General features: G+C 42.0%; 6 protein-coding genes across 9 annotated transcripts; 5 read left to right on the top strand and 1 right to left on the bottom strand.

Moving 5' to 3' along the window:
- Positions 1-21,983: 21,983 nt before the first annotated feature.
- On the top strand, positions 21,984-49,334 carry pde4ca (phosphodiesterase 4C, cAMP-specific a). 3 transcript variants are annotated; one of them, XM_085378962.1, is made up of 16 exons: positions 21,984-22,521; positions 37,889-38,080; positions 38,825-38,869; positions 39,367-39,403; positions 40,044-40,117; positions 40,216-40,268; positions 40,685-40,797; positions 43,441-43,534; positions 43,708-43,880; positions 43,985-44,083; positions 44,265-44,429; positions 44,523-44,622; positions 44,750-44,904; positions 45,014-45,136; positions 45,227-45,409; positions 45,798-49,334. In XM_085378962.1, exons 1-16 carry the CDS (start codon positions 22,373-22,375, stop codon positions 46,296-46,298), a joined length of 2,256 nt encoding a protein of 751 aa, XP_085235088.1. In that variant the 5' UTR covers positions 21,984-22,372; the 3' UTR covers positions 46,299-49,334. The 3 variants fall into 3 exon arrangements, with proteins under 3 accessions (XP_085235088.1, XP_085235086.1, XP_085235087.1); XM_085378960.1 differs by lacking the exon at positions 38,825-38,869; XM_085378961.1 differs by lacking the exon at positions 38,825-38,869 and having other exon boundaries at positions 22,454-22,685.
- A 1,311-nt stretch (positions 49,335-50,645) lies between these two features.
- Positions 50,646-60,219, top strand: rab3aa (RAB3A, member RAS oncogene family, a). The gene is made up of 5 exons (XM_085378454.1): positions 50,646-50,703; positions 53,430-53,654; positions 55,161-55,279; positions 55,739-55,863; positions 59,546-60,219. The coding sequence occupies exons 1-5, from the start codon at positions 50,701-50,703 to the stop codon at positions 59,734-59,736; spliced, it is 663 nt and encodes a 220-aa protein (XP_085234580.1). The 5' UTR covers positions 50,646-50,700; the 3' UTR covers positions 59,737-60,219.
- Positions 60,220-62,976: 2,757 nt separating this feature from the next.
- LOC146613632 (transcription factor JunD-like) lies at positions 62,977-64,918 on the bottom strand. The gene has a single exon (XM_085379108.1). It carries the CDS (start codon positions 64,664-64,666, stop codon positions 63,731-63,733), a length of 936 nt encoding a protein of 311 aa, XP_085235234.1. The 5' UTR covers positions 64,667-64,918; the 3' UTR covers positions 62,977-63,730.
- Positions 64,919-66,926: 2,008 nt separating this feature from the next.
- On the top strand, positions 66,927-70,374 carry LOC146613631 (pyroglutamyl-peptidase 1-like). The gene is made up of 5 exons (XM_085378170.1): positions 66,927-67,008; positions 67,490-67,542; positions 67,936-68,052; positions 69,092-69,324; positions 69,782-70,374. Exons 1-5 carry the CDS (start codon positions 66,978-66,980, stop codon positions 69,990-69,992), a joined length of 645 nt encoding a protein of 214 aa, XP_085234296.1. The 5' UTR covers positions 66,927-66,977; the 3' UTR covers positions 69,993-70,374.
- An 11,103-nt stretch (positions 70,375-81,477) lies between these two features.
- LOC146613630 (regulator of nonsense transcripts 1-like) lies at positions 81,478-93,680 on the top strand. Its single transcript, XM_085377943.1, has 24 exons — positions 81,478-81,832; positions 82,433-82,569; positions 82,872-82,961; positions 83,549-83,716; positions 83,807-83,987; positions 84,564-84,725; positions 85,032-85,116; positions 85,307-85,405; positions 86,210-86,318; positions 86,439-86,598; positions 86,712-86,830; positions 87,015-87,179; positions 87,674-87,788; positions 88,015-88,158; positions 88,263-88,476; positions 88,788-88,905; positions 89,173-89,329; positions 89,541-89,683; positions 89,772-89,946; positions 90,153-90,234; positions 90,326-90,487; positions 90,588-90,844; positions 90,994-91,113; positions 91,465-93,680. Exons 1-23 carry the CDS (start codon positions 81,662-81,664, stop codon positions 91,108-91,110), a joined length of 3,330 nt encoding a protein of 1,109 aa, XP_085234069.1. The 5' UTR covers positions 81,478-81,661; the 3' UTR covers positions 91,111-91,113; positions 91,465-93,680.
- A 516-nt stretch (positions 93,681-94,196) lies between these two features.
- LOC146613629 (homer protein homolog 3) lies at positions 94,197-112,259 on the top strand. Of its 2 annotated transcripts, none has more exons than XM_085377183.1 (10): positions 94,197-94,615; positions 94,802-94,850; positions 98,040-98,196; positions 102,346-102,477; positions 102,576-102,680; positions 103,856-103,968; positions 106,548-106,704; positions 110,693-110,791; positions 110,888-110,968; positions 111,078-112,259. In XM_085377183.1, exons 2-10 carry the CDS (start codon positions 94,828-94,830, stop codon positions 111,261-111,263), a joined length of 1,053 nt encoding a protein of 350 aa, XP_085233309.1. In that variant the 5' UTR covers positions 94,197-94,615; positions 94,802-94,827; the 3' UTR covers positions 111,264-112,259. The 2 variants fall into 2 exon arrangements, with proteins under 2 accessions (XP_085233309.1, XP_085233308.1); XM_085377182.1 differs by having other exon boundaries at positions 103,835-103,968.
- The last annotated feature ends 281 nt before the right edge of the window (positions 112,260-112,540 follow it).

The raw sequence follows: 112,540 nt of genomic DNA, 5'->3' as shown, positions 1-112,540 counted from the left end.
ACCAGTGACATGGCTGCAACTCTGTGCGTTTGGCCATTTAGAAATGATTGAGACGACCTGCTAAAATTCAAAATGAGCTTCAGAATGGGGAAGAAAGGTGATTTAACCAACTTTGAACGTCGCTTAGAGTTTGGTGCCAGACGGGCTAGTCTGAGGATTTCACAAACTGCTGATCTGCTGGGATTTTAGCCACACAGTCACCTCTAAGGTTTATAGAGAAGAGTCTGAAAATGAGAAACTACCTTGAAAGTTTATTATTTGGTTGGCTGTAGGTGGTGGTGGTTCAATGCCTGACTGCTCCAGTCTCCATGCCTAGGCATCCTTAGGCAAGATACTAACCCCAAGTTGCTCTACGATTCATCCATCAGAGAATGAATGTGTGTGAATGTTAGATAGAAAGCACTTGAGCAGAGAAAAAAGAGCTTGCGTGAATGGGTGTGAATGGGTATGAGGCATGTATAAAGTGCTTTGAGTGCTCGGGTAGATTAGAAAAGCACTATATAAGAACCAGTCCATCTACCATTAATGAAGTAGATGTGCCACAGCAGCATAAGAGCACAGTGGTGTTCTTGTTATATAAGAACAAGATTTGCTTGGGCTTTCCAAAATTGGATAGCAGACGTGCCGAGACATTCTGAGGATATGGTCAGAATTTGGTGTAAACAGCTTGAAGGCATGGATCCATCCAGCCTTGTATCAATGATTCAGGCTGGTTTTAGTGTATTCTAGAATTTTAGAAATTGATTTTGGAATCTGTTTAAAAACAGTGGGATACATGGAGGGTCTTTAAAAGAGATGGATGATACCAGCTGTTTAAAAGTAAGAGTGACTGACTGATAATTGAGAGAAACCCAGGGGAAATGACAGGTAGAGTCTCTTGAAGAAATTTGGGAGAAATAGTGTCAACTGGGCAGAAAGAAGTGCACATATTAGAAACTATATCAAGGAGATCATTCCATCCATTCCTTTTTCTTTCAGGTAATTCATTTCAGGGTCGTGGGGGGCTGGAGCCTATCCCAGCTGCCATAGGCTTCAGTAGATAGGCATAAGTAGATGACTACACTTGGACAAGGTGATAGGATCCAATCGTGAACTGTGACCTGATACCATAGATCTTACTAGCAATAAATAATAAAATAATAATAAAAAAAAATTGACACTCAACGGAGCCAGTGAAGTCGGACGTTTTTTCAGTTGAGCGTGGTTAATAAGTTCTTCATGTGAATAAAGTGAAAAGGGAGATCTTTGTTTTCCCATCTCTTTTCAGCTTTTTTGTGCTCTCTTCTATCCTGATGAATATAATCATTGATCCAAAGAGGAGGGATTACTCTGGACTTTTCATAGGCTCTATTATCAGGATCTGATGTACACAGACTACTGAAAGTTAAGTGAGTCCCTGATATTTGAAGACAGCTGCAATGTTGAGATGGAGATATAAGAGAACAGAGCTGGGAACGTTGCTGCCAAGTTCTCATTGGGTGAATCCCATAGGCATTCAACCTATTGATTTCCTGTTTCTTGAGAGCAGGCGCAGGTTCGTATCCTACCCGTGGCGGTTGTCGCATGTCTTCCCTGCTCTCGCTCCCTCTGCTTTCTTGACACTTTTTAGTGTACCCTTTCAAATAAAGCCATCTTCATCACACAGTTCAGCTTCTTCACCTCTTTTCAGCAAATTGTTCCGCTTCTTCAGCTGTTTTCGGAAGACGATTTTCACTATATGGCATTTACTCGGCATTTTCGCAGGAAATTCAACTTTTGTGAGACAGTATAGCTCACTAGAAATCTAGAAGGGAACACAAACATGTTCAGTGTTGTTGAAAAGTAGCCAACAAAATTGGAAAATGTATTATTGTAATGGCAACGAGGACAGCAGGTTATTGGGGTCGGATGTGGCTCTGGAGGTGAAATGATTCATTCATTAATCCCTGGCTTCTTCTGTTGGCATGTCAATTCGTCCTTTTCATGCCGAACCACAAAAAACTCTCCACTTAATGCAGTGTATCCATCTCTCTCTCTTTCTCTGTGTACATGTGTGCGTGTGTTTGTGTGATAGGAATAGCGATGTATGTACTGAGTAGAAAAAGTACTTTATGATGTTTGCATGTGGATCGATGAGTGGCCTATCATGCGAAACACTTTCAGTGGTCAATAAGAGCACTACATAAATGCATTCTGTGGGTCATCTCCGGTAACAGTTCTCAGTATTACAGTCACATTTGGATACAATTGATTGCAGCACGAGACTTTGCAAGCTGGAAAAGATACTCATTGTTTTCTGGTAAATTGAAGTCTTTTGACACATATTATGCAACTATAAAAGGTCATAAGTTGTTGTTTTTTTTACTTTATAGCATGCTCTGCTGCAACAACACACACTGTGTTTCATGTGCTTGTGTAACTGTCAACTGATCAAACATGACCTTTTCATGTAGGAGGTCAGGTCAGCTTATAGTCAGTCTTAGGCCATAACACGTCCCATCAAAGGTGCTCTCCTTCACTGTGAACTTCTCACCACTTCTTGACTCACTCTCCTGCAGACCCTACCAATGCGCTGCAATCCCCACCCAGCGGGTAGAGCCTGGGGAAGTTGCACACAGTTGCTGCACACTCTCCTGCCAAAGACACTCTTTCAAAAGAGAATCTTAATGTCAAGATTGATACTTCCTGGTTAAGTAGCTTTAACTGCTTTTTCACTGACAGATATTTTATTCACAATTGAACAATATGGCAAATATGTAAATTGAGAAGCTGTACTGCTGTTAACAAAAATATTAGCTCATTTTGGAATTTCATTCCAACAGCACATCTAAAAACATGGGAACGAGGGCAACAATCGGGTGGAGAAAAATTTTACAGCTAATGAGGTTAACTGGCAGCAGGTCAGTGACATGATTGGGTTTAAAAAGTGCATCCTAGAGAGGCAGAGGTTCACCAAGCTGCAAAAAACTGTGTCTACAAATTGTGGAACAGCTGCAGAATCATGATCGTCAGCGTAAAATGGCAAAGACTTTGAATATCTCATCATCTGCAGTACATAATGTCCTCAAAAGATTCAGAAAATTGTTAGAAATCTCTTTGTGCAGGTGAAAAGACTGAAAATCAATATTAGATGGCTATGATCTTTTGGCCCTCGGGCAGCACTGCATTAAAAACAGGAACGATTCTGTCATGGAACTGTGAGCACAGTTCACTGTGCCATCCGCAAATGCAGGTTAAAGCTCTATCATGAAGAGAAGAAGCCGTAATTGGACACGATCCACGAACGCTGCTGTGTTCTCTGAGCCGACGCTCGTTTAAAATGGACTGAAACAAAGTGAAAAACTGTTCTGTTCTCTGTACATCTATTACATCTGCATGACTTTGTATTTGCTGAACTAACCTGTCTTTAGTCCAGACCTTTCACCAACTGAAAACATTTACAGCATAAATAAGTGAAAACTTCAACAAAGAAGAGCCAGGACTGATGAGCAGCTAGAATCATATATCAGACAAGAATGAGACAACAAAAGACCAGCAGCTGGTCTCCTCAGTTCCCAGATGTTTAAAAGAAGATGGGAATGGTGCACAGTGGTAAACATCGCCCTGTCCCAACTGTTTTTAAACATGTCGCTGCCATCAAATTCAAACATTTGATGCGCTTTCTGTGTTCTGTTAATACCTGTTTATGATATTTGCAAATCATTTCGTTCTCCTTTTATTTACATTTTACGCAGCATCCCGCCTTTTTCAGCATTGGGTTTGGAAAAACACTATCCTGCCAGCCTCTTTATGCACGTACGGGGCCCTAAAATGCAGAAAAAAACCTTCAGATGCACTATAAACATCACATCTAGATTTATACTAACGGATTACTGCTATAACGCAGCACATAAAAAATAGGTGCAAGTACTGTGATGTTTCACTTTTATTTACTTCATAAATGTTTATATGACAGCAGGTATAAAGTAGCACGGCTACAAACATGACAGCAGGGATATCGAAGGACTAGAAAGCCTTTCATTATGTTCCCTTTCTATGAAGAGAGCCATGTGCTCTCCTGTTTACCAGTTGGTAGTGCAGTTTTGATGGGATGCCAGAGAAAGTGTTTATAGAGAAGTCTCAGGATGCTTTATAGCTGACAATGCTGCAAATCTTAGGATAACCTTTTCCTTTTCCTTTTCTACATCATATACATCAAATTTGCATTAAATGACTCCAGAACGGACCTCAGCAGCTTGGAAGGGATGCGGCTTTTTATGAAACATCTGAGGAAGAATGTTCTCAAAAGACAAACCATTTCCTACCCGGAATAAAGCAGATGGTTTACAAACAAAGTGGATCTGGTGTGAGCCTTTTCTCCAAGTGTGTCATACTCGATGTCTGAAAGTGTCTGATGCACGCTTCCTGCTGGCAGCTGAGGCCTGAAAACCTGGAATTACAACATCACTCTGAAAGAGAAGGTTGTAAGCATGCTCTGTCCACAGCAGATGGGATCTCCAGATGGATGTTTGGAGACAGTGAGTCAGCGTAATGTTTTCTATGAGCCCTGTTTTTTCTGGGGGTTTTTTGTTCTTACTGTCTTTGGCATGCTTCATTGCGGGATAAACTTTCGGGTGACTCTCGTATCGAGAAACAAGCAGAAAGCCTTTTTCCAAACTAACAGTCATCCCATTCCAGACACTACTCAGTCTCAGTTATCATAGAAGCAGTCACATGAGAGGCTGCGAGTCTGAGCCACTCTTGAAAAGTTGTAAGCAAACTTTATGCTGACAGAAGCATCCAGCTGATGGTGCTGTCTCGATGTCTGATTCTGTAAAAAGGGGAACATCTCGAAACACACGAATGGCCTCAGTGTGAGGAACTCCACTCCAGATGTGCCTCAGGAATACTTAAATCTGAATCTGATTGGGCACTGGGTAGCTCTTAAGCCTCTGTGGCTCTGAGAGTTGATGACAACGATAACAGGCCCATAATTTGACTTTATTCATCTATTCATTTTGCTCTCATGATTGCACATCTCCAAGTGATATAGTATTATTTCCATATTCCTCACAGTCCTCTTGGCTCCGGCTGGCTGTGCTGTAGCTCCGTCCACTTGCAGAAATGCCAGAAATGTTTTGTTTCTGTGCTCGCTGATATCGTCGCTCTGAAAAAAACGAAACCTTAAGATGCCAGACAAATCGTGTTTGTGCTTTAGTCTGCTGCTGCTTGCCTGGTTCCAGTGACTGCTTAAAAAACATGTTTCTTTGGATGTTAAATGTTAACTAACTTTGGCTGGAGTGTGCTGAACATACAGGTACAGAGTTAATAAAGGGGAGCCTGAAGGTCGGGTTAATGAGCGAAGTGAGAGTGAACCGAGACAAAATGACAGTAAAACACATTCTGAGATGAGCTGCAAAAGATTATTTGTCTCATTTCTAGATATAAGGATGGATAAGCAGAAATGACAGCACCAAATTTAATGCAGTGCAGTGCTAATGAGTGTATGCACACACACACACATGCACACACACACAAAAGCTCTCAAGCAAACAATTCTTATTTCCTGCTTTCCCTAAACAGCTGTTGGTCATAGGTTCAGTCCTGTGTCAGATGTTCCAGCTCCCTAGGTTATTTTAGTTACTCTAGACAGCGCCGGTGTTTAGTTATGAGTCCTTAATCACAGGAGGACCTTTTCTCACTCTCCGGCAATAAACAGAGAGATTGGGTGAGGGAGAAGATGTTGTTGCCTCTGGTCACAGATAGAGAGTGCCATCGTGACAGCACCCATGCTCTCTATAGCTTTTATCTACCTCTGCTTTTTATAGTCAGAGGCACTTCATGTGATTCTTCCTGGTGCGCTCAGAGCATGTGAAAGGCAAAGAAGCTGTCTCTGAGGAAATAGGCAACTTCACAACAGATAGCACCTCAGGGAGTGCAGGTGGGGGGAGGGGGGGGAGCCTGAATATGCAAACTTGGGAGTGAGAGTAAGTAAGGTGAGCTCGAAGGCCAAGCCAGGCGACGGCTTAATGTTTATACACAGGCGGAATTTGGAAAGGAAGTAATTATGAAGCACAGTTTGAAGTTGATGAACAATATGTTCCTTAGGATTGCAAGGGAGAGAAGAGGGGGGAAGTAGAGGGATGGAAAGAGGGATAGAGGAGCAGAAGGAGGTAATCTGTCATGCTTCCACTCCCTGTAAATCAGACATCCATATTTAGTTGGAAAGAGGGAAGGCCTCACAGTAATGTAAACAAAGCCTGGGGGAGGGAAGAAGGCAGGGAGAGTTTATCATCAACACTAATGTTTGAACGGCTAGCACGGCAGTCAGCATGGTCTTTAGGAAGAGACAACAGACAACGGAGCTGATAGAGCACAACTGAAGGTAGAGAGGTAGCTTTTGATTTTCTGAGCAGTCTTGTCTAGTCCATTTTAGATTTCAAAAACAGGTTTTTATTCTTGAGATCTCTGAGAGAATTTTGGAGCAATGATGAGCAGGACCAGATCCTCACCCGTCTCATATGTCATGTCACACAAAAGTCTTTAAACAAACCTGACGACAACATTTTTCAAAGGGAGAGCGAGCAAAGAGGGAGCGATCGCTTGACCACTGACCATCTATCTATTCATCATGAACGACCTGTGCTCCGAGAGCTCCGAGGAAGAACAATCTGAAGTCGATGAGACCCCCCGGGAACAAAAGCTGTCCCGGCTTCCCGTGATTCAGCTCATGTCCAGGACCGTAGGGGGTTCCACGGGAGGATCTCCAAAGGTTTCACCCAAGGATTCGCCGCGCGGGTCTCCTCGAAATTCCCCGCTGCTCTTCAGGAAGCTGCTGATGAACCGCAGCATCAACCTCCAGAGGCGCCGCTTCACCCTGGCCCACACCCCCAGGTAGAGTTTATGACTGCAGCCAAGATGATATAGATGACAGCTGTTGCACTTTGCATTATTCTCACTCAAAATAATGTAAAAAAAAAAAAAGGTTATTTTTCGCAGATTTTGAAGATGTGTTAATGTTATGCAAGTTCTGCTCCAAATCCACCAACTAGGATTCTTATCATTCAAAAGCCATCTATTCTTATCGAATGTTCACATTTAGCACATCATTTAGACATGGATGATGCATATGGAGGGGGGTGGGGGGCTATGTAAGGGTTGTTTGGTGCTCTTTGCTGTTCCTTTTGGTATTTGGTAAAGAACAGCAGCCTTATGGCCAATCTTTACTCCACTTGGTTGGAGATGTTGATGCGTTCAAGTGTATTTTTGTCCAAGTGTTTCACACCACAAAAATGGTTGCCCTGAAGCTTATCTTATTAAAGTAAGACTGACCACAAGATGTTCTTATATTCATGCCTTTCAGTCATGCTTGCTCTCCTCTGCCAGGATAAAACTAGCCTTTTTTTTTTGGTAAGAAAGATCTAATACAAATTTTGTTCTCATGATGTGCATTTTTTTTTAAAGTTTCATTTCCATAAATAGACCTGCCCTTATTTACTGACTGCACATAGGTGCGTGGTTCCTGCTTGTGTTTAGCTTTTTCTTCTTTCTATGAAATTATAGAATTCATTCACAGCAAAGCTGCTGATGAGCATTGAGTTTATAATAAGAGACGCTTTTCCAAACCCGCTGTCAGCTTTAGTGCTGAATTACCAGGAGTGTTTTTCCTAAGCTTTGTTCACCTTTTGCTTTCCATCATGTCAGTAAACACAGCTCAGCGACATCCTTGTTGTCACAGGATCAGCAGTTTGTTGTTCCACTTGTTAAGGACACGCTTCAATCTTTCAACAATGTCTTCTTGTTTAACAGCCGCACTTTTTAATCGCTGCACTCGCTGCGAAAGCACGCCTCAAACAACTGGATATTTCCTGCCGAGTTTCAAACACCTTAAATTTATTCTTCCGTTGCAGCGGTCATAAATCTCTTTGGAAACAACGCAGCAGTCTCTCTATCAGGCAGCGCTGCTCTGGTACCTGTTGATAGCTTTAGTTTTATGATCCGTTATTGAATCACGTCAGGCTCATGATTTTATTCTTTTCAGTGCAATTTAAACATTTACCTAGTCCCCCAATTAGATTGCATTTGACCATAACTTCTTGAGATAGGGAGAATAAACAGGACTCAGGCGGGACTGTGTATTTCTCTTCCCTCACACCTGTTGGTGTCCTCAAAAGAAGAGCCTGTTGTGGAAAATTGTAAAGCACTTTAAAAAGCAAATGTCTCCAGTGTGTACTCTGAGCATATAAACACTCAGATGTAGGCACCATGCAAATCGGCGCTGTTGCACGGTGTCTCCAGCTTGTTGCACTGATGTCAGGCACATCCACCTCAGTGAAATCAGATTAAAAGCTCGAGAGAAACTCTAGCTGGTGCTGTAAATTCCTGCCTTACTTTTATTGGCAGGAGCATTCCTACGAGAGCTGGGTGCCCCGTAGGAAATCTAAACATGCAGCATTTAAACGGTGGTGTATTTGACATTGGTGGATATGTTTCTATTTCAGAGTTTATTGTAAACTGTTTAATTGAGCTCGGGGTGTCTGTTAAAAATCTAAATATTAGAGGAAAAGAAGTCAAGTGGACTTCAAGGCTCAGTCTTGATTGTCAGATATCTGGAGGGCAGCGCAGATACTCAACATGTCAGGCTTTGTTTTACACAGCTCTGAGGCCAGGCCATTGAGGAAGTTTCCGCCTGCAGTGTCACAGCTCAAATAAATGGATGGACATGAGTTATTGCAGGATGACTGGCAAGCAGGAAGAATTAAACAAACTGGGGGTCCGGCGGAAAATTAATGTCGCAGGCCGCTCAAATATAGAACGTGCGCGCAAATTTATTTTCACTTTGTGTCTAAGTTGATGAAGTCTCTTTTTCCCCTTCAGAGACACCGAGTCAAAAGGATTTTTTTCCATGAAAAACTTTTAAACATTCAATAAACTTTTTTTTCAAGCCAGCTCTGTGATGACAGGTTTTTTTTTTCCATTCAGTGTTTCAGTCACGTTATATTAATGGAAATAAAAACTGTCCAGAAAACACGCAAATTGTTGCTTTATTTATTGGATGTATTCATTTCTCGAGCAGGAGTTTTTAAAATAAATAAAGCAGCGTTATCACTTGCAACTAAAGTGGTTTCAGTTTGCAGATCGTCGACTGTATTTCTTTTTAGAGAAGTGGCTGTGTAGACAGGTGACAAATTAAAGGGGAAAAAACCAACAAACTAAATCCTAGCAAGGTGTTGTGCCACCATGATCTGCAAGAGCACTGTCTCTGGAACTGATCCCTCCTTCGGTGCTTTGTTTTGATGATAATACTGGAAAGCTTTGAACTTTCCCACAGGTGCTAAACTGCACAGATCCGGTGTGAAGGGAAAAGGATGTGATTGTTTTCATGCTCAATAAACCGTTCAGGGATCCCTCAAGCCCTGCAGATGAGAGCACTTTCATCATGGAAGAGATTACTCCTCTCAGAATACACATTTTCATTTGTCCCCCATTTATAGGTGATGATCCTGACTTATTTCTTTCAATTTGAGCCACTGAAGTAATAATCCTGGGTCACTACTTCCATTAAAACATGGGTACATTGTTTATTTAAACCTTGAGCTTCTGCATATGGGTCATCTGCTCAACCCAGTGAGCTGCGCTCGCAGCCTCGACAGAGGTGTATGTTAAAATAGCAGAAGAAAAACGTGTGGCGACGCTGAGGATCCTCAACATGCATTTCCCCTTCTCTTCCACTAGAGGACATTAAGTTGTGAGATGCGGGCAGAGAGCCTCTCCGGAGGATGCATTTGTGTTTCTCTGATGGATCTGAGTCGGGGAAAGAGACATTTCCTTTGCTGGAGTTCGACTCTGTGGGGACTCAAATATTTTTAGGGGGGAAATGAGATGAAAAATGTTTTTCTAGCCTGATGCTGTTGAGAAATGTTGTTACTGGATCAGAGAAATTTTCTTTTCTTTCTTTCCTTTCAGTCTTGGACTGATAAGTATTAAGAGTAATGGATGGATTACAAACAATCTTAAGTTTATCGATGTTCCAGCAGAAGGTTTAGCAGCCTGTAGTTGTTTAAGTTTTGCATTTTGATTGTTTCTTTGTTTCTGAGAATTCTTCACTTCCAAGTCGCTTCTTAATTAATTAGTTATTGGAGTAATGACCCCAAAACTGTTTTCCTTCTCATTAGGAAATATTTCCTCTTTTACTAGAAAACTTCTCTGAAATATTTCCACAATTACATGTTTCACTGTACCCCCCCCCCCCCCCCCCCCCCAAAATAAATAAATAAAATGAAATAAATAAAAAAAGATGGACTTATATTTATGATTTTAAAATCATAAAAGCTCAATATTGGAAAAGGAAACCCAATTTTTAGTTGTTGTTTTTTTTTTCACCAAAAGAAAAATGATGCACTCTTAAAATTCTTCTTTTTCACTTTAAAACATAAAAAAAATAAATTTTTAACACAAAGTACCTTTAATATTAGTCCACTTTCACAGGCAGTGACCATCATTGTCCACACCCTCTCTCTTTGTGCAAGTTGCTCTCACTCACTCTCTCCCTCTTTACCACACAGCACCCTACCCACCTCTCTCTCTCTCCCTCCCTCTCTCCCTCTCTCTCCCTCTCTCAGTGGAGACAGTGTTGTTGTTTGTTGTTTTAAGCCCCGGTTTGGTCCCACCACTCTCAGGAGAGAAGAGAAGAGAGAGCAGAAGTCTGTTATGGCCCGCTGACTGGGACTACATGGGACAGCCCACTCCAGGGAGCATCTGATGGGATTATAACACTCTTTCCAGCTTTTTTCTTTCTTCCTCCTGCTCAGAATAACTCTACTCATTCTGTTGGTAGTCCACTTTCACAGAGGCAAAACTGTGTTGAGGTTGTCGGACCTGACTTTTAAAGATAAAGAATACCTGGAGGTTGTTGGTGAGGAATTCGGCTTTGACAGTTAGAAGCTCACTTGGACAAATTCAAGCTTGGTGTTTCCTATTTAGGAGTATGAAAGAGAGAGAGAAAAAAATACAAGAGAAGCGTTTATCTTGGCACATCTGTGGTGAGCCGAAAGGAGAACCAGTGAGGAATTAGTCCCAGATGAGCACTGACAGCTGACACCATCCTCAGTTTCATTAGATTTGTTTCGGCCCCATACTTTCACATACAGTGAGGCGATATGCTAACTCGCTGTGCGATAGGTCTTTAACAGCCAAGACTCTTTGCCTTTTTAGGCTGTTCACGTGCACACACTCTGAGTTGAACCTTTCTGATTTTCCTTCCAAACAAATGGACATATCCGTACAGCTGGGACCCAAACCAGAACAGCCAGTCAGTTTTTTCTTTCTTATGCACTTTGGTTCATGGATTTTGCACTGAGGTGGAAGTGAATCATTTCTAACAATTAGGTTTTATGTGATAAACGCAGACTCAACAGGCCTGGCTTATTGTTGCTCTCACTCCCATTCTTGCTCCTGTCAGGTGCAGCTGATGAGTTTTGCTGTTTTGCATGTTGCAGTTGTTTTGCATTCGTCCTTCTTGGATCTGTTTTTCCTGCTCCGTCCCGTCAAGGGAACCTGCCTCCTGATGCCATAACTTGTGACGGCAGTCGACATAAAGGAATTTGTGCAGACTCTCTTTCTGATTCCAGACAGTATGGGGGCTTTGCTCGAACGGCAGAAGTTATTTTTCTTTATTGACGCAGAAGCTGGTGCTTTGACGATTCTCTAAACTCAGGCAAACTTTTTTTTGAACCCGCCAATAAAATGATGAATAAGGATTCTCGTTTTTCAAGGAAGATGCACAGCAACTTCTCCACCCGCAGGCACTCATGCATTGGGTATGTATCCAGTTGTGCGTCAGGGGTACTGTGATTGCGATGATCTTTAGTGATGGGCAGTGTAGGCAACACGAGTTTGCAGACATTCAGGAAATATTGGAAGCTGGCTTGTTTCTGTTTCTGGCTGTATATAAATATAAAACACAAGCTGATGGGAAACAATTAGACACCTCGTCTCTGTCATCGCATCATATCGATTTGATCATCTGCTCATTCTTTGTTGTGTATTTTTTCCAGTAGTTGCCATAGTTCATGCTTTAAGGTAAAATGTATTTGACTCAGTGCATGTAATGCTGAATCTGCACCTGTGTGCTGTTTAAAACTCTGGATTAACTTAAATCCAGTCTAATGCCCGTTAAAACTAACGCAAGTGGTTGTGTGTGTGCCAGAGCCAGGGGCTGTTGCTGTTGGGGTGCAGGCCTTGGGTGGCATGCTGGATCAATGTCTATGTTCTCTGACGTCTCTCTTTGTCGTGGGACTCAAGCCAAGCTGTGCTGTCTGCGTTAGGCACGGTATCATCATCATGTGGTGCAGGACTTTTATGTTTTATAAGAGCAATGTCCATACGAGTGGCAGATGTGGGAGACAACATCTGTGTTTTTATGTAGTCCTTTAAATAATCTGTCAAATCTTACAGTACAATCGTGATAACTTACTGGGGAGACTGATGACGTGAACACCCGGCGTAATTGGAGATGTGCGTAATCAGGAAAAATGTCTGATCTACTAAATCTGTGAAAAAGACCACGGAGGACACTTTGTTTCAATTTACAGACATAAAAAAACAAAAGAAAACAAAACAGAGATTTTAAATTGTTAAAATAAGAACTTTGATGCACACCGTGGGGAACCTGGGGACCTAAATGACTCCAGATGTAGTGGGGAGGGTTAATCTTCTTACTAAAAACACCCATTTTGGAGCTGTTGTGGATTCTTTTCTTTTTTTTTTACAGTGCAGTATGCATTGCAGCAAACTTTTCTGAACTCTGGGCGTAAGGCATGTGCCTCACGAGTGTCATCTGAACTCCTCCAGCTGTGAGCCTGTTTGGATCATATGAGGAGATCAAAGCAGGAGATTTAAGACCACAGCCAGAAATACAGAAGCACAGAAGGGAACAGAACAAGCCTCTATTCTCTTATTACCTGATTTGTACATTGAACTTTCTGATTGAAAAAAAAAAGAAACCCTGAAAGCATTTAGGAAGTTTCTCTTTTTAAGCACAAGTAAAGACGGCGACAAGTTTATTTATTGTGCGATAATGAGAAGAAGCCATTGCGACAGGAGTAATAGTTCTGAAATTAATTTAGATAGATATTTGAAATCTTTAGGAAAAATAATATCTCTGCCCTCTTGCCCCACACACACACACACACACACACACACGCACGCACACACACACAAACACAGACAAAGGAGTCTGTGTTATCCAAATGTGACCATCACAATAATGACACTCTCATCGTCTTTTGTACTGACAGTACCAGGACACTATTCATCTTCCCCCCCTCCACTTCACTCCTTATAACTTTCTCCACAACACACAACACATTTTTATTTATTTATTTTTAATTCATATTTTTATTAAGGTTTCAAAAGCAGGCATTCACAGTATGTACATCATGTAAGCATTCTTCATACTTAGGTTATCTGCCTTAAATACTGAAATAGTATTTTAATTTACATCCAAGTCATAAGGGAAGAATACTTACAACGATAGAAGTAATTGAAACCATCACATAATCCGAAAATCAAAAAACAAAAAACAAAACTAACAAACCTAAGAAAAGAGAAAAAACAAAAAAAAAACAAAAAACAAAAAAAAGAAACAAAAAACAAAAAAAAAAACAAAAACAAAAAAAAAACGGATGAGTTGGTATGGGGTGATCCTATAAATATATATACATACATCATAATTATTGGTTTGTAATAGTAAAATCTGGCCTATGAGGCGTGATATATTTAACCCAGTTTTCCCAATATGATGTAAATTTCTCCAGCTTGTGGTTAACAGAAGCTGTTATCTTTTCCATGTTATAAATTTCCATTGTGATTTCCATCCATGTACTTATGTTTGGGCTCTCTGGGGATAACCATTTTCTGGTGATATTCTTTTTACAGGCCACCAATAAAATATTTATTAAATGTTTATCATATTTAGGCCATTCCTGAGGTATATATCCAAAGAACATAGTCTTACTCTCGAGAGGTATTTCACGTTTAAAGATATCCTGTAAGGCATTATGTATTTCTCTCCAATAATCCCTCAAGATTGAGCAGTCCCAGAAAATATGGTAATGATTTGCACTTTGATTTCCACAGTTCCTCCAACAAGCAGGGGGGTTATCATCATAATGAGACTTCTGAGAAGGTGTTATAAAGTATCTAATTAGGCACTTCCAGCCAAATTCCCTCCACTTTTGTGAGCTGGTACACATCCACTGATATCTCCATATTGCCGTCCATTCTTCCTCTAATATTTTTATCCCTCCTTCCTTCTCCCATTTTGTTCTAATATATGAAGTCGAATGTGGTTTCAAATCCATTAGACCCTTATAGAGACATGATACAATTCTATCAATAGTTTCTGAGTTATAGCTTTTTATAAACAGTTCCATCAAGCGTGTGTTTATCATTGTTACGTTTCTCCACAACACACAACACATTTTTATGGCTTCTCTGGTCGTGTGTTGCATAAAAAAACCCTCATCATGTCGCTGCATTAAGCGAACATAGCCGGAGACGAGAGCTCTCAGACGGTATCATGAGCAGATAGTTTGAGGAGACGCCATTAATGTGAAGCAGGGAGTGATGGGGAGAGACATGGTGAGGTGAAAGTAAGAGATACAGCAGCAATGGCTGATCGAGTGGAAAAAGAAATTATCTAAAGAAATGGGGGGAAAGAAGAGAGGGTGGTGAAGGAGCGATAGGGTGCTTGGGTGGAGATAGGGCGGCTTTTAGCACAGATAACGAGTGCAGTAGTAGACTAAGAGAGACAGCAGGCTCCCAGGCTGAAAACACAATATAACGATACTCTGTAGACATGCTTAGAAATGTTGGAAAGAATAAAAAGGAAAACAAAAAGTGCCATGTAAGGTCACTCAACCAAAGGTTAACAGTGTCAATGTCAGAGGTCCCAATATAGCTGCTCGTCCCCCCTCCACAACAAACACACGCCCAGATTAGTCAATAGGGCCTGTGTGAAGCTGCTCTGTGCGTCACTGCTGTACTCCATATTTTCAGCATGACTGATTTCCCCAATCGCCTCCAGAGCCTCATCGATTCCCGAGCAGCGGCCTGGGACAGCACTAACGCTGCCGAAACTCAGCACCAGCTGCTCTACTGTATTCAGAGTGCGAGAGGACGTAACAGGCCTTTCTTTTATCCAAACTTCAGAGAGGATCATTCGGCAAACAAAAAAAACCCAATAAATAAATAAATATATAAAACAACTTACATGATTGTTTTCCAAGAGAAAGTTTAGATAATTACTGATGAATATTGGCATTTCTTAAAAAACCCCACAAACTTTTTTTTCCAACACAATCTGTGTGTCGACAATACCAGGCCGAATGGTTTGCTACCACTAGAGGGGGAAACCGACTAAGTTATACCGAGACGTGCTGCAGAACGAGCGAGAGTTCAGTGAACGACTGGGAGCTGTGTGCATTTGATGCATTATAACTGTGTTTATAGGCTTTTTTAGTTCCACTAAACAGACTCCATGTTGTGATTGTGTAGTGATGCTGTATTCACTACATTAGATTACGCATTGCTCTGTGTGACAAGCTTTTTGTCTTTCAAATTCACAATTTTACTAATTTGACTACTTTTATTTCTGAATCTCTAGATGAGTCGTTACACATCGAGGGCCATCGCTTTTATTCTTATTCAGTTTGAAGGTTTTAAGAGTCTAAAACACTGCCAGACAAAAAAAACAAAACTGATCCTCACACTTCACTTTTTACTAAATGGCTGCTTTCCAAACAAAGGTCAACTCTAACAGTGTAGTTACAGGATGATCGGCTGCATTTTTAGTTTCTAAAAAAAGTACATTTATTGTTCAGTGAGGTATTAATTTACTGTATGTATAACTAGTTTTTTCACAAACCTTACTGCAACAATTGTACCCACTACAAACATGGACGTATTTATTGAATATACGAGGGTCACATAGTCGGCCAGAGCGATGACACTATCCTTTCTGTCTGTTCAAAGAAGTTTAGCTACACATTTAACCCTTGAAATGTGATGTTATTATTATTAAGAAAAAGAAGTGCATTTCCAACAATATGTTTCAGCCTTTCCACGTCACATATAAATGCTGCTGTAGGAAATGAAAGAAATGTGTCAGCACGACTGTTTGGACTTAAACTGTAGGAAATACATATGTAACTGTAGGAAATAGATATGTAACTGTAGGAAATACATATGTAACTGTAGGAAATAGATATGTAACTGTAGGAAATAGATATGTAACTGTAGGAAATACATATGTAACTGTAGGAAATACATATGTAACTGTAGGAAATAGATATGTAACTGTAGGAAATAGATATGTAAAGTTACAGGAGAGAGTTCTGGTAACTCATTGGTTGACTGACTTGTAATTAGAAAACTAAGAAAAGGTCTGTATCAGCAGAAAATGCTATAAAACGTGTGAAAATACAGTAAAAGTCCACATGTTTAAGCCCTCGTTTACATTTCCTAAAGCCATGGAGTGTGCCAGATTTGAGTCTTTAATAGGCCAATTTTAATCCCCAGGGCTTAAGTTTGCCATCCCTCTCTTAGGGCGTATGCAAAGTCCCTTTTTTCTTATTTATTTATTTGTTTTTTGGCAGAAATAAGATTCTTTTTTTCATACATTTTCCTAATTTTTTTTATTCCATAATCACATCCTTGGTAAAGCAGTATTCACCTGAGTGTGCACACAAGCCCATGTGCTTATTAATGTGAGTTTTGTGTGTATGCATTTGTGGGTTTTTCATATGTGTGCGTGTCTTTGTTTGCGCAAGTTTGTCATCCACCCAATCCTCAAATAAAATGAGCCTCAAAAGCAAGCCGTCGTGCTAGCAGATGGCAGCCTAATGAATCATGAGGTGACACACTAGCCTTTACTACAGTACACGGTGTAGCATGACGTTGACATCACAGAGACGCCGAAAGTTAAATATAGGCCACAAGCAACAGCCAAAGCCTGACACCTGGTGCTGCTTCTTTGTTACATGCTCAATATTTTTGATGACATTTAGCCTGTGAAGAAATAAGTTGAACTGCCTGTTTTTTGGGAGGGGTTTTGTGTTTTTTGTGAGGAGGGGGTGGTGTCAGTTTTGCAGTTCAGGTAGCTGTGAAGATGTGTAATTGATACGTATTCAGCAGCATGTAATTCCTTTAAAGGAAGCAGTTAGTTTTGTGAATATTCCTTCCTGGTGATCCTGTTACATGCCGTGTGTGTATGTTTGTGTGCAGCTGCTTTAATAACACTGCTAAACTTTGCTGTGCCAATCTCAGTCAACACATTTAATTTACGACAAAAAAAAGTGTATAAAAGCTTAATTTAGAACATTTCCACTTGATTTGACATGAAGTCTGGGTGTGAAGGTGTGTTCACACCCAGATGTTCTGCACCGGCAAATTTAGGAGGACAGCATGTGACGTCTAACATCTGTGTGATGCGATCAGTGCAGTTTACTTACAGAGCATTTCCTTGCTTCTACAGCGCAAGATATAGAAGAACAAACTGTTTGCAACCATCTGTTTTAATTTTGTTGGAATGAGATCATGATAAGCATTGAGCAATGAGAGGGCATTACTTAATTGCTTTTAACTCTTTTTTTGGAAGCAGTGTGGCTTCCACACATACCCACATATTCAATTTGAAGGTCATTTTTCACTTGATTGAAGCTTCTATCTAGGACTAGATGTTATGCAGGTGTGTAGATTTGTCATCTCTGGATGACAAAGGCAAATAAAATGTACATCTTTTGGAGAACTATGTCCTACATATTCTGCAATTTAAATATGTCCTTTTTTGCATTTTTTTAAAATAAATATTTTGGGTTTTTTTGCATTCATTTAAACATCTGGTTAGTTTTAGCTACTTTTACAAATCAGAGACGGTGTGTTCGCTGACAGTCGGCTACTTTGACACACAGTACTCCTCGATGACTTCAAAACAGCTCGTTATTCAAGAATGATAACTATTCGTTCGTGCGTCCAACACATGATGTCACGAGGCTTGCTTTGCAAATAGTGGACTATTAAATCCACCACTGAAAGTTCAGCCAGAATCTACCATTTTGTGAGTTCCAAAAGTGACCTTGTAACATCGATTCGGCCTTGGCATCCAAGCGCTTTGGAGCTCGACTCTCTTAAGTGGGGAAGTGAAGACACTGAGCAGAACCAAACATTTAATGTCTGTCTTTCTTCAGACATCAAGTCTCTTCCACCACCAGTGACGCAGATTCATGAAACACTCTGAAATCCTCTGGTATGCTGCCAACCAGCAAGTGTGTGTGTGTGTCTGTGTATTCATGTCCACTCTAGATTACAAAGAACAATGCTCTTGCACCGCGTTGTATAAGCACTTTCAATTCTTCTAACTGCACATGAAAACAATTTTCCTGTCATGAAAACGTGTCAGAAAGTGCAGAGCCTGTAAAGTTTAATTCATAGCACAGTCTCATCCCGCTTGCATCAGGACACTGTTCATCCCACAGGGGATCGAGTCTTCCCTTTCATAAGCCTGGCTTGGACGCTAGTACAATATTTGTAGTGTATAAATTCACAAAGGATATTTGTGAATACAAGCAGGAAACTAGACTTAGATTTGGTGACTCCTTCATCAAATAATGATGGATCTGATTCTAATACTCTTCCACAGTCGTTCCTGCTCACGGCTAAATTTGAATTCACCGTAGTCGGTGTGATTGGATTTATAAGCTGTGACCGTTCCTAGTTCAGTCTCGCCGCAGCTGTAATGCAAAGCAGTATTGTATGTCTGTTCAGATTGTGGTTACGATTGGTCCTTTTTGTGTGCACCTCTTCAGATTTCCTTAAATGGAAGTTTTTCTTGACTACCGCAGACACAGAACCTTTGTATTATAGTAAAGGGTCATATCAAATACTTTGACTGCATGAGCAAACACTGCAGTTGTAATTTGTCTGTGCTGTGTGTGTGTCTCAACCAATGGAAATATAAAGTTGTAATATAAAACCAAGGCGTATGAAAAAAAAAAATGAAACGACCTTTCTTCATTTAGGGTAATAAGATTTTCATATGTATGTAGCAGAGCAGTGGTCCTGTGATGTGTTTTAAACCCTCTGGCCTCTGAAAGGAGCCTGGTTCATATTAAAGGAAACTATTGAGTCTATATTGTGATACTTTTATTTCCTTGCATTTTCTTTTCCATTCTCACCTATTGTCTCCGTGCTAACGGTTGTGAATTCCATGATGATGAAGTGATGCTATTGATTGATTTGCCAATTTAATTGAAGCATATCATAGCGCAGAATGAAGCACAACGCCATTTATGGGCATGTGTTTTGTGTAGCTTGACAGTAAGTCGTCATTCCTCGGGTCATTCTATGTCTGCTGGGCTTTTCGCTCGTCCTGGTTGTAGCTATGAGTTTTTTTTGCTCACGATTCTTGCGTTTTAAACAACAAAGTTATAGGCACACAAACACATTTCTGATTTCTAGCTAGCAGCAGGTGGTTTTGCAAAGATTCAAGTAGCTTGAAGATGTTATCAGCAATGTCTGTTATCACACTTTTTAATAGCTCCTGTTGGCTTGTTTTAAATTTAAATATTGACCAAAAAAAAAGATTGACATAATTTCATTAACATGAATTCATCCTAATCTTAAAATAGCTTCTTTTGGTCATTTAGCTTACGTGCTTTCATTGAACGTAACAATGCAGTGCTGTCTCGTGCAACACCGACCGTGGTTATTCAACTTTAAAATTTCATAAACAGAATGAGCAACTTACCAATAGTGTAAACTAACCTCTTCTAAGGCTGGGGGCTACACAGTGGGGAAATGTTACACAGGTGCGTATGCAACAAGCATATACATGGTGTGCAGCATTGTGAAAAGGGAGGGGTGATGATTTGGGCTCATTTTGCAGACCTGGGCACTTTGCAATCACTGAGGCAACCATGAATTCCTCGATATAAGTATTCTAGACTCAAATGTGATGCCATCTCTCTGTGAGCTCAAGCTTAGCTGAATTGGGTTCCACAACAGGACAATAATCCAGGGCACAAGTGGTAAATCTACAACAGAATGATTTAAAGAGAAAAGAGTTGAGGTGGACCTCAACTGGATTAAAATGCTGTGGTGGGATCTTAAGTGAGTTGTGCAAACCTCCTTGAACTGAAACAGCAAAGAAAAGTGGGTCAAATTGTTGGTGTGGAGGAATTTGATGAAGTCATATAGAAAGCAGTTACCTCAAATTATTGCAGATAAATGTGATGCTGAATCATGGGGTGTACAAAGTTTTTAAGAGGAGTGCATAGATTCCTGTGAAGACTTCATTTTTCACATGAGTGCTGCAAACAGTACAGTTTAATAGTATTAATACTACAAGCATATAGTTAATGATGAGCTCCTTGGTTTACAAATAACATGGATATGCTAAGAACTGCAGTTTGTGCCAGAGCAGATTAGAGGCTGATCGATTTATCAGCGGAACGACGTTATCAGCAAATATTCTCTATTTGTTTATCTATTTTTTATTTATTATGGCTCATAAATGCAAATGTAATGATTTATGGTATGACGATAACATCTTACGAGTGTTCATATTCTATAGTTTGTCCACCAGAGGGCACTCTGCAAAATTCCGTGTTGGCACCAACCTGCTGATCCAAGCAGAGTCGGCAGAACATAAATGAGTAAATGAAAAAGTACACAAAACAACTCTGCTTTTGTTTTTTATGTCTGAAAAAACAGAAAATATCAGCGGATATATTGAAATATCAGATATTTAAATCACCAAATATCTGTATTGGTCCTAAATATCTTGTATCTGTTAGGCAGAGCAGATACACATGTTGTCCATGAATTGCTTCTACTTCTTTGCTTGCAGTTTTAGTTAGTTTAAAAAAATATATACTTATTAAAAAACACCACAGTTCATATCTTTAGGCTGCAATGTCCTATAGTCCAGCTTTAGCACCTGGTCAGTGGATACTATTACAATTAAAACTGATATTCAGTACCAAATGCTCTCTAAATTGTAACAAGGAATTATCAAATTATTAAAAATTTTACAAAGCTGTTTGTCCTCAGTGAAAAACAACCACATTTAATCTGTCTCTGTCTGTAAAATAGCTGCCTCGTGTCTCATTTTGCCGATTTCTTGTTAAATATTCTTCTATGAAAGATTTCGTTTGGCGACAGAAAGTTAACCTAAGCTAAGGTTTCATATTTACTTTTCACATTTATGCTCTTCAAATACACAATCTGTTTAGGTCATGGGTGACCTTGCGTGTGCCTAAGCCTGTGCATGAGTACATATTGTGTGTGTGTGTGTGTGTGCTTGTGTGTGTGTTCTTCGTTCTCAGCAGTCCGTGTCCCAAGAGCTACTTATTGTAATACCGTATCACACTCATCCTGCCATCAATCTCTTTACCTAACACATACATGGCCTCCCCAACACACACACACACACACACACACACACACACACACACACACACACACACACACACACACACACACACTGTGCCCAACGAGAGAGTGCGATCCTGCAGTGGTATTAAGATTGTGTAAGAGAGAGAGCAGGAAGGGGTTAAAATGTCTATAACATTTAGGGAAGGCAGGGACTGTGCTGGCTCTTCTCCCGCCCCTTTTCTCAGCTCTGACCTCACTCTGAAACTTGCTCCCCTTTAAGTCTAATGCATACACACACACACACACACCTAGAGACACTTGTTGAGTCACATGCCTGCATACACACTTGTTCAGCAGTGCACACGCTCACCAACACACACATTTACACAACCAGCTTGTACAGCTCTGTGCACATTCTGTGGCATGTCTGAACAAAAAGTACACACACACACACACGCAGATGACAGGACTACTGTGACAGACTGGAGCAGGAGAGCAAGTTTGTCCAGGGAAAGGAAATAAGTCTGTTTGTTCGGTGATTAAAGGTGTAGCAGCCAAAGGGGGTAGGAGGAAGCACAGGGAGAGAAACAGAAGACGAGTGTGTGAGAGAGAGAGCAGACAGACAGAAAGGGAGAGGGGGAAGAGGGCAACAGTGTAGCATTACATTTAGACCCAGAGCAAAGACAAGATGTACATGGGGGACCGATTAATGGAGCTCTGCTGAGAGTGATGAAAAGCTTTTTCTACAGCCTGCAAGGCAGACAGACGTGCAGCTGGGAGAGTGCAGCCTGGAGGAATTCAGGTGATCAGGACAGATTACATTCAAAAATTTATACGTATCATCCCAGAGAAAGCAAATCTTCACCAGAATACAGGAGCGACAGCTTCGCCCGGGGCGGCAGATTCCATCGTGCCATTCATCCTGGCACTCCTCTGGAGCCGCTGGTCATAGTGCTGGTGTCCACTCCTGCCAGAGGTAATGCCACCTCCCGGGAAGCCGTGGAGAGCTGGACAGCCTGATCGAGCGAGACAGACGAGGAAGCGGGACGGACTTTACAGAGATGAGAGCGGCCACAAGCTGAGGAGAACCAAGAGAGGGAGACAAGCGGAGTCGCTAAGAAGAGGAGGGTGAGGACGAGTTACAGAGAGTAGGCTAAAGAAAAGATGAGTGTGCCAACGAACTGTGGGTTCTTTTACTCTGTGGAACGGAGTATCACAGTGCGGAGTGGGAACATATGGGGATCACCGTGTGCTGTCAACAGGCCTATTGACATCATGCAGAAACGCAGGCGGTAATTAAGAGCTATGTTATTTACTCTCGGTGCTTTTGTCTTCGTTTTTTTTCACGTCTTCTTTCATCTCTTAAACACACAGACATACACAGCAAACGTGTCATTATGCAGATGTGCATGAAGTTGTGGAGCATGGGTCTACTGGTAAAACTGGCTTTTATTGAAACCAAAGTTTATTTCCAAGTACCTAAAACACTGCATCGCTCGTAGGGTATCACTGTCTATTTTTTTCTTTTAGATCCTTATAGTTCAAACAGGAACATACAGGAGTGACTCTAATGGGATTAAAAAACAAACCTCTTTTTTTGTACTGTATATCTGAATATGGAAGTGTTTAGACTTCAAACTATTTTTATCAGCTGCAATATTCACAAAAACATTTTTTCTTTATCAGTTGTTTTGGTCCAAATCAGCATTTCCTTAAATATATATATTGTTTTAATCACATTTCCTCTTCAGCCACTTTCAGGCATTGTTCCAGATGAGAACAGTGCCCGCTGTCGTGTCTTTTTTTTCATTATGAAGACATCTTGCAGCTTTCAACAAGAGTCAAACTAAGAGAGGGGAAAGGGCTTGTGAAAGTATTAGCTTTTGGATCATTTGAATATTGCAGTATATCCTGGTTGGGGGGGGAAAAAAACAAAAATTCTGGTTGCTGTCCAGATATTTTTTAAATTCATAATTACCACTGTGGCTTATCCAAGAAGGTTTTATAATGTGTTAGGCAGAAAGCAGTACACAAGTCCAACTGTAATTTCAAATGTGTGTGAGAGATTTAATGCAGACTATACAGTGATGGAGTAGTGAAGTGGAGCAATTATGTAACAGGTTTAATACCTTTACAACAAAAATGGTAAAATCGGAGAAAACACATCCACACACTCTTCATCATTTGGATTTCACTGCTTTACCGAATACCTGCTGCCCTTCAGAGATGCAGATTTTACATGGTGGCTTACTTAATTCATGATTTTTGCTGCTGTAGCAGTGAGCCGGCCTGTTTCTGTTACACATTAACAAAGTTTTCATGTGAAGGAAAACGTCAGGATGTTTTTTCTGTGTGTCTCGCACATCAGTTTAAGAAATCCTGTTTCGTAACGCAATACTTTTTTCTCATTAAAGCTTATCTATCTGACATGCAGCTTGAATGCTGCTGTCCTTCTCATAGGAAAAATTCCCGCAGAACTTTTGTAATTTCACACATAATCCTCAGTGCCAGCAGGGAGGCTCTGAAGGAGGACTCGGAGATAAAGCCGTGTTTACATTACTGTCCTCTGTCCTGTTTCTCAGGCTGGGTCTTTGTTTATCAGATGTAACGCAGAACATTTGTGAGCAGTGGTGCTTTTAACGGTCAGTTGCCCCATATGATTTCATTGCTCTTGGGGACCCGTGCCAGGAAAAGCAACTGACTTCTACTCTTAAACAAGCAAAATTACCTAAAAATGTCAAACTGTGGAGACACTGGACGTTTGCTCATTACGTTGCTGCTCGAATTACTTCCACCCATGGATCTAAAAAGGTCAGAGCTTTACGAGCAGCAGTCTTTGCTGGAGTAGATCTGTAAATGTGCTCAAAGAGGGGAATCAGAAACCGGGAGGTAGAGATCTTTATTTGGATTGAGTTATTTTATCTGGGAGGTTGTGCTGGTGATGCTGATGGAAGAACTGACTCTTGCTGGAGCCCGAGTTCCAATAAATGGCCTGTTTTCTTTCAGTAATTTGTTACAGGAAGTCCAAGCAGATTAGAAACACATGAGATTATCAGAGACAGCCTTATGAAGTATATGCATTTATTTTATAATCAGTAGTATAAACCATTTTTATGCTCTTTATATCTTTTTTCATACCTCCCCTCTTTTTTTTTTATCCTCCCTTTTGTTATTTCTTAGCCAGTCCACATAAAGTAGATCACAGCTGATATCTATGGAGCCAGTGCAGACACTCTGATGTCAGCCTCGGCTCCTTTTGTCTATAAAATATAGTCATGCATGAGTAGATTCCCACATAGGCATAAGATGAACTGACAAATTAAACCTGCATGGGGAGGAAGGATATAAATCTGCAGCGTTTGACATCAGACACCAAACTTAGAGCGTCTCATGTGGCCGCAGTGCGTGATTTAAAGGCCAATTATCTCACTTAACTGCAGAAGAAAACATGAAAGTAGGCCTTCGACTTAGATGGATATGTGTTGAGGTTATGCATGTTTTTACATGTCTGTGAGCGCAGCAGATAGAAGGGTTGGTGCTTTTATGCATGCCATGCTATTTTCTTTAAGTTGGTGGGTGAGTGCTGACGATATTTTTGCGTCCGGTGGTGGTTACTGGTTTCTCCTTTCAACTGTTTTAAACTTTGCTGAAACGTGGATAGAGAAATTCCCACGCAATTCATGGGACAGTCGCAGCTCATCGGCGTGTAAAGCTTTTTTAATTTGAATGTTGTGGAAGTAATATTCGCCTTAAGGTATTAAAATAGCCTGTTAGGCACGTCTACTTTAATTATATTTGCTTCTATTTTGCTGAGAACAGCATGATTTTGGAGAGGGGGCCACAATAGCTGTAATGGTTAGCACCAACACCTCACATCAAGAAGTTCCTGTGTTTGAATCCGCCTGGCTGGCTTCCTCCCACGGTCCAGAACTTCCATGTTAGCTTAACTGGTGATTCCAAAGTGGCTGTAGGTGTGAGTGGTTGTCTGTCCCTCTTTGTTAGCCCTGCAACAGATCGATGACATGTCCAGAGAGTACCGCGCCTCTTGCTCTGTGATAGCTGAGATAGGCTCCAGCCCCACGCTGACCCTGAGTTGAAGTGGAAAAAGATGGAAGAATTGGGTGAATTTATAAAAATATTAAGATCAAATATAAAAACTGGCAGACAGAGACAGCAACAAACTATTTTAATAATACAGAATTTCATCTTCAACCTTTCAGCATGCTGGGGCCCAGCTGGGAGCTTCACTTTTACTCCCTAGTCAAACTTAAAGCCAAACAGTTTTGGAGCTCGCATGCAAGTCAAGCTATAGTAAAAATAAATGCAACACTGTGGTAACTGTAGTTGCATTGTATGGCATGGTAACAATATTTCTGAGTCGGTAAAAGTGGTTTGACTTCATCCCTTATTATGGAAAAATAGATGATGGTGGTAATTCTATTGCAGTGGGTCACAGTTAGTACATTTTTACATTCATGGTGATCTCAGGGTGAATCCCTCACAGCAAACTTTAAAAGCAAACTTTTAAACTGACCAGCGGAAATACCTGCAAAGTTAATCGTCCTCAGCAGGACGTTTATGGCTCTTTTTCTTTGTACCTCTCGTGGGTAAAAGGTTTACGTTGTTATTTTCTGCATAACAAATCACAGAGCCCGCTCTTGTTGTCAGGTCGAAAATTAAAAGCTGGGTGATTAGCTCCATCGATTCGAGCCGTTTCTCTTCTCCCCCTCTCTCGAGCCCATTTGCAGGCAGCTGTGTGTCCACAGGCTGTTGATCTAGTTTACCTCAGCCGTGTCAGCAGAGGGCTGCGCGCAAAATTAACAGTGACACGGAATATCATGCAGGTTTGACAGTGATGGAAGGGATGGAAAAATCCTAAAGATTATTTCTAAATAAACCACTGATGGAAAATACAAGTGTGGGCTTTGTTAGGTGTTTGGGAGTTATGCTCAGGGTAATTTAATATAAATTAAGTGCGTTACAATGCTGACAGTTTTGGCAGTAAAGCTGAGCTTTAGACGTGCGTTTTTAGAAACCCAACACTCTCCCCTGTCAGTTCAACCTGGGAGGAGAGGAGGAGGAAAGAGAAATCTTCATCTGCCTAATTTATCAACGTCTCTAAGTGTGAATGTTGGATCCACTCTAACGCTTTAGATGCCAACTCCTGTTAAGTAGTTTCTAGATAGATGTTTCTTGTTACTGCTTCATTTACGTACACAGACTCTTGTCTTTGAGATAATCGCACAACACTTGTGCCGGGGTCAAATATTATCTGACTTTGCCAGGTCACTGCGGGCTTGATAAATGAATCCAAGCTTTCAGTCGCCGTGCTCATTTGCAGAAGTGATTAACTCATCTTGTGCCCGCTACGCTTCATAACTCTCACAGGTCCTGGCGAAGTAGAGGAGGTTTCTCAGCCAAAAGCCACTTTGTCGTAATAAATGTCTCCTGAAAGTCTTTCCAAAGCATTTCTTAATTCATCAACGCTTCCTAGTCATGGTGTGGCCCACGGGGGAGTGAAGTGACATGGACCATCTGTCTCAGACGGAGGCAGCAGGTCCGCTGATGGGTTGCAGGCCCGAGGCGCACAGACGAGCATGGCTGTGAAACCGCTCTCTTACCTGTGTTTTTAAATGGACACGTGAGTTGAAGACTACTTTGTTTCAGTAGCCGGTGATGACCTCACAGGAAGAGTCATCATGCAAAGGTTACTTATATTTAAAGATGTGGCCTGTATGTGTCTTGGCAGCCGGGGATCAGTCCGCCAGGGCTAGATTATATCTCTCGGTTGGCCTGGGAACGCCTTGGTGTTCTCCCGGTTAAGCTGGAGGAGGTGGCTGGGGAGAGGGAGGTCTGGGCTTCTCTGCTTAGGCTGCTGCCCCCGCGGCCGGCCCCGGATAAAGCGGATGAAGATGGATGGATGGATGGCCTGTATGTGCACTTCAGTTTGTTACAAAGCATGAAAACCACACAGGGTTCTGAAATTGTGTCATTTTCTTCATAAAGAGGAATCAGGTTGCTTGATACAGGCATGAAAATGTGGGCAATACATTAGTATGTAGCCCACTGACTTGTGTTGAATAAATTATTTTTATTGGAAAAGAAGAAGCGTAAAGTTTTTTGTCTTTACTGTCTTGTCTATTTTATTTACAGCTTATAATTATACCCAAAGTGCTTTAGAGACAGGAACATTTACATTCCAGGTCTCCAAAAAAACACCTTCAAAATACATGAAAAGCTGAGAGGTGTATTTTGTTGTGTTTTTTTTTTTCTTTTTTCTTTTTGCCTGTCCCATTTGGTTCTTTAGCCATCAGAATTGTTGTCTGAAGACCAACAAGGATACCCAATGGATTTACTTTGCCAAATGGATCATCGTGGCATTGCTGTATTGGTCCATTTGATCGACCTTTGTTTTTATTATTTATTATATTTTATTTTCAGATGTTACAGACGGGACAGACATGAGTGAGGGATAGGAAAGGGAGAAAGAAAGAGGAAGGAAAAGAAAAACAGAAGGGGAGAGGGACAGTGAGAAAGGGGGGGAGAAAAAAAATCTCCTGGATCACCTGTTGAGAAAAGAAGAATAGAAAACAAGCAAAAAAAACCCCAAAGCAACATACTAAACACAACGCCATCGCATTAATCTAGCTAAGTGTAAACAGCAGTAAATACTAAATATTCAATGTTGTTGTGCAGCACGCAGGAAAGACAGCGCACAATGTGCTTTGAAGTAGCAGCCAAGAAAGGTGTAATTTAAGTCTACGAGCAGTGAACACCCGTGTGCATACCTATTTTGTTGTGTTAACAAACTGAGTGATTTGTTGGTCATTAAAATACGTTCAGAATTTACAAACTTAATGATGATATTTTTAAGTACCTTATTTTTATATTTTTATCCAGAAGTCTGTTGACACTGCAGAGACCGTGGATGCACATCCATGCAGCCCTGTACTGATTGTGTGGCTTGTAGGCCTCTCCGGGCCTCTCTGCCTAACAATTACGCGACCAGGTTAGGTCCTTCCGGGTAAACGAGTCCCCTACAGTCTTTTGCAAACCTTAGGTTGGATCTTCTTTCCTCCTTTCTTGTTTGTGCAACTCCAGACCTGCCCCCTGCATTTCACCCCGGCTGCCATTTTCAGTTTGTAGGTCGCTTGATGTCATCCTACATTTGTGACATTCGACATTCAAATGAGCTGTGAGTCGTCCCTGACAGTTGTTTTCACCCTCCTCTGGTCTGAGGTTTGTTGTTAGCAATATTGCTTGTTGTTGTTGTTTTAATGAATCATTTTAATGTGGAAACAATTACGTCTATGAGTAAAGCTGGAATTTAACCCTTTGTTGCCTCACTTAAAACTGTTTGTTTCCAATGCTTGGCTTGATTAATAGTATTTTTTCCTTTGAGGTGCTCCTATCACTGGTCTTTGCTGTCAAGTTTGTTATTTAGAGGAGCGATGGCCACAGCAGTGGTTTTTAGACTTTTCCTCATTAAATGAAATTTGGTTGAAGTTAGATTAGAGATTAGATAAAACTTTATTAATCCCTCGGGTGGGTTCCTCTGGGAAATTCGGTTTCCAAATAGCACAGCACCGACAGAAGTTACAGAATGTGAGCAGATACCATATATACACATATATAAATACAGAGACATATATAAATAAAGAGTATACAAAAGGGATAAATGGAATAAATAGGAATAAGAATACAAGGGAATTGCACATTCAAGTATTGAAGTTTATTGCAATGTTGGATATTAACAAAAAGTATTGCACTACAGCTTAGTTGTTCCCCCCTCCTTTGTCCTCCTGTTTCCCCTCCCTCTCCCCTCCAGAGAGGAGTTAAACAGTTTGATGGCGTGTGGGACAAAGGAGTTTTTAAGTCTGTTAGTTCTTGTCTTTGGGAGAAGCAACCTGTCACTGAACAGACTCCTCTGGTTGTTTATGGCCGTGTGCAGAGGATGCCCAGCATTGTCCATAATGTCCAGCAATTTTAGTGTCCTTTTCTCTGCCACTGTCACCACAGAGCTAGCCTTCCTGATCAGTTTTTCCAGCCTGGATGAGTCCTTCTTTGCTGTGCTGCTCCCCCAGCACACCACAGCATAGAAAAGTACTCCAGCAACCACTGACTGATAAAACATCCTCAGGAGCTTCCTGCAGATGTTAAAAGACCTCAGCCTCCTGAGGAAGTGCAGTCAGCTTTGGGCTTTTTTATACAGGTGCTCTGTGTTGCATGACCAGTCCAGTTTGTTGTCCACCCACAGCCCGAGGTACTTGTTGACCACCTCCACCTCCTCTTCCACCTCAAGTTAATACCACGAGGTGGACTTGCATTGAAGTGGCTTTTAACTGCATGGAAATACTGATTTATTTATTATTTAAAATCTGGAGTTGAAGTTAGAGGTTTTCCCATGCAAGGAGTCCTTTATGTATGTGTATGACCCACTGTTCACTTGCAATTTAAACAACAGTTCGCAGTGAAATAGAGGTCAGCTACATATCTATCTTTTGCCAGCAAGATATCCACACATCATTCTACAGCTTGTCGCTCTAACAGCGAGTTTCTCTTTCAGGGTTCATTCAAGGAAAGGCAAAGAGGAACATTTGAAGAAAATGGAATGTGTTTGCAGTGACAGATTCCTTATGCAAGTTCAATTTCATAGATTAGGCACAAAATATGCAAAAAAAAAATATCTGGGCAATTTGGCTGCACTGAAATTGTTGGAATTCTTGCAGCTGACAGCGCTTGTGTAAGTGTAACTTAAAACCATTTGTTGGAAAAACGAGTATTTCCTTCTTCCACAGCACCTCTGATTGTGACATCTCACCACTGCCTACACTGTATCAGCTAACTGATGACTGACAGCAAGATTGTCCTCGGCAGTCATTTCACATTGTAAACGGTATCAGAGCTCCACATCTAGACTTTATGTTGTTTTTCAAAGGAAGAAAAATATTGGGGGAAGACAGCTGGGTGACTGAAGCCATCAGAGGGAAAGTCCTGAGGAACCTGCAGTGTTTTACCTCTGACACTCATTTTCTCTAAGTTAAATAAATGCTGTTTGACAAATGTAATGTAATACTGCATGAGTGTGATATATGTATAAATTCTGGTAGTTATTCACCTTGACCGTAGTGAGGAGGGAATCCATCCTTCCAGACTTTGCACACAGTCATTTCCGAGCAATCAGTACTGGACCAGAAAATAAGGTTGCAGCTAAGTGAGTTATGATACTAGATAGACTACTAGATAGTCACCTTCCAAAATTTTTTCCTTGCCTGCAAGAACCGTTCAGATTTTCCTTACAGACATAACAAGAATAATCTAACAACATCCTAACTATTTACTTACCGATACTGACTTCCAAACCCTTTTGTTGCTTGAAATTAGCTGATGGTAATTGTTAATTTTAGTGTTAACAGATATATTCCTCTATAGGACTATCTAGGATTGCCTCTTTAGAAATCATGCATTGTTTTTGGTTAATAGTTAATCACATTAAACGTGAAGTCTTCCTTAACGAGAATAGTAACTTCTTACAGTATGTCTGTACAAAAGCTTTTATGTCTTCTAAGCCAAATGTTATTTATTCAGCAGGTAATAATCTAAGTATAGGTTGGGTCTTCATTTTTTAAGGCAATGATAAGATAAGGCAAATGATTCTGAGTCCCTGTCTTTGTTGTGTGTCTTCTACATTGGATTACACACTTTTAAAACCAGTTTTTACTGGTTCACTTCATTCTGAACAGTGGTTAGACATCTCTATTACCAATGCACAATGTCTATAATTAGCTCTCCTCTGTCACTCAGAGGCTGACCTGCTGGGCCTGTTTTTGTTGGCTGTAAAGTGTGAAAATAGCTAAAAGGTTATTGTTTGTGTTGCTATTCACAACTACTTTCTTAAGCAGTCACAGCTGCAGTCCGGTTTATGTCTGTGCTGCTTTGCTGTATGGTTTGAGAAAGATCTACAGTGTATATAGCAAAACTGCTCTGTGTGTGTGTTTTAGGAGGATTATTCAGGAACAGAGAAACACATTCTTACATATTTAGCTTATTCAGCTAAATGCTAATTTGGCTTTTTGAGAAATACACGTTTGCTTTGTTGTTGAACGTTAGCTCAGAAGCTAACTTTGCTTTGTGTAAGGGGCACAAAATCTACTTATAAGCTCCTGTAAAACTCACTAATAAACATGTCCTATCAACTAAAACATGAGTCCAGCACAGAGCCTCGAATGAGATTAAATGCTCGTTTTGTTTGTTTTCATGCTAAGCTAAGTTTAGCTAGGCTAATTGTCACAAGGCTGTTCCCTTTTTGGGTTAATGGTCCACAAGTCAGTTGTCAGTGACATGACAGACAAGACATCCGATAAGTTTCTTTCCTTAAATCTGTTGTGAGTGCCTTTATTACACATTCATGTGAAATGAGGAACATTTGATCCTCTGTGAAACACCACATGCTTTTTTCAGTCAATATCAAAATCTCAATAGATTTAGTGTTCTCCTGTAGAAAATGTACCCATAGCCTCAGAAGCTTATTTTGGGCCAACTGAGATATAAATAACTTACTTCCTGTAGGTTTTTTGCATAATTTGTCAGACCTGTGTCTGATATTTATTTCACCACTCTTTCATGCAACATTCATTTAGTGATCTGACAAGTCAAAGAGTTTTTTTTGTTTGTTTTTTCTGTTTGAAATCCACATTTCGCAGCATTTAAGTCCAGTCCTCTCCATGACCCCCTTTTCTTTTTGAGCCATTACTCGGTGGATTTTCTTGGATGCTTAGAATTTTTTATCATCTTCAATTCAAGGCAAATGACCTTGCATGATGTTCAAACACACTACTTTAACTGCGCCATATTCCAGAGCATGCTTGAGAAGGTAAATTGATAAGATGTACTCATGGAAAAAGGAAACATTTTCCATGAGACGTGTTGTTTTACCATACTTCATTTAAGCCACCCACAGTGTATAACATAATCAGATTTATAAAATAATCATGACATTGCTTTTAGAAAATATTTAGAAGATGCAAGAAACCAATGAAAATATAAGTGTACTTTCAGAGATGGATTGCAGCTGGTGCTCTGGGAAAAAGATAAGGCAATTGTGAATTAATCTAGCTACACTGTCGACATGTAAACACATACCACCTCCATCGGGTTTCTTCACGGCCAGATTCAGTAACGTGATGTTACAGAATAGAAGAAGAAGACGCGCAAGACAAACAACAGGGTGGTCCTGGCTGTGTGTGTGAAGGGCCACACAAAACCAACATTTATCCCAGAGCACAAACTGATGACTTTGTGCTCTGGGATAAATAGAGCTGATTCACCTCTGGGTGAATCAAAATCACCTCTGTGGATTTCTACTGTGACCACTTTTACAACATCTGTTCTCCCTTTGTTCCCATTGTTCTGTGTGCTGAGCTACAGCGTGTGGACTCTTAGTTGCTGGTGTGAACTTTGTGGTCTCACTCAAGCCGGGCGGAGAATGTCTCTCGTGCCTCTTGTGCTGTAATAATTTCACAGCATTGTTGCTTTTGTTTCACACTGACACATTGTCGCATACTAGAAATCATTTCAGATTATCTCCCAAGTTTTACAAAAGCACAATTTTCTCTTGCATGAAGCGAATGCTCTGTGCATCAGTTTAAACAGCGTTTGAATAAACGTCCCAGTTCGTCGCGCAGCTCGGCTTTGGTGCAACTAATTCTACCTCTGGCTGTGTCACAGCAAAGGCCTGGGAGTGATGAATGAAGGTTCAGATGACAGCTTGCCCTGGTTTACGGGCCTATCTCGCCCTTGCTTTCTCCCTCTCTCGCTCGCCGTTGCTCCTGTATTTTAATGCTCCCCAGATGGGATTGACGTTGCCATGACAGGCGGTGACGCAGGCGGGGTGTCAAGTATCAGGGCCACTGACAGGTTGCCATCAATCACACTTGTTACCAGCCAACCACTTAAATAAAAAACATGGTAACACCTCTCTCTTTACACCTTTTTTTTTTTTTTTTTTTTTTAACTAAAAGTCTTTGCCTTGTCCAGGAATGCTGGCTCTAATTGGTCTTTAGACAAGAGAAGTAATTAAGTGTGCGAGTGCATGTGCATTCATGTCCACCTTTGAAGCTTGGTGTGCGAATGCAGATGCCAAATTAGGATGGTTCTATTTAACCATATCCAATCTCCAACAGGTGGCACATTACGCATTTCAGCTGGCTTTTTAGCTTTTATATGAGATTTTATTTTCACCGTCTCTGCACGTATAAAAACTTTTCAGTCAGGGTTTTTTTTTTTTTACAGCGTGGCAATAATTAAGAACAAAAGTAGCTCGGGTTTTTGTTCAGTGATTAATTTGATTTATCTGCAGAAAACTTCGTCTCTACCTCATTATTTTACAATGCATACAATGTGCAAGTTCAAAGACTCACCCCAAAATCGTCAGAATGCATGTTTTGTCTGTGCTGAAGCTACAATGATACAAATATCTGAATAATAAATTATTAAATGAATAACATGCCTTAGTTTTCTCTGTTCAGACATGAACATTGACTGGCTGTAGCAGTTTCACTAAGGCCCAGCAGAGGGACTCTGTCCTCAGAGAGAATGAATAGATTATTTTAATTCGGCAGGAAGAACCTAAAATACAGGTTAGCTATCACTCATCACCAGTTTTATCGGGACTATAATTAACACCTTCCCACACTAACAGGGATATTTTTTAAAAATCCCTTTTTTTTATTCTTGGAGCAGAGAAGAGTGGAGAGTGGGAAGGGTGCCGGAGAAGAAGGAGAGGTGGGCAGGCGGGTGGGTGGGTGCCAGTTGTGAAAAACAAAAAGACAATGGAGGAGTCATTTTTGAAGACCAACCAGCCACGGAGCTTCTGTGGGAGCTTCCTGTTCAGACGATGCGCACACTGAGCTTGAACCTTGACCTTTGACCTCTTAGGACTACAGAATGCCTCAGCTGACAGAGTTAATGCACATTTTGTTAACTGTATAGTTAAAGATTGTGCACATTGGAGGTGTGCAGAAAATACTGGAATATTCTGGTTGCACTGTTCTTACTGTGAAACGACATTACGGGAAAAACTGTAAACTGCTTTTTTCATTTTTTCCGAATATAGAATATCACAATTCAGCTGTTTAGAAAATTATAAACTCCATAACTCACAACTTAACAGCCTCAACAACAACTATTTTTTTCAAAAATAGCATGTGTTTTTGAGTTATTGTTTTACTTTATCACCTATTTAGATCTCCATCGCTTGTTTCCATGGTAACAGCTACTTCCCCCCCCCCCTTTTTTTTTCTTTTTTGCCACATAAATTAAAGGATTTGTTATAAAACTGTATGAACCACAACTAGAAGATTGTGATTTCACAATGCAAAAATACTACGTGTTTTGTCTGCTGGGGTGCTGGAGTACTAGGTGAGCAGTGAAGTGTCACGAGTGAGTCAGGATTCCCTTTCCTGCACTGGGCTCACAACAGCTCAGCGAGAGATAAAGAGAAAAAAACTGGAAGCGAAAAAAAAAAAAGCAGTGGGGGAATGGCGTAGGCGGTATTTTGATCCGCGGTCTAATTTTAGCTCGGTATCGGCTTCAAATAGAAACTCCTCCATAAATATTCATGAATGGAGGGAAGAATCTGCTGCTCTGTGAGGCGGAGATGACAAACAGAGAGCGAAAGAGAGAGAGGAGGGCTCTGAATTCTACCTGAAGGTTATTTTTAGCTGCAGTGTTGCCTTTCTGGATTCACATGCGAACGGAGGTTAAATTTAGCTGCACAGACAGAGACGTGTGGAAATACAAACAGATTCATAATCAGAGCACGCGAGGAGAGCAGCGGGCGCAGCATTAATACAGAGATACGATGAGAGAGATGGGTTAAACTGGAAACATGAAAAGGTGAGGAGAGCGTGACCATCTCCTCACCTCAGTAATTTGAGATTAAAATACACACATTGTAGGCGTACATCATTGGGACTCATTGTTTGTATTATTTACACATAAAATTATGATTTTTTTTTACCCCTTGCACACACAGCCTGTCTGTCATTCGTGCACGCTCACTCTAGCAGCCACGCTGGCACAGTCCCACTGTACTGTGTCTGACATTTTAGTCACTCGCACTTTCTTCTGTGATGCAGTCAGTGTGTCTGAATCTGTCACATGGAAATCAGCTTCTGCTGTTATGTAATAGCCAGTAACACACCAACGTCTTGGGGGGGAGAGTACTGCAGAACGCAGCAAGAGAGGAATGAATGCAGTGTTTTCATGCAACTGTAAAGGCTGGATTGTAGCAGCACAACTCTGCAAATGCCAAAGTTGGTCAATCACTCATGGATTGGAGTAAAAGGTAGTCATTCATGGAGCCAGCAGATAGTTGTGGTTTTGCTCAGGTTGTATCAAATGTCAAAAACTGTTGACCATGTGAAAAACACATTATTACTCCCCACCTTCTATACTGTGCACTCACTGACCTCCGACTTTGTTAGCTACACCTCTCCAACTGTTTGTTAATGGAAACATCTGCCAGTTGAATGGCAACAACTTGGTGCAGGTAGGCGTGTAGCCATGGTCACTTTGAAGTCGAACATTTAAACCGAGCATCAACTGCTGTATGCAACACAGTGAGTATATATGCGACATGGCAGTTGTTAACGTCTTTCAATGTGTGCATTTTGTTACACTCTAGACCCCACACAGCTGCACAAGAATCTGATTTTGTGGTAATTGTATCACTGACATTTTGGGTTTGTGTGTTATTATTCTCTAACACTTTGGAACCCATACCTACGCCATGAGATTTTTATTTTGAAATATTGGTTTCCCCGTTCTGTTTATTTGAAAGGGATCAAGTGTGTCTCAGCATCTGCCCTTGCAAAATCCTTCATGTTCTGCTAATGGTTGTTTTACTAAAGTGTGGATTTCTATTCTGGAGATCCTCACGCTGTTTAGCAAAAGGAGATGCGTTGCCAAACGGAGCTGCTGGCCGAAAGTCTCCGAGGCTCAGAGCAACGCTGTGGGAAAGTAGAAATGTAGATCACAGGAGAAACATGCCTAGACTGTGAAGAAGGACCTTGCCGTGCCTTCGTTTGTTGTTTTCCTCTGTAGTCAGACGGTGTTTTTCAGGAGGAACTCCTCTTCACCTGACGCTGCGCTATTTTTAGACTCGCCTCTCTCGTGTAACCCACGTCAGTACTGTGCTGCTATTTTTATCTCTGCTGTTCGCTCACAGTCGGGATTCATCTGTATGTACACGCGCGCACGCGAACACATACACATACTTGTATCACGAGAGCATCACATTATCTAAACACATTTCATGCCTTTACTGTTTCTCTGCATGATGATTGTGTAGCTGTGGAGTTCAAGTACGTCCAGGCTGGTTGCCTGACAGCCTCAGGTTTCGCTTGATTCGCTGTTTCAAATGCTATACTATCTTTTAATGTTAAATATATTAATAATGAAAAATGGGTCCATCCTGCCAATCAGCTGCTCTTTTCTGGATCACTCTAATAACACACTTAATGGATTTTAGCGGTTAGTTATCCTATTTATAAATCAGCTATAGCATTGCATGCAGCCACCAGTGCTGAGAGCTATTCTTCCTCTTTGGATCTCATCACCTCCTCATTTTGGTCTCAGTCTGACTTGGATGTGTTTTCTTATCCACCATTGTTGCTCGGCTTGAATTGTGGTGCTGATTTTAGCTTACTTCCTGAGCTGTGAGCTGAGCTCATATATATCACAATGTCTTATCCTTTTTTTGTCACCCTTCTAAATTTGAATTTTGAGTTTTTTTTACTTCTATGTTACACTATTTCCTCTTCAAGAAAGGACAATATCAGATTGAAAGCTTGTGTGATAGAAGTCTTTATAAGGTCTGTAGCGATGTTTTAGATATGAATATTCCATCTTTTAGTAACTGTGTCCATGTTATTGGCACCAGAGGAGCAGCAGTCTGGTTAACTTGTAACTGGAATTTTGTAAAAAGTTTGTCTGTCAGTTTGGTCTGAAGGGAAATGCTTATTCCCACATTTATTCTCCCTTATTCTTTTTATTTTATGGCTGTTGCATTTATACTGCCTGCAGCTCTTAATGGAGCTCGTTTTCTCACCTCAGTGCATGCTGACCCACTTGACCAGCCACTCGGTGTATTTCCAATAACGCTGTTGACAGCTGGTTTTCGGTTGCTCCTGCCTGATGCTGCAAACAGTCACAAAGTGCTGAACTGTATTTGTGTGACAGACTCAGGGATATATTCATACACACCAGCTATTGTACACATAAATGCACACATTGCAGATATTCTGTGGGAGATATTTTATGGCACTGTGTGTCTAAGAATGGAAAAACAAGCTTTCCAGGAAGCATGGACAGTTTGGATGGATTCATTTCTTCTATTTCCTTTCCTGATCAAATCTACAAGCTGGTAAATTCCTAAATAGCCTCTTAAGCCATCTAACCTTAATAAATTCTCTTTGCATTTATGTCTTCTTAGTTTTGATGTGGAGAATGGATTGTCTGTGGGACGCAGCCCACTGGACCCTCAGGCCAGCCCTAACTCCGGTCTGGCCCGACCGACCAATTTCCCTCACAGCCAGCGGAGGGAATCTTTCCTCTACCGCTCTGACTCCGACTTTGACCTTTCACCCAAAGGTCCCTCCAGAAACTCCTCCAATGCCAGTGACCTGTAAGTCCACCAGTTGAAACTGTTAATCCTCTGTCTCTATGTATTGAGAGGGGCCTAAAACAAACCCTTTGGATAAATCCAATGCCCCGCCTAGGAATCTTGTTGCTTTACATGTAGTAATCTGTTGATATCAAGTTCTCTAAAAGTAAAAAAGAGCTTTTTACATCTGAAAAACACGGGTAAAAGTTTTCAAAGTATCAACAGCCATTCCTGATGCTGTGCTTTTTATCCTAAAGGAATACCACTAGGATCACATGGATCATATTTGCATTTCTGCTTTTCTGTTCTTCTCTATCTGTTTGAGCTCAGAGGTTTCCGGGCTGGAGAAGCAGTTTTGTGCCTCGATTTACGTGCTGGCTCCCTTACCTGTTTGCAGTTTGAGTTCTGAAGCCAAATTGTCACGCAGTTTAACTTTTTTACTTGTTTTTCATAGAGTGAGGAGGACTGTTAAGAAAGGTCCACCTTGAGAAGACTGAGCCTTCTCAAATACTTTATTAGGACATGCTATGTATTGCTTGCAGCTGTTTTCCCATCACAAAGTGCTTGAATGTCAAATCTATTCCACTGGGATTCTAAAGAAAGGAATATTTTGTTTGTTTTTCTGTGTGTCTCAGTTACATCCCCAAGCAAGACATTATAGATTTCACGCTATCTAAAAAAAAAGAAAGAAAGAAAGAAAACCTTCAGTTTTGTAATTGAAGCAGTCACAGATTTCTTCAACCTCTTGCCTATCTGTTTTTAAAGGGAAGAAAGCTTGAAGCATTGGGAAGTCAACTGGTTGTCATCTCGGTGAGAAGAACATGATAAACAAAATAAATTAGGGCGAAAATAAACCCACACTGGCTCTGTCCCCTGAAGGCCTCTTCTGCATTCCCTCTGGATGGCTTCATGATCATTTCCCTCCTTTCTCCCGATGACTAAATATCAAAAACCTCTCTTGTGACCCCTGTCAGGCTCTCTAAAACACCCTGTTCTGTTTTGTTTGTTCTTGCATGCGACGCTTAATCAGAGCGGAGTCAAGTATAATAACACACTTTTGGTTTTTTTTTACTCATATTTAACTGTTCATAACGTGTCGCCCACCCTTTCCACCTCACCCCGACTGTTTCCTCACCGGCCTCACTAGAAGCAGTGCATGTCTTTAATAAATTAAAATAAACTATAATAGATACGAGGAAGGTTTCTTTTTATCACTCTTTGGTATCACAGTTTAGGGATTTATAGTTGAGCTTCTCAGTATTTTGTGTTTTTTCATGCTTTTTTCCTCTTGTGTGTCTTTTCTGCAGACATACAGAAGACATGATAGTCACACCGTTTGCACAGGTGAGTCCTCTGAAATCTTTTCCAGTCAGCCTGTTTTACTTATTGTGTTATTTGAAAATTTGGCAGATGGACAAATTAAGAAAAAAAAAAAACAGCCTCCAGATGGTATGAGACTGGGTTTTAGTGCTCTACCGGAACATCCCCTCAGGATCATGTTGGCCCTGCGACAGGATCAGCACCCCGCTGGTGTTGCCTAGCTCTTGCGTGGGATGTGCGTCACTCCTGTGCTCACTTTACACAGTGAAAGGAGCTGAGAATCCAATACTGCTGGATCATGCTGTTTAAGATATGCATGGTGGCAGATAAGGCTCATGCATGGATCAAGTCTGGACATCTGATACTCTGTGGGCTTTCTCCTCATGCTGAGTCAGTGTTTGGTGACAGATGCAGTGGCAGACGTGACCTAGAGGAGTGTCAGTGATGCTATGAAAACATCAGAAAGGGAGTGGGGGATGCCTTTGGGTAGCACATCTGCCAAGAGTGGAGAGCCACAGTATCAAATGATAGTCAGTGATTTGTGTTGAGAAGCTCTTGTTCAATGAAAGTGGAAGCTTTTATGAGCATTTAAAGCTACACTTCATCACATTACAAATGCGTCATTTGATGAACTCATACATTCACTCCTTTGTTCCTCTCGTAGGTCCTCGCCAGCCTGAGGACAGTCAGAAGTAACTTTGCCGTCATAACCGGCCAGCAAGATCGCACGGCCAGCAAGTAGGCGTTTTGGAGACTTCCTAAGTCTTTTTGCTCTTTCACCACCACACCTGACTTGTGTCTTTAATATGTTCACTTTGGATGGTCTCTGTCTACAGAACACGATCTTCAGGCAGCAACCCACCATCCATGTGCAAGACCAGCCTCGCAGGTTGGTAGCGGCTTTGGAATGAGATATTTACTTATTAGCCCAAAATACACACTTGTTAAAAAACAAACAAACAAACAAAAAACACATACACACACACACAAACACACACAGATGGCAAGGATATTAACACGATTGGGAATCGGGAAATCTGGGTTACTGGAAACACATCACAGCTGTTTAATTAGTAAGCGAATGTTGTTCAACAACACATGAAATCCAGTGGTGGGCAAGTATTCCAGCCATGTGCCTGTAATGATGATTTTTTTAATGCTTATTGTAAGTCACTTGTATCCTCATCCCATGGATACAATTACTATGAAACAAAATGCAGCTCAATATTTGAGAGGGAAATACCATTAACATTTCCTCCCCGATGAAATTTAATATATATATATATGTGTGTGATATACATACAGAGGAGCCTCACCAGCAGCTGGCCATAGAGACTCTAGATGAGCTGGACTGGTGTCTGGAGCAACTAGAGACGCTGAAAACCCGACACTCTGTCAGTGAGATGGCTTCCAACAAGGTACTTTAACAAAACACTAACACACTACCAACAGCCTGCTAAGTTAGACTTTTAGAAGCTGGTAATTTAGGCAACTGAAAGACTGAATGAAAGTTTGTTGCTCTTTTGGACATTTCACAAACACACACACACACACACACACACACACACACACACACACACGAGTGAATCTTGCAGTTGTAGAAAATGGATTAAGTGCAAGGTTGGGAGCTTAAATGGCATTGTAAAGCGCTTTGGGTGCCTTGAAAAACGCTATATAAATCCAATCCATTATTATTATTATTAAACATCTGCTGTAGTTGCTTAAAAGACGTATGAGGGTCAGAGAGATGAAGTTTTGAAGACAGGGTCCTCTGGTCCTGCTCTAATTGCAAGTTGGAAGCTTATTGGACTGTCCTTGTATATTTTGGAGGGCTTTTGGTATAGAAAGCACCAGAGAACAAACCTTGGAGGCTGATTATGCCGTTATTCCTGTATATGTCTATTTTTAGACCTCACCGCTGGGAAAGGTCCTCAATCTGCAGCCGTGCGGTCATTTTCTTCCAGCTTACTGTTGTCATTTCCCCTTTTTGAAATGAAATGCAGCCGATTTCTTTTTAGAATGGATAATATAGACAGTACATGAGGCATGTTCATTTTCATGCTTTATGAATTGATGTATTCTTTGGCTGTGCTTTTTTCCTGCCCAAATTAGAAAAGGCCCCAAATACGACACTAAACCCAAGGATTGTGTGTGGCCTCTCGTAAATACAATTACCATCACCGATGCTTTAACCAAGCTGAAGGCTCATTAACACAAAGAATCCATCATGAAAATATGAATAGAAGCCCCCATCTGTCCGCAGGTGGAAGAAGCTTACATGCATAGGATGATTCCCGGCATGCAGATGGGGACTAGAAACAGGGACACACCTTTTTCCCTGAATCATATGCAGAAACATGTGAATGAGTAGTGGGAGTGGGAGAGATGTTGCACTGGATGAAATGGAATCCTCACCGTGCATGCTTCCTCCATCCTTCCCTCTCCTCTCCGATCAGCACTCACAAACACCCACTTCATAGAAGCGTCCAAACATAAGGAAACAGACCTCTTCTCATCACATAAATCTGAATTACATTATTAACCAATCACGTACCGTGCCTGCTTCCTGCTTCATGCATACACCATTCCACACGTCACTCACGTGGCAGCGGAGGGGAGTTTCGCTGGAGGCACCCCCCCTCCCACGCCCACTCCTCTCCCCAGCCCCCACAATTGCTGCAGATCAGTCAATGAGCTAAAGAAAAGAATTATCCATGCCGGCCCTTGGGAACAACGACAGGTGCATGGGAGGCTGAAGTGAACAATGTTTCTGCATCCCTGACGACCTTATCGAACCGCTTTGTTAAACTGGATCTTTACTGACCCTAGAAAGGGTCTTTGAGCAATCGTGCAACCACTTTTAATCACTGAGTTATTTATATGTGAGTAGGGTATTTAAGAAAGAGCTTTTTACATGCCGCATAGGCATTTTTTTCCTTCTCTGATGGTAATTACTACCAAGTTTGAATTTTGTATAAAAGTGAATAAATCAGCTTAACATTAAGACCACTGTAATTATCCTTCAATATTTTCTATCTGCTTCTGAGCACGATTTAGCTGTGAGTGAACTTTTGGAGCCCGCTTTAAGCATTTCTTTGTCAAAGCATTTTGTCTTTTGCTCCTCTGATTGTGTTAATGGTCAGGGCACCCAAGTCTCTGTGGTGCGTGATGTACTATTTTTATTTTTGGCTACAAGAATGAACCCTCCTCCCCATCCATTCAAAGCTTTTCCTTCATACCTTCAAACTTGGTGCACATGGTGTGTCTCACAACCTCACTCTGCCCTGCCTACTGTGTATGTCTCGTGGCCAATGACGGCTCTCTGTTTCGCTACACGCTGCTGCAGCGGGTGTCTGATTGGCTGCTATTCTTAGGCATTTTTGAAAGGAGGTGGAGATTAGAGTACCCCATTCTCCCTCTGTTTACACACATAGTGGGCAGGCAGTAACTGAGTGGATGAGGGAGAGTCGGGGAGAGTCTGCCTTCTCTGCCTTGCATCCTGGCATCCAGCAGCATTCCCACATACATATGCTTCAATTCTCCTGTTCTTCCACAGACTTATAATCAAAGCTTCTGCAGCACTCGCTGGTGGATTTTTCCGAGACAGGCAGCTTTGTCGAACAGGCGTGTTAAACCTGAGAGCTCACTCGTTTTATTTTTGCTCCCATGCTTGACTTTACGCTGAAATGCCAGAAGTGACTTATTTCATCTCCATCTCGTTGATGTTCATTCAGGTGAGGAGAGGGGAGGAGAGGGATGAACTGGATGGGAGGGTAGGAGACTCCCTGAGGTTCACGTGTTGCTTGTTTTCTGACTTTCTCTGAGACTCAACACGTCTTATGTCAGCATGATCTGTGGCATCTGCTACTTGTATTTGACTGAACCGTTTGCAGGTTTTGAGAGAGAGTGATTTGCTTGTAAAGTGTTTCTTTTCTACGTTGTTGTTAAGAGATAACTGTTGTTCCAGCAGGCGGCTGAGTTGATCCGACCTAGTCTGTCCACAGTTTAGCAAACAGAGTGTTTGATCAAGCTCATTGATGCTTGCATGTGTTTGTCCTCAGTTCAAGAGGATGCTGAACCGAGAGCTCAGCCAGCTGTCAGAAACCAGCCGCTCAGGGAACCAGGTGTCTGAATTCATCTCCAGCACCTTTCTGGGTAAATATGCCGTCTTTGTACGCTACACACTGCTGCACATACATGTAGATATGCATGTAAATCACAGGACAGTGCTCAGACAGGAGTAGTTGAAATGCATGACAGCAGGAAAGTTAGTGTTAGTGGTGCATTTCTGTTTTCATCACTGTTAACTGGATGACTTTCACTGGCAGAGAAACAACATGACATGGACATCATGTCTCCCCCGACCAAGGAGAAAGACAAGAAAAAGCGTCCTATGTCCCAGATCAGCGGTGTGAAGAAGGCCACCCACAGTCCCAGCCTTGCTCCTTCAACCATTCCTCGATTTGGGGTCAATGCTAGCCAGGAAGGACTCCTAGCTAAGGTGTGAGGACTAGTTCATTTGTTATTTCCCTGAGGCTAATTCTCTATTTTTTCCCACATACTGAATGTTGTTTAATATACGTATTTATACTTTCTCACTGACAGGAACTTGAGGATATAAATCGATGGGGTATTGACATCTTTAAGGTCTCTGAGTATTCTGGGAATCGCCCACTGACAGTCACCATGTACACCATTTTCCAGGTACCACATCACAGCACACAGCGTACTGTATGGCTCCTGTACTTTATAGCCTCAAACACGGCAAAGCAAACAAGTGCATAATGAATTTACTGAAGTCAATGAAGCAATGACTTAGCAGACAATTTGTAATCAGTCATTTATCTTTACCTTGGATGAGCCATCCTCTCCTCTGCTGTTGCAGGAACGTGAGCTGCTGAAGTCCTTTAAGATTCCAGTGGATACTTTCATTACCTTCACAATGACTTTGGAGGACCACTATCATGCTGATGTGGCCTACCACAACAACATCCATGCTGCAGACGTGGTCCAATCAACACACGTGCTGCTGTCCACACCTGCACTGGAGGTAAACGCTCAAATACACAGTCCAGGTTGATGCCCTCACATACACGCACGCATACACACAAAACTAACTGTCTCTCTTTGTGTGTCATCCAAGGCTGTGTTTACTGATCTGGAGATCCTCGCTGCGCTGTTCGCCAGCGCCATCCACGACGTGGATCACCCCGGAGTTTCCAATCAGTTTCTCATCAACACCAGTGAGTTTGCTCGTAGCTCTGCAGGGATTATCTGAATGTGTGTGGGTGCTGAGTGTATTTAACTATGTAGCTGACGAGATCGTGATTTATTTTACATTCAGAGTTTTTTATGCCTTTTTGTCTTCAGACTCAGAGCTGGCCCTGATGTACAATGACTTGTCAGTGCTAGAGAATCACCACCTGGCTGTAGGCTTTAAGCTTCTGCAGGAAGACAACTGTGATATTTTTCAGAATCTCAACAAAAAGCAGCGTCAGTCGCTTCGCAAAATGGTCATCGACATGGTGAGTGGACCATTAAGATTGTAGACGTGCAGTAGCTCCACTCAGCTTAGGCCTTCTTTTTCCCCAGTGACTTCTGTTTGGTTTAATGTGTTTAATGTTGTTCTTGCAGGTGCTCGCCACAGATATGTCCAAACACATGAACCTGTTAGCAGACCTGAAGACCATGGTGGAGACTAAGAAAGTCACCAGCCTGGGAGTCCTGCTTTTAGACAACTATTCAGATCGCATACAGGTGAGAACTCTTTTTATACAAAGATAGAATCAATCTAATCTAATCTATATATTTGACATGTGACAACACCTGTTTAATTTGCCACTGCAGGTTCTTCAGAACATGGTACACTGTGCAGACCTGAGTAACCCGACCAAACCTCTCGAGCTGTACCGCCAGTGGACAGACCGCATCATGGTGGAGTTCTTCACACAGGGAGACAGAGAGAGAGAGAAAGGCATGGAGATCAGCCCCATGTGCGACAAGCACAATGCTTCAGTAGAAAAGAACCAGGTGGGGAATAACCTAAACCGCGAGCTTAGCCTCAAAATCAAATTCATGTATTTTTCCTCTTGGTGCTGTTCGTCAGCCTAGATTTAGATTGTTCTGTTGTGAGGGGGTTTTGGAGATCCCTTCTCTTTTATATAATGGAACTAAAAAGGCACTAAAGTGGTCCTCAAAATACATTTTATGATGAACCTGATGGTTAATGATAGGGAGACAGCCTGTAAAAATTAGCCGTATCTAGCTTCATGCTTCCTGTGGTTGATGGATGTAGACGTCAGGAAGAAAACTAGTTCGGATACAAAACCGCTCACGGAAAGATGCAGTTCTTTGATTAAGTCAAAGCATCACTGCTGAGTTTGTTATTCGCAGTCTTAAACATTGCTTTCTCTTTCAGGTGGGTTTCATCGACTACATCGTTCATCCTCTGTGGGAAACATGGGCCGACCTGGTGCACCCTGATGCGCAGGACATCCTGGACACGCTGGAGGATAACAGAGAGTGGTATCAGAGCATGATCCCCCACAGCCCATCACCTCACCCAGAGGGCCAGGAGGAGGAGGAGGAGGAGGAAGATTCCTTTGCAGGGGAAGCTTCGGCACATGGTCGGGGTAGCGGGTCTGCTTCTGCTGACAAGTTTCAGTTTAAGCTGACCTTAGAAGAAGAGGGGGAGTCTGACACAGAGAGTCCACCTGAGGAAGAGGAGGGCCACAGCAGCAGGAGGCATGAAATCTACAGATCCGATTCGGCCTCTCATGTATCTCGAAGGCTTCCCAAAATGCTTACAAGTGACTCGGGCAGGACGTTTTCTTTAGACTCGGAGAAAGATATGGCAGAAGAAAGAGAAGAAACAGATGAAGGCGTCTCTGGGGTTCCACGCTTTCGAATTGGCACATAGCACCAGTCAATAGTTTCGACTCTTTCGACTTTCTTTCGTTTAATTATTCTTGATTTCAGTGCCTCGCCCTCTGTCACACCCCACCTTCCACTTCGAGCAAACGCCACCACCTCTGTTTTTCTGCAGATGGGGTTTAAGAGCAGGACTCAAGGTGGGGAGTGCGGGAGTGCGGGAGGCTGTGGGGGAGGACTGAGAAAGTCTGCAGTTTCACACAGCAGTCACTTGCACTGGAGAGAGACAGATAGCCCCAGTCGCTGTTCCAGTAAGGACAGGAAATCTGTGTCTCTCACTCAGACAAATTGTGGCTGAAGTTCCACAGAGACGATAAGAAGTTAGAAAAATACACGCTTTTCTACCAGCTAACCTAAAGTCCGCTACGACTAAAGACAGACGTGTCTTCCTCTAATGGAGTATTTTTTTGTGTGAAAGAAGCGAGGAAGTGATGAATGACTGCGAAAACACAACAAAGTCTTTTAAGACTTCTTGCCAAACTTGCAAATGCTGGTTTGCCTGCCTTTTGGGGGTTTTTTGGTTTTTAATTTTTAGTAAGTTTTTTTTTTAAATTCAGTTGTCTGTTATTTAGATTCACACACAGTAAATTGAAGCTACAGCTAACAGCAAACTTGAAAGAAGTGTAAGCAAATTCATAGCACAAAAAGAAGAGCTATGAAGGATTTTTTTTTTGCAAAACACCTTAAATGTAGCAGATATTTGAAGTGACTCTATCACTGTGTTTGTATACATGCAGTAGCACTCCTTTCAGCTGGTGTTGCACAGCCGATTTAATTGTACTCAGCAGGCAAGTTGCTTTAATGATTATAACGACTGAGCTGGCACCGCATATTATTTTTTCTTGTTTTCAGATGTATTATTTCCATTTTTAATAATCTTAATGAGATATAGTCAGCAACAAAACTGAGCCAGGGTCAGTGTAGCGTTAGGCGCTCTAGGAGTTACATCCAGAGCGATGTGGGCTGTGCTTATGGTGCCTCCCAGTGTCCACATGTGGAACTAAAGTTCTGGTACTGTGGTAAATGATTTGCAAGTTCTTACATTGAAAACCTATTTAACTGTAGGACTACCCAAAAAAATGTCGGTTATTTTTCTGTTTTTGTTGCTTTATTGTTTGGATTATTTTTATTTGATTTGATGTTTGGCGCCCATTTTATCAGTTTGCCTTCAAGTTTTAGCACTTTGCAGTTTTGTTCATAGGTAGCCTTCGTTTTTGTCTGTTTTTTGTCTCGAGCCAAAACATGAACTCATTGGAGGCTTTTGACTGAGAAACACTAACTAGCACAGACATCATGAAAAAAAAAAAACATAAAAAGAAAAAAGAAAAAAAAAACTCAGTGTCACAGTAGAGTTACGAGTACATTAAGCTATTACAGTTCCATTATTCTTACTTCACAGCACCTACCTACTGAAATAGTGTTTTTGGTAACATCCACTAGCATTGATTACTGCACTAATGAGGGCAGTGTCTTGATGAGGTTGTAATGACAGATGTTAGCATCGCTGTAACTGTAAAAACCCAGGAGGTTACAAAGAGCCAGTTCCCTGTGCCTGAATCTCCCCTCTTTTTCCCCTCTCATTGATCAGTACTTTGCTCTCCACAGGGACACGCCGGTAGTCAATGACAAAACAAGTGCCAAGCAAGCATGACACAACCCGTACTGTAATTTCCATTTTGCCACTGGCTACTTTCCATCAGTGACTGATAAAGTTGGTTGATTGTAGCACCCAGTGTGCCAATCTGACCTCAGTGTCTCTGCTCTTTTCTCTCTCTCTCTCACTGAACTCCTGTTCGAACCGTAACAGTAACTGATATTGTCTTAAAACAGTGTGTTTGTGTGTTTGTTGTCCGGGTGAATGAGTTTTCTTTCTCATGTTTTTCTTTTTCTTTTCTTTCTTTTGAAGTATTTGCTAAAAAGAAGGAAAAAAACTCAAAGCACTTTGTACGGTTCTCTCACACTTCTGCACTTTTCTGTTGACGGACGGCCTGGTAGTTTAATTGAATTGGATGAGCTGGACCATTGACGCTCAGAAGGGCTGAAGTTCCTTGTCTTGTCTTGTCTTTTCTTTTCTTTGGTCCTTTTTATAATGAACTAATTGACTGTGCAAAAGAAGTGTTTTGTTGAGATGTGTGACATTAGCTGCCGGATTCAAACACTATGAAAGTAATGCAGAGAACTTACCAAACTCATCCTGTCGAGAAACTTTTTTATTACCATGAAACAGTGTAACTTATGTTTTAAATGTGTGACTGAGCTTTCTTTCTTCCTTTTTTTTGTTTTTTTTTTTTGAAGCCTTATTTTTAACTTGGGATTTTTTTCTGGTCACTGACATGCTGGAGTAAAACATGTGCAATCCTTTCTGTAGCCGACGACTCAACTCTCAAAGATGCCTTCAACACCAAAGGACTATTTAACAACATTATAACCAGCACAACATGCAAAGAGTCAGTGTGTGTCTCTCTGTGTGTCACTAATTCATAGTGTTCTTTTTCCTCACAGTACTTTGTGTACAGTTTATTTATTGCTTCTGTATTACCTGTCAGCAACGATGTGACAGACAAGTAGCTTTTTTTTTTAGTCTAAGGTTTTAATACTCACACGTGGCTTCATGTGTGAGAAACTTTTCCTTTTCACTTCTAATATAAAATTATACATGAGCGAATACTCACTTTCACTTTTCCCTTGGTGTAAAAATTGCTGAGTGACAGATTTCCGTCTGGGTTTTCTGGATCACGTCCTATCGCCTGTCTTCCTCTGTCATCACTGATCTGATCGCATCACGTGTTCATAAAGGATCTCGGAGTACGTGCACTCATCTGAAAGCTCTTTGACTCTTAGTGAAGATGTCACGTTGTCGAACAGCCTCAACAGCCAACCAAGACCAGTATTTCTGTGCGTGGAGATTTTTATGAATGTGTGTCATAAACTGAAACTCTGCAGCTTTGACAATCCAACTCTGCTGTTTAACTGTGGCTGCGTTAGCCCTCTGTCCAACTAGAACTGTATGCCTTGCCAATAAAGGAAAAGCTCTTCACTTTGTGATGTCCCGTTTTCTCCTTTTATGAGAAAAGCAAGTCATAAATGCATTTATCACTTAAAGGAAATGAGTATTGATTACTGCTTTTTTAAAAGTAGCTCCAAAGAGAATGCGTTTCTACGTGACACTGCAGACAAACATTGTTCAATGCTGATTTTATTTTCAGTTCTAATTTCCAAAGGGTGGATCTCGCTCTGTGAAAGCTCCAGCCTCGTGTCACCTTAAGTGGATAACAGATTAAGATGATAAATGGTTGTATTTAAAGACATCTTATCTTAAAGACCTTATAGTATCATATCACCCCAACAGAGCACTTCACTTTTGGACTGCTGGCTTACTTCTTAATATATTTAAAAGTAGTTTGAGAGGTACCTCTTCTGTGGAAACAGCTCCCAGTTTGTAATGTATTTAGGTGATTCACAGACACCCTCTCGACTTTTAAGATAAGGCTTCAAACTTTCCTTTATGATAAAGTTTATGGTTAGGGAGTGGATCAGGTGACCCTGGATAGTCCCTACCACTTGGCATTTATCATTAATTATTATTCATGTCTAGTTTTCTTTCACAACCTGTCTTTTGTTCTGTCTCCCTTCACTCCCTTCCCCTCACGGAGCCTGGTCCTGCTCGAGGTTTCTTCCTGTTAAAAGGAAGTTTTTCATGTCACCAAGTGCTTGGTCATGGGGGTCGTTTGGTTGTTGTGGTTTTCTCTCTTTTATTGTAGGTTTGTTGCCTTACAATATAAAGCGCCACGAGATAACTATTGTTGTGATTTGGTGTCATGTAAATAAAGCTAAATTTAATCAATTTTAATTGAATGTATTGAACTGAATGCTGAGTTTTGGAGATTAGTGCAAAATATGTATTATACATTGCAATTAAAATGTAGTAATAAAAAAATTTAAGAAACACAATGCTATACATCAAGGAGTGATAAGATGAATATTTATTTCTGTATTTTATCCTACCTAAGTACTGCACCAAACTTTAATCAGTTCGAGACACAGAATACCCAGTGGTACTTAGAGTAGAGTTTTACTTAACTTTATCAAACTACAGGATGGTTTATGCATGTATGTTAACTCTCATGTAACTCTCAAATTCTCCGAGTTTGTTTTATTAGAGCCTGTCCTCTCTTTTGGCCAATTTAAGAAAGAAAACGCACGCAGCGCTGTATGGTCACTCTGGCAATGTTGAAGTCTTTTCTCTTCTCTGATTGGTCAAGTCTCATGCCAATCATTCTTACACTTAGCAACTGCTTATGCCGGAGGCAGCCAATCAAGAAGCGTAAGAGCTACTGCAGGTGCAAAGCAGGGCTAGCCGCTGCAGTAAAGCCGAAGAGAAAACCCATTTCATGGTAAATTCCTGCGTTTTTTGTTATTTCTAGGCCTTGTCAAGTGTGACAGTAGCAGCAGAAAGCATGTGGGTTATAAATCGGTTATATAGTCTGAGATTTTGATAGCGTGTTTAGCCGTAAATTAAGAGGAGTAACCTTCATTTGACATAGCTGGGATGCTTAGCTAGCCCCTGCTGCCACATATAAATACTAGTAACGGTGGCTGTTGTGTTAGCATTAAAGGTAGCCGAATTCAGATTATTTGTAGAAACACCTCCGTTTTATGCGCAATGCGTTAATTTATTTTAATCCCCTTTGTTACCTTTCGTGGTGACTAAGGTGCATGAAAGCGCGTTATAGTGTTACCATGTATTTCTCTAGCTAAAGTGAACCAACCTGTCAATTTCTGGCTTATTCTCAGCGGAGCTAAGATCCGGTGTTAATTGGTGGTGTGGTTTAAGCCATTTAAATTAGCGACGTGATGTGAGAGGGCACTACTGTTTGGGCCGTTTCCAAAATACAATGCCCTACGAAGCACATTCTGGCCCACCATACGGGCATCCATAATTGGCTGTACAGCCAAGCGCTTCGCGCAGGTCCCAGCCCTCCCTGGATGGGAAAGGGTAGTCAGTTTAGCTGACGCTTAGCCTGCTAAGCCTTAGTACTTCCGGCCTCTTATCTGTGTGGAGTGGAGGCGTGCATTTCTTATCCAACCTATGTTGATATGACGTAGAAACGCTCGTGTCTCTGATCTGTTTTTGGCTGGATGTGACGCAGCATCTGAGCGAAACGGCATCAGTTTTCATTCCTGTCCTGATACATCCAAGGCAGTAGCTTAAAATCTCACGCAACAGACCGTAATGCCATTATCTAGCCCCATCAGGGGTATGCATGAGGCTGTTTTTAGTTATGATCTCGTGTAAGATTGCAGTAATACCCTCTATCAGACCATCCTTGTAGTGCTGGAAACTTACACAAGTTTATGGCTATATTTTTAGACTATTTCCTTTTCAGAACATATTTGTCTGCTGTAAGGCTCACTTGATACACAAGAGATGTCAGCATGCGATGAAATGAGGCACATCTTATTGAGTTCATGATGCCGTAATTGTTGCATCATATTATTTTCAGAGCTCAGGTACTTTCTGCAATAGAGTTGATCTCTATGTGGTACATGCATTTCAGAGCTCTGTGCCTTTGAGTTGTTGACTTCCTTACTCAGACAAATGTTGGTTTAGAAAAAAAAGAGGCTTCAAAGGATGTTTGTGGGTAATATAGATTGATTTGGCTTTTCTGTGCGTCTGTAGTTTTCTTCTGATGCTTTTCCTGTCTGTTTGATCTGGTTAAAATTTAGCCAGAAAACTGAATATTTCACCACCTAAAGACTAACTGGAAAATGCATGAAAATTATAGAATTCAACATGTTCAACAGGATTCAACAGAACAGTAGCTAGATGGAAGTGCTTGCTGGCCATGTTGATTGGCCCAGTGTTTCCATCGGCTGAGTTCACCTGAATCCTCACTAATTTGTAGTTTTTCTTGCAGTCAGTATTTTCACATTTTAATACCATCAGAAGTCTTTCACCAGACCATCTAATCAGATAGTTTAAGGGTTTCTTTTACGCAGTGATCTGAATGAAAAAAAATAAAGTAAAAGCTCTTTAATGTGCCAGCATATTTCAGTTTGACAGATTTCTACTAAATTTTGCTGAAGGCTGGTAGAAACTCTCCTCTTTCTCTTTCAAGCAACAGTACCTACAGCTTGCAGGAGAGAGTCTAAAGCATGGATGTCAAACTCATTTTACATCAGAGGCCACATACAGCTCGCTTTTATGTGGGCAATGAAATGTGTCTTTCTCTCAGTGTACAGAAAGAGATATGCTAATATAATCAGATATGTTAATATAAGAAAAAGAAGCACCGTTTCAGAAGTATGCTTCAGTTTTTCTGCATGAGAAAGAAATGCTGCTATAGTAAATGAAAGAAATCTGCCAGTGGGACTTTTTGAGCTTAAATTATAAGAAGTTAACTTGTAAAACTACAGAAATCTATAACTTCATTGCTTTGGTGTAGTATGAATGACCCTGGGAGACCTCTTTATTTGTAGAAAAAGCTGTAAAACTTGTGAAAATACAGTTAAAAGTCTTGAATTTATATCCGGCTTCACAATTTTGAAAGCCATCCAAAGGGCCAGGCATTATGTTTGACACTCCTGGTCTAAAGAGTGGACACAGTATTTATTTCACTACAAAAAATATATAGTTACTAATTAGTTTTCTGATATAGATTTACAGTAAATATAATGCAAAATAAATGTACTAATAAACAATTTTCTACTCTTGTAGATAATTCTAGGAGTATATAAAACAATTAAACTGTCTTTTTGCAGGTTAGTAAAGCTCTGATCTGCTGGCTGAGGGAATAGTGGGTGGAAAAATGTTCTGATGGGTACTGCACCAACCATAAAGTTTCTCAGCCACCAGCAGAGGAATTGTTTATTTAATTAAGGAGTTACTGTCACGAATACATGGCCTGCAAATTTGCTGGAAGTAAATATAACAAATACAACACATCTGCAACAAATTTGTTGCCGTTTTTTCAGGTTGCACAAATGTAGTTTGCAGTATTTTAAGTTGTTGTACTGTGCATACTGTAACGTGTTTCTGCTGTTTCATGCAAAGTAACATTGCACGCTGTTTCCTCAAGCTTTTGTTCTTTATAACTTACTTATGCTTATCCTTGCGTAGATGGCGTCTGCAAATGCCACATACGGGCAGAAGGAGTCTACGGACCAAAACTTTGATTACATGTTTAAAATCCTCATCATTGGCAACAGCAGCGTAGGAAAGACTTCCTTCCTTTTCCGCTATGCAGATGACTCATTCACGCCAGCCTTTGTCAGCACTGTGGGCATCGACTTTAAGGTCAAGACCATCTACAGGAATGACAAGAGGATAAAGCTTCAGATATGGGTGAGAATGTAATGAATAGCACAAAAATAGTACTTGTATGTCTTTATGGAACACACTTAACTCCTGTCAGTGTTTGATTGAAAATGAAAGCAAATTTTATAAGTTCTTACTATCTCCTACAATCCCATTTTGACGTAATAACCTGTATCCGACATACCGCTGTAGCTCCTTGTGAAACTTCAGGAGGTGAGATTGTAGGTACAGATGGTGTAGTGGTTACCAAAGCAGATCTTTGGGTTTAAAATGATAAATGTGGGAAATGAGAGGGTAACTGGTGAAAGGTGTCTGCCAGTCACTGATTGATCCCCAGCTTCTCCATTCCATGTAATGAAGTATCCTTGAGCAAGAAGCTGAACCACAAGGTCTTCCTAGTAAAAGGGAGCTTTTCTTTTGCGCTATCACCAAGCGCTTGCTCATAGGATGTAGTTTGATTGTTGGGTTTTTCTGTTGTTGTTATGATTTGGAGCTGCACATGTATATAAAATTGAATTTAATTGAGTTGTGAATGTATGCGTGATAGTGTGAATGAGACTTGCAGTAGGCACTATAATATAAGTTCCACTACATTACATAATTTTTAAATGTTCAAACTGAAATCAAGATTTTCTTATGCTGCAGTGGAGTTGGACAGCTGGAGAGCTAATTAAATTGAACCAAATGCAGCCTGCAGTGCGTGCATGTTTATGATTTTTTTTTTAGTGGTTTAAGTCCATATGACTGCTGCACACACTTGCACTCATATTTTTACATGATTGTTATTCTATATAAAACAACAGCAGATTGCAAATCCAGTTTCTCAAAGTTAAAGGAAGTCTATTTATCTGACTAATTATACTCATGGACAGATGGAGACAGCACTTACCGTAAGCGTACTTGTTATACTTGTTTGAAGTCCGCCTCAAGGCCTCACACATAGTTGGTTCATCATTGTGTAGTTTCACTATAATTAAGAGAACGTTGACACCTGAGCGGCGGCTCACACTCACTGCCTGAGCCAATCAGATCCTAGCATGCTCACATGCAGCTTGATACTTTGAAACGTGCAAAATGATAAATCCATTTTGAGAACGTTGCCAGCTAACACTAAACATGAATTCCTCCAGCTTTTCAAACTGGCAAACAAATTAGATTTCATCATATTCAGAGTTATCATGAATTTCCCTTTTACCTTATTGCTTATTAAAATACAGATTTTTCCTGCCCATCGTATTAGTGACAGTGGAGTCTGTCTTATCGTGTGTCGCTAATCAGTACCAGAACTGGCCTCTTCTGTGCCTAGATTCATTTTATTTGTTGTGTAAACCCTTGAAGGGTACTTAATACGAGCCATAAAGCCTGACACTGGAACCAAGTACTCATTACATGAAACACCACAAGAATGTGTAATGCTCATGGGAGTTTGGAGACTCTTGCACAGCCACAAATCCATTGCAGGTGCCTCGTCAGTGTTCTTTGTCCTCTGCTCACAATAATCCTGCATATTCTCAAAAATGTCTCTGAATGTAGGACACTGCTGGGCAGGAGCGCTACAGGACAATCACCACAGCCTACTACAGGGGTGCCATGGGCTTCATCCTCATGTATGACATTACCAATGAGGAATCCTTCAACGCTGTGCAAGACTGGTGAGGGACGGCTGATTGTCTGTCTGTGAGAGTGGTGACTCATTAAGCTGCAATCTTATTTTCTCTTAATTTCGCTCAGCTTTCCTTTTGAGTTCAGCGTATCCTCCATCTAAATTTGAGATGTACAGCTGTGGTTCCACTACATGGAGATAGTCTAATACATCATTAGACTACAGTAGGTCATTACTGAAATCAGCAAACAAATGCACAGTGATGTTAAAAATAACCGTTGGTTTTTCTAACTCTGTGTTTGCAACACAGATGGAAGAAGTGTATGTCACTGCTGAACGAGAAAGAAACGCAGCAGATCGTATGTTAGATAGTTTTCTTCTCAGATCCACACAGCTCTGTGCTGAAGGGATGTGTCAAAATATTTTCTGATTAAATTGCTTTAATGTCAAAAAATGCTTGTGAGATTCTGTGAGTCAGAACATTAAACCATCCTGTTTTTGCAAACAGGTCGACCCAGATCAAGACATACTCGTGGGACAACGCTCAGGTCCTGTTGGTGGGGAACAAGTGTGATATGGAAGACGAGCGAGTGGTGGCTGCAGAGAGGGGCCGACAGCTGTCAGAACAGCTGGGTAAGTCATTTGGTCAGAATGAAAACTGGACACTGTGTGTGGTGTTGTATCACTCTGGGTGTGTATCTCCCATTTCCAGGAATATTTAAGTTTATTCCGATGGCCAAGTTTTTATTAGACTGTTTGTTTGTGAGGCTGTCGTTATGGGAGCAAACTTAATGCTTAATATCTGTTTAATGTCCTCTTCAGCTTTGCTGCACTGCATCGTTTCATTTGTGTGTGAAACTGATGTTTGCAAGAGGTTAAAGCTGCAGCAGCTCTTACAGAGAAATGTTATCGTTTGATGTGTGTTTGGGCTTGTGGCCTTCATCACGGCCATCATAAAACATTACAGACAATGTTTTAAGTGGGATGAGAGGTTGTAAGAGTAGTAGTATAATGCAGTGCTGTGCAAAAGTCTTGAGCCACTCCTCACTTGTTTATACAAGGAGCCAGACTTGCTTATAATGTTTAGAGTGCTCTTGAACAACAGTCCTCAAGGCTTTCTGAGTTTTTCTTTGGACAGGCACTTTGTTACTAGCAGGCTGTTGGAGAAACACATCATCTGTCACCATTTCTTTAGCTGAATCTATGAAAACTGCCAATTTGACAGACATAAAATAGTTTTTTTCACTAACATGGTGATGTTCAGTGTGTCAAAAAATGTTTTGAGAAAACTGGACAAGTGGAGGACCCAAGAAGATGTAGCAGGCCTAAAATGTCTGCAGCAGGTAAATCATATCCTTGATTATGTTGTTAAACCGGTATGACGAACGCGGCCGTGACTCTGGCAGACGAGCTGAACACTTTCTATGCTCGCTTCGAGGCTGCAGCTAAGGACTCCAACAATGCTAGTGCTAGCGGCGCTAACGGCTGCAGACAGGAAGATACTGCCAGCACCGGAAACGTGCTCGTCATCTCCGAGCATGAAGTAAGGAGAGCCTTCAAAAGAGTGAACACCAGGAAAGCAGCAGGACCAGACGGCATCCCAGGTCGTATCCTAAGAGACTGCGCATACCAGCTAGCTCCTGTGTTCACTGAGATATTCAACATCTCTTTATCTCAGTCGGTAATCCCCACATGCTTCAAAGAGTCCATCATTGTTCCTGTCCCGAAGAAACCCCACCCTGCTTCTCTCAATGACTATCGCCCTGTAGCCCTCACCTCAGTAGTGATGAAGTGCTTTGAACGCCTGGTCAGAGACTTCATCATTTCTTCACTACCAGACACACTGGACCCACTACAGTTCGCTTACCGTCCAAATCGTTCCACAGACGATGCCATCTCTCATCTCCTCCACACATCACTCACTCACTTGGACACTAGAAGGGGGAATTATGTTAAAATGCTCTTCATAGACTACAGCTCTGCATTTAACACCATAATTCCCTCCACACTCACCACCAAGCTGGAGCATCTGGGACTCAGCTCATCTATGTGTCTGTGGATCTCCAACTTCCTAACTGGCAGACCACAGGCAGTAAGGATGGGCGGACATGTCTCAGCCTCCACAACTCTCAGCACTGGAGCCCCCCAGGGGTGTGTTCTGAGCCCCCTGCTGTACTCTTTGTACACATATGACTGTGTGGCCACTACCAGCTCCACCACCATCATCAAGTTTGTTGACGACACCGTCGTGGTGGGCCTGATCTCTGATAACAACGAGACGGCCTACCTGAAGGAGATTAGGAATCTGGAGAACTGGTGCCAGAGGAACAACCTCCTTCTAAACGTCAGTAAGACAAAGGAGCTGTAGTGGACTTCAGCACTAAGCAGGAGAGGAACTACCAGACCCCCGTCATCAACGAGTGCCCAGTGGAGAGAGTGGACAGCTTCAAATACCTCGGAGTTCACATCACGCAGGACCTGTCATGGTCCTGTCACATCAACACCGTGGTGAAAAAGGCCCGACAGCGTCTCTACCACCTCCTGAGCACCTTGAGAGACTTCCAACTGCCCTCCAAGGTGCTCAGGAACTTTTACTCCTGCACTATAGAGAGCATCCTGGCGGGAAACATCTTAACCTGGTTTGGGAACAGCACCATGCAGGACAGACGAGCTCTACAGAGGGTTGTGCGGTCAGCTGAGCGCACCATCCGCTCCGAGCTCCCTGACCTGCACTCAATCTACAGCAGGCGGTGCTGGACCAAGGCCAGGAAGATCGTGAAGGACCTCAGCCATCCCAACAACAGACTGTTCTCTCTGCTGAGGTCAGGAAAGCGATTCCGCTCCCTGAAGACCAACACAGAGAGACTGAGGAGGAGCTTCTTCCCGCAGGCGATACGGTCTCTCAATCACACCACCACACAGTACTGACCCACACATACAGTTCTTACACACACTGGACATTCTGGACATTGTTTTCACTTCATCACTTAAATCACTTTAAGCATATTTGCACTGCACAAGACATAATGTGGATTGCACAACACTGGTCACTATATTCTTCATTTCCAGTTAATACTTGTACAGCTGCTGTTATTGTGTATATATTTATTTATATTTCTTCATACATTCTTATATAGTTCTATATTGTGTATTTTGTTGTACAGTTATTTTATTTTCAACTTTAATTTATATATTTTATCTTATTCTTTCCCAGTTAAATTTACCCTTCATTCTAATTTGTGTTGTACAGTTATTTCATTTTTAACCTTAATTTATATTTTATTCCTTCCTAGTTAAATTTACCCTTTTTAATTTTTCATATTTATTTCCTATCTTATTCATAGCCTTTTCCTTTTTTGTTGTCTTTAGGTCACGAGCAGTTGTCCAAGCATTTCACTACATATCGTACTGTGTATGACTGTGTACGTGACAAATAAAATTTACATTTGAATTTGAAATTTGAATTTGAATTTAAAAAATAGGAAAATCAACACAGACCTAACACAGGACTTAAGAGATGCATCTGACCTTCCAGTTGATTGAGCTGCCTTTTATTAAAGCCTCATCAGAAATGGTCTCAATGGAAGGGCAGCTGTCAAGAAGCCATTCTTAAGGAAGGAAAACATGTTATAAAATGCCATGGTGTGCCAAAATACACAAGAACAAGTACACTGTTGGTCATTAATTGACCTCCCCAGAGCCCAGACCTCAAAAATACTGAAGCATTGTGGGATCATCTTGACAGATAACAGAACAAAAACAGCCAACATCCAAAGACAAGCTCTGAATGTCCTTCAAGAAGCCTGGAGAACTGTTTTTTGCCTTTTTATATACTTTTTTCTATGTATTTTTGCACGTTTCCCACTATCCTTGCAAAACATAAAGAAATGAGGGGTGGCTGAAGACTTGTGCACAGTACTGTAACTCTAAATTAAAGGCAATTAAGCAAAAGTGAACTGCTAACATGAGCATTACACAAGATATCTGAAGTTTAACAGAGATCAGATCATCAGAACTTAAGAAATTACAAACATGGAAATGCACAAAGAAGCTAAGTAGCTGCAGCTTTGAGAAGGATGTTTTTTATACTCTTAGACTATTTGGTTCGATCTCAGACCACCAGTCAAAGGGAGACAGGTTTTAAAATCTCTTCAGTCCTCTGATATAAAGGAAAATGTCATCAGACTTGAGCTGCCTGCCTGACTAGTCTTGATATGTCTTGCCACGATGAGATCACTGGGTTAAGAGGATAAGCTGCACATTGAAACAATAAGTGTAACCACAGCGCATCTGTCTCTGTCACCCCTTCTGCCAGGTTTTGAGTTCTTTGAAGCAAGCGCTAAAGACAACATTAACGTGAAGCAGACATTCGAGCGGCTCGTGGACATCATCTGTGAGAGGATGGCAGAGAGTCTGGATAACAACGACCCCACCATCACCGGAGCTAAACAGGGGCCACAGCTCAGCGAGCAGCCTCAGAGGTCCCATCAGGATTGTGCTTGTTGAACACAGCTACACACACGTCTGCTGTCATGAGATCCACACACCTTGTTAGGTTTTATTTTTGAGTTTTGCTTTCTTTTTGTTTGTTTTCATACCACACACAGAAACTGCCATACATAGAGACAGACGCAAGATGGCTCTTCAGTTCTCCACCCCTCTCACTACACCACAACTACTGTCCACATCAGCCAGTTCCCCCCAAAGATGTGGTGTTCTTAAAGTTTTTGTTGTCAGTAGTACAGAAATTATGAGATTATGCATATTTGGTCAGAGGGGTAAAGAACATTTAACATGGTTACCATCGTAAAAAGTCTTCAATAGCTGCACACGCACTATAACAGAACTGCAAAAGGCCAGTCAGGCTAAGGCTACATCATTCCTTATTTTTAATGTGTCTGTGATTGGGTTGAACTCTAAAAGGTTGTGAAGGAGCAGTATTCTCCTCCAGCCTCCACTCCCATTCAGCACCAATGCCTCAGACCTAAATAGATACCAATCATTTGGCAATTCCTCGACATTTATTTCCACTGAAAATATGTTTGTTGCTGTGTTGGTTGATGGTTTTTTTGTTTTTGAATTGGTCAGGTGTGGTTTTGAGCTTGTGAAATCATCTTGTCATAGTTGTGTTTTAGTTTGGTGTCCTTACAGGGTTGTTTGAGAGCTCGTTTCTCTCTTTAATTTAGGGAATTAGTGGAAAAATAGCAAGTTGTGCATATCACTCAACCAATCAAGACATCTATGCTCATGGAGTCTAAAAATGCACTGATCCTGTTGTTTAGGGAGATTTTATACTAAATCAGATCAGAATCAGAAAGACTTTATTTATCCCCAATGTAGTTCATAACAAAACAAAAGTCAACAGAAAAGGTATGACTCATTTACTTTGATAACATTTTGCATCCAAGATTAACAGGACGCTTAATCAGGTTGAAATTCGTACATCACTTAAGAGAACCTGTGCATTCCACCTTAAAAGATGCAGGTATAGGCATTTCTGAATTTGATCATATGGTCAGGTATAGCTGACTAATGTAGAAGATGCGCATGCCACCATAGGAACCGTGGTTGTACAACTTTAAAAAAGAAGCCCATGACTTAAGCTAGTGTGCACATGTGTCAACTTCTTACTGTTCTGTAATAACTCTCGGCTGGCTTGTACTCAGCACCATGACAGAGAATCAGGAGCCTATTGTTCTCCTACCAAGTCTTTATCACTTCACCATTACAACACTGGAAACACCTGAGTGCAAACTTTTCATAGGCATACAGTGTGTCAGTTTTAGTTTTGTTATGAAATATGTTAACTTTGAAAATAAGTGGTAGTAATAGAAGTGCATTTCTTTATTCTATGAGTGTAGATATATAATTACTTTTAGGCCTGTCTCAGAAATTTTAAACAAATGTTTATTAGCAGACTCGGAGAGTATGTTAATGCGGCGTTAAAAAAAAAAAAAAAGCAACAGAGCCTCTTTTTAACCTTTTTTGTTACTGCTGCTTTTTAACACAGGACAAAATAAAAGGATACAGGATCTATTTCGCTAACTGAAGAGTGTATAAATGTTCTAAAGGTGAAATGCATATATAATATATTAAAGTGAGAATGATTTTGGATATTGGATTCATTCCTGTGCCGTAGTAAGAGGTGCATGTCGTTGATGTTCTTAATGGATTCTGGTTGACTGGATGGTTATCTGTATGAGCTGTTGTCTGATTTGAAATCCCACCTATCATGCAGTTAAGATACTTGGAGGTACCCGGTGGGGCTAAAGGTTTCAGATGTTAAGCCCACAGCCCCCTGCACATTGTATTACTTTCATTCAATGCGTACAATGTGCAGCGTGCACTCACTAGAAAGGCATGTGATTCAGTGTGAGCACTGGTGCAGCACAGTCCTGCCATATCCAGGAAGCCTCTTATGTCTTTGTAGATGATATTTATGTCTTTACGTATTTATTTTTGACAGAATATGATGTTTTTGAGCATGTTAAATTGTGACTCTTATTTCTCCCTTTCTTTCTGTGAGGCTCAGGTTAAGGGATTTGTTTGCTTGTGTATTTAGTGCAAACCTGTAAGTCGTGCATTCAGACATATGCTGAGGCATGCGAAGACATAGCTTCATCACATGAATTATTTATTTTGTATTATTTATAACTTAATTTATTTGTAGTATTCTTCCTAGATTACGCGTTGTGTTCTGCACTCAACTTTTTAAGAGATGTTCAGTAGTATTCAATCGCTAAACTGTCCCAGCTTTTAGATGTGTGTTTACAGTGCACGGTGTACAAAGCTTAAGATGATTCCTCGAGAGGAAAGTTAAACATTCCAGTGTAAAACCTCTGCTCATGTCCACATGACTTTGGTGGGAAGTTTGTTTGTCTTTTGATATCAGTTATGTAACTTTTAAGGCTAGGCTGAGCATAGAACAGTTTTGTTTTTGTTTTGTTTTTTTGACCATCGTCAGCACAGTGAAGCCTCGCTGAAAGTTTTTGAGCACTGTACTCGGGCGTTTGAATGTACAGTTTCTATAAAGAGGGTCTTGCTGATGTGTTTAAAGCCAAAAACATTGCTTGTTGGACTTGTGCTATCAAACCTGTCTGGTAGTTTTTCTACTCTGTGCAGCAGCTCCAAACATCAAAAGTGTTTTGGGAATAAAGTGAATATGCTGAACACTTGATTAAAAAGTGATTCTTACCACATTTGTCCTTTTTTTTTTTTTTTTTTTTTTTTTAATTTTGGTTAGTGTATCTTACTGCAGCTGTAAACTTGCTAATAACTTAGGAAAACACATCCTCCCGTCCAGCTCCTCCTCCTCTTTCCTCACCCTGTTACATATAACCTGTGTAAATAGGAACTTTCTGCCCGTCAGGCATTAGGAATGTGAATTGTGCTGTAACTGTGTAATGCCAGGTTTACTAAAAATAAGGAATCAATAAACAACTTCTCAAAGCTGGAGTTCTGTGTGGATTCAACAACCTCTCCCAAAGTGTGGGTGATTTACAAGAAGTGCACATGTGATGGCTCAGAAATGGTTTAGAGTAAGTTGTACTGTGCCCAGCAGAGGGCACAATACTACAATGATGTGTTCATTTCTGCCCTTTGAGTTGTTTGACCATCTATGGTTTGATTCAGCTTCTCTACAGCACTTAATACAACACCCACAGTGTCAACTGTGCAAAAAGAGATATGTAGAAAAGATGTCGTGTAAGTCCTTTAAACTGTTATCAGCAGGCTGTCTTCTTATTAAGAAACAAAACGTTTGAGCTGTAGTAATGTAGTGAATTTAATAATGTCTTGTAGACTCGTTCATTACACATGATACATGGAGTTTCTCAGCACATACACATACATTCATGGAAGTTTGGCAAGTAGAAGTACAAGAGTAGCCATCATAAAGGAAAGTACAAAGGTTACTGTACACAGAAGCGACAAGACATGCAGTGTTCATTTTTCCAAAAAAAACCAAAACAATGAAATAAGACCATATGTAAAATAAGAAATGTTTCAGTAAATAAAATATAGATATTTGTCATTTTTAAGTGCTTGTAAACAAGTAAGGCATTATATTACACAGTGGATGACAGCACTTGGTGACACCCCGGTGTTTTGGTTGCGCCCACGTTGAGATTGTCCAGCTTACACACAAATAAGTGCCACACCAGTTCAGTGAATTGCACTTTGCTACATGGCTTTCCCAGAATAAGGACATCAAAGTGAGTCTGTTTGCTGCAAAACACTGCAAGCTGTAGTCCCCACCAGCTTTCGTTTTCCAGTTGACCTGCAGCTCTTATCGAGGCCTGTTCACTTCCGTGTAAACGTCTCTGTTTATGCTTCCCAACCATAGCCGTGAGGATGCATCCACACTGGCTTCGCGTTAAGCGTCTCGTGAAAGGGATTTTCTGTTACACGGGGCACAAATGTTCTTTATAATGCAGGCCTGTATCCTCGGGCCACATTTGTAGCAGTAATAAACATCAACTAAAGAGCACCATTATTGGAATTAATAAGCCTGGACCTGGTTTGGTAAAAGCTGGCACCCGCTGCTAACATGGTTCATCACCTTCTGCTTCAGCTGGGCCACTTGCTCCCTGAGCACGCTGGCTGTGGATGCCAGCTCGGTGTTCTGCGTTTTCAGGGTCTTGACCTTGTCCTCCAGCCGAGAGATCCTCTCCAGCTTTCTCTTGCGACATTTGGAGGCGGCTATCCTGTTGCGCAGCTTCTTTCTCTCCGCCTTGATGCGCTCTTGGTTGTCCATGTCGATGGGGGACAGAGGAGGACTCTCCCCGAAGCTCTGCATGTCCGGCACGGTCTGAGGTTCGTCCTTCAAAGCGCCGACAGACTGGAGTCGTGACAGAGCGGCCGCAGCGGCCGCCTGTTGCTGCGCGGTAGCCAAATGAGACGGCGGCGGCGGGAAGGGAATGGTGTCCGTGGAATAGTTAATGGTGGTGGCTCCGAGCGGACTGGCCGCGTAGCCGTTCAGCGTAGTGTACACAGGGAGGTCTGATGCCTGAAGGATGGCAGAGCCTGCTGCGCTGGATGATCCGAGGAGCTCCAGCCTGTCCACAGAGACGCACCCCGTCTCGCTCAGCTGGTTCTGCTTGTGAAGATCCTCCAGTGCCTTTACGAAACCTTCCGCGAATTCCTGCTCGTCACTGGCTGACTTTGGGTAAAGGAACTGGGAGGTCGGGTTGGTGGTGGTGACTAGACCGTTGGACTGGATAATAAGTCGCTCTAGGTCCGGAGAGGTTAGTTTCAGGAGTCCTAAGTCTGAGGAGTTGAGAAGTCCGTCTGCGTCCCGGAGCGGGTTAGATTTGAGTTCGGAGTTCTGATTGTCTAGGTTCAGATTAATGTCCTTCTTCATCATCGTGCTCTGGGAATAGATACCGGAGACCCTCGAAGTATTCACCACGGTGCCTGTGTAGAGGCTTGTTTCCATTCTACACCCTCATGAGAGGGAGTGTTGAGCGTTAGGCATTAACGTTTGTTCAACAGTCACATCCAAACATGAGGAAATCAGCTGACTCTTACTTGGTGTATTCCGGTCTCCTTATCTCCTTTCTCGTCTTATCACTCGGTCGACCACTTCAACTAAGCTGTTGTGCCTGTTGGGGCTCTGATGTGCCTCTATATGATATGGTCTTTTCCCGATGGCACGACTGCTATGCGCAGCGCCAGACCTTGCTCGCTTTCTAGCCCTAAAAATTCCATTATGTCACTCCAGAGCGCGGAGATTGGCCCAAAATGACGTTGGTTTCCGGTTCAATTTGAATAAGGGGCAGAGCCGGCCTTTATCGCCATGGAGACATTAGGTAAACTCCAAACAGTGCAATGCATTGTGGTTTGATGTCATAGCATAAAAAAGCTCAGGGTCGCCAGAAGTGAGCAGAGACTGGGCGGGGAAGGTGTGAGAGGCGAAGGCCAAGGAAAGGGAGAAGAGCGCAGCAGGCTCTGCTGAAAATGTTCCTCCAACTCAGTCAAAAGAAGGTTTTTAATAGATGAAAATGAATAGAAAAGTGGAAGCAGAGCAGGCTTGCTATCTCGTTGTGTTGGTTAAAGTTCAAATTCAGATTACAGCGTTATTTATTCATCACACTCTGATTAGACCTGATTAAAGGCTCAGAGATCACGGTTAACTTTCATATAAACCAGACTTAAGATGAGGCATTATGTCTCATGGTGTTCCTGGTTAAACTGAGCATAAACGAGAAAAGGGAAGGAAACGTTGAAAGTAAATGGAGGAAACCAGTGTGCACTGTGATTGAAAGTAACTTGTGGAAATGTTAATGCCCTTACATGTCCATCAGTGGCTGCTGGAAAACAAACTCTATGTAGGGTATTTTTCTGAGGTCTCCAAAGCCGAATGTATTTGTTCAACAAAAATGCGTGCAGCTACTTTGCAATTATAATATTATTTTTTCTTTTTTTTTACCCGCATGAAATGACTCATATGGCTGGCGAATGTACTTTAGACCCTCACAGCCTCACAGAGCAGAGTGGGATAAACAGAGAGATGTACGAGAGACAAATACAGCATCCTTGCAGTACAGTATATCAGCGAGTTGAGACCCTGCGGTCGAGCAAAACATTGTTATTCCGCCCACCGCTCAGCGGTGACGTCAACAGCCCGCCTGCATCAGCACCAGAGCAGAGAGGGCATCGTTAGTTTCCGTGGCAACAGAGACACGGTGAGTGACGCAGGCAAGACTGAGAGAAAGGTGAATGAGTTGAGGCGGGAGAAGGAGAGAGGGAGGGGCGGGGTAGCGACTGCAGTGCAGGTTGTGTAGGAGGTCTGTGGAGGTGTCCTGTGCGTGTGGGTGTTTGATATGGAGACTGTAGCCACAGCGCCAGTAACATGAATGAGATACATCTTGTGAAGCATTCACTTTATAATGTTTCCAACACCGATGGAGAGCGCATTTTCTTCATTGTGCCAGCCACACAGGATGCAGTGTCCAGAATGTGTGAGTCATTTCGCAACCCAGGGGTGTGGACCGCACAGTGTACCGAGAATGAAAAAAGAAGGGCTGTTCCTGCAAGGCAAAATTAGATTAGCCGTGACTTTCTAACAACAAACCGAGAAGAAAGCTTGTCCTCTACACTCAGGTAAACAGGCCGTGTCAGAGGTTGTGTAAGTCACGGAGAAGTGTCCTTTGACTTTGACTCTCTGGGGAGAAAGGCTCTGCAAAACCCTGTTCCACTCACCGTGCGTCTGAGCAGCTCCACCGGAGCAGCTGGTTGGGGGTTAAATGTTCACCTGAGGACTTGGGGGCTGGCAAGACCCCCCCCCCAAAAAAAAAAAAAATAGAGAGGGTGTTCATGTTTGTTATTCCTTTCAACTGAAACTTCTCTAACTTTAAATCTATAAATACAAAACAGATGCTTGGCTTTCATTTTCAGTATTCCCGTGGCTCGAATTGCACTGTCTTTCATTAAAACGCATTAAAAATGACTGTTGTCAGCTTCCTCCTGTCTCTGATTTATTTCCCGATTAAAGGGAGAAAAAAATAATCCACAAATTCCCCCACAAATCCCCCCCCCCCCCCCCCCCCCCGTTTATGTGTAGTATGAGCTGCTGCGGAGAGCGAGAGATGCATGCCCAAACAATAGATGGCAGTATTATCCATCCACGTCTTGTGTGCCGTTTCCTTTCAGCTGTGAATAAGAAGAAGACAGCACAAAGCGCAGACAATCCTGGGATCCTTGTTAGTGCTCATTTAACACAGCTCCAGTCACATTAACCGAGGACAATGGCCAGTAAGAAGAAAATAGTTGTCACAGGTGAGAGCTCTTGATTGGTCAGAGGACTGGAGATAGGCACAGTGTGTCTGCAAGTCTTTTTTTTTTTTGTTTTTTTGCAGAGCTGTTATATCTCAGAGTTCTTTATGTCTGAGCTGCACAGTTACTATTGCACTTGAGCTGTCGTGAATACATCATGAATGGATGATGGCTCTGCTTTCAAAGTTAACGCGCTGCAGAGAGTAATGTCGCTGTCGGGGATAAAGGATTTTTGTCTCCTGGCTTTGACAATGGCAAAGAAATCACCCCGTTTCTCTTCACTGTGTCACGTGCTTTTACTGCAATTAATTTTTAACTTGAAGTAACCTTTAAACTTTAAATGAAGGGTCCCTTTTTTTTTAACATCAGTCCTGTACCTGCTCTCCATTAAAGATAAGCACTCTGTCTCTGTTGCTTGCCTCGCCACAGATGTGGTTAATTAGTTGATTCTTTTTTCTTTTTTAAATTTTTTTTTTTTCTGCAGGGTTTGAGCCATTTGCTGAGCATACCGTGAACTCCAGCTGGGTTGCTGTACAGGTAATCAGAGATTAATGATTAAGAAAACGGTTTAATTTATCTCCAAAGTTGGGAAAGTCCTGCTTTGAAGCAAGGGATGCCTCAATAAAATGCAACAAATGAATACAAAAGAACACCATATACACTGGCCAATTACACTTAACAGGCCAGATCAGGGGTTATAATTGCTATACTCCAGCTTGACCATGACCCTGAATTGAATAAGTGTAAGAAATTAAGTGAATTTGTAATGAACATATATGGAAAAATGCTTTAGTAAATTCACAAAGGGCTTGTTATACATATTGCACAAAGCTGTGGATTAAAGGGTCTGTCACTTTGTGCTCATGTTTGTTTATTGCCTGGAAAGCTAATTGCAATTATCTTGTACATAAGCACTGGGTGTGTTCACAGGAGCTGGAGCGGTTAGGACTGGGCGAGGCAGTAGATCTGTATGTGTGTGAGATGCCCGTTGAATACCAGGCTGTTAAGCGCCTACTGCCGTCTCTGTGGAAAGAGAATCAGCCACAGGTATTCAAAGAAATGCACACTATTTTACAGATGGAGTTTTGTATGCATGTAGTGCTATGCAAAAGTCTTGAGCCACTCATTTCTTTACATTTTGTTAGGAAAACTGGAAATGAGTGTAGTGATTTAACAGAAACATGTGGAAGCACAGTATGTAAGGCAAAAACAGTGTAAAGTTTTAACGTGACAACCTTTATTCTTCAACACAGCCTGAACTCTTCTAGGCAAGTGTTCTTGTTATTTCTTCAGGAGTAGTTCTCCAGGTTTCTTGAAGGACATTCAAAGCATTTTCCTTCTTTGAATGTTGGCTGCCTTTTGTTCCAGTCTTTATCAAGATGATCGCACACAGTTTCAAAAATGTTGCGGTCCTTGCTCTGCGGAGGCCAGTCCATGACTGTGGCCATACACTTTCCAGGTGGTATTGAAATTTTAATTAGACTCGAATCATAGCAGAGTGTCTACTGTTTTACAGGCTGTTGACTCTCACTGTTGAACCTCTCTCCTGGCCTTCTCCACCCTGACAATGATTTGAACCAAACATTTCAAAGACTGGTTACTTGACAACTATTTCTGATGTGGCTTCAGTAACAGTATACGAATCATTTCGGTCCTTGTTTTTGGCTCTGCCACTTTGACCCTTTCATCTCCACTGTCCTCAAAATTTGCACACCATTTGGAGAACTAGTGGGAATCGCCTTGTTGGTGCAACAGTGCTTTTTACGCCTGTCAGCTGTCATCATTAGCGCATATACAGAAATCAAAATAATTGTTCTTGTGACAGGCCTCTAGTAAACAAAGTGCCAAAAGTTAAAATTTAAAATGTGGTGCTTTGTCAAGTTGTCTGAGTTAGTTAATCAGGAAATGGTCAGGGTTGGACTCATAAGTGAAAAAGCAGTCAATATTCAAAGAAAGTCTTGAGTAATAGTTCTCCAGAGCACTTTAAAATATGAGAAGTTTGCTTGCTGGAAGCAAAAGACTTTTGCACAGTATACAGTAAATGCCCAAATGAACCAGTGTCTCCTGTTTGATTTCCTGTGAACAGCTGGTGGTGCATGTCGGTGTTTCTGGATTAGCCACCACAGTCACTCTTGAACGGTGCGGTCATAATAAGGGCTACACGCGTCCAGACAACTGCAGCTTCTGCCCGGCCTCCCAGTGCTGCGTGGAGAACGGCCCGGATTGCATAAAATCAATCCTAGACATGGATACAATCTGTAAAAGGGTCAATGACGCTGGCATTGGCATCACTGTGTCCACTTCTGAGGATGCCGGAAGGTTAGTGATGTTTTTGAAAATGTTTCATAAATAACTCACCTGCACACTCGGGGTGTGTTCAGCCACCGTATATGGGTGGCTGCCTTTTGTAGCAAAGGAACACAATAAGATATCTTTCAAAGTAAACGGTACCATACAGTCAGCAAACATACGGTGTGTTTGCACAGCTTTTGTTTACACGTCTGTTCTGAATGCTGCAGTCGGGCCCAACAGACAGAATCCATAGCTGATAACAAGGGCCGATAAGTGTGTTTTATCTCATCACAAAATGAAGGCATATGTGCACATTATTCTATTTAAATGCTTAAAGCTGGTGCTACAAACTGCAGTCGGGGATACATCCATTACTGCAGAGTTGGCACACAGACTTTGAGTGCATCTCCCATCAGTTCCTCCTCCTGACTTTTGCTACAGAGTGCAAGTTTTTCTAACATCCACCTACTTTGGCCCCTTGCAGGTACCTGTGTGACTACACTTACTACACATCTCTGCACCTGGGAAAGGGCCGTGCTGCTTTTGTCCATGTGCCTCCTCTAGCAAAACCCTACAGCGGCAAGGATCTGGGTAGGGCCCTCCAGGCTGTCATACAGGAAATGCTGAAACTGCTGGAGGGGAGTCACAGTGAGGAGGTGCAAAAAGGCACTAAGCACAGCAGTGATAATCCTTAACAAAACTTGACCACTTTTGACTGACTTACAATATGAGGGTACGCACAACTGGCCAGGTGTAATGTTTTCATCTGAGGGAAGCTGTGCGGCTCCCAAACCTGTGACATCCAGGGCAAACTGTCGACCTGGAGCTGCAGAAAATGAGGGCTTGATATTCACATTTGTTTGTCACATCTGTGCCTCACCTGGGTGTGGTGTCTTAGAAATATTATGCCTCTAACACTCCCAATTAGGTTGGTGTCTGGAAATTGTCATTCCCCCGTGTCGCTTTGCACTTCACCCACAGAAATGTGATGACTTTCAAAATGTGAACCTGGAAAAATGTGTTCATCTCAGGGAATATATTGCAAATGCAATCAGTAATGTGATTAACTTAATTTGTCTGTCCTGTGTGTGTATGGTAGGATTGCAAAGGAAAACGAATGGAACACTGTGTATAATTAAAAAAAGCTTCATACAGACTTGGTCTTGTCCTTGTTGATCTGAAATCTTTGGTCAGATTATTTATGAACTTCTCACTTGCAAACTTTTAGACAGATCTTGATGTCAGTCATTAAATTCACCATTTCCCTTTAGGCCGTTCCTGAACAGCTGTTCATCAGTCTCTGTACAGCCTCTTGAAAATGCAAAAAGTTTTAGGCCTGCAGTTTATCTCGAGACAGTGAAGTGTACTCGGTGAAACAATTAACTACTTTGTCACACGTCCTGTCACACTGAATTCTTTCATAACTGACGTACTCTCGGATTCCTGTGATGCTCAGCTGAGTTACGGTAATGCTGGGCGTGATTAAACAGACCTGCTGAACCTGTTCTGACCTGATGGATTGGGGGAAGGTGGAGAAAGCTCATGATTACAAACAACCTGCTCCTATAGTTCTAATGCACTTCTTCCCCCCCCCCCCCCCCCCCCCCTTTAACACTTGTTACTGATGTAAAATCGGTGTCAAACATGAGGCGCGAGGGCCAGAATCAGCCTGGCAGAAGGCTCCAATACAGTCTGCTGGGCATTTTGCAGCTTGTCCTACTGAAGAAGACATCCCTTACAACTGTTCATGTCACACAAAAGTAATAATTAAATGACAGGATTTCCTTTTTCTTTCCCCCTCACCATCTACAGCAGAAAGTTCTTTTACAATGTGTCCATAATAAAAAATCAATAAATGGGACTTTTTTTTTGATTAAAACTTTTCTGCTTTATATTTACAGGACAGTGTGGGCAATAAGCAACCATAATTTTTGTAATTTCACACATTTCTTACAATTAAAGCCCAAAGAGTCATGCTGACTAATTTATTTTGTTAAACAGAGCTGCATTTCTTTATCATGTTGTAAAACTGAGGCACTGTTAAAATTGCACTCCTTTTCCTTATATTGAGATAACACTGGGATTAAATGTATGGTTAAACTTATTTACAGTTTTCACAGTTGGCACTATTAGGACCAAAGTGGGCTGCATGTGGGCCCCAATGTAAAATGAGTTTGACTTCCCTGATGGAAAATCGTTAAAATACCATAGCAGAAGAAAGTGCAAGGATTTATGTGAACCTCATAAATGCTATAATCTGGTTGGACCTCATAGCAATTAGTAACTGATAAAGTACAACAGTGTGTATTAAAACCCTATATTTTAACCTCCAAGGACCTGGCGTCCACATATGTGGACATCACATTTTGGGTTATTTAGACCAAAATACTCAATTTTGCTCTACAAGGGCCTGATATCCACTTACGAGGACATTATACTGCTACTGTTCTATCAAACTTTTAAACAAATATCCTCATATGTGGCTCTTATTTTTCATAAAAACAAAAATAAGGTAAAAAAAAATCTGGTAATTCTTTGTTTTTACATTCATTGGGCCCCAATATGCCCAAATATCAAAGAGAAATTAAAAATGCATGCCGTGGAAGAGTTCGGGTCTTAGGAGGTTAACTTAATGTAGTAAAAAAAATAGATCTGATGTTGCAAATGACAAGTTTTTATTGTTGCTTGAAAAATGCCCACCTGGTGGAGGAACTACAAACTGTTATTTGGTTAAATGAAATGGTTCAAACTATTCAAGAATCATTCTTCCTGATGTAAAACGGCAAACATTATACCTATTTTGCCTGCTTCCTTTTTTTTTTTTTTTTAAAGAATGGCCGTTTGACAACTGAGACCATTTCTGATGAGGCTTCAGTGAACAGCAGATGGATCAACTAAAAGGTCAGATACACCTCCCAGATCCTGTGTAAGTTCCTCACTGAATCACTTCAGAACTGTCACAGGTACAACGAAATAAAAAAAAATCCTGTTTCTTCCTGTTTCTTAAGGACGTGACTTTCAGATAATGTTTATTTGCTGTAGCTACTGTTTTAGGCCACCTCTTCTTTTTACTCCACAAGCTCAGTTTTCCCAGTTTTTTTTTTTTAAGGAAACACTGCACCCCAGGCAGAAACTGTGCCAAGTTTTTAGCTTATGGCTCTCTGGGAATCTCCTTGATGCAAGAGGATGTTATGCCCGTCAAACTATGCTGTTGACATTTTTATAGATTAAACTACAGGAATGGGAACAAATTATGTGTTTTTGCAACAGGCTGCTATTGACAAAGTCTAAAGACACAATTTAAAACTGGTTCTTTACCAAGTTGCCTGTTATGTACAGACATAACACTGGTCCATCCTTAGATTAGAATCATTCTTTTGTTTGAATGGTTAATAGATTAGTGTAGCTTAAAACAGAAAAAAACGTCCTGTGAAAATGGTCAGGTACAAAGATGCAACTGAAAATGAGTGAAAAAGCAGCCAATGTCCAAAGGAAAACTTTCAAAGACCTTCAAAAAACTGGAGAACCGTTACCCTAGAGCACTTTAAACATTACAAGAAACTCTGGTTCATTCAAAGCAGAACATAAAGCAATGAGGAATGGCTCAAGACTTTTGCACAGCACTGTACTACACCAGTACTGTTACAACCTCTCATCCTGTTTAAAACAATGCAATATTTTATGATGGCCGTGATGAAGGCCACAAGCCCAAACACACATTTAAACGATAACATTTCTCTGTAAGAGCTGCTGCAGCTTTAACCTCTTGCAAACATCAGTTTCACACACAAATGAAACGATGCAGTGCAGCAAAGCTGAAGAGGACATTAAACAGATTGTAGAAAACCCCTGTGATTTGTGTATATAGACTGTTCCACAGACCCCCTCTAACCACTGCTAAGATGGTACATTCCTCCCATCCCTTGTTTGTGTTTGCGCTGGTCCACCTTGATAGCGCTGGTGGAGCTGGGCTGTTGTACTGAACATGTGTAGTGCGTGTGCGTGAATGATAAAACACACACACATATACATATACTCACACGAATTCACTTCTGGAGATGTTTGGATTAAAAGAACCCTAATTATCATTGCTGTGGACCCTCTCTTTCATCATATAAGTCACCTGTGCCTTCTGACCGAGGATAGGAAAATCCTGCTGTAATTTGCCAGTCTATTAAGCACACACATGTCCGATTCAAGTGGTCCTTCGAGCCGGATTAATTACAGCATTTCCTAACATGGCGACATCCCGATATGATGAAGAACAACAAGGTGCCCTGCAAAGGAGACCACATAGGGCTCCAAGATATCTGGATGACTTCATCTGGACCTATCTCCCACAGCCGACTAACCCAGTTCCACCGAACACTAACGCAGCTACTCCAATACACCAAATCGCTGGCATCGATGGCTCACCAGAGATGGAGAGAATAAGGAGGATGGAGCAGTGTGTTACCCAGGTACAGGAGCAGATGAGGGAGATACAGAGCGCTATACAAGTGTCTTTGAACTTTGGCCAAAGAACCCCCCAAGTACAGTTACAAACCCAGGTCCGGAGCCATAGTATGCCTTTACTAACTGTGGATAATAATCCTACACAAGCTCCTCCTATGGGCGGACTAGAAAACATCCCTCCCATATCTCCAGTAATACCTAGCCCTCAGTTTCATACTGTACAGCAGACCTCCCCTTCCACAGCTCATCATGTTGATAACCCTCAAATATTACAGTCAACAGCTCCTACTCTCCCTGTTAACCGACCTATTCCTCAGTCCCCTCCATACGTCCACTCTTCTATGCCATCAGCTGCTCAGCCAACACCAGTGGTACCCCGGTCTGCATTTACAGCAACAGAACAGCCACATCCTCCCTGGTATCAGCAAAGAGACCTGAACTGGCAGTCATCAACCCCACAGTGGTCTGTGCCACACAGTGCTGCTCAGTTTAGTATCCCTGGCACTATGCAGTACCCTGTCACGCTGCCGCCTGGCATGCCCTCTCCAGGCTATCCGCTTTGGACTTCAGGCCCACCTCTCAGTCAGCCATACGTTACACCAGTGCTGCCACCTGCTGTTAGCTCACAGTATACCTATCGGCATCCTGCTCCAGCTGCACCTGTCAGTTCACAGCATGATGTAATTCAGAGCAGCCCACAACACTCCTCATCTCTGCTTTCCTCTCAGAGACCGAACTTGATGGAGATGGCTATTTCCTCTTCTTATGGCATCCCTAAACCCAACCTGATCCGCTTCACCACAGGAAAAGAGAGTGATTTCCTGCTACTGAAGAAAGGTCTGGATGGAGTTTTGGGACCACACCCACACCTGTCTGAGGATTACAAATTCCAAGTACTTCTGGATCATCTAAAGTTTCCTCCTGCGTTTCAGCTTGCAAAGAGGTATGTGCATGACACTATGCCCTTCAGTAAAGCAATGCAGGCTCTACAGCAGCGCTATGGACAACCACGCCAATTAGTCCAAGGTGAAATTAACAACATTTTGAGAGCTCCCACAGTGAAAGCTGGAGATGCACAGGGGTTTGAAGACTTTGCTCTATCAGTTAGTAGTTTGGTGGGACTACTAAACTCCATGGAAGGAGCTGCTAAGAGCGAACTAGAGTGTGGTTCCCATGTGGACAGGCTTTTGAGTAAACTCCCCTTCTCCTATCAAGACAGTTTTGCTGAATATTGTCTTGCAAAGGGCATCTTGCAGAGTGACTCAGCTAACACCTATACTCTCCCTGACTTTGCACAGTGGTTGGAGAGGAAGTCACAGGCCATACAGATATCACGAAGGGCTACAGAAAGCTACATATCTGATAAACCCCGCTCAGATCGTAGAGACAAGTCATCACGACCATTAAAGACATCCTCATCAGTCTACTATGGCACTGACAAGCCTACAACACCGACGGCTAATACCACTTCAGCCCCTACTGACAGTAAAGAACCTATGAAAGGGAAGAAAAGAGAGAAATTTAAGCCCTACTGCCCCTTCTGTAGCAGTACAGAACATTACTTGAGTTCCTGTTCTGACTTCAGTAAGCTGAGTACTACACAGATTATTACATGGATTAATGACAATAAGAGATGCTGGAGATGTGGTCGGAGTCACCAGCCTGACAGTTGCAATCTGAAGAAACCTTGTGCCACCTGTGGAGAACAACACCTTTAGATCCTTCATGAAGCTGCCTCTCGCCCAAACAAGAGTATCCTGACATTGAGTACAGCCTCCAGCATGGTGTATTTGGACCAAGTCACTCATTCAGGCAGAGTCATGCTTAAAGTGGTCCCAGTTACCCTCCACAACAATGGGTGATCTCTGTCCACCTATGCCATTCTTGACGATGGATCAGAGCGGACTATTGTTTTATCTTCAGCGGTTCATTACCTGCAATTAAATATCACAGAGGAGTCCCTCAAACTACGAACCATCAGGCAGGAGGTGTCACAGTTACAAGGCGCATCGGTTTCTTTTGAACTAAGTGCACCCAGCTCTCCCCAAATCAAACATCACATCAGACGTGTCTTCACTGCTAAAGAACTTAATCTGGCAAAACAATCCTGCCCAGTGGACATACTCTGTCAGAGATATCCACATCTGGCCGACGTTCCCATCAAAGCATTTAAGGATGTGCAGCCTATGCTTCTTATAGGCTCAGATAATGTCCAGCTCATCACCCCTCTGTCACCTGTCAAAGTCGGTCCACTAGGCAGCCCTGTTGCTGTCAACACTAACCTCGGTTGGGCCATCCAGGGACCGGCTACCTTTCTACATCTACCTACTGAAGCTTCATGTCTGCACACATCCCTGTTACCATCTCCTTCTCAAGCGTTAAGACAGAACGTTGAGAAGCTGTGGCAGTTAGATGTGCTCCCCTTTCGATCAGAGAAAGAGGTAACTCGCTCTAAACAAGACAAAGAGGCACTGGAGTTACTGCAGAAAACCACAGAACGTGTACAGGTGGATGGAGTAGCTCGTTATGCTACTCCTCTGCTCCGCCGCAGAGACTCCACTAAACTACGAACTGACCATGACGCAGTGATGGCTCTCCTTCGGTCCACAGAGAAGCGCCTGATTAAAGATCCTGATCTAGCGGCTGTGTACAATGCAGAAATACACAAACTGGAACAAGCAGGTTATGTAAGGAAACTCACTCCTGAAGAGGCAAACCGCACAGATGAATCCTGGTTCATTCCCCATCATATTGTGCATCATAACAATAAGCCTAGGATAGTTTTCAACTGTTCCTTCCAATATAGGCAAGACTGCCTTAACGATCAGCTGCTACCAGGTCCAACTCTCGGTCCATCCTTAATAGGTGTCCTGCTGAGATTTAGGGAGCACCCTGTTGCTGTGAGTGGGGACATACGAGGTATGTTCCATCAGGTGCGGCTTCTTCCGCATGACCGGCCCCTGCTGAGATTCGTGTGGAGAGATATGGAAAGAGATCGGAGCCCGGACATTTATGAGTGGTGTGTCCTGCCCTTTGGAACCACATGCAGCCCCTGTTGTGCCACGTATGCCCTTCAGCGCCATGTGCAGGATCATAAAGATGGCAATGAACAAGTACTAGACTCAGTGCTGCGCTCATTTTATGTCGATAACTGTTTGCAATCTCTGCCCTTTGCTTTGCAGGCACGACCACTTGTCGATAACATCAGAGAGTTGCTATCTACTGGTGGTTTCGAAATCCGACAGTGGGCAAGTAACTACCCAGAGGCCATTGCTCATCTCCCCTCTGAAGCAAAGTCCCCTACCTGCGAGCTGTGGTTGATTGAACACCAACCAGATCCCCAAGAACCAACCTTAGGTTTGGCATGGCACTGTTCCACAGACCAGATCGCCTACAGATGTCGGCCAGTGGTTCCTCAGGAGTCAACCATGAGAAATATCTACAGCATCCTCGCCTCTCAATACGACCCACTGGGCTTCATCATCCCCTTCACGACCCGGGCAAAGGTTATTGTTCAACGTCTGTGGCAGAATGACAGGAACTGGGATGATCCCATCGAGGGCGAGTTACTCCAGCGGTGGCAAGAGTGGGTGAGTGAGCTACAGTATCTACAAGAAATCTGTCTGCCTAGATGCTACATAGCCCCAGCAACCCAAGAGGGAACTTTCCAGCTGCATGTATTCTGTGATGCGTCAGAGAGTGCTTACGGAGCAGTGGCATATTTGAGATTTAAATCGGCAGAACATGAGGTCCACACTGCCTTTATCATGGCCAGATCACGTGTAGCTCCCCGCAAGAAACTGTCAATTCCCCGTTTAGAGCTGTGTGCCGTACTGGCTGGGGCACAACTGTCTAGACTCCTCCTCAGTGAGCTTACTCTGCCCATTAGTGAGACTACTTTATGGACCGACTCTACCACTGTGTTGAACTGGATCCAGTCCGAGTCCTGTCACTATAAAGTGTTTGTAGGTACTCGTATTGCCGAAATACAGGAGCTGACTGAGGCCGCCAGCTGGAGGTATGTCCCCTCGGCTTTGAACCCAGCAGATGACATCACCCGGGGAAAACCATTACGTGAGCTGTCAAAACCTAGCCAGTGGATGGATGGGCCCCCCTTCCTGAGACAAGCATCTGAGCAGTGGCCAGCACGACCTACTGTGAGTACAGACACTGAAGATAATACTGAGTTAAAGAAATCAGCTTTCTGTGCCTGTGTCACTACAGATTTGGCACAGTCTGATCCTGCATACAACACCTGGGCTGATTTGGTGCAGGCCACCCACCTGTCTTCTCACGGGGCGGCTGGCCTCCCTATGTCAGCAGCACAACGACTAGAGACAGAAGTTCAAATTCTCAAACAGGCGCAACGAGAAAGCTTCCCTGTTGAAGTACACACCCTTAAATCTGGGAAAGAGGTGTACAAAGACAGCAGACTGAGCAACCTTTCTCCCGAATATGACAGTCAGCTTGGCCTCATACGAGTAGGTGGACGCCTCCGGCGAGCAGAGCAGATGGATGTTGACACTCTGCATCCTATCGTGTTGTCACCAGACCATCCTACTACTCAGCTCATCATCAAAGACTATGATACACGTCTCCTGCATCCTGGCCCAGAACGTGTCTTTGCCGAATTGAGACGCAGGTATTGGATTTTAAGAGGCAGACAGGCCATAAGGAAGCATCAGTATCGCTGTTTGGAGTGTAAGAAGTGGAGAGCCAAGCCTGTTTCACCGAAGATGTCTGATCTCCCTGCTACCCGCTTGCGATTAAATCAGCCGCCATTCTGGTCCACAGGAATTGACTGTTTTGGCCCTTTCACTATAAAGATAGGCAGGAGACAAGAAAAACGGTGGGGCATTATATTTAAATGCCTTACGACCCGCTGCATTCACCTCGACCTTCTCACTGGTGTGGACACTGACTCCTTTCTCATGGCTCTGCGCAGATTTATTGCTCGAAGAGGAAAACCCTTTGAAATACTGAGTGATCAGGGCACCAATTTCAGAGGAGGAGACAGAGAGCTGCAGGAGGCATTCAAAGTGATGGAGCCACGACTGCAGGAGAAGCTCAGTAAACAGAGCATCACTTTCCACTTCAACCCTCCGCATGCTCCACATTTTGGGGGAGCCTGGGAACGGGAGATCCGTTCAGTCAAATCTGCACTTCAAGTTGCCCTCAAAGGTCAAGCGGTGCCAGAGGATTTGTTGCTTACTGTTCTTATTGAAGTAGAGGGCATACTTAATTCCAAGCCACTGGGATACGTTTCCTCGGATATTGCAGATGTTGACCCGATCACGCCAAATATGTTGCTCATGGGGCGGCGCGATGCTTCCCTTCCCCAGGCAGTATATGGCACCAGAGAAGAACTTGGAAGGCGAAAATGGCGTCACAGCCAAGTCATAGCGGACCGGTTCTGGACTCAGTTCATTCAGCGCTACCTGCCTGGACTGCAGCCTCGCCAGAAGTGGAACCAGACTACTCCACCTTTGAAAGTGGGACAGACTGTCATGGTGGTGGATTATCAGCTCCCACGGGCTTCCTGGTCCGTAGGACGGGTAACACAGGTATTTCCCAGCCCGGATGGACAGGTGCGAGTAGCTGAAGTCGCTATTGGGGAACATAAATACCAACGGCCTGTGTCAAAACTTATCACGTTACCTGAACTGTCAGCTGAACGTCCTTAGTTATATTCACATGGGTTTTTGATGTTTACTAATGTGCTATACACATTAGGGGGCGGCTGTAGAAAACCCCTGTGATTTGTGTATATAGACTGTTCCACAGACCCCCTCTAACCACTGCTAAGATGGTACATTCCTCCCATCCCTTGTTTGTGTTTGCGCTGGTCCACCTTGATAGCGCTGGTGGAGCTGGGCTGTTGTACTGAACATGTGTAGTGCGTGTGCGTGAATGATAAAACACACACACATATACATATACTCACACGAATTCACTTCTGGAGATGTTTGGATTAAAAGAACCCTAATTATCATTGCTGTGGACCCTCTCTTTCATCATATAAGTCACCTGTGCCTTCTGACCGAGGATAGGAAAATCCTGCTGTAATTTGCCAGTCTATTAAGCACACACATGTCCAGTTCACAGATATTAAGCATTATGTTTGCTCCCATAACGACAGCCTCACAAACAAACAGTCTAATCAAAACTTGGCCATCGGAATAAACTTAAATATTCCTGGAAATGGGAGATGCACACCCAGAGTGATACAATACCACACACAGTGTCCAGTTTTCATTCTGACCAAATGACTTACCCAGCTGTTCTGACAGCTGTCGGCCCCTCTCTGCAGCCACCACTTGCTCGTCTTCCATATCACACTTGTTCCCTATCAACAAGTGTGATTTGTTTTTTAGATATTAAAGCATTTGAGAGTAGGCTCACCTTGAGCACATGTGACAGACGTGGAAAAGTATGGAGAAGCTGTGGAGAACATTTTGCTGCCCGTATCATCGTTCAGTACAACCAGTTTAGTGGTGGGTCCTGGGTGCTCAACAATAACCCCGCCTCATGTAGTGAGAGTATGCAGGCAGTTCCTGGAAGATAAAGGAATTGATACCACTGACTGATCTGACATAAATCCAATAGAACATCTCTGGGACATTATGTTTCAGTTCATCCAACGCTACCAGAATGCAGTGATGCCCTGGTTCAGATCTGGAAGGAGATCCTCTCTCTAAAAACATGGGATTTGTCAGGCATGCATACAAAGACGTGAGGGTTATACAACCTACTGAGTACCATTCTGAGTTTCTGCAGTGAAAATCTGGGCAAAATGCACTATCCTGCTGCATTATCAGTGGGTCTTAAACACAAATGCTTCGCTGTTTTTACATTTTACACAGCATCCCAACTTTTTTGGAAAGAAACTTTAGTATGATCATAGTACTACTTAAAACAAACCAAGCCTACAAAAGATTGAATCGTGTCTTTGCATGTTTTTGTAATAATCATTAGTAAAGTGTCCACTGTATTTTATTGTGTAAATGTATTGTTTTGTACATGGTTTTGTATGGCATTTTCCCCCATGAGTGTGAACAGTTCTCTGTCTCTCTGTGTTAGCCCTGCAATAGACTGCCAGGACGTACATTGCCTCTCACCCTATGACAGCTGGAATAGGCTCCAGCAGCCCTGTGACCCTGAACTGGATAAACGGAAGAGAATGGATGGATGGATGAAGGTATCACAGATGCAGATGTTTCTGACAGAACAACGCTGTTTTGTTATTCTCTGTGTTAACTAATAAGGACAAACAAATACATTTTTAAATAAATAAAATCAAAACCTTTTGTTTTGAAGGCATTTTCATGGGGCCTGCTGGCTATGCAAACCAGTCCTGATGGGTTTTTTCCCTTTAAGGTCCTCCTGCTAGATACATTCAAAATATAATAAAAGTTGTGATGCTGCAAATGTGCTTCCTGCATTCTTGATTTATCTTTAATTTTGAACATTTAATTTTAACGGTTAAATGTAGTGTAAGACAGTTTATGGAGTCATAAAGTTTGACAGTGCATAATAATAAACTTTTTCAAAGAGTATATATATCTATACATTTATATCTATAGATATATAGATATTTGAGCAATCAGTTGACACCTGTCCCTATTCTATCGGCACCTGTCTTCTTGTCTCCTTGCCTTCTCTCGCTTCCTACAGGTGACTTCCTATAGGAGACAAGTGGTACTGAGGGATGAGAGGAAAGGAGCGGGGGTGGAGAAGACGAACGGAACGCCGCCGCGATCAAGGCTCCCCCTGTCTTTCTCTCTTGCCACCACTGTTTGTCATTTTCTTATTATTAGCTTGTGTCCGTTGTTCGGTTTGATCTGAAGCATCAACAGTTGTGGAATATTGTAGCAACAGCCAAAATACCGCTGACAAAAGGGTGAAAAACATGAGTGTCGAGGCGTACGGGCCGAGCTCGCAGACTCTAACGTTCCTGGACACCGAGGAAGCCGAGCTGCTGGGAGCGGACACTCAGGGCTCCGAGTACGACTTCACCGATTTTACCCTGCCGAGCCAGACCCAGACTCAAGGCCAAACCCAGAGTCAGCTAGACGGCCAGGTTCGTGTGGTTATTCACGCCGTTTCTGTGCATGAATGAAGGTCCTGCTGTGTTGACAAAACGTGAATCAGCTAACGATGGCTAACAACATCGTTAGCATCTGACGCCTTGCCTCCGTTACCATGCTTTTATTCCGCTAATGGCTAGCACGGCAACTAGCCAGCTTAGCTCACGGCTAACATAGCTAGCATGCCGATATAACTAGCATGTAAAGCCACTTGACTTTATTGCTATATGAACTAAGACTGAATTTTCTGCGTTGTAAACCAGCAAAAATGCCCATACATATATGTACCGGCAGTTATTTATTTCTCTTACTTGTAGTTATATGCACTGAATACATTGTCACTGAAAAATAACAATCACTGGTCAGTAGAGGCAATTATTCTAATACTGTCAACAGTCCGTTTAATGATGGGACAGTATGACTGCTGCTGTGGAAAAATTACATTACATAAGACTTCATCGGTCTGGTTGACTGCCCAGTTTGGCGCCCATCTTTTCCAGTATCAGTTGACGATGTGTGATCCTGTGGCATATAATGCATAATGTCGACAATAAGTTTCGTTTCATGACTCTTAAATTCGTTTGTCTCCTCAGGTCAATGGCCCTGATGGTGTGTTACAGAATGGAGACGACCCTGTTGTGAAGGCCAGCCAATTACTGGCAGAGTTGAACTTTGAGGAGGATGAGGAGGACACTTACTATACCAAGGACCTTCCTGTGCATGCTTGCAGGTAAAGGACCAGACTAATGTTTCTGAATTGCCTGTCATCCATTGCTTGTGTCATTTTATTTTGTTGTTTTATGGTCTCTGTTTGCAGTTTGGATTTATTGTGCATGCATTGTTGCTTTACACAGCTGTAAAAGGCTACTGCCAGTTGATTTTTGGTTTTAATATGTGGGTTTGCCACACCAGAGGTCTTGTAAGAGTATAAGTTGGGGAAGTGCAATTTCCCTGTTTTCTGGCTCTTTTTTCTGTGTGGTCTTTTATATAAAAATGCTTTGCATTTCTTGTTCAATTTTGACTCTCCTTCAGTTATTGTGGGATTCACGATCCAGCCTGTGTGGTCTACTGCAACACCAGCAAGAAGTGGTTTTGCAACGGCCGTGGAAACACTTCTGGCAGGTAAGATGCACTCACTTACCAGCCTCTTTTTGCTCCATCCTATGTTAGGTCTTAACTAAATAACACTTGAGGGGATCATTTTACAGGTGCGCTATCCTTTAGTTAGACGAGTACAGTGACTGTAATAATGAGTTTCTGTTTTGTTGTGAAACAGCTATTAAAAATGGATGACTATAGTTTCATTGTTGACTTAAGGCAGAAGTCAAAGAAGATTGTTTGACTGTGAAAGGCCACTTAGGCTAATGTTTAATTTTGAAATCCAAAGTAAAGAACTGTTTAACCTAGTACTGTATTATTTCCTGAACTGTTACAGTTAAAACCAGACTATTGTGGATCACCTCTGTCATACAAAGCATTCCCTATTCATTCAGCTCTTCTAGTAAACACACACAGTGTATTTGCTTTGACATTATAGACAAATCAGGTTTCATAATTCTGTCACTGCACAGTGGGGTTTTGAGACGACAATTGCATGGTTAGAACATGTTGAGCTGAGACTTGGAAAGTAAGAATTATTAGTGTACTGAATGCACAGTCTTGCTTTTTTTTCCAGCTAGTGCCTTAATTGCTATTCTACTCACTTGTAGCCACATTGTTAACCACCTGGTGAGGGCAAAGTCCAAGGAGGTGACCCTGCATAAAGATGGCCCCCTGGGGGAAACGGTTTTGGAGTGCTACAACTGTGGCTGTCGCAACGTCTTCTTGCTTGGCTTCATTCCTGCCAAGGCTGACTCAGTTGTGGTGTTACTGTGCAGGTAAGGGCAAAACCTGAGTAGCTGACTGTTCACCCATAGGGGTCATTTAAACAAATTATGTTTGACTTTTTTGTTTTGATTTTAACACAGGCAGCCATGTGCTAGCCAGAGTAGCCTGAAAGACATCAACTGGGACAGCTCACAGTGGCAGCCTTTAATCCAGGACCGCTGCTTTCTTTCCTGGTTGGTCAAAATTCCCTCAGAACAGGAGCAGCTCCGGGCACGCCAGATCACTGCTCAACAGATCAACAAGCTGGAGGAGCTGTGGAAGGTACTGTCACACCACCTTCACTATGTAAATATTCCAAAGCACGAATTTGAGTGCGGATCAGACTTATCTATATAGTTACAGTTAACCAGATGAATTTATACAGCTGTCTGTTATGCAAATAATGTAACGGAAATGTCTGCACTGTCTGTTTCATGTGCGTGCTAGAACATTAATCTTTTTCCTCCAGATGTTTTTGACTTGTTATATTTGCAAATATATAACTGTACTAAATACTGCCTTTGGTTCTATTCATGTGTTCAAATAGACTAACATTAAGGTAGTGAGCCAGCAGACCTAATGCAGGAACCTAAAACTGAAGCAGTAAAATAGTAATGATCTATCATAAGATTTATGGATTCCACTGTGCTTACATACCAAATTATCGGAATGTTTCTTAGTTTGAATCTACTATTTTTCACCACAAAGGAACCTGCCCATCTCTAAATATTTTTTTGCTTTTCTATCCACATTTTTAATCTTATCATGCACGATCTGACATGTGGGTGGGTGGGTTTGTTTTTTCTCTTTCTTTCTTTTTTTTTTTCTTTTTTTTTTTTTAAAATTATTCCTTGGTAGGAAAATCCCACAGCAACCTTGGAGGACCTGGAAAAGCCTGGAGTAGATGAGGAGCCCCAACATGTCCTGCTTCGCTATGAGGATGCCTACCAGTACCAAAACATTTTTGGTCCTCTTGTGAAGCTGGAAGCTGACTATGATAAGAAACTCAAAGAGTCACAGGTAACAAACAACTTGATTACAGTTTGTATGATTTCTTGTCACAGTACTTTAGCTATTTGTTTTGTTTGTAAGTGAATTCTTTTTTTTACTGTATGACTTAAAAGCTTAGATCTATAGCCAGGGATTTTCTGCATTTACTTCTTGAGGATTTTGTAACCAAAACGTACTCATAGTTTTTATTGTGTATGATAATTTTGAAAAATGGGCGTCATTGCTGTTTCTGTTGTTTACATTTATTATTTTTATAATATAATTTATAAATTTATATATTAATTATAATTTTGTTATTAATTTATTTCTCAACAGACACAAGACAACATCACAGTAAGATGGGACTTGGGCCTGAATAAGAAGAGGATTGCTTATTTCACCCTTCCCAAGACAGACTCAGGTATGTAGCAGTAGTTTCACTGTGAAGTTTACAGCCATCACGTCATTCTATGTTGCTTTGTGATTTGTGTGTGCACTCTTTAAACTTATTCGGTTGTATGATTTTATAATCCTTTGCACTCATTTTGATTTTTTCTTTTTTTCTTAATGTGCATTTTAAAAAATATTTTGTCTCATCACCCGTTGTTTAGATATGCGGCTGATGCAGGGAGATGAAATTTGCCTGAGATACAAAGGAGACCTGGCCCCTCCTTGGAAAGGCATTGGACATGTCATCAAAGTCCCTGACAGTATCCTTATGACTTTGAATAGGCATACCATCCCCAAGCTACACACTGCAGTTTAACCATATAATCTGTTTATACACATTTAAAACTACAGGTAAGGTGATGTATGGATCTTTAGGAACACCTAGTGGCGGCTGTGTGAAACTACAACCATATAAACAAACTTGTCTTCCTTCATGCTCCAGTGTATTTTGGAAACAATTTCTATATTTAGATCTTGTTTATACAGGATAATTTCTAATTTACACTACACCACAAGTACAATCCAAGGCTGTGGATCATTGCATTTTTAGTGACTCTCCTCCACAGTTTGAACATTTAGTGTTAATGAAACTAACACGAAGTAGAGACTGAATCACTTTAGGTGTTTTAACCAGAAATGCAAAGCAGTGTTTGCATGACTTGCATTCAAAAATGAATTGCAGAAAGGCAAAAGTTATGTAAAACTTTCATGCAGACCTTTTTATTCACTTCTTCCAAACCCAAAACATTCTACATGCACTGTTGTGCAGCTGGGTTTGCATTTCATTAAAGGACGGAGTAGCTGCTGCTTACAATTTTACATGCAGAAGAAGACTGTGATTGTCCCTCAGTACTTGTGAGAGACCGCTCATAAATTATTGGAATTTTGGAGTTTGGGATGGATGCACTTTTAAAATAGGAAGTTATCTAAAATGTATCATTAGGAATATCTGTGAGTCCAGTTGGGGAATAATCTGGGTAAGACATACAGTGCCAGAAATGAAATGTTTTTGTTACTCCAGTACATATTGAAGCGTTAGCTGTTTCCTTGACCTTCTGTCTCAGATTATGGTGATGAAATAGCCATCGAGTTAAGGAGCAGTGCCGGGGCTCCAGTGGAGATCCCTCACATCTTTCAGGTGGACTTTGTGTGGAAGTCCACTTCCTTTGATAGGTATTTCAAATCTGTGCACTCTTGTATTTGATGTGATTAGTGCAATAAAGACCTGAAACCTAAAGTTCTGTATCAGTTACAATAACAGTGTTTTGTTAAAAAAAATGTTTTTCTTTTCAGGATGCAGAGTGCTCTGAAGACATTTGCTGTGGATGAGACTTCAGTGTCTGGTTACATCTACCACAAACTGCTGGGACATGAGGTAGAGGATGTGGTCATCAAGTGCCAGCTGCCCAAACGCTTCACTGCTCAAGGCCTCCCTGACCTTAACCACTCCCAGGTGAGTTGGAGAAGAAGGCGTGTTACATGACTGAAATGAGTTTTGCTTGCTACCTGGCCTCTTGGACTTTGTCCTGTCAGAGATCACATGGATTTTTTTGTTTTGTGATGCAGGTGTACGCTGTGAAAACAGTGCTGCAGCGCCCCCTCAGTCTGATCCAGGGCCCACCTGGCACAGGAAAGACGGTCACCTCTGCCACCATTGTGTACCACCTGGCCAGACAAGGAAATGGGTACGAAACTTGACTCTAGTCTTTTTTGTAATGCCACCTTTCTGTTTTATTCTTTATTTACTCTACATTTAACTTAATGTTATTTTTTTTACAATATTCCTTGAAGTCTTTATGACCTTAGTCCTGGCTGAAATAAATAATTAGAAAAAAAGACCATTAATACGGTTTAAAATTGTCTTCCCAGGCCTGTGCTGGTTTGTGCTCCCAGTAATATTGCAGTTGATCAGCTCACTGAGAAGATTCACCAAACAGGGCTCAAGGTGGTGAGACTCTGTGCCAAGAGCAGAGAGGCCATAGACTCACCAGTGTCATTCCTGGCTCTGCACAACCAGACCCGTAATATGGACAGGTAACACATATCTGTCTATCTTTTTTGTGCATTTGTGATTAGCCTGTTTTGTCTTCTTTTTAAAGAGTTGGACTAGCTGTTGGTCTGTATTGATTCAATAAAACTACCATACATGCTTTAGTTTTACACAGGCAGTCTAAAACTGCAAGGAGGTATTTCTGTAGTCTATTGATACTAGATAGTGGAAAAGGGGTGGGATTAAATAAGCTTATGCTTCTTCCTGCTCCTTTTTGAACATGGACGTTATTTGGAGTTGTGGTTCCTCGTTTTCCTTTTGTTTGCTTTGTTCATTTGTCTCTTTTAATTCTATTTTTTTTTATACTTTTTCAACATGTTCAAAATAAAGATTCAATCAATCAATCAAAACTGTTTAGGGGAACCACAACTAAGATTATGATGTTGTATTATAACAGTTTGTGTCAGAGCAGCACACAATCTTTGCACACAAACACATCACTGATCTCACACTCTGATAAATGTGTTCATGCCTGCAGTATGCCAGAGCTTCAGAAACTCCAACAGCTGAAGGATGAGACTGGAGAGCTGTCCTCCTCAGATGAGAAGCGCTACAGAGCTCTGAGGCGCACTGCTGAGAGAGAGTTGCTTATGGTGTGTCATTTGGACTTGCTGAACTCTAAATATGTCCTGTTTATGACAGTGCTAGGCACAGTAATGTGTATTCATCCATATTTTTTTTGTCATAGTTTGTATGATGAGACTTTCCATTAACTTTTTACTAAAATATTATTTATTGTTGTGATGGTTTATTAAGGAAAAAAAACAAGTGATACTTCATCATAATGAAACTCAACTTTCTCTCTTTTCTCTTTGCCAGAATGCTGACGTGATCTGCTGTACATGCGTTGGGGCAGGAGATCCTCGTCTGGCCAAGATGCAGTTCAGATCTATCCTGATCGATGAGAGCACCCAGGCCACCGAGCCAGAGTGCATGGTGCCTGTAGTCCTTGGAGCCAAGCAGGTAGGAGCTCCATAAGTGAAAATAACACTTGATCAGTAATCTGCAGTATTGGTGATCAGCTTAAACTGCTGCAATTTGTAACGACGTGTTTATTTTCTTCGTAGTTGATTCTTGTGGGTGATCACTGCCAGCTGGGACCTGTGGTGATGTGTAAGAAGGCAGCTAAAGCAGGTCTGTCCCAGTCTCTGTTCGAGCGTCTTGTAGTTTTGGGGATCCGACCAATCCGTCTGCAGGTCCAGTACCGCATGCACCCGGCCCTCAGTGCCTTCCCTTCCAACATCTTTTATGAGGGTTCTCTGCAGAACGGAGTCACTGCTGGTGAGATGGAAAGACATACAACCTCACATTTCCTCATTTCTTACCAGTACAGACACTTAAAAGTAAATAAATAAAGATCTTTACCGTCTGTATATGCTGCTTTATGTGACACTTTATGTGTTGGATATTTCTTTAAAACCCACTCTAGGCTGTAAAACATTTGCATTTGTTTTTTATGCTCTTCTAAAATGTAGTCATCTGGCAGCTGACTCATAGATGTAACACAGCCTGTCGCTAATCATATCCAGCTTATTAATGTGATTATTAAGTGTACCAGACTGCACACCATAATCTGTTTGTTCTTTCTGCAGCGGACCGTGTGAAAAAAGGCTTCGACTTCCAGTGGCCCCAACCAGACAAGCCGATGTTCTTCTATGTCACCCAAGGCCAAGAGGAAATTGCTAGCTCTGGAACATCTTATTTGAACAGGTGCCAACTTTCTTGGACTCTGTTGCCTGTGTCTGCCTTTTAGTGCCTAAATGATGCCTGAAAATAGCCAATATTTGACAGACATAAATTTTCTGAATCACTTCGAACAATCCTGATATAAAGTAGATGACTTAGGTGTTCAGAAACACTGTATGCTTGAAGTGATGTCTCATCTGTTTATAGTCAAGGTTAATAGATTCCTGTGTTACTTCAGATTTTCTATATTCAAAAGAAAAATCATTCTACTCACTCTACTTGTTCATGCAGGACTGAGGCAGCCAATGTGGAGAAAATAACAACGAGGTTGCTGAAGGCTGGAGCAAAACCTGATCAGATTGGTATCATCACTCCCTATGAGGGTCAGAGGTCCTATCTGGTCCAGTACATGCAGTTCAGTGGCTCCCTCCACACCAAACTCTACCAGGTAGACTGAGAAATGTTTCATTCAAAATTCAAATGAATGTTAAATTGATTCAGTCTAAACTAATGAAATACCAGCATCCTTAAAGGAGAGGCCAAACACTTGTTGTAGCACCTACGCAGGACACAGGACCAAAGAATTTCAGGCACTTGTGTTTAGTGTTGGAATAAAATATAAAACGCCTCACCCAAGAATGTCTTCATACTTTGTGCAGGAGGTGGAAATAGCCAGTGTTGATGCTTTCCAAGGGAGAGAGAAAGACTTCATCATCCTCTCCTGCGTGAGGGCCAACGAGCACCAGGGCATCGGCTTCCTCAATGATCCCAGACGTCTTAACGTGGCACTCACCAGGGCCAGGTAATGCAAGAAACCTCACCAGCTTTTTGAAACCATCACTGTGAGGACAACGTGCCCTAATTTGTTACTGTCTTTTGCTCTGTCACAGATATGGCGTGATCATTGTGGGAAACCCCAAAGCCCTGTCCAAGCAGCCTCTGTGGAACCACCTGCTCAATTACTACAAGGAGCAGAAGGTCCTGGTTGAAGGCCCACTCAACAACCTGAGGGAGAGCCTCATGCAATTCAGCAAGCCCCGCAAGCTGGTGAACACCATCAACCCTGTGAGTTTATGTGTGTGTGTGTGTGTGTGTGTGTGTGCTAGTTACACACACAGTGCTTTTGATGCTAAAGTAAAGTTTTTTTGTTTGTTTGTTGTTTTTTACATTATGAATATTTGTTGCTTTTGTACTGAGGACTAAAAATAAACCAGTATAATACATCACTGCAAAGACGCAAAGATGAGCTTTCTTACTGTTTTCTTTTTTAGGGTGGCCGATTCATGAGCACAGCTATGTATGATGCGAGGGAGGCCCTCATTCCTGGATCTGTTTATGATCGTAGCAGCAACGGTGAGATGTCTTTCTTACCCCATACACACCTTTTTCCCCCAACTGAAAAAGTATAATTAACTAAGTGCATTTAACATGCGTACTACTGCAGGGCGTTCGTCCAACATGTATTTCCAGACGCATGACCAGATCGGTATGATTGGCACAGGTGCCAATCCCATGTCCTCCATGAACATCCCGATCCCCTTCAATCTTGTGATGCCTCCAATTCCTCCACCAGGATACTTGGGACAGGTGAATGGACCTACAGCAGGTGAGAAAGTCATAAATTTGTCATGCTACCTCCAGTTTCCCCTTAAGGCAGCTAGGAATTGTTTAATGGAATTTTGTTACCCGACTTGATCTACGAACAGGTCGCGGCGGCGGTCTAAAGGGCAAATCGGGCAGCGGAGGAGGTGGGGGAACTCGAGGTGGCCGTCAAAGAAACCGTGGAAACCACAGCGGTGGAACAGACCGCGGACAGCATGGAGGTCAAATGACTACAAGCCAGACTAGCCAGGACCAGGGCTCCCAGCCGTTCTCCCAGGGCCCTCTGACGCAGGGCTACATTAACATGAGCCAGCCGTCACAGATGAGCCAGCCTGGGCTCTCCCAGCCTGAACTCTCCCAGGTTGGTTTGTTTATCTGAAAAACTGTTTCTGACCTAGTCCAGCATTTGCCCAGATTTTCTCTTAAAAACATGTCCAAGATTTCTCTACTGCATGGAAGGAAATGAAGGAATAACTGTTGACTGATCTCTTTTTGTTTGTCCTGTTATAGGACAGTTACCTTGGAGATGAGTTCAAGTCTCAGATTGATGTGGCTTTGTCCCAGGATTCCACGTACCAGGGGGAGCGGGCCTACCATGGTGGTGTGACTGGACTGTCCCAGTACTAGACTGTAAGATATTCCACTGTGGGCTAAGATGACTCACTAAAATGAAAGGAGTAGTTCAACTTTTTTGATTAAATTATGCTATCATGAGCTTTTAACACATAGGTTAGAACTAACTTTAACTTTGAACACACGTGCCAGAGCTCGATGTGCTGTTGTGTGGGTTTTGTTGCCCTTGCACATCAGGCAAGCCGTTTTTATCTTTATGTTAAGCTGAACTTACTAACGGGTTTCTCCAACTTTTTATTTAACATTTAAGAGACTTGGATTAATTTCAGAGTCTGATACAATGTGTATGTTGCAGTGCACTGAAAAGCTAAATGAATGTTCTCTGAAACAAGTGTGTTTGTCTTGCAGGTTGCAGGAAAGGAGCTAGGCCTGTGTGAAGCTTAGTTCATTGGTATTTTAATCTGGGTAATAACAAAAAAGAACAAACATGGATACCCGTTTTCCACTGCTACAACCGAAGCACCACTGTGTGAAAGTAACAGGAGAGAGACCGTGAGAAACCAACCAATCACAAGAGTGAGAGTAAAAATGGGAGTAGAGCTGGACAGGACGAGAGCAAGACGGAAAGAGTGGGAGACTGGTAGAGGAGAGAAGGCACTGCTGCTCACACGCGAAGACATAGCAAAGGAGAAAGCTGTTGTCCTCGGAGCGGCGCAGTTGGGAGAGGTGAGACCTTCAACAGGTCGAGGAGGGCGAAAAGATCTGAGGCATTCTGGAGAGGGGAAAGGGGCCGACTGCGTCATCTTGTCCCTCGCGTGCCCCCGAACCCTCGGATCTCCAGGCGGTGTGGTTGGGATTCTTGCTCCAAAAGCTGAGAAAGAAGGAGAAGAGGTGTCTCACACAAGTCCTCCAAGCTAACAACAGGACGTCCACTGTGACTTGGAGTGAGAGAGAAAAATAAATGGAGACGCAGCTCTTGAAGCAGTTGACATGGCAACTTTTTTAAACTCAAAGCTTGAATCGAGGTTCTGCATTTGATCACATTTTTAAGCAACCGGGAGAAACGTTTGGCATCTCAACAGAACTCAGAAATGCTTGTGGTGCTGTGCCTCAGAGGTTTAAAAGAAATTTGAGGACTAACCAGTTATGGGTCATTTGCTTTGCTTTCTCAGCTTTGAGTTGGAAAGTTTTCTAAATAAAGGCTGTTTTCATTGAGGGTTTTCAGTGACGCAAGCTAGTGTAGTTGGCCATCTTTCAAGGCGGGTCTTTCCCTAGGTGGTCTGCAAAGAACAAAGTGGTGGAAGAAGCTCTTAAATGTGTAAACGTAAAAAAGAAAAACATTTTTGTCTCCAAATCTGAGCTCCAAAGACCTGCGGATCGTGAGATAATTTTGTTTTTTGTTTTTGTTTTGTTTTGTTGTTCTTCTTTGTGTCTTTTTAATAGTGCAAAAGGACGAGTGAAGGCACTGTAACCAGCTTGTAACTGAATAAAGCGGTCATTCTTTTCTGCTGACCCCTCCCCCAAAGCTGCTAAAGCTAGCAGATAGCAGTCGCCAAGCACATATAGCTGAAAGCGCCTGATAAGCCGAATCAAGAGGGCAGAACTTCCCAAAGAGCCTTGCCCTGAAGTCAGACGTCATAAAACATGCAGACGGTGAGACAGAGGTGTAAATGGTACACGTGGTGGAGTACTTGACATGAATGCTCACTGAAAAGGAGGGTGAAAACATGTAAGGCTCAACTGTACAACGGACAACTTGGTTTCACCACGTTGGACACAGATGTTTTGATGATGCATTTGAGAAGTCGACCGATGACACATTTAGAGGTTACACATCTTAGGTGAAGTTACCTTCAAATTACGAACACATGTAACCCAAGTTTAACATTTATGTAGATAAGCATCCACCCACACCCCCCATTCCTCTTGATTTTCTTTGCTTTTTGTTAGTCTTTAACCTATAGAAGAGTGTGAAACTGTTAAAGCAGTAGTACAATCATGTTGAGGACAGAGCAGTTAGTTTGGTCTATGATGAACTTTGTATCTCTGTTTCAGTACTCGGTGTTGTAAGTTCTCGTTTCGCACTAGTGAAGCTTACATCAGTATCTTTCACCGCCTCATGTTATCCATGTGATGCTAAAAGCTTTCCTTTTTATGTTGTTGAATCCACTATACTGAAGAACTTTGTCATTTTCTGAGCGGTAATGGCTTTGGATTGTCCACTCTGAGCCAAAGCGTCTTAATAATTTTAACATCCTGTTGTAGATGCTAAGAGGGCAGAGCGTGTGGTGAAGAGTGCTCAGGCTGCCAAAGAGAAAAGGCATCCACAGGAATGAAACCTGCGAAGCGTGAATTATTGGTTTTTCTTTAATGCTACAATAGTCAAGTTAAGTAGGTGTGTCTTTATGCTGTGTAGGACATCAAATTAATAGTCTGACCCCATTTATATATCTGTAGATTTGCTCTAAATTATTCTTAGACTCCACATCTTCAACTTTGAAAACTGCTCTGCTTTACCTTTTACATAAAAATCACCAACATACAAAACATCTCAAGCCTACACGTGGTTTTTGCATGTCTTATGAACTGAGGCTAACTTTTGAGTTCTTCCTCTGTACTTTTGCTGTGACCTTGTTTGGCTTATTGCTGTTTAAAGCTGAAGTGAACAATGTTTTTATGTTTGCTGCACTGTTTTTTGTTTTTGTTTTCTTCCCACTAACTGATGTTGGTGCTTAAAAAGTGTACTCACAAAAAGAAAATCTTGTGTTAATAATCTTGGAAAATTAAAGTTTGCTTCTTTTTGCTCATTCAGCTTGATTTGAGTCTTTTATTTCTCCTGTGAGATGAATTACTAGCATGTGGAGTTCTCTTTAATCTGCTTAAGAGGGCAAAACAACAGGAGGATTCTCATATTGCAAAATCTCATTACACCAATAGGTCCTAAATGGGCTGTTGCACGACTCTTCACTTTTTTTTCTTCTTTTTCTTTTTTAGGTCAAGGCAGACCTTAAAGCTCCGGTTTGCACTGCACACATGCAGGCGCGTTGACATAGTTTCCATACCTGACTGTCACACACAGCTGGAGCGGGTGTTTGGAGGCTGCAGAGCCAGCAGGTGGTACTATACAGCCGGCTGTTGAATGCGAACAGCCGGCCGGATGAAGAGCCAACAACTGAAGGGGAGAACAGAGAGGTTTGGCCGTACAGGATAAGCAGTGAAAGACGAGGAAACAAAGAGGTCCCGTGTTCTGTGGCAGGACGAAGATGGACTCGGAGCAGCCCGCGGTCACTTCAGCCATTGCCGTCCGCAGCAGCTCTGCTCTCCCCGGCTTCTGACTCTGCGAGCTGCTCGGGGCAGGACGGTGCCACTTGGCGGGCTGCAGCAGGCGGAGTGCAGCGCCTTGCGGTGAAACCTCCCCCCCCTGGAGAATAAAGCAAGAATAAAGCATCTGGTAGCTGTGACTGAAAGGAAGAGGAGACCAACTGGGACAGCAGCAGCAGTTTCAGGACGCAAAATATTGTTAGATAACAGACTCGACGAGGTTTTACACCGAAATGGGGTAAGCGCCTCTCTATCCACGACACAGATTTAACTAGACTTTAAGTAAGAATTAAGAGCGGGGAAAAATGTTAAACTACAGGGACAAACTTTTATGATTATTCCGGGGTTTTTTCTGGTATAATTTTTTATTAAAGTAATTTACGTTAACAGTTGTCTAACCAATCCTCAGTCTTTTCTTTTACAGAAAAGAAGTCTTGGTGATCTTCTAAGATGTTTCCTCACCACAGAGAAAGGTATGGCCATCTACCAGCTTGTCCTTTAATATTTATTTATTTATTTATTTATCTATTTAGATTTCTTGTACTTGCATGTGACATTGGGATGGCAGACACTTTACATAAATCTAACACAAATACTTTGAGATCTTGTTATCAGATCAGGGGGACTTAAGCTTTGATTTAAAGCAATCATTTGTAGTGAGTTTAAAACTGTAGTAGTAAGGCTGCATATGAACATTTATCACTGCTCTGCTGATGTTGGCTGTGGAGCACATCTGGAGCAGCGCTCTGGTTTCATTTCAGACTTAATGAATCTGTTAAATTAAGACATATTGTTATGTAGTCCCATGTGGCCCCAGCTTAGTTTATTTAAAACCATTTTCAGCTGATTGGGAGGAGAAGCATAGATTCTGGGGCCATCCTAGGGGAGCAGGTGTTACCATGACAAAATCCTACTTTCACTCACGTTAATGTAGATATTTCCTATTGCTGCCTCACTCCCTTTTTTATTAATCAGACTGTGTAGTGTTTAACATTTCTCTTAGAAGATTTAGATCAAAAGAAACCAGGTGAAACAGATTTTAGATATTGTAGTTAGTGACAGAGGTCAGAGCTACGCCTCAGGATGAACACACTAATTCCTGTCTAATCACTCCCAGGCTTTGTTATCATGCTTAGAGACCTCCATTAAGTAGGTCACCCTCTCTACTGAGGATGAAGGTCAAGTAATTGAATTGTTCTGCTGTTCAGTTAACAGACTATACAGAGGGGGAAATAATTATTCGATCCCCTGGTGAATCACTTCATTCGACAAGAAAAGTAAACATCACATAAAAGTTATAATTGATTTGCAGATCAGTGAGTGAAATTCTTGACTGCTGCTATGCAGCTTGATGCTTCAGCTCCCTCCAACCGTTTTCTGTAAGATTGAGGTCTGGAGCCTGGCTGCACCACTTTATGACCTCTTCTTTAGCCACTCCTTTGGTGCTTTGGCAGTATCCACAGTTTCATGGTACATGGCCCCGTCTGTTTCCACCTCTGTGCTTGTCTGTAGAGGATGGTGTTCTTTTAGTCGAACTCAGCATTTCTCTTCCAAAGAGCTCGATATTGGTTTTCTCGCAAACCTTCTCTAAATCGAGATTGTGACTGGCAAACTGAAGACAGAGGTGTGCACGTGCCTTCTTGAGAAGGGGAACTTGCAGGTGCTGCAATATTTCAATGTATTGCAGCATCCTGTGTTACCAATGGTGTTCTTGGTGACTGCAGTTCCAGCTGCCTTCAGATCGTTAACAATCTCTTCCCGTGGAGCTTTGGGCTGATCCACCACCTTCCTCAACAATCATCCTCACCCCATTTGTCAAAATCATGCATGCAGCTCCAGACATAAGGTTTTTGTTTCATATTTTGTCTCTGTTAAAATGCAGCTGCCATAAAAACTACACTGTTCATTTCTTTCAGCATATACATACACTAGTTTGACCACCTTTGTGTTTCAAACGTTTTCTGAGAGAGGAAACTAAACATGTTGACACAAACACGTTTGCAGCCTGTGTTTGTCCGTTTGGTTGATTCCTGGTTCGTTCTGTTTGCAAAGCGGTCCGTGTTGTTCGGTCGGATGCCAGATATTATGTGGCAGAGCTCGTCACCTCAGGCAAGGTGAAAGCGTGGCAGTGATGGGATGATATTAGAGTTAATAGCAGGTCCACCTTCACTCTTACCCATTTTATGTTCTGTGTAAAACTAGCACTTTATGATTGTTTGACATCAATGACCTTATTGACTGACTCATGGGCTTCATGGAAAATAAAGAATAACATAAATATGACAGATTATTTGATAGTCCCTTGACTTTCTGATAACTGGTTAGTAGCTTTATTCCCCCTGGGCTTAAATAATGACCTGTTTTTACCATTTTCTGCAGAGGTCACAGCGGGCTGACCTTTATGCTGTTTCCTGTCTTAATCAGGAAGCATAAAAGCCGCAGGCAGCAGAGAGTTAATGTGACTGAAAAGCAGAATTGCAGCATGGCTTATTATCAGACTGGAACATGGTTGAAAGGGTTGGGCTTCTGCTGCTGTAGTCCAGCTGCTTCAAGGTTAGATGTGTTATGCATTCAGAGATGCTCTTCTGCTTAACTTGGTTGTAATGAGTGATTATTTGAATTAATGTTGCCCCCCAGGTAGGGTCAGAATTGAAGCAGGCTGGCCATTCTCCTCTGACCTTGGCATCAACAAGCTTAGTGGATATTTTCAGACCATTCTCTGTAAACCCTAGAAATTATTGTGTGGGAAAATCCCAGTAGATCAACAGTTTCCGAAATACTCAGATCAGCCTGTCTGGCACCAACAGCAAAGTCCCTTTTTTAAGCACCTTTCTCCATTCTGATGGTCATTGTGAGCTATAGCAGGTTATCTCAACCATGTCTACATGAAATGCATCCAGCGAAACCATTGTTGGTTTTTGTATTTGCAATGAGGTCACTGCACCAAGACTAGCCAAAATAATGCAGTTCCACTGGAAATAGCTATAGTGCGTTAAAGAATGCACGTCCTTTTTTTTTAACTATTTCATTATCTTACTACATAGCAGCTCTTCTGATTTGCATTTCTATACCAGTGAATGACAGAGGCGTCTTCTTGTGATACTCACTTTCACCCCTGCTGAGGAGAAAGGAGGGGTTAGCAGTGCTGCTGTTCACACCACAGGGCAGTGGCTAAACCACCTCCCGGCACCACTGACTGTGTTGCTTTGATATATTTACCTCGTATCCAGGATACATCGGAGCAAAACCTGCCAGGCGCAGATCAGAGCGTGGAGGGTGACGACTCGGGAGAGGGTTCAGAGAGTTCTAGTCAACATGCTTTGCCAGCTAACCCTGTTTGACTGGTGGATGACGCAGGAAAAATAGTGGGAGATAGCCAAAGGATGATCTGTCCCTGGATGACAGGGGAGACAGAGATGTCCTGTTATGAAAAAAAAAAGACAGATTTGTGTTTTTCATGCAAACAAGAAAGGATTTTTAAGCAAAACGGTTTTATTAATGGACCATATTTTAATGGTTCGATGCTCATTTTATACATTTAGACTTTACATTCAGTTCCTTCAGTGCCAGTGCACATTACTTTAAGTCTGCAGAGGGATTTTTACTTTGACATTCCCTTCTCACAGCATCTAATCATCATCTCTCTGTGATTCCTCCTTCAGGGAGCAGCCGATCTTCAGCGCCCGGGCCCATGTTTTCCAAATCGACCCCACCACCAAGAGGAACTGGATACCGGCCAGCAAGCATGCTGTCACAGTGTCCTTCTTCTACGATGCTACCCGCAACGTGTATCGCATCATTAGTGTGGGCGGGACAAAGGTGAGTGCGTGGGAAATTGGTGTAGACAAAATTTTAGATTCAGCAAAGAAGAAAGATTAAAGATGGACAGGGGGAGAAACAACAAACAAATACAGATCTGCTGTCTAGAAGTAATAAGTAAAAGTTGGTGGCTTTGGAATCAAAAGGGGTTTTGAAATAATGCCACAGGTCTAAAAAAGCAAGACAAACAGCAGCTTGAGATTGAATTTTTACTCATCAACCACACTCCCACCAGAAGTCCTGTGAGGTGAAGAATTATATAACAAACTAAACCAAATCGAAGCTCAACACATCAGCAGCCAGACCATCTTTGGTCCGGGCTTGTGGATTTAGATTAGGCGGGTGGGGAGGGGACCCATCTGATCTCATCTTAGCACCTCTAGTGTGACCCACATTTCTGCTTCCCAGAAGGCAGCGCGAGGCAGCAGTTGGCCGTTCAGTAGCCCAATCCTGCCAGGGCTGGTGTCTGGCTCCACAGTAATCTTCTCTGCCACTGCTGCTCCTGCTGCTAGAATCCAGCATGTTATGTCAAGCACGTCGGCACACAAACGCAGAGCGCAGAGTTCATGTAATCATTGGTTGGAGGGGAAAGGGGTGGGGGATGCTTCTTCTTAAGCTGCCTGCAGTTCTAGTATTTTCAGTGCCATTGCTCTAACACAGGAGATGACGTAAAATAAAAAAGGTTTATAAATAGGTGTGTTTTCCTTTTCTTTTTTTCTTTTTTGGGGTCATGTGTTAGGAAGGACAGAGCCAGCTTTGGCAACTTCCCAGAGAATGATGTGATAAACCTGGTAGATATGTTTTGATTGTGCAGCTGCTGCCCTTTTGGCAGAAGTGTGAGCAATAGTTGGGTTGCGGTCACGTGGTTCTGATGACGTGCGGAGGCAGCGCGATTTTTGAGTGGAGGGCGGAAGTAAACATGGAGGACACTGTGGAGAGTCAGGAGAGCAGCTATTGTGCAACTTTAGACCCCGTTTCTCGGGAGAGATATAAACAGATAGTTAAAAAATATATCGGACGTGATCCGTATTCTTTGAAAATGTCCGAATACACCACAGAAGTAAAGGATTTGCCTACTATCGAGGCTGTGGATATCACCAACTACTTGGTCCTCCAGACTTCTTACTACACTAGGCAGCAAATGAAAGCTTTCAAGAGTCTGGAGGCGTACAATTTTTTTGTCAGCGGGTGGGTCCACAACCTTGGAACAAAACGTCTCCGTGATGGATACAGTTTGGTGTTTGCAAGGGTGAGTGTTTGTTCTTATATTGCTTTATCTTAAACACGCTAACAGTTAGCGGTAGCGGCTTTAACGTCAACAAACATGCCACATCCTTAGGACTTCGTTAGAGTGACAGTTGTTTGTTTCAAGGTAAACCATTCTCAGCCGTCTGTTGCATATCCAAAATCGCCTCTGCACATCGATGCTGTTCTGCCTTAAGCTTCATTCTTTTCTCTCGTTTGAGAACTGATTCCGATCTGGGTTTTCGTTCGTAGCCGAGATTGACCGTCGGAGCCCAGTCCTCCGACTCTTCGTCATCCAAAGCACTTGGGCAGCCTATAGTCCCAATCAAGTCAATATTAGACTACTAACTTAAAAGCACTAAGTAAACGAGAATTTAACGACAACCTAATGCTAATAAGTTCGTTTGCAAACATAACATTACCTCTGACGAAGTGGTCGCTGCAGACACGGGCATTGGCAGACTCTGCTCCTCCCGACTGTAAACGTAAATTTAAAATCCATTTTTTCCTACGTTTTTCGGTTAGAATTTTCCATTTTTCTCCTCTTCGTTGGGCTATTTTTGGTACCCTAAAATACCGTTTATCAGTTTCTCTGGTCGACCTACTGGAGCATCCGTAAACACAACAGGACATAAGCATTTTGCGTACTGTCTGTCTGTGATTTTGCGCTTATCTTTTTCACTTCCGACCGCCAGTCAAATTTCGCGCTTTACGTCGACGTCACGTCTACGTCAAATGAAACCTAGCTATTGCCGAAACAGGTCTCAAGGGAGAACATGCGTGAAAATGGCATCCTGGTAACCTCCTATTAATGTTCATGCCAAACCAACCGCTGATTTTAACAAAACCTGTTCAGTAATACAAATACAGTGGCTCAATACTCCACTTCATGGCCTTGCTACTATATCATCTATAGCTGTGGTGAGGCTCTGCTGAGGCCTATTTTCAATTTAAATGCTCCAGCATAAGTCTCTAATGTTAGTGCGCAAAGATTTACTATGAAATGTGAACCAAATGTAATAACAACATGTCCAGATGCTTGTGGAAGCATTAAAACTCTCAATCTCACTGATGGGAATAAACAAAGTGAGTAGGGACCGTGAGTGTCGGTGCTAAAGTCCAAGACCACCCCTTTCATGCCGTGGCTGATGAAACACTTAACTTTGGACCACAGAGTTAAATGCCAAGCTGGATGCCACATCCCTGACATAGCTAAAATGTGAACCCTGTTACAACATCTGCACACATCCTTTAAAGCATTCTGTTTACACACCAGTAAACAGTCTTCATATGGGGAGTTACATGGTGCATTAAACATTCAGAAGAAGGTGTGATGGGGACGTAAAGAGAGTGTGTATGGTTTGGTGGGGCACACTGGCGTACTCGACCTTCACTTTGATCTTGGTACGCTTCAGTTACTAATATCGATCTCGCTCTGCTGTGACTCCATTGGTGTGACTAAATTTGACCACAAACAAACACGTTAACACCTGCCGGGCATTACTCCCAAAACATGTCCCGCTTTATACATTCAGATATTACATTCACTTCCTTCAGTGCTCACTGTAAGTCTGCAGAGGGATTTTCCCTTTGACATGCTTTATTTACTATTTTACTTTAAATGGAAATGTAATTTACAAAGTGAATATCATGCGGTATTTATTAGGATTGGAAAAATAGTGGAATTCAGTAGGAAAATGCATATTGAGGTGTTGTCTAGTTATTAAATAATAGATGGACTGGTACTTATATAGCACTTTTCTACTCTACTTATTCGCCTTAGTTCTTTTAAACCTAACATTCCCACTGAGGCTCAGGAGGTAGAGCGGGTTGTTTATCAACTGAAAGGTTGGTGGTTTAATTCCTGGTTACTCCAGTGTCCTCAAGTTGAAGTATCTTTGGCCAAGATACTGACATGGAGTTTTATCTACTGGGGTGTTTTAGTATAATACATACAGTGCTTAAGAGTAGAGATGTGTTTGAGTGAACGAAGCACTTTTTGTGCTCAGATAGAAGAACTGCTATATAAATATCATTACATCTGCCCAGGGATACGTCAGCAATCAGCCAGGGAACCACTTACCCCCCAGTTGGTGGATCTTCTGAGCAGCCAGAGGCACATCTGTAGAATTGGTTTTCACACCACAGCTAACTAAAGGCTTTTTTTTATTTTTATTTTTATTAAAACCCTTGTTTTGCAGTCACTTTTTCAAACTGAGTCTGAGTGTCGCTGTGGTGTTTTCAGTGAGAAAAGTCTCATCTTCTGGAGTAAGACTCTCTCCAAGTTTTCTCAAGGCTGTGAGGATGTAAATTTTCTGCTGCGTGTCACATCTGGTAACAGTTTCCCCTTCATCACATCCGGGCCCATCTCTGCCTGTCTTATTCTCAGTCGTTCCCGGCTGCTTCAAGGAAAGAGTTGTATCAACTCCCAGGTTTTGGAGGCATCAGCCAAGCCTCCAGCGGCTCATCACCCACTGAGCTCATCCACAATGATCTCATCTCCTGACATAAGTCATTGAATTCATCCAGCTGCTCCAAAGTTTCCTTCTTTGTCTCTTCATGCTCTTCCTCATCCGGTTCTTCTCAGCATTCCTCCAGGTCCATGAGTTGATGCATTAATTTATCGAGTTGTTCCTCCATATTCTGCCTCAATTTGTGGAGAGGTCATCTACGGTTAAAACTGCATTTTGATAACTTTCTTAGTAAAGTAAGAGTAAAATGTTACCATTCACTGGTGAAATGTGTCATAAGTTATCATAAGAAATAAAAATAATAACTTGCAGTGCCTCAGTTAGAGCATGTTGCTGCCATAGTCTAAGAAGGAAGATAGCGTCTGCTCCCAGAGCCATCTGCTCTCTTCACCTGCACCTAAGGGGACGACCTCTGTTATCTCTTTATCTGCAGGCAATTATCAACTGCACTGTTACGCCCAGCATGACATTTACTAAGACGTCTCAGAAGTTTGGTCAGTGGGCTGACAGCCGCGCCAACACGGTCTACGGTCTGGGCTTTGCCACAGAGCAGCAACTGCATCAGGTAGGTCAAAGTACAGCATTTTTAAAAATGTGCCATCCATTTCTTGTAGAGGGTTTGTGCTGCATTGTCTAGGTCATGACTTGCCCTCTCCTGTACAGTTTGCAGAGAAGTTTAAGGAGGTGAAAGATGCAGCTCGTCTGGCGCGAGAAAAGTCACAGGACAAAGAACTGGCCAACACTGCACTCACCATCGCTGCTCCTCAGGTGAGCGCCGTCCTTTTAGAAAGCATGAGCATGAAAGAAGAGCAAAGGTTTGTGAGTGTCACCGAGAAGCTGTAAATGTGAAACCTCTGTTATTCATGCACATTTTGGGCATTTCAAGACTGAAATTAGATGATTAGATGAATGCTCCTGTATTACTTGCTGCAGCTCAGCTATTAGACAGGGCCGCTGTGACTAAATCAAAGGAGGGACGGGGAGAGAGGGGAACGAAAAGCAAAAGAAATGTGAGCTGGGTCAGTTGTCTCAGAGGGAAGTGAAAATGAGGAAAACTAGGACGATGGTAAAATTATCCGATGCTGCTCAGCAGTACACCACACTCACATTTTCTCCCCACAGCTACCCAGAAGCCTCTGACTTGAAACACTTCTAATGATGAAAACGTAGTCAGCTCAGGGCCCTTTTCCATCAATAAAGAATAATCAGCCTTCAGTTACATCTGCCTGATCTTGAGGAACATGCCTATTTCCTTTTTAATTCTACGGCTGAGCAGGTTCCAAGTGACGTCTCTCACTCCCGATCGATTTAACGGACACATTGGGAGAGCCAAAGCTCCAGAAAATTGCCAACTGCTTCAATTCATTGTACTTGCTAAGTGGCACTGCACTGCATAACTGATCAGTCCGCAAAGCACGCTTTCTGACTGTGATGTGTTGAAAAGGTCATTTGGTGTTGTGTGCTTCGTGGTGATATGTTCTTCTTTTCCGTTTTTTCCACCTCACGGATTTCCTCTGCAGTTCTCACAGGTGAGTCATTATTTAGAGGAAATGTAAAACACGTGTGCAGGAAGCATCTTTATTTTTTCTTCTTGCCTCTGAGTTTTATACATTTTATACCTTCTCTGATGGGCAGACAGCTCTAAGCTTCTCATTTATCAGACGCTAAAACTATCGTGTTACAGCAGTCAGTCCATCGAGAACAAGACCGCGAAGAGAGAGTCATTTATTATTATCACGAGCTGTATAGTTTTGCTTGATTTTATATGCAGACTTTGACTTGAATGGGATTTTAACATCTAAAAGCAGGCGGTCTCTCTTCACTTTGAATAAATCCATTTAATGCAGAGTCTGTTTTTTTTTTATTTCTTAATAATTCTGCATTAGTTATTATGAGAGTCCATTTACTGATGTGTTTCTCAGGACCTCTCGGATGAACTCCAGTCTCCACCGGTGATGTGCGTGAATGGACCGGAGGACAAGCTGTTTCGCAGCCAGAGCGCAGACATCACCCTGTCTTCTGAGAAGGAGCGCATTAAAAAGATGCTCTCTGAGGGGTAACTGCACACACACACACACACACACACACACACACACACACACACACACACACACACACACACACACACAGAAATGAAACCAAGGAAGCCTTGAAGTTTCATTACTGAGAGCTGAAACAGCCTGATTTCAAACACACCCCATGACCTTCTTCAGTGAAAAAGGTTTTCTAGGTAAATCTCACAACTCGACAGCCATGTTGGTAATGCCAAGTCTTTGCAGTTCCACTATACCTGGGTTTGCATCAGCGCAACATGGCTAGTTTTATGCTTTTGTATTTAGCCATTATGAAGAGGAAGACTGGCTTTTTAGAATATGAACAGACTGTATTTACAGATACATACGGTCATGTGAGAATTGAATTTTTTGGAAGTGGAATAACTTAATTTGTCATCTCTCACATCACCGTGGTGGAATTCAGACCCACTTTTCCTTATACCGCTGCTTCAGCTCATTAAGGCCTACAGGCATTAATTTATGCACAGCTCACATCAGCATTTCAATCGGGTTGAAGGTGGACTTTGACTGGGCCTCTTGTAACACCTTCTTTTTTGTCCATACTGTTGTATATTTGCTGCTGTCTTTAGGATCATTATCCTGTTGTGTGACTGAGTTTGGGCCAAGTTTTAGCTGTCAGCCTCACATTTGACTCTAGAGTACTTTAATATACGGAGCAGTTCAACTTTGTAGATGCAAAACATGCCCAAATCATCACCCCTAACAGTTGGCATGAGGTGTTTGTGCTGACATGCTGTGTTTGGTTTTCTGGTGCTGTGTATTATGGCCTAACTTCTCCGCTTTGGTCTCGTCTGTCCACAGCACATTGTCCCAGTGTGCTGTCATGAACGTCAGCATTTACCATGCTAACCTCTAATGAGTCTGAGATGTAACTCTTGGTGTTTTTGAAACTTCTGTGAGTATTGCACATTGTGATCTTGGGTTTCATTTTCTTGAACATCCAATCCTGGGATGTTCAAGAATTGCGTTAACACATACCTGAATGGTTCAAGGACATGCAGCATCTACTTGAGCGTGTGGACTTATAGGGGTCAGAGATTGAGCCACTGACATTCTGATTGGTCGATGACCCGCTCTACGTGGCCACCCTGACGGAAAAATACAGTATAACAATCTAGTAGTTGCTGTAACCACGCACTGTGTTTTACAAACGGTCTTTGTAACATCATGAGGGTTTTTCAAATTTCAAGTGGACTGTGCTTCTGGCTGCACTTAACCAGACAATCCATTACCTTTTGGTTCCTGAGTGTTATCATGGTTTTCATTTTTTCTGTGTTAATTAACGCCGCTGACGTCATTCAGTTTGTGAAGCTCCTAAGGAAATGAACAGGCCATTGTCGAAGTGTTGACTCATACATAACACTGAATGAGGCTTGGAAGCATCCCTCCATTCAGTGCTTTGAGCCACCCACAATGCTTTTATACCCTATAGTCCAATTACCACGAAGAAAGCAGCTCCTGAACGGTTACCATGGCAAAGTGTGGCCAGTTTACAACATCAAGCTTTGGAGATGTTGGACAGAGCAAAGGAAAAGGATCAAAGATGAAGAGAGCATATCAAATTCAATCATCGTATATGTCTTCTGTGCAGGTGGCATAAAAGTGGACTCATGGAGTGGGAACTGGCTTGTCTTACTCGCTTACAAGTCATGCATTCATCAAATGTGCAGGAAATTCAGTTTAAAGCCACAGAGATAAAGAAGTTTCAAGGTCACTTCATTTTAAACTGGAACAAACGTCAGTGGGGACTGAAGAACCGTGATGGAAAGATGTGAAAAATACACAAATCTTTATCTGTCATCATCATCTGTCATCTTTCGTTTGTCTTTTTCCTTTCCAACGTCTCTTGATGCAGTTGGTCAGTTTGATCTCTGCTCTCTGGGTCGGGGTTGGGGCTTTAATAAGTGTTTCTTTGCTCTGTCACCAGAGCTGTGACCTGTGAAGTAAGTTTCCGTCTGCCCTTTAGGTGTGCGGCTGCAGGCTACAGCCTCCTTAACACTTGTGTAGTGGCTCTGTGATTGTGTTAACCAGACTATCAGAGTTTCATCATGTTCCAGACTCTTGGCAGCAGTACAGCTTGCTTGTTACTCCACAACCAGCTATTGTTTTTTATCCTCATGTTGCAGTGCTTGACACAAGACTCGATTTAATATTGAAGTCATCAACATGTGGCAGTTTTGTTTATTACTAACACTGCATAAGCTTTTTTCCCTGTAAAGATTTGTAAGTACCTGAATCAGAATCAGCTAAATTTGCACTGCATTGTTTGATCAGTTTTCTCAATTTTATATAGCGGGATACAGAGTTAGATATGACTCCACTTAATGAAATCTAAAATCTAAAAAGCATTGTTGCTTTTGTTTAAATAAGTAACAATTTTTCTTCTTTGTGAGGAATTTTAACATTTTTTTTTAAACTCTGATTGAAAGTTAAGGTCCAGCTCACTGAAACAGCAACTGATGAAACGGCTCTCGAGTCTATCCCAGCTGCCATAGGGCGGGAGGCAGGGTGCGTAGTTTTGGATTTGACGTAGATGTGTATTGGTATTCGTGTTTTTCAGGTCTATTTGTGAGATGAACCTGGAAGCTGAGCTCTTCACTTTACAGGACAGCAACTCTAAGTTGGTGGCAGCTTTGCATGAAGCGAATGCTAACGTGGAGCAGTGGAAGAAACAGCTGACAGCATATCAGGAGGAGACCGAAAGACTCAGAGACCAGGTGAGCCTCAGGGAGTTTGAGGATGCTCTGATGAAGTGTGTTCACCCTGAAGTCTCACCTATTAAATTATAGAAACATATAAAATACAGGATGTTTTTTTTTTTTTCTTGTTAAAAGCAGTAATTACTATTACTATTGGTTTTGTCTCTTTATCTTTATGACTGATTAAGTCAAACTCCTTGGATCTGAACTGGAAAAAACCCCCACTAAGAGTATACATCACTACTACTCCATCAGTGAACAATAACAATGAGATCCATTACTAAGCTTTATGCCAATAATATCCAAAATTGTCTGGCATTTGCTGGCCACAGATACATTTAAAAAAGCTGGGAAAAAAAGTGTTGTTTTGCTGAGCTCATGCAGCAGGAGATCTGGATTAAGTCTGGGACTCCTGCTGCGTGTCACGCCCCCATCTCTCCCCATGTACCTGTCTAAAACTTTCAGAATCTAATGAAGACATAATGACCTAAATAAACTTACAAAAAGCTCAACAGAGTACATGTTTTAATTTTGAGTACACCTACACGCTGCAGACTAAATTCTTCTTCCTCATTCCCAGGACTTTTTAACCTCCCACTTTTTTATTGTGTATATAGTAGCTTTTGTCTTCATAGCTTCTTTGTATCCCTGCACTCCAACTTTTATGTGAGACTATAACATCCCACATGTGAGTTTTGCTTTGGATGCTTAAGCAGAAAGTCACCTTGTAAACGAAATCATTTTAAAGCAGATGGTTTGAAACTGCATTTTAAAAAGAGTCATTTTTGGGTGATGGTAGCTTTATTGTAAAGTGAGTGTAGCAATGCAAACATCACCTTTCCTTTAAATCCTGTTAATGCTTTCTGAAGAGTGCTGGAGTCAGATGCTGAAATTGGCTGAATGATTTTATTGTTTTATTTCATAATAATTTGTTTTCAATAGCAAAAAAGCAGATTAAAATATCTCTGTACTCTGGGTTTTCACTTTTCTCCACTGGTCCAAAGACACACTCAGAATTTCCCACTGCCTCACATCGCCTCTTGTCTAATGCACTCTGGCTGAGAAGGCTCCATCCACCAACTATCAGCACAACAAGGAGTTTAAAAAACGGAGGGATTAGTTATTCATGATAATGCACCATCTGTGACCTAAAAGTTGAGACATACGGTTAACAAAAAGTTAAAATTCTGAGTCTAAAAGCTGAGAAGTTTTCTCCTCTGGCCTCTGAAGCTCTTATACAACTCTGCAGTAACCTGTGGAATAGAAACTAATGGTTAAGGTCACACCTAGTGATCATTTCTGTGGAACAGGAACACAAGTAAGATTGCACAAGCAACAGAGAGATATTGCTGCAAGACTGATCCGGGGTTGTGTGCCTCTACGCTGCTGAGCGAAGCCCTGCTGCTTTTGATTGGGTCGTCCTTTGCAGACACTATATTTCCTTGTTTTGAAACTGGTTGTTTGGAAAAAAGAAGCTTTGCTGGTAACACACTCCATCAATCTCTGACTTGTGCTGCAGGCTTTTTCCCTCAGAAGCTTTAATCAAGGCGTTATCTGTGCTGGTTGAAGCGGTTCACTAAGTACACGCCAAATTTCACGTTTCGCCACGAGGGAGTTCGGTCTAAACACAGAGCCTCACGAGAGTTTTACACTTGAATTACTTCTCAGGCTCCGGTGGATGCAGATGCCGCTGCCCTCCCTGTACCCGCTCATCAATAAAAGGTATTTTCATATTTGCTGGGAGCTGATTCCTCTGGGGACGACGTCGCCTCAGGCTGACATTTACAAACCTCTCTGATTTGATGCTTTAACACCTCGATCCCTTTCCATTATAGCCCAGCCTTACAGTATCGATCACTACTGTTTCATTCGTAAGCGCTCCCCTGGTATTTCAGTAAGAAACAGCTTTCACTATTTTGGTCCACATCGACTGATTTAATCATACAAGTGAGAACCCCGTCTCCTTTGGACCGAGCTAGTTCCTACTGTTTGAGGAAGGGGACCAGGTGGCTGAAAATGGTTCATGTCTCCGGGGTGGTGTGTGTGAGAGAGAGAGGGAGAGGGGGGTTTGTAGGACAGCAATATCCTACTTTCAATGCCCCAGTTAGGAAAAAATGAAAAATCACCAGAGGGAGTTGGCATCCACTTGTTTCTCTCTTCTTCTTTTTTTTCCTCTTTTCTTCTTTTGAGTCTAAACCATACGCCGTTTAAAATAATCCAACGGGGCATTCGGGGTGTTTTTGGAGGTGTCCTTCTGTTTTTCTTTCTAATTCATGGAGCTCAGATGAAATGCAATGCAATGAGGATTTCATTCGTTAAAGTGTTGCTCTTCTACGACTTCATTATAGTAGAAGTAGCCGCTTATTGTTGCAGGTGAACGCTGTGAGCCATCTGTAGGTGTGACTGAAAGCAAACAGAGTTGAGTGCTCTCTGTGATAAGTTTAATTCTGTCCGCCGATGAGCTCTTTAGCTTTGATAAGAGTTATAGGTGTTAAAAGTCTATGAGTTTTCCTGTTATTCACCTTTACGTTTCATGTCGTTGTTAAAATCTTTAGGCTTTTATGTCTGAATTACTATAGTGTGGTGCAGGGACTGGGGCCTTTCGGTGTAGAGGGTTCTCCTGCCTCTCACAGTGCAAATGCATGCATGTTACTGTAGGTTAACTGGTGATTTTGACTGGCCATAGGCGTGAAAGTAAGCATGAATGGCTGTCTCTGTGTGTTATCTCTGTGATGGGCTGGTGACCTGTCCAGAGTGCATCCTATCTCTTGCCCTGGCACAGCTGGGATTGGCTTCCGCAGCCCTGCTTATCCCTAAATTGGATAAGCCGATAAGAAAATAGATGGATGGTCCAAACTGAGTGCATCATCAAAACGTTCTGACGAATGCTAGAATAAGTCCTTTTAATGTTTTTAGCTGTGCTTCAGTTATTTTGGTTGTGTTTTACCTTAATCCGGACTGTAAAATTCAGTGGGATGGGTTACCATGTTTACATTTATTCCTGGTGAATTCTAATGTCTATGCAGATACTATATTAGAGCCACACTTTGGTTAATATTTATAGCTTGACGTAGCAATAGTCATCAATGATTTGGATAAAATTTGGCATAGCTATTCCCTTAGGATGGAGTGTCATAACTGATCGCAGTGACATCATCAGGTCAGAAATCAGTTTATTTAGCTGAATATTAAGTACCTCCAAGACTAATCAGCACATGATAAACATGGTAAACATTACACTTATATAATATCAAGTGCTAACTCTGCACATTAGCATGCTATTCTGCTATTTGATCTCAGAGATAGCAGTGTGTCCACAGATTCTTGCTTGGCTGTATTAAATAATGTTCTATCAGCTGTGATCAAGCCATAACCTCCACCTTAGACTGTGTGTATGTGTATTTCAGCTCTTAGACTGGATGGCATGGTGCAAAAATGTGTAACTTACTGCTCAGGGCTTCCTTTTCAGTGCATAGAAAGCAGTGCTGCTGTTTGTGTTTGCCCACCAAAGCTATTTCTGGATTGTACACATGGTGAAGTGCCAGCCAGCGTGCGAATTCGTCTTTGTGGCATTTTGTCCTCTTCCACAGCACTCTTATGAAACCAAGGCAGATGGAGGAAGAGGCGTTGTGTTGGAGAAAAGCTGCACAGGATAGAGTGTTAAACTAGGCTGGATGGGCCGACTGGAGCCTTTCTGTGTGGAGTTTTCGTGCTCTCTCTGTGCCTGCAAAGATGTCGAAAAACATCCATGTAAGGTTAATTTTAAGCTGGTTAGAGGTGTGTTTGTGAGCATGAATGGCTGACCAAGGTGTTCCCTACATCTCAACCAAACACGAGGTCACTCTGATCTGCATTTCACATTGTCTTTGTTCTCATTATAGTTCAATTGTTTTAAGTAGACCAGGGAAAAATAATTTGAATCAAACCAGTAATAGTCTGGACCAAATAAAAGCTTTTTAAAACATTGTCTTACATACACAACATTTCCATTGGTGTGTTTTGTAAGGTGGCTGACCTTGAAGCCCACGGCCCCAGTGATCTGTTGAAGGATGAGCTGACCCAGTCCCTGGAGGAGCTGGAGGCCTTGCTGAAGGCTAAAGATGAGGTTGGATATTTGCTAAATAACAAGGAATGACATGACACATCAACAAAAACATACAAAAACTGACTTTTTGATGAGTACCTTTCATTCATTCTCTAGGAAATTCACATTTTGCAAAGCAAAAAAGCAGAGTACCACGAAATGGAGCATCAGCGCGACGAGGCCATCCACAGATTACGGGTAGGAGTGACGTTTTTACAGTAACTCGGCACGTTTTCATTGCTTATCGGGTTCTGGTAAACCTTCTAATATTTCCCTCTGCCTTTTCTGTGTTTACCGTTCACTTCAGGAGATGGAGATGCGAAACTCGGACCTGGAACGTCGCATCCAGAACACGGAGCAGAACCTGAGTAACTCTCTGGAGGACCGGGATCGCTTGGATACTGAGATCCAGAGAGCCATAGAAATTCTGGACATCAAGATCTTTGACCTTAACGACCTCCGCCAGAGCCTTGTTAAACTTATTGACAAATAGGAAGGGTGGGTGAAACACGGCAGAGTGCAACCTGTAAGAGAAATGGAAGAGAGGACAGGGGTTCCGGCAGGAAGCAGTAAACAAAATAAGAAGGAGCTGGTCCCGGTCCTCTTCAAGCACAAAACCCACCTCGGCTGCAGGAAGGTCTGTGTCACAGCAGTGACGGCAACATCGCGCTGACTCTGAGCAGCAGCATATATATGGTAGAGCTTGTCCCGACTTAACGTAACGCTTCATGTTGCTTTCGAGGGTAACACTCAGTGCAATAAACCAACTTATAAGGTAAGTGCTTAACAATGCTAGTCGTTTAGGATTTAGAACTGGTGCTTCTGGTCTTAAGGATCACCTTTGTACCCAAAATCACAATGCAGTGTCAATATGAACAATAAGAGGCCTTGTTTTTCATCTTTACAACAAAATGAGTCCATGCTTAGAAACAGAGGAGCTGAAAAGTGAATGCACAAGACAAAAAAAAAGAAGTTTAGCTTATTTAAGAGCCTGCATACGCCATAATTATTACTGGGTTAACAGTTCACACAGGTCTTGTAGTTACCCATACGTAATCTAGCAGCTATATTGTGTAATGTGAAGGACCAGTGTTATTTTTTCAAAGGAATATTCAAGGATAGCGTGTGCTCGTAGTTGTCGATAATGTGGTTAATCTAGGACATGCAACTTGAATAGCAACAGCATCTAAACATTGACACCAAAGATCAAATGCTAAGAGCAGAGGGGGAAAAAGAGTTTTCCGTGGCGCGTCTTTTATCACATCCTCATTTCTTGTATTAGGAAACTTTTGATTCCTCAGTAAGCTACTTAAGTACATGATAGTAAGTAGGAAATATTAAGCAATTAAAGTTAGCATAACAATGGTTTTCCAAATGATATAAATCAATAAGCTGCACTTAAGAAGTAACCATAGGAAATTAAAATGCATCACTTAGTCTTACAGGTAAATATAAGTGACTTTTGAGCTTGTCCAGTCTGAATGATATGCTGTGCATCATCTACTAACAAAGCACTAACTTAGTAACTTATTTACAATAGCTTCACATCTTAATGAACACGTTTCTCTCATTGGTGTGATGCATCTGAAGAAATGTAAGATGTTTTCTGCCTTCTGTTACTTTTGAGCACATTACCTTTAGCTGTGGACAGTATGCCATAGGCCTTGAGATTGTGGCCGTACTGTATGAATAATTAAATACGTTAAAAAAGAAAAACTCAATGTCTACTTCAGAGTCTTTTCGTCACACAGACTGTATCATATGACATTT

The sequence above is a fragment of the Diplotaxodon limnothrissa genome, linkage group LG18 (genome assembly GCF_057381915.1).
Source record: "Diplotaxodon limnothrissa isolate DT_005_m linkage group LG18, D_limnothrissa_male_GT1.1, whole genome shotgun sequence".
Taxonomy (NCBI): Eukaryota; Metazoa; Chordata; class Actinopteri; order Cichliformes; family Cichlidae; genus Diplotaxodon; species Diplotaxodon limnothrissa.
Note: the sequence above shows the minus strand (reverse complement) of the source record. Positions and strands in the feature narration are given on the sequence as shown.

What these genes read in the sequence shown, in the direction of transcription:
- pde4ca (XM_085378962.1), top strand. Translation starts at nt 22,373, where the DNA reads ATGCCACCTCCCGGGAAGCCGTGGAGAGCTGGACAGCCTGATCGAGCG. An exon ending in GTCAACTGGTTGTCATCTCG is followed by an intron (nt 38,870 to 39,366) that starts GTGAGAAGAACA and finishes TCTTTTCTGCAG; the next exon opens with ACATACAGAAGACATGATAG. An exon ending in CTTCAGTAGAAAAGAACCAG is followed by an intron (nt 45,410 to 45,797) that starts GTGGGGAATAAC and finishes TTTCTCTTTCAG; the next exon opens with GTGGGTTTCATCGACTACAT.
- rab3aa (XM_085378454.1), top strand. An exon ending in GGATAAAGCTTCAGATATGG is followed by an intron (nt 53,655 to 55,160) that starts GTGAGAATGTAA and finishes CTCTGAATGTAG; the next exon opens with GACACTGCTGGGCAGGAGCG. An exon ending in TTCAACGCTGTGCAAGACTG is followed by an intron (nt 55,280 to 55,738) that starts GTGAGGGACGGC and finishes TTTTGCAAACAG; the next exon opens with GTCGACCCAGATCAAGACAT.
- LOC146613632 (XM_085379108.1), bottom strand. Translation starts at nt 64,666, where the DNA reads ATGGAAACAAGCCTCTACACAGGCACCGTGGTGAATACTTCGAGGGTC.
- LOC146613631 (XM_085378170.1), top strand. Translation starts at nt 66,978, where the DNA reads ATGGCCAGTAAGAAGAAAATAGTTGTCACAG. An exon ending in GAAGAAAATAGTTGTCACAG is followed by an intron (nt 67,009 to 67,489) that starts GTGAGAGCTCTT and finishes TTTTTTCTGCAG; the next exon opens with GGTTTGAGCCATTTGCTGAG. An exon ending in ACTTCTGAGGATGCCGGAAG is followed by an intron (nt 69,325 to 69,781) that starts GTTAGTGATGTT and finishes GGCCCCTTGCAG; the next exon opens with GTACCTGTGTGACTACACTT.
- LOC146613630 (XM_085377943.1), top strand. Translation starts at nt 81,662, where the DNA reads ATGAGTGTCGAGGCGTACGGGCCGAGCTCGCAGACTCTAACGTTCCTG. An exon ending in AGCTGGAGGAGCTGTGGAAG is followed by an intron (nt 83,988 to 84,563) that starts GTACTGTCACAC and finishes ATTCCTTGGTAG; the next exon opens with GAAAATCCCACAGCAACCTT. An exon ending in CCCAGCCTGAACTCTCCCAG is followed by an intron (nt 90,845 to 90,993) that starts GTTGGTTTGTTT and finishes GTCCTGTTATAG; the next exon opens with GACAGTTACCTTGGAGATGA.
- LOC146613629 (XM_085377182.1), top strand. Translation starts at nt 94,828, where the DNA reads ATGTTTCCTCACCACAGAGAAAG. An exon ending in TGCTGAAGGCTAAAGATGAG is followed by an intron (nt 110,792 to 110,887) that starts GTTGGATATTTG and finishes TTCATTCTCTAG; the next exon opens with GAAATTCACATTTTGCAAAG. An exon ending in AGGCCATCCACAGATTACGG is followed by an intron (nt 110,969 to 111,077) that starts GTAGGAGTGACG and finishes CGTTCACTTCAG; the next exon opens with GAGATGGAGATGCGAAACTC.